Source organism: Pararge aegeria, chromosome 11 (assembly GCF_905163445.1).
Source record: "Pararge aegeria chromosome 11, ilParAegt1.1, whole genome shotgun sequence".
NCBI classification, from domain to species: domain Eukaryota; kingdom Metazoa; phylum Arthropoda; class Insecta; order Lepidoptera; family Nymphalidae; genus Pararge; species Pararge aegeria.
In genome coordinates this window covers 11601076-11725415 of record NC_053190.1, presented here as the reverse complement: position 1 = coordinate 11725415, position 124340 = coordinate 11601076, and the positions used below count along the sequence as shown (strand labels likewise).

Here is a 124340-nt window from a genome sequence, read left to right as displayed (position 1 = left end):
CACCTCTTGTCTTTAACACATAATTTTATTTAAGAACTAGACTATAAATAGTAGGTAAACAAGTACCTACTTAAAAAAGGTCTATTTATTATTTTCAATCCTTTTTACTAAATATTTAATTTTAACGACCTTTTATTTACTATAATTTGAGTTTGCAGTCAAAGGTTTGGTTCATTTTAAACTGTTATTTGATCTAATCTACTATCAATTCCGTGATAACTCTAAGTAACTGTAATTATTTTCCAAATTATTAATGTGTACGGTAAGAGCCCCATTACTTGCTCAGGAATCTATATTAAGACGTAACTAACACATAAAGTAGGGACATAACAGTCCCTACGCGGGTGCTGCTGAGTGCCCGATCAGAGTGTCTCTCGAAATGCAAGTTCTAATTATTATTTAAAACAGCCCATTAAAAAGTAACAGCTAACGCCCTCTACCATCTATTAGCTTAATGTTTTCTGTGGAATTTGTTAGGTACACGAACGCCATCTGTTGGTAACGGCATGGGTTTTAAACGCTTTATTTACATTTGGGTCTAGATGGCGCTGTAGTAATTGTAATTAATAGTTCGAAAAACTAAAAAATCTTATTTTTTATATTGAAAATTTGAATAATCTTCTCAGATTAGTGTATTGTCATCGGTCCTAGATACAAAGTTTGAAAGAAGTCTGACCGTTCAAAGTGGGACAAAATCGAGCTCAACGGGGTCGGTTACATACAAACATACATACAGGTGAAGCTAATAAAAGCGTGTAAAAAAGGACAGAACTTGTATACTGTATAAAGTTAGAGAAGTCGGAAGAGATTTTTTCCAAAACCCGTAGTATGTAGAAACTATCCAAGTATCAGGATATAGATTTCACAACACTTGTCTTGACAAAAACAGCTTATGGGTATTTTTCATGAAATTCTCGAGCTTATCTCATGATAAAAACGCTAATTAACTGATTCTTGTTCACTTATCACATTAAATAATAATAATAAAGTTGTGAGCCGAAAATCAATTGTGCAGGTGGTCATATGCAATACATTTTAAATCGATAATACGGGTCCAGTTTTTTATTCTGATTCCCTTTTAATACTTTAATCGTGATCGCCTCATGATCACACTTAGTGACGTAAAAAGTGTCAGTCTTTTTATGAAGAAGTGTGAAGGAACACGTCACAAGATGCATTTCGTTTCAATGCCGTAAAGTACCCTCCTGATATGCAATTGACATTTATACCCCTTTATTATCGTATCTTAATAATTTAAATGTTTTCATTACTCTATACAAGTATGTTTTACGGATAGCAAAAAAAATCAAGTGCCTTTTTTTAATATTTTTAAAACATGCTTTACACTAAAAAGTAACGAAAGTGTTGTTCAAATTTCAATATAGCTAAGAAGAGACTTTGAGTGTGAATATACATGCAGTTGTGTAATTTCTGTGGACATGCCTACGGGCACTTGGACATTGTAAGACAACTAACCATTTCCGTGCGTCGTACTCGACGGGATGATCATATCCGCTCCGTATAAAAAACAAGTGAACCGAACAAAAAAATCGGAGTTACGACTAAAGGACTGTTAACCTATCACTTACCATAAATGGATGTGGAAATAGCAAAGGACGACGTTAGTATCTGTGATGGCTTTCATATGGTGTTCGAAGATATCAGCTATGCAGTTAACGTCCAATTTACCGGTAAGTTTATTTTTGTCTTACGGCTACTTTGTTATGAAGTAGGAATATCTTTAACATTTGCTAGTAGATTTCTTAAATTAAGTATACGGTGGTAACAATAAAACGCGTTCATGGTAGGTAGACTATTTCAACGTTCACAAACATTCAAACTCTATTCAACATTCTAATTTGGTAATATCTGCATATCGTCTGCGAAAGGTGCAGAAGACCTTTGTGGGCTTTAATAGGTATACACTTTTATAACATGATTCTGAATGTAATTTTAGACCTGCCGGTGCATAAGTTTCAACAATGTGTTAAAACACATTTGTTTATTATTACGCGAGTTACAATTGAAGAAATTGAAGAATTTCTTAATGTAAGTTGCTGTCAGCTCCGATGAAAAGGAGCAACTGCCGAATTACTTGCCGGCTACTTCTCCATAGGATCTTAAAAAGTAAACCTACTTGAAATAATTTTAGGTAATTAAATCCCTATCCCTATCCCTACTAATATTATAAATGTGAATGTAAGTTTGTTTGTTACGCTTTCACGCAAAAACTACTTAACCGATGCTCATGAAACTTTGTACACATATTCTTGGAAGTGTTAGAGATACCTACTTTTTATCCCGACATTAAGCTCGGTTCCTTTGGGAGAGGGGATGAGTGTTTGACGATTTTACACCATAACTCCGACAAATTATAACCGATTTAAATAATTATTTTTGTACTATAGAGGTTATAATATGTGTTTAATTTTGCCCAAACTTTGGTTGGACAAAGCGAAATGAACTCCTCAGCGGACAGCAGCAAACCTTTTTTTAGATTTTCAACTAAATTTAATGCTACATCAAAAAACAAAATCAAACGCAGACGAAGTCGCGGGCAACAGCTAGTTTAAAATAAAAAAGTAAATATTAAAAAGTTTGACAGCGGCACAAGTATTACAATGCAATATGAAAATAATTTTTTTTATCATGTGATACCGACACCTAGGTAAGTGCACTTCGACCCCTAGGATTTTTTGCACTTACCCCATCTTTTTAACCTGAATTCCTACTTAGTCTAAGAGATGGATTGTAATTTGTAAGATAGGAACCTTCTTATTTAGTAAGGCTATAAAACATTTACACATTTACATCGACATAATATAACATCACTGCTCCTTTGTTACCGAGGTTCATCTTAGAAATCATAGCCCCATTGTGATAGTGTCCTCAAGCATGGTCCTACTCACAAAATAACAGGCAGGTAGATGTTATAACTTCTTGGGTGTACTGTCGTGCTAGGACACCAGTCAAATGGGATCCTTAGGAAGCTGGCCTAAATCCTGATATATATTCATATCACAATCGCCATTAACGGCAGACTGGCGCAGTGGGCAGCGACCCTGCTTTCTGAGTCCTAGGCCGTGGGTTCGATTCCCACAACTGGAAAATGTTTGTGTAATGAACATGATTGTTTTTAGTGTCTGGGTGTTTTTCTGTATATTACAAGTATTTATGTGTCTTATATTCATAAAAATATTCATCAGCTATCTTGCCACCCATAACACAAGCTACGCTTACTTTGGGGCTAGATGGCGATGTGTGTAATGCTGTAGTATATTTATAGTAGTATATTTATAATGACGTAAATTTGATCACATCTAAAACATAAATACTAAAAAGTGGTCAATGCTCAATATTTATAAGTCCGTAAGCACATGCGTTGTAGTAGATTCCGCCGACAAAGGAGTTGAGATCTAAACTGGTGCCTACTTCTGAAGAAATTAATTTTTTATATTTACAAAAATTTGTCTCAACAATTTATGCTATTTAAAAAATATAGCGTCTCAAATTTTAATTCTAAAGTTATTCCATAAAGCAGGGTTAGCATAAATTTAATTGTAGAATTTTCCTTTGCTCCTTTTTGCCCGCGAAACAAATTTTTAGAAGAGTAACTTGTCCTCTGTGACTTTACACTATAAAGTCACTTGCGCATCACATGTGATTTGTAAAATAAAAGATAACTTGTTTGTGAAAACTAGCAAAGTTAAATCTTAAGCTTCAATGCTAAGTCATGTTCAAATTGTAAATAATTCGAATGTTCAAAATGAAATTACTTTTAGGGTTCTAATTAATTACAGTTACAGTAGATTATATATTCATGTTTTTATATTAAATGTCTGTCTGCCTGTCTGTCTGTCTGTCTGTATGTTTGTCTGTCTGTCTGTCTGTCTGTCTGTGTGTCTGTCTGTCTGTATCTGATTTTTTTTGTAGACTATTTAGCAGTACGCTGCGCTCAGTAATTTACACAGGCGAAGCTAGGGGGCAAAGCTAGTATAAAATATATAAAATACAAAACATACTTTATTTTAATTTACAATGTCAGTTAAATCTCTTACAGTGAGTCCTTCCAGGCAACCAATATGAAAAGTTGAAATAAAAGTTAAAAATTAAGTTACCGTTGTGACATTATTATACAATGAGAACATATGATATAAAAAAAAGACGTGCTGCTAAGCGATTTACTTTTCCGGTGCGATGTTGCGTAGAAACCAATTAGGGGTATGACTACCATACTACCTAACAGGTTGGCCCGCTACCATCTTAGACTGCATCGCCACTTACCACCAAGCGAGATTGCTGTCAAGGGCTAACTTGTAGTGGAGTAAAAAATAAAAAATAAATTTACAATCTGATATTTTACAGTATCAGCTATATAGTAAAACCAAGACAGCCCAAATGTCTTACTCCCTGTTGGTATATGATCAACGGTCTTACAAATTCTCTTTACAGATGCTGTCTTATAAATCTGCAAAATATCAATTTTACTTAATCGTGTATAGCAGATAATCTTTAATTCAGAGATGCGGTATAACAATGCTTTTCGCTTTAATAATATTTTATGTGTTTGAACCTCATTATGGAAAACTATGTCAACTTTTCTAGCAGATGATTACGCTCAAAACTCGAAGTTTATTCCAAATATGTCTCATTCCATGTGTTTATTCCATATGGTCAAATGCCCCGCAATCGGAGCATATACACCGTGAGAAGTGGGAACCAAAATAAAAGGGGATAATTTTGAGGTAAATAAACATAAATGTTTGTTAGTAGAGACTATACAGCTATCCGTTCGTAGTTAACCTATCCATTCGTAGTTAACCTATCCATTCGTAGTTAACCTATCCATTCAATCACCTCACTCCAGTGGGACACCTTTTTCAGATTCTAGGTAACGCCTCCAAGCCTTTTGTCTCTCAAGGATTTCAACATTTAATTAATTTAATTAAACCGAAATATATATATCTTTCAATTTTAAACTCTGTTTGTCCGTCTGGATTTTCTTCTTACTTTCTCAGCTTGATTATAAAGCACTCTCAAAGATGTAACCAATACTATTAATGCGAAAGTTTGAATGATAGTTACGCAAAAATAACTGACGTGATTTTGCTAAAATTAGAACTGGTGAGAGTTTTTTAGCTAGATACGAGATATGCATATATTTTATCCCGTTTAATTCAAAAGTTCCCTCAGGAATAACTGGATGTACCTATCCACAACATTTATAAGCCCTGTGGATGTTAAAAAATCCCTTTATTTTATTACTCTCAATGTTTTTTTCCCATGCTGAAGTCGACGCAGACAAAGCCGCAAGCGAAAGCTAGATTAAGGATAAGAAAGATAAGCATCTGTAGCTTCTGAAGCCAAATAAAAAAATATATTATTTAATTACATCTTTTAAGTATGGTGACGATGAACTACGATCATTAAAAATAATTACCTTAGGGTTTCGTATTTCGTTATTAAGTATACCTTAGACATATGAATAACTAATTGTTGCCGGCCACGCATTTTATTAGATTTTTTTAATCCCACGAGAAGTTATTGTTTCCCCGAGATAAAAAAAAATCCTTTTGCTGTACGCATTAAACTATGACTACTAAAGGAAATATAGTATGTAACAAAAATTAAAAAATATAACTTTATGGTCATCGACGTAAAAAAATTGCAGGTTTTAAGCTTAAAATGGCGAGATTGCGGACGAGGGCGGTGTGGATGTACCGTGGCCAAGAAGTTAGCGCTCGCTCCTGATACGATTTTATAATATTAAGGAGCTTGATACCATTTCTTAAAGCATCTATTTTGAAATGGTTTAATGTAGCCTTGACGTCAATGGAATTTTATAACTTACAGGCCATTGATAATGATAAACTTCATTCTTATACAAACATCGCCATCTAACCCCAAAGTAAGCGTAGCTTGTATTAGGAGTACTAAGATGACTGATGAATACTTATTATATACAGATAAACACCAAGACACTGAAAAACATTCATGTTCGTCACACAAACATGTTCCCGTGTTGGGAATCGAACTCATGGCCATGAACTCAGAAAGCAGGCTCGCTGCCCGTGAAGAGAAGTCAAATTGATGCCATAGTAATTTTTGTGACAAATAAGAACCTACTTTGTTAAAAGTCGATCTATTTTCTAGATTCTTTTTTTAGGTAGGTTAGCAGTTATATCTTAGTTATAATAGCCAAATGTCAATGGCTCATAACCTACAAAATATTGCTTTTCCCGAAGCCAGTTAGTGGTTGAGCAGGAACTTCACCATAAACTCGTTTATCGTGACGAGCATATATTGCTAACCTACTACATACCATAATCGAAGCGCTAATAGTGTAATGCTTATTATTGTATAATTCTGGAGAATCAGTCTCACAGCACTAACACCTTCAAAGATTGTCGCGACGCGGGGTCGTTCTCCTTAATTAGAGAGGGCAGCAATATCGTCTTGCTCAGAGCGTAGACGCATAGATCACGGGCATAGTGATGACCCGTAATCAGCGAAAATGAGTCTTATAAAGTAAAACATAAGTACTTATCAAAATTACAAAGCGTTTACGTGTAAATTGCATACAAACAAAATACGAGGGAAACTCGCTGTAACACCATCCTTGGTCTTTATCATCAGTTTGACGTGACTAAACGGTACATTTCGAAAGAAAATTCTCAAGTTACATTAAAAAATACTTAAATCTTTATATTATGCCAGTGCCCAGAATATAACAACAGTTCTCTAGATTTTACCAGGACGCCTCCAATAGATCTCCACCAAATTAATATGGTATAACCTTCTTAGGTATGGCATACCAAACAAAAAAAGAATCATCAAAATCGGTGTATAATTGGCGGAGTAATCGCGTAAGAAATACACAAAAAAACGTACAGTCGAATTAAACTCCTCCTTTTTTTACGTCGCTTGAAGACTGCCTAGGTGTTCATATGTGTGTTTATATGTATGTATGTTTTTTTCCACGACAAGTTAGGCCTTCACTGCAATCTCACCTTATGAAAAGTGATGATGCAGTCTAATATGGTAGCGGGTTAGGGAGTACGCCAAAATTTATTATTTTATATTTAAATCATACATATTAAAAAAAACCATCATAAGCTTTAAAAAATTTTAATTAATATGTTTTACTGTATGAAAATTATCTCAATACTTCGTTAATCCGTATGCATATGAGTAGCTTTAACAAGAAAGAAATTCATTATTTCAATATAAAATAAGTAGAACAATAAAAATATGTTTATTTATGTTGTAATGTTACCTACCTACCTTTGTACCATATTACAATATTTTATGGCATATTCATAAAAATATTATAATATAGTATAATAGAGGAAGACTCGGTCTGCTTGTTCATTTGTTTGTTACCTATGTTCGGTACGTACTCTACGCCTGCACCGATCTTAACCAAATTTTGCACGGATATAGCTTTCATCTGGTGAAAGATATATATAAGATACATTACCCCAACCAAAATAAACGATTTCTGCGGGATTAAAAAAAACCGAAAAAGATTTATTTTTTTCATTTCAATGACTCGCAGACTAATGCACCATTTATTTTTATCTTACTAGATTTCGTTTTCGTATTTGATAGAGTTCAAAGTATGCCCACATGTTTTCTCGTTCGTGATTATATCACTTCTTCTTATACAATATAAATGAGTAATAATAATAAATAAAAATAAAAGATAAACTGTAGGTACCTACAAGGTTATAAAATTTTTCCGCTTTGTATGGGATTTCTTTTATAACTTAATGACTTGATGAAAATGAGGCTGGGCAACCTTGCGAGCAAAATCGATCCACATGTGAAGAAAAATCGGTAAACAAAAAAACATACTGTCACATGTAGAATATTTTTTGAAGTCATATAGCTGACAAACCTTCACAGATCTAACCACAGGATGAGCATAAATTTGTTCCAGAACCTGTTTATACATAATATTTTGTACCGTGTCCAACTAACACTTCATCATTTTTTTTGTTATAAAAACCACTATCAATGATTTATAGAACATATCATATAATTATTTATTACTGTCGGCATGTAACTTTAGTGAGATTTAATTCAAGATATTTTAATTGGTAGATTGGTACCTATTTGTAAGAAAAATATCTTCTGTACACGTCATGGTAAATAACCAGGCCATGGGATCAAATACATTTGTTATAGCTAGCAGTTGTTTTCTATGAGCGACCACAACTATTCTACCGATGGTCTTCCCAATCTGTAGAAACCAAGCTTTTATTTACCCTCCTAATATAATAGTAATAAAAGCCTTAGGAATTAAAAAAAAATCCTCTCCTCTCTGCACGGCCAGCATGGACAGGAGACGATTATATCCCCGGGGGAAGGATATAAAGGATGCCGGAACACGGTTTCGTTTGGTGTCTCATTCAAATTGGTATCTTAATTTTTTTTTTTTAAAAAAACCTCTAAAGTCCCAAGCATTAACTTAGACGTGTAAAAAATCATTTAATCATCTTGTTTAAATATATTAATCAAAAGAGCTACGAGTACGTCACTTGTTTACGTAAAAACAACAATAAAACGATAAATACATATTGTGAACTACTGTTCCATGAATAGGTAGGTCCAATAATCGCATGTGTCGAAAATAACCTTAATTCACGAACTTAATGTGCTTGTTACTCTGAAATCCGGCGAACTAGAGTTTTTTTTTTTTTTTTGTACAGTATTGTAATTATTAGACCCTTCAAATTGAGATAAATTCCATGAACGCACCTTATAACTACTATGTGAAACCGAATCCGGCAAACGTACGGCATTCTCCTTTATCTTCTCCCACAGCCTTATCAACTCTCAGAGCACTGACGCACAAGTGGAAATAATATCCAAATTATATATGTGTAAATAATAAACGGGGATAAACTTCTCCTTTTCCATATTCCCGTGGTTCCGCAGGTGGACACGTTAGTTATATCCCTTATCAGGGGATATAATCGGGGATATAATTTTTGTCTCCTACCTATGCTAGTCCTACTGGGGTTAGTAAGTGTTCATAAACGACCTCTTCCTTACTTGCGGCTGAACACGAGGTTCAAAAAGCTTATTATTTACTTCGAACATTTATTTGTTTTATTTATACTCTTTATTTGTACACCACTCAGAAAAACGAGACAAAAAAAAGAACAAACACATGAAGAATGAAGCAGGATACAAATGGCGGCCTTATCGCTAAGTAGCGATCTCTGCCAGGCAACCTTAGGATTAGGAAAACTAAAAAGAAAACAAATAGGTGGGATACACTATTTAGTACATACATACGAATATCTACATACTAATACATAAACCAGACTACACAAATAAAAAATAGGTACTTTTGATAAATATAAAAAATAAATATACTAATACATATCTTAATATACCATAAATACTTAAATATGAGTTGAGTAACATTCCAGCCGTTAGGAATATATTTCTGAGATATAAAGTAGTAAATCTGTAGCCTAAATCTATCCTGCTATCTACATACAGTTAAAAATCAGTCAAACAGAAAATTAGGTGGACAATAATTTTCAAATAAGTTTGAATTACGCCTTAGTTAAAATTATCATAATATGAGCATGATAATAAGAGGCGTATTTGTATTTGTCTCGTCAATTATATTTATTGCTATGTATAGAGTAGATATATAAACATAAAGCATTTTATATTAAACTAGCTGACCATATTTAGGGGGATGAAAAATAGTTGTTGTCCGATTCTCAGACATACCGAATATGCACCCAAAATTTCATGAGAATCGGTCAAGCTGTTTCGGAGGAGTTTAACTACAAACACCGCGACACGAGAATTTTATATATTAGATTATTATTATTATTAAATTCTTTATTGCACACACAAAAACAAAATACAAAGAAACACATTTACAAAAATAATAAAAAAAACTAGTTTAGGTGTGCAAAGGCGGTCTTATCGCTAAAGCGATCTCTCCCAGACAACCTTTGGCGATAGTAGTTTTTGTAAGGAACGGGTTGGTACGGCAATAAAAAATTCTACCTACATAAAAATATTGTAAACTAAACTACATACTTACATGGTATAAATTCTAATAGATTTATTAGTCTGTCAGTTTAAAATAGCGTCGGGAGTTCTGAATAGAATGAGACCTTAATGTATAAAATTAATATTTTCATATTATGTCAATAATATTAATAGATATAATATAGTGTTTCTGCTTTGAACAATCATATTACTAAACGAAGCGTTTTTGTGTCTTTGAGGTCTTTTTATGTGTTATTCGTCAAGATTCTGCTAATTAAGAATTTGAGTGTGCGGTAAATATTTTATAGTGATTATTCAAATTTCCATTCTATACGTAACTAATTCCTAATTTTAACTGTTTATTTTATCTTAACGCATATATTAAAATGACTAACTAATTAAGAAAACGAAAAAGTGTGAATGCTTATGATATCGAATACTTCGATCATTTTTCGAATTGTTTCATTTCTAACCAAGATTTACCGAAAAATTAAGGTAGGAGCAGACTTTATTTTTATCATAATTGAATTTTGTATATAAAGAACCGGTTGGGTCTGAGAACACTGCCTTTATATTTGACGGCCGATTGGCGCAGTTTGCAGCGACCCTGCTTTCTGAGCCCAAGGCCGTGGGTTCGATTCCTACTACTGGAAAATGTTTGTGTGATGAGCATGAATTTTTTTCAGTGTCTAAGTATTTATGTATATTATTCATAAAAAATATTCATCAGTCATCTTAGTACCCATAACACAAGCTACGCTTACTTTGGGGCTAGATGGCGATGTGTTTATTGTCGTAGTATGTTTATTTATTTATTATATATTTATGCACCATAGGTAAGTGATACCTTTTGGCTTTGGGCACCACCGATTTCAACCATTGCTTTAAGTTTTTGGGTAGCTTTCGAATGTATTAAAGCAATCAGTAACTTTGACTTTATTACTTTGCCAATGTTACAAAATACTAATATTTTGACACATTAATCAAGTTTCCAAAACTTTGGATGGATAAAGCTTTTGAATTATACCCCTTATACCAACACAAATACCCTACCTACATTAATCATAATGAATGACTTAATTTGAATGAAAATAAATATCATAATTAAAATAAGATTCACATAAAACTAACTTAATTTAATTATTCTTATAATTATATCCACACCAACCTATTTAACCTCAGTGGCTATCTATTTTTAACACTGGCTATTTACCCAATAACAAATTAACTGGTGATTTCAATGACAATTATCACAATGAAGTGATAATAACCGGAGATGACGAGCTCTGCGAAGCTCGAGGGTGGACACCGCTAATGCCCTAACTTGGCTGGTGCTTAAAATTCTTTAGTGCTGGGCTATCGCTTGCCTCTCGGGGTGGACCGGATTCGATCCCCGGCACGCACCTTTAACTTTTTGGAGTTATGCTACGTTATGCACACTTGTTTTAAGGGTGGATGTTAAACATTGTTAAAAACCGTACATTTTTCGTAGTTAAAAGTTGCTAGTTTAAAAGTTGCGCTATTTTAGACTATACTCTATCTGTATTCTTAATTAAAACCATTACAAAACAGTAACAAATATCCAAATATCAGCATTTATAATATTAAGCATAGACACATATAGCTACATAAAAACTAGTTCTTGAATATGTTGCAAAATTACACATTTACTGCAGAACTTTCACCAATCGACGATCAACGAGTTCCACTCTCGAATCTCAGTAACCACAAAACTGAATAGGGATGTAACATCAACTGGTTGATTGGTACCTAAGTAGGTACCGAAGCCTTTTTTTGTGTACCACGCCAAGAAATAAAATATACTTGTGATATCATCGAATGTCTACAATTGATAAGATTAAGTATTTGAACTAGCACGATAATTATACTAGGGTCAAGTTTATGACTAAAATTAAAGATATTATAACAAAATATGTAAATAAATGTTGATATTCTTACCTTTGAAAACTTTGGAAGTATTATGTCTCTGCTATAAACACATAGTGTTTGTATAGTCTATTCAACTGCTTTGAAACTACTAGCGATCCCGGCAAGGGTGCAATTAAGTTTAGAGTGATTAATAATACCATTTCGTAGTTTATCAATTTTATCTATCTCGTAAGGTTAAGCCAGCATGCAATGTAATCGCTCAAAAATATATTTGTTACCACATCACATTACAAATCAAGATACTTCTAAAAGTCTTCGATAATATGCATGTTGTCTCCATAATATAAACCATCCTTTTGAATTACTCTATCTATTGCTGAAAACTGGATTAAAATCTGTTGCACATTTTAAAAGAACTAAGCGTACGAACAGCAGGAGCAACTTTGTTTTATACTATGTAAAGATAAAGAAGATTTACATTGCAATAAAGTGACAAAGTCACGACCAAGAAGTGTTATTTTTTCCTAATAGGTATAATTGTTCAATGGTAAGTTTCATTGTTGATTTATTGACAAATTAGCACTTACCTACAAGATATTTAGATAGATGCTTACACAAATTTTAAGTATGTTTGTGTGAAATAAATTAAATTCAGTAACAGTCTTATTTCTAAATAACTTCCACTTAACCCGTAAAATTATTTGTACGATAGTATAACCTTATACGTTTAAAATTATGAACTTGCTGTATGTGTGTTTATACGACTAAACTTTTGCACGTTTCGTAAGAGGATAACATTTTTAAATAAAAGTAACTGTCCTTGAGGATTTAGAAAAGATGATGAACTTGGCATACCAAATTTTGCCATAGCAAATTTAGATTTAGTATAAACTATCTGTGCCAGCGGCTAGGCCGTATATCTTACTATGTAATCATACAATAAGTTAGTATATTTTTTTATTTCTTGCATTAAAAAGTATTGTTTGTCCGGTCTCCGGAACGCCTGCTGTCACTGTACAAAATTTCATCAAGATAGATGCAGCGATTGAGCCATTTACATACTTATCTTACAGACATACTAACTCTATGAATGTAGTTTAGGAATGTAGTTATCGCCATCATCTTATTACTTACTATGCACTTTTAATATTAGTATGGATTGTACGCGTACCAAAGCACCGCATAACTACTTATTTTATTTATTTAGTGAGCCCTTGACTGTAATATCGCATAATCGTAATTTTTAAATCCTTTCTAATATTATAAATGATGAAGTGGATTTATTTGTTTATCCATCGCGTCCTAACGCAACCAGTCAACTAGATTTTTGGGGGTAGCATTTTATTTATCCAAGAATAAACCAAGAATAAGAAGAATAAATAAACGCGGACGAAGAACGCGGGCAACAGCTAGTAAAAATATAATTAAATGATACATATTAACTGCTTCTGTACCAAGATAACCGAGTCCCCTCGCACATCACTGGTTCCGTTAGCGAGTCAGAGAGAAACGCAGCACTTCGACCAGTCGTATTTGTTCCCTCCAATGCGCGTACGAGCCGTGTGAGCATTAGTAAACAAACCGCGTAAATCGTAAATAAATAAACGATTAAAAATGGACATTGAGTTAGGATGTGATGATAACATAAAAAATAATAAAAATTTAACCGTGTTTCATGATCTCAAATGCAAAATTTCTGGTATGTGAATATTTTTAAGAGTTAAATTTTATCTGTTTAGAAATTTGTTATTGCTATCTATGTCTGGTTATACTGTAATAATTAGTTTTACTATGTTAGGCGAGCAATGATCCTATATACATAATAAAGACGTATTAGTCAGACGAATATGTTTATGGATCCAGTTATCGATTGCTTAATATCGGATACAATACTCTTTGATCCTCACGTTTGCAATTTAAGCAAATAGCTCGCTATGAAAAGCAGGTCGACCACATATGTTGATCCAACTAACACAATTATGTTTGCTGTATAATTCACTGTACATATCAATAGTAACCAAATTTTAAAAACTAAGAAACCAAATATTCGATGAAAGCGTTTAGAAAATATTGTTGACAGATGTTTAACTTAACTCAGGTTGCTGGACACAGGGCGGCAATATGTAGGACCTTTTTATAGATGGTTTATAGGCGATGGTTTCCCACGTGGGCTAGTTCCCAGTTTGACTGTCAAAAAAATTCAAAGTTTATTTATTTCAAGTAGGCCTAATATAAGCATTTTTGTAACGTCAAGTATGTCCATTTGTAGTGACTCTACCACCGGTTCGGAAGGCAGATTCTACCGAGAAGAAGCCGGCAAGAAACTCAGCAGTTGCTCTTTTCCAACATAATGTTACAATTTAACAATCAATGATTATTTACAAACCTAGTACCAATTAGGTTCCACTTCATCCACTTATATTTATCGAGCAACATTAACTAAAACACACAGACTTTTGCTGAATATGTCACTTTATAAATCAACAGCAACTTAGCAGTTCGAACAGCTAACTTTGAATCTCACCAAATAAACCAGAAATGCGGTGAAAGTATTTAGAAAACGTTGAGCGTTGTTTAACTGTATATATAATAAATAGCAGCAATAAGTTCAAATAGTTCTATATGAGAAGCAGTTCACCCACTTATTTTTATCGAGCAACCTAAACTAAAACATGAATAATTTTGCTAAATAAGTAACTGTTAGGTACATACTAACTAAAAAGTTCAAACGTAGGTAAAATTTGATATTAAAAACTAACAAACCATATACACCATAAAAGATAGTGAAGGATTTAGAAAACATTGGTAATATATGTTGTAGCCTACATTTTGTGGTTAGTTAATTTACTCTAAGTTTAGAGACAAATAAAGGATTAAAAAAAATGTAAAAAAAACTAAGCAAATTGATGGCTATGAAAAACAGGTCTCTCACTTATGTTTATCGTTGCTAAAAAAAGTCGTACATAGTCGGCTAACAAACCGAATAAACGGTTAAAGGCAGTGAAGGATTTAGAAAACATAATTGATATAACATATATCATATATAGGTATTATATGTTATAGTCTAAATTTTGTGGTTATATAATTTACTCATAGTTTCGTGACAAAGAAAATAAGAAATACAAGACTAAGTAAATTGCTGGTAATGAAAAACAGGTCACTCACTTATGTTTATCGAGCAATTTTAATTAAAACACCAGAATTTTGCTGAGTAAAGCACTAGGTATATCAATATGAAATAGCTACTTAGCTAATTCGGACAGCTTATCTTAATTAATTTGAAGACTCTAGCAAAGCGAATGCGGTAAAAGTCGAAAATATAATTTGAAACAAACAAAATTTGAACCGTAGTGAAAGGATTTCGAAAAAGTTTATAAAAAGTTTGTTAAAACTTTCAACCTAAACCACAAACTTTATGGTGAAATTTATATGTAGAGTCAAAAATGTATTTTAACTGAAGTAGTCTGCAATATTGTAATAGTTTTGGGAGTCCTCAACTACGCAGGTCGACCAAAAAGTTTGTAAAGTACTCTAGCCTAAACGTCCGTAACGTCGTCCTCTAAACGTTATATCTACCTAATTATATACGAATAAAATAAACTTTTCCTTCAGAAGTAAGAATAGAACAATTCAATTTTATATGTGCCAGAAAAATTAGAAGCGCAATAGATACGGCGCATGAGCCTGCCTGACCCATTATTGTTATTAATAATGATAACAAATTGACAACTTTTTAACAATGATAATATATTATATACAAGTGAATGCGATTTTTAAATGCGTGAGGTTTTATAAATGGGACAACGCAAATAAATCGGTTGTGCTGGGTAAACGAGGTATTAAGAATTGCAGTTCTTCTTAAATCCTTATAAAAATATTTATCTTTTACGGTTGATTCACAATAGTAGTTAAAATGGCGCTATTTGCGACGTTATTTACTCTTATCGCATATGGATCCTTATCCAAATAAATATAATAATAATTTATATAAAATACCCAAGAATACTTAGGTATTTAATATAAATTATTAATGTCACGCTATATAACAGTGATAAATACTTTAAAGGTTTAAATCATAAAGCAACCGAAAAATAATTCATGGAGCTAAATCGTTTGGCCGATTATTTTGTTCGTATTGTAAAACGAAAAGTCAATAGTATATATAGTCTGCAATCATTGCTTATAATCAAGGGCAGTAACTTCACTCTACTTTCTTAATAATAATAATAATAATCCTTCATTGCCATAGTCTATTGCTAATCCAAGCACTCGAACTCAATTATTACCAATTTATTATTAACAATATGGCAGATAGCCGCAAACTCAGCCTTATGCTGTGCATTGGCAACAACGAGCAGCGCCGATTTTCAGTCTGCTCCAGTATCAAACTGAGCAAACAACCGCGTCGCCCGTTACCTTATTATTATAATAAAGAGTTACAATTTCATAAAAAATTTAAATAAACTGTAAAAAGAACAAATAAAACGAACACAATCATTACATATTTAACAGTAAAAAATTTAAAAAAGGTGTATTAAGTAAAAAAAAAAAATAATAAAAGGTGTAAAATAATAATAATAATACTTATTAACACCCGTGGAAACCCGGAGCCACTAGTAGTACTTGATTAAGTTTTAAAAATCCCGCTGCATTTCTTTATTTTCCCGGGATAAAAAGAGTGCTTGATTCGGCGGAGATTCATGCTACGGGCATAATTTCACCAAAGTCGGTATTACTAGAAGAGAAGTGGTGCACAGGTAACAGAGGTTATTTTTTATTCCAGTGGGTACCTCTCACTGGTGGTATTCCGGATATTATTCCGAAGTCCGCTTCGTGACGCAAGCAATTTCAGTGACAAATTAGTATAAACAAACAAACAGACATTTATAATATTAGGTACGTATGCAACAAAACTTACCAACGTGCACACAAAGCCTACAACCAGTCTACAAATGAGTATCCGACATTTTAGGTCAGGGCTCTATAGTACATTTGTAGTAATTATTTAACATTTATAATGAAACTAGATGTTTCCTACGGATTCACCCATGTCAACAACGGGTCGTAACCATAGAAATCTTAATAACATTGCATCGTTATTAAGATTATGGTTGTAAAGTAATGTTTAAATATTATACTTAGTTTAAGTAGGTCACTTGCCATTCACGGCATTGACGCCCAGTGCAAACTTGTTTTTTTAAGGAATAATATATGCCTAATAATAACGACTGGAGAATATCCTTGATTATTGAATAATTTTCAACATAAAATATATTATGGTACCCACCATAAAATCTAAAATAGATATAAATTGGTTCTGCAATTTTTTTAAGATCGTCTAAATACCTATATTTTTAAAGAATGTCTCTTTAAAAATTATTAACTTATAGTTGTAAATCGCAAAAATATAATATATATATAATAACCCCGGTAACTTTTTTCTTTTCTCTTAATGCCATTACCGGCAAGAAATATTTTTAATTTAGTTGTTATAATGTTCATTTTATGAACATTTTTTTCACGATGTCATTTCAGTATATGTACGGCTTTTTTTGGAGTTTTCATTAAGGTTGATTATATCCATTAACCCCGGCGTGTCCCGACAGGTGGGTCTTAGGTTATCTGTCATTGAAGAGGAGGGAGCGTGCAAAAAAAACTACGTTTAGAAAAACAGACTTCAAAAACTATTATTTTTCTTTCAAAAAACCCGACTGCTTTACAACTGAAAAGCAAGGAATAAATATATTCTTCAGCATTTTTAAGTCAGTGCAAAGTGAAATGTTAATAATTACTAAGTCGGTTTTTTTAGTCTTCTTCTTCTTCAGCTTTTTTTGGCTTTTAGGTGTGCCAAATCAGCACGTTGTATTTCGCCAATGTCGCGTATACTTGGAAGATCCACAAAGGTGATTTTTTTATTTATTTAAACATCTTTATTGCGTAGTAAAGGAGTAATGAAAAATATACTTTAAAAAAATTAGAAGCAAAAGGCGACCTTATCACTAAAAGTGATCTCTGCCAGGTAACCTTAAAGATAGTACAAAATAATATATGAGAGACGGGAAATCCCAATTAAAAATTGTGATTGTGAAAAACTAAATATAGTATACACTATACTTTTTAATAATGGTTTTTTTAGTCAAAAAATGTTGTTCATTGCGCTCCTTTAAATTATTACTTACTTTTAAAGAACTTCGTTTCGACACAACGTCAAATTAAAAATCCTTCATTTATGTAAACCTATCACGGGTACTTAGGCATCGTCGTGTGCATAAGTAGATATTATTTGAGTTAAATTTATTAATAAAAACATAGGTGTGGTGCTTATGTTTTAGTTTTCTCAGATGATCATAAAATTTATAAGTGGTATTATAAGAGCCTGAAATAGATTTATCTAAATAACTGACTTAAATTAAATAAAAAGCTAGTATCTAAAACACTTATAGAGAAACTATGCATATATCAATGGAAATAAAACCTACAACCTGTCGTTCTAGTCCCGTGTTTGTCATCGTTCATATTATAGAATCGGTTTTACATACTATCTGTGCCGCACGGTTTTACCCGCGTGTACTATCTATCGTAAAGTGAGATCTACGAGTATGTCTATAACTTACATACAACCATCCTCAATAAAATGCTTATTATAATATATAGGCTAAATTAAAATAACTGTAAAGACATTAATGGGTCCACATAAATCAGTACAGTTAAGAACAGTGAACAGTCTTATCGTAAAGTACGTATTGATTTCAAAACAAAAAATAGCAAAGTGGAAGTCAATAGGGTCACTTAGGGTTCCTTTACCTTTGAAATTAACGTTATATTTATTTTGCTTATGTATTTGTTTGAATTCATCGACAGCTTCAAGAATAGAAATTACCCGTTTTGTTTAGAACAGCAATACTGATGGATCTCGCGTGTGTATGGAGGTTAGTGGGAAACCGGTGTGAATATATTAATTTTACAGTAATCGTACCATAGTCCACCAATTCGCAATGGGCCAGCGTGGTGGTTTACGGCATTAACCCCTCCTCATTGTGGGAGGAGACCCGTGCCCTGTAGTGGGCCGGTAATGGGTTGATATAATGATGATGATGATGATGATGAATCGTACTATCACCAGCCCACTACAGGGCACGGGTCTCCTTGCAGAATGAGAAAGGCTTAGTCCGTAGGTCCACCAAGCTGGGCCAGTGCCGATTGGTGGACATCACACGCCTTTGAGACCATTATAGAGAATTCTCAGCCATGCAGGTTTCCTCACGATGGTTATCCTTGACTTTAAAGTAAGTGTCATATTTAATTGCTTAAATTAAAAACGCACATAACTCCGAAAGGTGGAGGTGCGAGCTGGTGATCGAACTCGGTCTCCCCGTAAGCGAGGCCCAAGCTCTAACCACTTTCAATGCGACGGCCGATTGGCGCCGTGGGCAGCGACCCTGCTTTCTGAGTCCAAGGCCGTGGGTTCGATTCCGACAACTGGAAAATATTTGTGTGAAGAACATGAATGTTTTTCAGTGTCTGGGTGTTTATATGTATTTATATTATTCATAAAAATTTTCATCAGTTATCTTAGTACCCATATCACAAGCTACGCTTACTTTGGGACTAGATGGCGGTGTGTGTATTGTCGTAGTATATTTATTTATTATTTATACACTTCGAACATATCCACGTTCAATTGTAAAATAATTCAGTACAATAAATATACGATCTTATCATTAGCCTCCTTCACCAACTTTTACCAAATCCAACCAATTCTCTTTTCATTTTTATCTTGCCAGCTCTGATTGGCTACAGCAAAAGCGCGGGAAAAGTAGTAATTTTTAATGACTAATAAGTTGCGAGTTTCTACTAAAGATAAAAAAATACATATAGATAGATAGATGATAGATAGATCACAGATTTTAAAACGTAGAAAATCATAAGACTACTTAGGAGCCATACGGTAGAAAAAATATACCTTGGACTAAGACCTCGCGTTATTAGTATGTAGAGGTCTGTAAGTCAGTAAGTAGGTAATTTATACACGTCATAAGCAATCCTGAGATATGTTTTTATTAAAATATGCATAAAAAGATCTTAAAACTTGAACACGCTTAGTGAAAATGGGGTATTATGTCATGATACCTAATCAAACCATTTTGTTTAATTACCAAACCAACCACAACTTATTTCCCGGGATCAATATTTTTTCTGGAATAACAAAAATATTATGAAATAAAACTGTAGGTCTATGAATTTTCCATTATTAAGAAATAATTGAAAATAACTTTAATATTTATAAAAATTACAAGTAAAGTAATATTTAGTTAATTGATTTTTCGGTTATTTTATTTCAAAGCCGATTTTCGATAGTCTAAGTTTTAAATACCTATTATAAAATGGAAATCTGTTATGCTCTTAAGGGGTGTACAGTTTTTAAAGTAAGGGTATTAATAGAAACTTTGGCTGCACACAACTGGTAAAGGCAATCGTTGACCCAAGTCAATAAATGGATGGGTGCCTTCGTTTGATTTGATAGAGTTGTGGAGAGTGGCATTCGCAATCTCCACGCCTATCACTAACAAAATATATATAAAACGTTAACGGAAGAGTCGAAATCGCGCTGTTTATTTACTCTAATTATAAAATATCAAATTAATTAATTTTAGCTTGCATATTCGATCTGATCACTGATCAGATATCTTATAAAGGCATTTTTCAATATCGGGAAATCGGTAGCAACAAAATATTTAATCCGGAATGTTATCATGTGTTGTAATGCACCTAACATTATGTTTATATAAAGATTTGATACATTGATTGCTCACTTGATTGATGTTTGGTAGTAATCTGCTCCCATTTCATCTGCACACAATAATTGAATAAATAAAATTATTTTATCAATAATTTGTATCTATTATTTATAATTAGTATGTTCATTGACTATCTGTTAACTTAAAATTAATTAGTTTTTTGTTTAATTGTATATTGGATATTTTCGAAAAAAAAAATGGCTTCCTTTCGATATAATCTGCCACTTGAATTGATGATAGTCACAAATACAGACTGCGTTTCAAAGAGACTTTATGTTGAGTAGGCCGAGTAGAAAATAATAGAAGCTCGAATTGTAGTTGTGCAAAAAATTTGCTTAGACAAATTTATTTCACTCAATCTAATCTAATCTGGAAAGCCATCCTCATTGTTTATTTAATTATTTCAAATTTGCATTATAAAACTATTTGAATAAATAAACTTCGACTTTGACTCTACAAATGAAATGTTTAATATGGTCATGATAAAAGTCAGAGTCATAACTGACGGACGCGTCGTCCTGTTTTTTATTGAACGTACTAACATTACATGTACAAAGTTTTTGACAAGGGTAGACATTAAGATATATAGACATTGTATAAAAAAATCCTCCGCGTAAAAAGGCATACAAAAATTTCAATGTATTATTGCTTCTTTTACTGCATTAAGTGCACGTCATTACCTACCAACATCAGATCTCCTATTGACGGGAAATGGCCCACAGCAGCGCATTGACCTTCTTTTATGGTGACGAGGGATGCAGAGCTCATACCTTCCAGGCTGCTCAAAATCGCCGAACTGCCTATTAATTTTCGAAAAAAGTTCATGCAATCATGAACTTTTGTGATGATGCTCCTAGTGTTGTTTGTTGGTCCAATTATATAGATGTTGATAGTTAGAAGTTATCTAACAATTAATAAATAAAAATAAATAAATAAATATACTACGACATCGCCATCTAGCCCCAAAGTAAGCGTAGCTTGTGTAATGGGTACTAGGTTGACTGATGAATCGTTTTAAATGAATAATATAAATACATAAAAACTTTTAATATACATATAAATATATACATAATATATAAATATATAAATGATATTATGTCACTTGTAGTTAAACTAATTACCTTTACTTAATCGCAACAATTTAATTGACTGATAGATTTTCTTTCTCTACCAATGTGTAATGTGTCAAGCAGTTATTATTATATAACAGTTATTACTAACTAACGGTATGCTGCGACTTTGTCTGCATACTAATTCTGATAGGTATATTTTCATCCTATAAACTTACTTCCGCTTTTCTACACAATATAGTTACCCGACTTAACGCGTCGCATTGCCCACCTGTTGTATTCCTTCGTCCGCTCAGCTCTTAAGGTGGTACGAGTACATGGATGCTTTATGGCATATAATTTGCCTCAGGAATTTGACTAGCAAATTCAAAAATTATTTTTCAAATCAAACCATTACTTAGTTTAAGAGATTAGCGCGTAATAGATAAATAGAGTACACCATTGTAATTAAACGATTATATATTGACATTAATATGGCACGTTAAGATTCTGGTTTATAGTTGTAACGCCATATTTACTTATTATATATAACACGCACAAATAAACAAAATAACAAACTCTAAAGCTGAACTCTACTTCATTGGGCGGTAAACATTGTTAATCTGTATTGATAATATGACCAATACTAAACATAACAAACGATTTCAAAAATTAATATAAAAGTTATACATAATATGCCGTCCTTTACTTTTTTTAAGGTATTATTTTAAGCTTTACAACTTTTCTATAGAACTCAATAATATATCTCACATCGTAAGGACAGCGTTCGTAAGAAACGTTTTCGTTTAAATGTTTACTCTGACTTACCTACGAAAAAGTCTTTTAATTTTTCTAAATAATAAATAGCCCGTGACAATCATAAATAATTTGGTATTCTATTGGTAAAAGAATACCAAAATCAGTTCAGTAGATCCGGAGATTACTCCCAACAACCTCACAAACTTACAAACTTCACCTCTTTATAATATTAGTAAAGATAGATATGTATATAGTTTAAATACAGCACATTGCTTACACGTGAACATCGATGACACATTTCATTACTTGCTTTAATCATAAATTCACAACAATTCCAAGTTTATGTCATGTTCTCTTACCGAAATGGTATAAAAACGCAACCTTTTTGGTAGTCTGTCTGTCACAAGTCATATTTCCATAATTGCTTTATAAGCGGTGAAAGGCTAGGGCTTTGGAGCGATTAAGATTTATATGCGGAAAACATTGTGAGGCCTGAATGCCTGAGAGTTTGTCATAATGTTCTTAAAGTCTTCATAATATATATACATTATACATACGTATATATTTATGTATATTATTCAATTATAAAACAAGCTACGCTTACTTTGGGACTAGATGGCGATGTGTGTATTGTTGTAGGATATTTATTTATTTATATACCTATATAGGTATTTGTCGCACATTATTTTTATTATTATTACTTTTTTTGCGCCTACGACAAGTTCTTAGAATGAACAAAGGTTGACTGGTAGAGAGTGCTAAGCATAAAAAGTTCGCCTTTTGTACATTGTATTTTTGAATTGCAATAAAGTTAACTAAAAAAAAAAGGTGTGTGAAGTCTACCAATCCGAACTTGGCGAGCGTGGTGTACTCCTAACCGTCCTTATTCTGCGAGGAGAACCGTTCACCTCTGAGCCAGTAATTTGGTTGATAATGATTATGAAGAAGAATTTTTTTGTGAATTGAAAGAACAATGGACAATATACCGCAATATTACACCGGGGACAATATACCGGATTCCCAAACCGGCCACTTCAGAAATGTTAATTATTTAATTCTTTAAGGTGATAACAAGATACGTCATTTGACCCAAAGCTAGATTAGCAATGAGTTTATAATAATAAGATATGATAAAAAAACAGGTCTATGGGTGAATTATTCATTAATTCGTTACACAATCTTCAGATAAATCCATTACCGGCCGTCTACAGAGCACGGGTCTCCTCCCACATTGAGAAGGGGTTAAGGCCGTAGTCCACCACGCTGCGGATAGGTGTACTCCACACACTTTTGAGAAAATACTGTAGGACTCACGTTGTTTTTCTTCACCGTTGAAGCAAGTGATATTTTAATAACTTAGGAAAGATAACTTAGGAAAACACACATATAACTTGGGAAAGTTAGAGGTGCGTGCTGGGATTAGAACTCGGACCCTCGCACAATACCAGTGCCTAAAGGTAAAACAAACCACGGTATCCACTCTACGTCATTAGGGAGTCGAACCGAATGTAACCCAAATCTCAAGTAGAAGGGCGTCTGGGCAAATATCACATAATTTATGTTCTGCAAGAATTGCAGACAAAAATTTTTTAATGCAGATCCACACGATTTTTCATTTCAACGTTACACACAATTATACACTACTAAATATGCAACGCCAATACACAACGCCATCTAGCCCCAAAGTAAGCGTAGTTTGTGTTAGGACTGATGAGTGTTTTTACGAATAATATATATATCAATACTGTATGTAATGTAAGGCCTTACAAAGAGGCAATAGCTTCAGGACTTTTGGGGCCCGTAGGTAATCATTGGGACAGCATATACTTCTTATAAATATTTTTACTTGTAAGCAGATAAAAATATGTATCATAAACACGAATTCACCATAAAAAAGGTATACGTAGTCGAACCAAAGCCGAATTAAATGATTACTCGGGGTCTCTAATTTAATCAACCTATTTTTCTTATCTCTCCACAGCTTTTGCCATACATAACGCAGATAATTATATCATAACAACTTAGGTATATAAGTAATTATACTTTTTTACGAATCAAACTAGTTTCGCAAGCGTTCGCAACGAGGAACCATTTGCCCATTGTTCTATGATGAATGAAAAAATGCTTTATTCGTCATAAAAGAAAAATGAAACAGTTTTGTTTTTTTTTTTCTGCACGGAATAAAATGTGTACCTGTTTTCCGGACTAGTCGAGAATGTGTCTCGGATAACAGGGCTAACCTACTCAATGACATAGCTTAATAATAAAATTAAGATCACTTGTATACCACAATACTTGTGGTTGTGTTTGTGAGTGTTATATGTGTCTATGTGTGTACGTATGTGTGTGTAACTATTATTAATTAGTAAACAGGTTTTTCAATTTACCAAATAAATTATACCTACTAGAATCTAACCCCGCGTAACTTTTGTTTAAGTACCCACTTTTTTAAGATAACTTTTATAATAATAACTACCTATTCTAGTGTGCAATGAAAAATAATGATGTAACTTGTTATAAAGGGTTCGGGAAATACAAAAAGATTTTTTACTAGTAAACGCTGCTTTGAGCTTTCTGAGAGTAGCTAGTTTGGGCTATATGTGCGTTCATTCTTGATTGAAGTGCGTTAGTAAGGGCTTCTTAAGTGAGGTTGCTAAAATAAACAGTTGACGGACAATTAAACTTGACAGCACTCGTATAACATGACCGTAGGACACAGGAGGATCTCTATAGCATGGTTATAGATAACTTTATATTATAACACTTGTTTAACTTTATTGCGAAGGAAAGTAGGTACTTTCCTTTACTAGTTAATTTAATTATTTAATTAAGATATTTGACCGTCTGTAAAACAAAGAAAATGCGTCAAAAAAACATAATTCAGGTTAAAGAATCATTTATTTCTCTTAAAGAATAATTTACATATTCTCTAGCAGAGAAATCATTTTGAACTTATATTATTTGATTAAACTATATATTAAACTTATTATTAAGGTATACATATAAATTATGAAAGATCTACTCTCAGAAACTTCGATAACCGTATGTTGCGAAATGCGAAGTCTTTGCCATAGTGTAGTCATAAGCGGTATTACAACATTACAACTGAGATAGTATGCGATTTTTTAGTTTGCGTTTGAAAATTGTAAACGACTTCGCATTTTTCACTTCCGTGGCTAATTTATTGTAGAGTTGTACTCCTTCAAATTTCACATTTCTTCGCCCGAGGCAGGTTCTAAGACGTGGAAGTAAAATATAGTCTCCTCTTCGACTGATTCTACTTTGCACTTGGTGTATTTTTGTAAATGTGATGTGTGTATGAACGGATTTGTTAATAATTTTTCTTATTAATATGCAAGTACAGTAGGTATGAAGCTGTTTGATGTTCATATGTTTTGTGTTTTTGTATAATTTCGTTGTAGGTGTTAAGTAGTCATAATTAAATAACATTTTAAGCATTTTGTTTTATGTAATTTAGTTCGCCTTTGAAAGATTTTTTTATTCCACTGCAAGCAGCCCTTGACTGCAACCTCCCCTGGTACTTGATGATGTCTAAGATGGTAGACTCATTTAGAGTCTAGTTGAAGACATCGTTTCCTTTCCAATGTTTTTTTTCCACTCATAATAAATATAATGAGGTTTTTTTTTAAATTTTCCGCTTTGCAAACTTCGGTGTTAATTGGGAGAGCGTTTATGTTTTATTTTTTTGTTATATTAAATAAAAACTTTACGGTGTATATGGAATAAATTATACTTATTTTTAATATACAAATTTGCATATATACATGTAACTCTTTAATTTAAATTAAGTCTACAGTTTGCAAAGCAAAAAAAATGAAAATAACTATTAATTGCTGGTGTGTCTTATGAATAAAAAAAAAAAAAAAAGTTCACCATCAAATGAGCTGAATGGGAAAAAGTTTGTGAGCTAGCTAACATTCCGCGGGTGTAATGCGAGAAGAGACGATTGTGCTGATTTTAACCATTTTTTATTAATAGAAAGCTAAACTATCACGGAATAACATAGGCTTATATTTTATTTTATTAGAGATCTAGAGAGATCTTTAGAAAATGGCAATAATATTGTAAGCTAAAGTAGCAAGTTTTGATTATAAAATTCATTAGTTGGCTTGAGCCATGAAAACTATTGATAAATTAAAGTTATGTTATTCATGATTAAAATTAAAAAAATCCCCGAGCTTTGTACGAAAGCTGTAATTAAAGCGGAGGAATTCGCGGTCAGCTAGTGCTCAATCAGCAGTTCTCTAGAAGTGTTTTTTTTTTGTTACAGATAAAGTATTATTTCGAAAAAGTAGAAGATCGGGGGCGGAGGAACAGTACATTCTGAAGGGCGTGTGCGGTGCTATTCGCCCAGGAAGACTGACTTTCATCCTTGGCCCTTCAGGCGCTGGCAAGACTACACTATTAAAAATACTAGCAGGACGCAAGTAAGGCTAGTTATAAACTAGATTTTTGACCTCCCTGCTCCAACAGTGAATTTAAGTAGGAGTTCCCGGGTTCGATTCCCGGCAGGGGCAATTTGGGAATTTAAAATTTCTGAATGTCCTCAGGTCAGGCTTTGGACGTGGCTAGTTACCACCCTACCGACAAAGACGTGCCGCTAAGCGATTTAGTGTTCCGGTGCGATGTCGCGTACAAACTGACTAGGGGTATGACTACAATACTTCCTAACAGGCTAGCCGGCCACCATCTTAGACTGCATCTTTACTTACCAACAGATGAGGTTGCAGTCAATTTAAATTTATTTTTATGTATTCCTCTACAAGTTCTTTGGCCAAGATATAAGCAGAGCAATACTACGCACGGCATGCTAGCAAGAAGTTCTACAACACCGCCCTGAATCCTATCGCGTAGGTGTGCTTGTAACCACAACAGCAACCACGCCCTTCTTACCATCTTTAGTTTAAGTATGTGTGTGCGATGTGATTAGTAAGTATACCAATATACCCGCCCCCACCCTCAGGTAATCCGCGGACTGATGACATGATTAAACTATAAGTGAGGATAGAGTCCTAGCCTAAAAAAAAAATCATTTAACTCCTTACTACCGAGAATGTGTCCCAACAACAGCCAACAAAGCGTCTCGCCGGCGAAGACGAGGGCCACGATTTCTAACGTCATCCGGACGTGGAAGGTGGACCCTTACCCCGTGGTAAGGGTCCACGTCCGGATGACGTGACCGTTCACGGGGGCGTAAACAATAATTAGTTCAAAAGTCCACCAACACTGAGATTAACTTTGAACCGAGCCGAGTTCCGAATCCTCGCAGGAGGCACCCTCGGGTCGACATCTCCTACTTCCCCCCCGATGTCGTCGAGCCCTGGGGCTCTTCTCATGGCGAGCTTTCGCGCTCTCCCACCTCCCCCGGTGACGCCGTAGCAACCCCTCAGGTGGTTATCGGCAGGTGTCCATCCGAAATCAAAAATCGAATTCATTTAACTCAATATGCCACACATACCATATGGTAATATTCACTTTTAAGTGATACAAGGTCCACTGTATTAACAAATGTTTTATTTAGACGACCGATCGTTAACTTATAATGTCTTATCATCATTATAATTATCAACCCATAACTGGCCCTGGTCTCCTTCCACTATTAGAAGTGTTAGGCAGTAGTCCAACACGCTGGCACAGTGCAGATTGGTGGACTCCACATTCCTTTGGGAACATTATGGAGAACAGCAGGTTTCCTCACGATGTTTTCCTCCACCGTTGAAGCAAGTGCTATTTTAATTTCTTAAACGGCAAGTTACTTAAATTCAGCGGTGCGAGATGGGATTCAAACTCGGACCCTCTATAGTTAAACTAAAACTATCATACTATATTATGGTCGACTGGCGCAGTGGGCCAGCGACTCTGCTTTCTGAGTCCAAGGCCGTGGGTTCGATTCCCACAACTGGAAAATGTTTGTGTGTTGAGCATAAGTGTTTTTCAGTGTCTGGGTGTTTATATGTACATATTTTCTAAGTATTTATTTATATATAATTCCTAAAAATATTCATCAGTCATCTTAGTACCCATAACACAAGCTACGCTTACTTTGGGGCTAGGTGGCGATGTGTGTATTGTCGTAGTATATTTATTTATTATACTATATATTCTATTATACTATATTATACTATTATACTATAATGTCAAACACTTAGTAATTACATGGTACCATAATGTAATGATAAATTAGACTTAAGTATAAAATAATTATTGTTCTGATTAGGTCACAGTCCATGACCATGAATACTGTCGTAATTGCATGAATGAATATGGTAATAAATATTAATAAAGTTAACGTTACCTACCTACCTACCGTACCCAGCTCTATCTATACGAATAATGTAAACAGGAAATATTTTTTTGTATGTTTGTTTGTTTTTTTTATAGTAATAATTGTCAAACCAAGTAGCTGGTCCACCTTAAAAGTGAAAAACCATCACCTATAAACAGAGTGTGGAGTGTCCACAGGGTATAACACGTCCTATAAATCGCCACCCTGCGTCCGTCAACCTGAGGGCGTGGGTGAAATAAATGTACCTGTACCTAATAAATTTTATGGACATTGGACTAAAACACTGCCGAATTGATTTAAAAAAATTGGTTTGCTTCTTTTATAGTAATAATTGTCAAACCAAGTAGATGGTCCACCTTAAAAGTGAAAAACCATCACCTATAAACAGAGTGTGGAGTGTCCACAGGGCATAACACGTCCTATAAATCGCCACCCTGCGTCCGTCAACCTGAGGGCGTGGGTGAAATAAATGTACCTGTACCTAATAAATTTTATGGACATTGGACTAAAACACTGCCGAATTGATTTAAAAAAATTGGTTTGCTTCTTTTATAGTAATAATTGTCAAACCAAGTAGATGGTCCACCTTAAAAGTGAAAAACCATCACCTATAAACAGAGTTTGGAGTGTCCACAGGGCATTTATTTACACGACCTATAAATCGCCTACCTGCGTCCGTCAACCTGAGGCGTGGGTGAAATAAATGTACCTGTTACCTTATGAATAAATATAAATAAATAAATAAATATACATATACTACGAAAATACACACATCGCCACCTAGCCCCAAAGTAAGCGTAGCTTGTGTTGTGGGTACTAAGATGACTGATGAATATCTTTATGAATAATATATTACATAAATAATTAGAATATACATAAAACACCCAGACACTGGCAAACATTCATGCTCATCACACAAACATTTTCCAGTTGTGGGAATCGAACCACGGCCTTCGGCTCAGAAAACAAAGTCGCTGCAAACTGCGCCAATCGGCCGTCGCCAATTTTTGGACATTATCAAAAAATCTTTAACCATAGAAAACTACATTTTCAACGAACATTTTATTTCAATATAAATAAGATTTCAGTCGGAAAAAAATGCAATTTGTATACCAATTCAGAAAGACCGAGCTGCTTAACCCACGTACGCTAGATAATAATTTAAAAAATAAACCGTTGAGTCATATAGATGCTATTATAGATTAGCCAGGCTAAGGTATTTTTTGCCAAAAAATATTAATAATTACAAAGTGCTTTTTTAACTGTCACTATTAGGTATAGAACAATATTTCGTAAAAAAAAAATATACTTTAGTATCAAGACAATTTATGTTGATAAACTTTGCCCTTTACAACATGTCAGTTGGGCGCATAGTATAGGAGATAATGAAAAACTAAAGCTCAAACACTTGCGGGATCAGAATACGGTTGAAACCAAGGGGAACAACTAGTAATGAATATTTAAAGTGAAATTAATATATTAAATTCAAATTCAAATTTCATTTCTTTCACTTTATAAGGACTTTCGAAACGAAGGACCTAAGGGTCGGGGGGGGAAATCAAATTACATCCCCTTACGGACGTAAATAGAGGATGAAAGATTTTTGTGATTTTTTTTATTATTAAGGCTATAAACCTAAAATTTTTAAAAAAGGTTTCTTTTAAAGCATAGATAGCAGTTATAAATTTTTTTTTTACCCAATTCTACCCCTAAAGGGGTGAAATAGGGGTTGGAAATTTGTATAAAAGATCCATGTTTTTGAAGTAAGACACCGAAATCTGCAAATATGTTAATAATTATAAATGTATGGGTTAATAAGAGTGGAATGGACGAAAAACCGTTGAGAAGTATTAATTGCGGCAACCAGTCCAGTAGGTACATGCAGGAAAAGAGAGGGATTAATACGGAATAAACGGATACTTATAAAACTTCGTTTATAGTAATGAAACGCAATATATACGCAAACGCAATATAATATAACTAAAAACCAAAATGGATATTTCTGTCTGTTTGTAGCCATCTACCGTAAAAAATATGTAATGATCTTAAGGAAATTTTCCTGTAGCTTTGTTTCTGGAGAAGGGCATAGACCCAATTAGGGATCCACTCAAACTCACGGAAAATCCAGAATTCTTCGCAAACGAAGCCTCGGGTATTTATATTTATCAACCTGAGGTGCACACTCCTAATTTTTATAATTTTTAACAGATTTTTTTTAAACTTTACTTTTAGATGTAATAGTTTAAACTTGAGAGTATGTATTTCTGTCTGATTGTGACCTTATAATGTATTGAGGATAAATCAATATTTAATCGGGGACGAAGTCGCAGGCAACTGCAAGTATATAATATGTATCTTTTTAAACCAACGTTATCGCATAGAACACACACAAACAAATAACATATCCTTGACGGCTCTGCACTCAGAATCTTAATTGTTTATTTATTATAATACGTATATATACTACCTTTAGTTGTACAACACAGCAAGTTAAGGACATAAATAAGTAAGATAGAAACATAAGGAAAGAAAGAGGATACAAAGGGCGGCCTAGAGAATTATTATCATCGCTTAATGCAGATTCTGATATTGTTTCTGACATTTTGGTTGAAATTATAAATCGTTATTTTACTCAGAACAATGAATTCATTGTTTTTTCGGTTCGGTTCGATAGGGATTCTGAATTAACGGTAAAAATATTAAAATAATACTTCTATAAACAGTGTTTAGCCCACTATCGCAAAGAAGCGATATAGCCCGTAAAACGAGAGATTTTTAGGGTTACGAAAAAGACGGTTATTTTATCCGACCGTCTGTATTTCACCACTCTTTTTCTCAGAGGTATATGAATATCATTTGTTTCAAGTTGACATACCTTAACTCCACCATATTTGAAAGAGCGATTCACCTTTCTTGGTAGCAATGTTCTCTTAAATCTGCGAGCTAATAACGACAGCTTGTTACACGTTCCTGCTAGTCGTTCATTGGCGTATGGCAATTCTTTTACGGTAAAGGTGGTTAATTTATGGAATGAGCTGCCAAGGGATATAAGACAGTCCAAATCATTAAACATCTTTAAATCACGGTTAAAAGACTATTTCCTGTCTAGTATGTAGCAAAATATCTATGTATTTTATGTGTATGTTTAAATAGTAATATGTATTTAAGTTTATATATTGATATATATATATATATATATATATATATATTGATATTTATATACAAATATATAAATATATATGTTTTACTATATATATGTAGTATTAGTAATAGTATGTAATGTTTATAATTAGCACAATTTAATTATTGCACTATCCCGTTTTCTCTTATATGTTTCTTCAACCAAAGGTTGTCTGGAGGAGATCGCTTCAAGCGATAAGACCGCCTTTGTGCATATGTATAGTTTTTTTATTTTTTTGTTAACCTGATTTTATATTTGTATGTGCAATAAAGACTTTTTCTTCTTCTTTCTTCTTAAACGCTCTTTAGAAAAGTAAGTCTGTATATTTGTTGTGGCGCTCACAACGGTTAGGAATACAGATTCTAAGAAAAAGAAGCCAGCAAGTAACTAAGCAGTAGCTCTTTCTATGATCGGTTAAAAGTTTACACTTATTATCATCAGCACTTAATTGGATGAGTTGGGACATTAATAGAATGAGGATGTTTTTTTTTTTAAATAACTTCAACTTGACCCTTAACTGCAGTCGTACCTGTTAAGTAATGATGCAGCCTAAGATGCTAACTGGCTAAGATTTAAGCTTAGGGGTATGTCAGTTATATTAAATTCATTGACCTAAACAGCTTCTAAGCTGTAGTGTTTGTGAATATGTAATATACATTATTTATTATAATATCTATTTGTTTAATAATACATTGTACACGAAATACACTGTCTCGAGCGCACCGCGTTAGTTACACGAGAGAGCTTAGTAGAGAGTGGATGCGTCTGATAAAGTGCCAGTGTCGAGCCTGTGCTACATTATCCAATAAAACACGGCAGACACGCTTACGTATCAGCGACATCGCACCGTAACGCTAAATCGTTTGGCGGTGCCGTCTTTGTCAGTAGATAACTTCAGAATCAGAATCCTGCCTTCCAAACTGATCCCTGGGATTTTACCCAGGCTCTATAGGGCTTATAAGAGCATAGCACTCATCGCTGCATCATGGGCCCATCAAAAATTACATTATAATTCATGTAGTTTTTTGCCTAGCCGGTAAGGGTATTTGGCATCCCTTTCGTGGGGACCGAATTCGGTCGCCAACACGCAACCGTAACTTTTCGTTAGTTATGTGCGGGCTTATTTTAAGCAATTAAATATCACTTTAATTAAACGGTGAAGGAAAACATCTTGAGAAATTCTGCATGCCAGAGAGTTCTGATAATGTTCTCAAGGGCGTCGAGTCTACCAATTTGCAGTTTGCAAGCTTGATTGACTACAGCTTTAACCGAAGGGTTAAGAATGAGAAGTCATTCCTATGGGTTCTAATGGGCTATGATGATAATTGTCGTTTTTTTACAGAAATACCGGAGTAACTGGCCACCTCCAAGGGGCAGGTCGGAACATCGTGCTTGTAGCACAGCATGCCACTCTCATAGACACCCTAACGGTGCGGGAGACACTCCAATTTGCTGCCGCATTGAAACTACCTCATGCGAGCCGACATGAACGTATCAACACGGTAAGTTGTAAATAGTTTACTATAATTTACTCAGTAAAAATTAATTCAGCTGAACACGAGTAGGACCAAAAGTCGCCACGAGATATGAATGTCTACTAATTTTCTAGTCTTATCAGATAGAAATAGGACGAGAAAATCGAAGCCATAAATTTCTCGCGGCGCGCATTTAGCCCCTACTGCACATTAACCGGGTTCTTTTTCTTTTTATATGGCAATGTCGGTATAGCGCCACAAATCACAGATAATAATACCATAGTTTGTGGATTACTTCCCTCTTACGCTAATTACATCATTCACATCATTAGTTCCTATTGATAATAATTGATCCCTGATAACTGTTTATTTTTAAAGTTAATTATAATTGATGATTTGGGGTAATCTTAACATTTGTCCCGAGGTTGTTAAAAACGGTTATATTTGAACGGTGAGTTCTAATTTAAATTATACCTTGTATAATAAACACAACTATCGCACAGAAAAGTGCAAAAATAAAATTTATTTTATTATACCTACCTATCTTAGGTTTGTAAATTACTAAATATATATATTATAAAATGTGCTATAATTATATACTTAATATTTTTTTTTTCAGTTAACGTTATAAGTACTTAAATACTAGTTAATTTTATCAACATATGCATATATACATTTAAAAATGTTATCTATACATCATGTATAAGTTGAAAATTGCAAGTTTATGTACCTGTCTTACCTAGTTGTAAAACAAAATGTCATGTTCTATATTTAGGTACGTGAAATACAGCATTTAAAACAGGTTAGGTAATTTTAGTGGCATTAAAAATGGTATTGACCCCTTAAGCCCGGACAAATGAGTCACAAAATTGTACTTTTGCAGCAAAAAATTGTACGTGAGCAGTAAAAATTAAATGCACAAGAATGGATGGCAAATTATGTTGTATCCAAATCTATACACTTTATTATATTGACAGATCTAAATAAATTAAAAGTTAAAAAAAAACTAAAATATCACGCTTGGTATAAAAAAGCCAATCTAATTTCTACCTTCGAGTTTAGTTTATTTATAAAAGCGCGCTTTTAGTTTTTCTTCAACTACTTACCTATTATTTTTATTGAAGCGAAAATAATTCGATTACCCATTAACAATCAAATTTATATAATCAAAATTATAGAATCGGCTAAAGATAATGGTTGGAAATTAATATTAACTTCAGTCCTACTTTATGGACTATACATGAAAATTATATAAATTAACAAAAATATTGTTTTCAAGTTAAAAATGGAATAATTTTATCAAATCAGTCCTCGGTATATTTACAAAGATTTAACGAAATCAGACCGTTTGAAGAAAGTCAAAATGAAGTCCGAAGAAGTCGGTTACAAACATAGAAACAAACTTACTGGTTACCTTAGCTTAATATAAAGTGTATAAAATAGTGTTTTGCTTTTTCATCAAGAACATTATAGTATACTTTAGAAATATCAACTTGTAACGTGAATTATTTCTTTTTTTACCCGTGCTTCAACAAGCTTTACATGTACAACAGAATCGGCACCATTAGAATTTCCTAACCAAGAAACTGGTTTAATCGCTTAAGGTATCCTCAATGACACAGCTCAGCGGAATCTAGCGTAGGTATGTACGTATTGAAGTGTACATGGTATTGAAATGTTGTCGATATCTTTATACTTGTAAATAATGTAAATGTAATTATATAACTAAAAATTTCATTATATAACTGTAAATGTAATTACTATTATAAATCATGTAATGTAATAATGTAAATGACATATGGCCGCTTTCCCGTATCCATATCTCTACAGAAGATCACTTTTAGTTCCACCAAAGATGTAGTCTTTGCTGAGTGGCAGTGGCTTACCTACACAGGGTTTTTGACCAGAGAGTTGACATGAAAAGGAAAACTCATATACTAGATAAATTTATGGATAGGTATTGCTTTTGTCAGTGTGGTGACGGCAGATCAGAACATTTGTCACCACCGCTCTTCTTGCGTGTGTCGTACGACGCGACTAAGGGAATATAACAGAGAACGGGCAGCAGTGTTCTCTGTGCTGCTACCGCTAAGGTCCGACGGATTATGGCCTATGGGCAAACCCTCCCGTTTGGAGAGGCCAAGTTCAGCTTTTGAATCTTATAAGTTTTCGATAATTAATGATTGCTTTTGTCTGCATCTATAAAGTTCACGCCACTACTGAGTGGAGACCCTTTTGGGAACAATCGCACATTTATTGTGTATATTAGGTACTCCTACAAATTAGCGAAAAGTGTGCAATAGTGTGTTTGTTCGTCTGTTTGTTGGGAGCGGTGATAGCGGGTAAGAGCTCCACTTCACTTTCGGGGGGGCCGAGTTCGAATCCCAGCACGCACTGCTAATTTTTCTTAGTTATGTGCGTTTTAAGTAATTAAAATATCACTTGCTTCAACAGTGAAGGAAAACATCATGAGAAAACCTGCATGCCTGAGAGTTCTACATTATGTTCTCAAAGGTGTGTGGAGTCCACCAATCCGCACTGGGCCAGCGTGGTGGACTACGGCCCTAACCCCCTTCTCATTGTGGGAGTACACCTGTGCCCTGTGATGATGGTCTGTTTGCTTGTTTGCCCTTTCTGAACGCTCTATCTAAGCAACCAATCGACTTGATTGGCATAGAGTTGTGAGAAAAAACGGCGAGTAACATAGGCTACTTTTGATCCTGGAAAAACATCCATTCATCATTCGCATTTTTACACCATATATCGACCTTTCTTACAACAAAGTATCCAAATCGCGGGGTGCTTAGTATTTTATATGTCTTACTTTTATATTGCAGATGGAATCGGTGTCGAAACAGCTAGGAATACGTGAGGTGCTCGACACAAGAGCTGGACGCTTGTCGGGCGGTGAACGCAAAAGGCTGACCATAGCATGCGAACTGCTCACCGATCCCACCGTTATGCTGGTCGATGAACCCACCAGGTACCAATAACAACACTGCGTAGTAGCTAGTTTAACTCTCACTCGGTTGTGACTAGTCGCCAGCTACCGTGATAGACGCGCCACCCGAGCGATTTAGCGTTCCTGTACGATGTTTAGATTACTGACAGCTTGATGGATTATTTTCCTTTCCTGGAGTTTTGAATACGCATCTCCAAAGAGGCTGCAAATGCTACGCATTACGTATGATTGTGACAATGTAAACATGGTGCATTCTGCATGGTGACTTTTGCTTTTAAAATATTCTTTATTAAATGCACAAATAACTTTCAGATATGCATTTAAAGAACTTCAGTTAAAGTCAATATGTACCTACGTAAAACATAATTCGCTAGTAGTAATAGGTATATCCAAAAGTGGATATCTTAAACCAAGATGTTTAATATTCAAGTCCTGGCCTAGTTAGACATCAGTTTTCACACGCAATAAATATAATAGGTAGTTATTTAAGACGCTTCTAGAATATCTACTCAGCCTATTATTTAATACTCTAGCGGTTGTCCAGTCATCAGTCATGTAAAATTTCTGTTAAAAGATATTTTCCAATGTATACTTTTATCGGATCTATGGCTTCTACGTCTAAGGGGAAGTTTTGAGGAATAAAAAGTAGGTATCCTATATTACTCCCAGAACAACCAGCGTTTTCACAGTTCAAACAGATAGAAAGGCATACAAAATATTTATTGTACTTATTAATCTTATGAGCTTTGCTTATGAGCCCGCAGAAGCGGTGGTAGTGGGTTTGACTTCGATATCACTTTCGGCGGGGCGAGTTCGAATCCCAGCACGCACCTCTTAACTTTCCTTAGTTATGTGCTTTTTAATAGTTCTTGAGTAAACCACTGCCATCGTTTTTACTGAAAGAAATCAGATAAAGCCGTTACATGCAAAATTAAAATAATGTGACTTCTGTCGCTTTATTAGGTAAGCGTCGCGTAGCGTAGGTACTATGCGGGTATCGGTCTTTTATCTTCAATAGGGTTGTCATAAGTAAACACTAAGAATGTTTTGAATTACTTTGTATGGAAAAATAAATATGGTATTTTAATTCAATATTTTAAAAGTGATTCCTTATGAAATATATCCTTCAATATTATTTCGTAAATCTGTAACACGTTGTATTTTTGTGAACAGCGGCCTTGACTCCGTATCATCCATGTCAGTGGCCCAAGCTCTCAAATCAGTGGCTAACAGCGGGAGAACAGTCGCCTGCGTGATCCACCAACCTTCCTCCCAGTTGTTCGCTTCCGCTGATGACGTCATCCTCCTTTCCAATGGCAGGACCTTATATGCCGGCGCAATCGCAGATGTTCCAGAGTTACTGAAGAAGTTTGGATTTGTTTGCCCACTTTACTACAACCTAGCAGATTTTCGTAAGTTTTATTACGTGGCCTTATAAACTACTGAATGCAATGAACTTTCGTTGACGGCCGATTGGCGCAGTGGGCAGCGACCCTGCTTTCTGAGTCCAAGGCTGTGGATTCGATTCTCACAACTGGATGTTTGTGTGATGGACATGAATGTTTTTCAGTGTTTATATGCATATTATAATTACATATTTATGTATTTTATTTATAAAAATATTCATCAGTCATCTTAGTAGCCATAACACAAGCTAGACTTACTTTGGGGCTAGATGGCGATGTGTGTTCTGTCGTCATATATTTATTTATTAATTCAGGTTAAATTTTATACAGGCTAGTTGTGATGGGTAACCCTAAAGACAAATCCGAGCCGCAAAGCGATTAAGCGTTCCGGTACGTAGCGTTGAAACTTAGTGGTATGATTTAATATCAATGGCATACCCCTAACAGGTAATCATCTTCGACTGCATAATCACTTACCACCAGCTGAGACTAGTGAATGCAAACTCGTGCCCTGAAGGGGGCAGGTAACGGTTTGGTAATTACGATGATGATGACACGTGTAAATACGAGTTCAAGTCATTAGATTTGTTTAGGGTTGTCAATTTTTGTCGTTATGTTTTTTATTGTATGTACGTTATTTGAAATTGTGACCTAATAATTTCTCTAAATTGAAAGTAAGTGATAACTTTTATTGGTGGTGCCCAAGTAAAGCTTTTCCGACTAGCCTAACTATAGAGGCATGCAGGTTTCCTCACGATGTTTTCCTTCACCATTGTCCTTTGAAGCAAGTGATATTTTAATTGCTTAGAACGCACATAACTTAGAAAAGTTAGAGGTGCGTTCTGGGATTCGAACTCGGCCCCCCGAAAGTGAAGTCATAGTTCTACCCACTGGGCTATCACTGTTTTAATAATTTGACATTCGAACGAAGAAAACCAAATATTGCGTGCGTGTTTCACCAAAATATAAGAATCCGATTTTCTTTTTTTTTGTTTTGGTTTGTTTGCCTGGATATTGGAGTCATTTATGAAAAACAACTCTAGGAAAATACAAAAGGTATAACAGTTGAAAAAACAATAAAATTCTTTCGCATGAGAATTGTCACTTCGGATTACTTTAGGTGGCTCGAATTTCTCCGGGCTATCTAATTTTTATATGAAACTAGCGTACCCAGCCCGCTTCGCCGGACTAGATTTTGCTTTATTTTATTTAAACAATAAACTTACATCATTAAATTTTTAATAAAAGCTGTATTTGACAGTTTGACAGTTTAAAAATAGGAGTGCTCCGATCGTCACCAAACTTTACAGGATTACTCGCCAGGTCAATCCGGAGATTCCCTGAAAGTTTAATTGAAATCGGTCCAGCCGTTTCGGAGCCTATACGGAACATACCCACACACTTTCTCTTTTATATAATAATATATAGATAGAAGATAGATACACTGACATTATGATGCTTATAGCTACAGATACAGTAGTAACACATTAAATCAATGTACTTATACAGTGAGCTTATAGTAACATATTAGGTAAAATTAATGTACTGATATGACTTTACAATTATTTTTGACAGTTTTGGAAATAGCAAGCAGCGGATGTGCCAACAATTTATCACCTTTAGAACAAGAAGCCAACACATACACAAATGAAATAAAAAAGATTGCAGACAAAGAGGTTCAACACCGGAATGGAAAAGGTAAACATAGAAAAAAATTTTGGTACCTAACTAAATAACCTTAGACCGCGCAAAATTCAAATGTTGTATTTATTGCATTTAGCTAAAACTTTTTGTTAACTGGTCGTACCGGTATTAGATAACTACCTGGATAGCCTAGCTAGATACTTCGGCTTGAATGCTTAGAACCATTCAATAAAACCAGTTTTAATGTTTATAGTAAAGTAAGTATCTTTAATTATTTATGTGCATGATGTATCTAAGTGCCATTCGTGTCGCAATTCTATAAGAATTATACACAAGGTGATGCGCAATTCTAAATTATTTGCAAATTTCCATAAATTTTATATTTTCCATTATAATGGAAGGTAGAACTTATCACGGTTATCTCAGACCACAGTAAGGCGTTCTGTGAGAAAGCGTACTCTTGGCCAATCACACTGCAAGATGGAACATGGAACGCCAAGAGGTTCTAGACAGTAGAAATCGCAAAAATTACCTTCGCCTCCCCTTAACGTAGGAGATGTAGAATTTCCTGAGGAATGAATAAAATTGATCAAGCTATCTTCTAAGAAAAATCGCATTAGTTCTCGAACCGTCGCAATACCAAGGTAGCAGTCAATTCCGCTTACTTACATTATTCTTGAGATCAGCACAATTTTATAATATCACTCCAGGATAACTTTATACAATTTAACGACTAAGTATTTTTCAACGCCTTCTGATACTGCAACCTTAGTAACTTAATTAATTCTTCGCTTTGACTTCAGATGCAATCGAATTTTAGAATTCCTCGTTATATTTTTTCACATATTAATATCTATAAAAAAAACATTCATGAGCACCAAAGAACCAAATTCATAAGGTTGACTATATTCTCGTACCACCTTCTACACCTTATATTAGTTGAGGCAAAAAGGGGATAATATTTCTATGCAACTCTTCGATCATACATTCTAAATATGCAGTTTGATAAACAATCTAACAGAAAAGTTTACGGTTTTTCTTTATACATACAATTATCTGTTCAAAAATACATTAGCTTTCTCAGTAAGCAAACAACGGAAAATGGGTTAACGTATATTGTATGAGTACTTATTTAACACCGTCACTTTTTGACGAGATATGGATCTATATTTCACCCCCAATGGCGTCGAGCGAGCTCATCGCGGCTAGCATGAGTAGGACAGAAGACATTTTTCTCCCCGGCGAAATGACAAAATTATAACTTCTCTTTCAGTTTACCAACTCTGCGAACATTGGTCCACGTGTGGAAATAATATCCAAATAATATGTGTAATAAAAGGGGAGAAACTGCACCTATTCCCTGTTGCCTCATTTTGGCCGGTGGACACGTAATTTTTATCCCAGCGGATATAATCCCCGGTGCCACTGTCAAAACCTTAAGGTTATCAGCTACGATCCTTCCGAAATTACATATAAATTTGCTATTGTTACAGATAACTCAACTGAAGCAGAAGCCCTATTAAGGCCGAAAATAGAATATAAGGAAACGTACGCAGCCGGATTCAGCAAGCAGATGTGTGCACTACTACACCGAGGTTACTTAGGCGCTCTTCGAGATGTCCATCTGACGCAGGTTATTTACCCAACTTAAATGACGTTGGATAGAAGCAGGCGTTACATTGCGGAAATCCATAATATTTTATAAAAAATTAAGCTTAATTTGTTAAGTGACTTAACAATTATTCATTGTAAAGTCAATACCTGAGGATGCTCCGGTTTCAAAGCGAATTCCTTCACTCATCTTAGGGGAAAAAATCATAAGATCATATATATCATCTTTCATCTCATGTTATTCTTCACCATTAGGTATTAAACCAAACTATATTTATTAAAACTCAAATAACCTAAAAAAGTTAACGGTGCGTGCCAGGGCTCGAATTCAGCTCCATCGAAAGTGACGCCGAAGTCCGAACTAGGCTATCGTTTCTTTTTGTATAATGTATTTAAAACAAAATATACAACAAATTCTATGTTATTGTCAAATCAAATATACGAAGGTCGGCATTGTAGGTTCATAATATATAACTCACTTTGTACTGATAACTTTTTGTACTGCGATAAAAAAATTACTTCCTCAACTTCGCCATCCTGTTACAGATAAGGATCACCACCCACTTCGTAGTGGCATTGCTACTGGGCGCACTGTACAATGGAGCAGGGAACGAAGGCAGCCGCGTGATGTCAAACACTGGATGTCTCTTCTTCTTCTTGCTTTTCCTATTTTTCTCAAACGCTATGCCAACTATACAGAATTGTAAGTTTCATTTAATAAACAGCTAGTCAAAAACGGTCGATTGTTCGCAGTGGGCAGCAACCCTGCATTCTGAGTGAGGCCGTGGGTTCGATTCCAACAACTGGAAAATCTATGTGTGATGAACATGGATGTTTTTCAGTGTCTGGCTGTTTATATGTAGATTATAAGTATTTATTTATATAATTCATCAGTCATCTTAGTACCCATAACAAAAGTAACGCATACTTTGGAGCTAGATGGCGATCACTCGAATGGCGATGTGTTTTGTCGTAGTATATATTTATAAAAAATAATGGACGCACTTAACTGATAGGCTATTTATTTACTGATGATCCTGAGATCGATACTTTCTGAGAAATAACTGTATAAATCAAAATTACGCAGTGACAACATCAGCCTAACATTTAAGGTCAAATGGTCACGGATTACTTCTGCAGTATAAAAATGTTATGTTCATAGATAATATTAAAACAATAATAATTTAAACACCTAAACGCAGCGTTGGTCGACACCCAACGAGGTGGGCAGATGACTAGAAGCCACTGGAATCAAACGACCTACCGTGAATTTAAGAACTCTCTACGAAAGACCTATGTCCTATGACCTAAGAGCGGTGGACGTTAATCGGTTGAAATTATGGTGACCATGATGAATTATACCAAACGTTCATAGGTATTAATGTAATTTCCAGAGATTACAATAATTAGAAAGGTTTGACATTACTGAAATTACTGAAACATAAGGTACCTATCTAGTTTTAATTTTGTAGTGTTGCACATAATTTTACTTTTGTTCTAATACCCTATTTCATAAAAAAGATAATGCCGCCAAGGTCCGTTAACAAGATCTATGTTGGACAAGTAGATGCCTATATTCGCTATTGATATAGTCCTAACCATAACCATTCATATCGTACTCTCTCGTCTCCTGTGTGCTTGAGAACAATTTCTTGGTGTTAAAAACTAGTATAAATTTACTTACTTTTTATGGTGTGACCACCATGGGATTTTTGATTATTAGGAACTATTTTTTTCATCGTAGGATAATATTATCACACACCGATGAAGAAAGGAATTAGTATATTGCTTTGATTTTACGGTGTGTGAAAGCGAGAGGCTTCAAAATTCAAAAATTAATATTAATTTATTTGAAGTAGGCCTAATCGTGCAACGTCCTTTTGCAACGTCAATTCTGTATAATTGTAGTAACTCTACTATAGGTTCAGAAGGCAGACTTTACCGACACGAAGTCGGCAAGAAACTCAGCAGTTGCTCTTTTCCAACATCAACATTTAGCAATTTTACAATCATTATTCTGTGTTGCGAGAGATTTACTATTAACTATAAAAATCATCAATTGTATAGTTAATAGTAAATAAATGTGTTTTAGCACGTTTATTACAGCTAAGTAGGTCCAAAATTGCTTTGCCCAAGAAAGACTTCTGACTTCTGGCATTTATATTTTACCCACTCACAATGCTACAGCAAGAAGCCCAAAGTGAACTATTATATTAAGTTGAACTGTTCAATGTTTATTTGCAGCAAGATGTAAGTGAATGATAAAATTGTTACAGTTCCAGTGGAATCGACTGTGGTGCTACAGGAGCACCTAAACAAATGGTATTATTTGTCCACCTACTGCGCTTCTAAGATAATAGTGGATCTGCCAATACAGGTAGGTACACAACCGTGTTTTCTACGTCACATTTTAGTTTCCTACTTCTCTTATATGCTAGAAAGGCTGTTGATATTTTTATACCTGTTAGCAAGATGATACTTTCTATTGCCTTGATGTACCTAGATACCTAACTTTAAAAAAGTGAATAGGGAAGGCTTTACCGCTTTAATATCCAATGGGCTGGGCCTGCTCTCATAATGAATAGAGGAATTATACTTATGAGCCTAAACTTGACCAGCTTAGCCACTTATTTATTAATTAATTTATTTATTATTTATGTACCATAAATTGTGAATAAGAACATATTATACATGAACTGTAAAAAGGAAAGCTTATTTCTATAAGAGATCTCTTCCAGCTACCCCATGATGTGAGTAAGATTATTTTATCATAATACTCAGCCCATAAATGTCTGTAGTGTTGAGCCTCCTATTTTTTAACCTTAAAGTATTTGTTTCACATAATATTTTAATAAAAGTTACACGCTCAGGTTAGTTCCTATCGTTCTTTAATGCAGCGGTTTGTTTTTCTGACACCTGGACTTATTTTCTTAAAGTAAATACCTACAAACACACACACACACACAACATTTTGGTATAGAACCAATCATTTTGTTGTGTGTTATTTTATAAAAAAAAATAACGTAATAAAGCAAAAAACCACACAGGTTTATCAGCAGAGGTGCAAATCTGCAACCATTTTCATAGGTAGGTCGCTTACACACAGCAATGTCTTTCTATTTTTAAGTTTTTGTGAAAAAGCTTTGGTTAACCGTACGAAAAATACAACATACGATACTTTAACAAAACTTGAACAGGCATCCACGATACAAGCTCACCTAGTGTAGGGTTCAACGATAATTATTTGTTTTTAATGGTTTGTTTTGTTTAGTTTGATTAAAAAACGCTATTCTAAGGAATAGCGTTTTTCTAAGGAAACACCATTGAAATAACAGAGTTGAGGCCCAAAACCAACTTATATCAGATATAAGTTGGTTCAATAATAACCAGACCCCGGAAAAGTTATTTATAATAGTTATTCTTTACAGTTACTATGTGCAACAATATTCATCTTCCCGGCGTGGTACTTGACGTCGCAGCCACTGGAGGCCTATAGGTTTGGGCTGGCTTGGGTCATCTGCGCTCTAATAACTATACTAGCCCAAACCTTTGGACTAGTTGTAGGTGCTGCTTGTGGAGTCAAGGTATATTATGACTAAATCTCTAACTTATTAATAATTAATAATTAATAATTACCTTCGATCAATAATTAATAAACGTACTGTATGCTACACTCTGTAAAAAGTGGATGTATAAAGTACTTCATGCCAATCATCCGTGTAGAATAAATGCAGGGTTACTTATCGAAACTTGATATAACTTTTTTACAACTAGGTATATATGTCTATGGAAAAGGAATTTCCGGTTTACAATAATTAAAGATTACATATGAGATAAGAGCTCCCTTTGAAGACGCAAAGTCGAAACCTCAGTTTTAGTAAGGTAAACATGTAATAGGGTTATTTTTTTCTTTTTTCAGCTGGGCCTCTTCGTCATCCCCGCGTTAAATATACCGATGTTAATGTTTTCCGAATTCTTCATTCCTTATCAAGAAATGCCTTCATACTTACAACCGTTCGCTGTAATATCGTATTTCCGCTACGCGTTCGATGCCTTCTTACAAACAGCGTACGGTTTTGGTCGGGCGAAATTACCGTGCCATAAAGTATTCTGCGCATTCAAGAATCCGGACAAGTATTTAAATGAATTGGGACTATCACAAAACTATACCAACGATGTGATAGCTCTGGTTGTATGGATTGTCATTTTGAAAATATCGCTCATATGCGTATTGAAATACAGAGTTTACAAAGCGTGTAGATAGCGTTATGGTGGCTTTAACAATCGGCGATAAAGATTTTAAATATAGCTATGTATTTCGCAATATTTTTAATATATAAGGTCAAGGTGCTACTCGATAGTCGTAACTACTATATATAGGTATAAGAAATAAAACCCCAAATCAATACTGTGATATTCATATTACAGGGTAGATAGTTCTTCAAAGTTTCATTCGATGGAAGGTTGATAAACTCTCTACATATTAACGTCCAACTGCTGGGCCTCCACATAGTAGAGCATAAACCCCCCCACGCTGCTCCAATGCAAGTTGGTGGGCTTTTACGACTATTATCAAAAGTTAGTGATAATAACCGAGGCAAGGGGGCATGGCTGTCTGCTAGATAAAATAAGTTAGAAATCCCTAAATTAAAATTGTGATATTCGTATGTACATAATTGATAGTGCTGTTAGGTTGGATTTGGTGAACAAAAAATTATCTTTATGACAGATTTTGTAATAACGTAGGTACCTACCTACTAATAGTTAATATTTTTCAAACATATCATACACTGCAAAGTAATAAAAATATTGTTTAAATAACAAGAAAACTAAGAAAAAAAGCGGTACACAGAGCACAAATATTTCGCCAATGTCATGTTAAAGGAGAATAAACTGCTCAGAGCATTACTTATCAACTGGTGACTTGTAATTAATTTCGCCTTTGTCCATTATTTTCGGTAGTCAGCTTGAGATATAAATAATAAATATAAATAAATTTACTTTTTACGACAATAAACACATCATCATATAGCCCCAAAGTAAGCATAGCTTGTGTTATGGGTACTAAGATGACTGGTGAATATATTTATGAATAAAATACATAAATCATAAAATAGATATAAACACCCAGGCACTGAAAAACATTCATGTTCATCACACAAACATTTTCCAGTTGTGGGAATCGAACCCACGGCCTGATATGATTTAGCAATAAGTTCTACAACTACCAATACAAAACTAACCCGAATTCTCTGTTGCAGTAAATACTCAAGTAAGAAATGACAACGTCAGATATAAAAAAAATATTTAACGTATTTTTTTTTAATTTTTGCGTTTAAATTCTAGCTCGTTAAAATAAATTCGACTATGAGGTTATTAACGCACACTGTTAAACAAGAATATAAATAAGAAAAAAGGTCAAACTGATAAGAGAGATCAATTGCCAAAGTTGTAGTAATCCAACCCTCATCATATTTGCATAAAGTGACAGGTCATCATGCTATCAGTTATAAAATGAAAACCAGTGACCCACCCTGGGCCCGTGTTTGATCTCAGGCGGGGATTTTTTTTATTTCTCAATTACCTGTGGTCTGGTTTCATGATAGGTTTTGAGAAAGACGTTCCCGCCATGCGATGTAGCCATAGCGTTCCAGTAGGATACCGCATATAAACCGTTTAGGGGTGTGCATTTCATACAACTAAAACCACTACTTGTCGTAGAATAAAAAAATAATAAAAAGTGCGAGTAGGGCTTGCACACAAGGGTTCCGTATGATATGAAACAATATGCAACATTACATGTGCATTAAGATTATTAGTATCGAGCATAAAACAACAAAAAAATCAGATTTATTTGATGGAAACCCTGTAACTTTCAACTTTTTGCTAACTATATCATTAGTTGTTATAGCGACAATAAAATTACAATGTATGTTAAACTCTAGGTTTCCATTGGCACATTTGAGCGCGGAACCCTAAAATCAGATTCGCCTTTGCAGTATTTATATTGTACCGATTTTATATACGTGTATCATTGATAATTTTGTACGTAAAATATAACCTACCTACTTAATGTTATTTTTGTATTAAACCATTTACTTAAAACCTGCTTTCTTATTTTTATCCCAAAAACATTTCTATATTCATACATTAAAACTATTGAAAGTATCCGAAAAATATGACAAATAAAAAGAAGTGTATATCACAGAAAATACTTTATTTTTCTACATTTATACATGATCTTAAGTTTTAATATTATAACATTTAACATCAATATATTAATAGATTACAAATATGTAAGTATTAGATACAAAATCCCCTCAGTGATAACCGTGATTTTATACACACTATGGCTTAAAGGTAGCCAATCAATTTTGAGATATACAATAATCAGCATAAGCATATATTTATTTTAAAAGGGTTGATGCCCACACATCAATTACGTCGACATTCAGTCAACGATCAGTCGCGATTATTTTATGTGTTACATTTATGTAAATAAGTAGTCACTGCAACACGGTTTACTGATGTGGGGAAGGGGGCGTATAGTTTACGACTTGTATAGATTAAATAAATCCTTATGAGCCTTCGGAACGTTGGCTCTAATACAAAACCATTCATAGTACATTTGAGAAACATCACATATACAAACAGAAATCCAGCTACATACAACAGTCCTAAAAGGGCTCCAATAATAAACGTGCCGTATCGTCGGAATAGCATGAAATGTTTTACCTCTATCAACTGATAGCCTAATTTAAAGGGAAAGCTTGGAAAAGCACTGCACAACTATTCCGTAGTTATGCCAAAGAACGCCAGTCGCGTATATCCGTTCTTTGGAGTATCCACGTGATTATTATTTTGTGAGTCACAACGACTATTTACGTGGTATACAATAAGTAATAAAACTGATGTGTATTTTGTGATTTAAATACAACATTATTTTACGAACTTCAATGATAAGAATAAAATTATTTCGCAATCAACAATCAATTTGAGCGAGAGTACCAAAATTTCCAATCATTTATCATATCAGATTATTACAGTATATAATATAAAATGTCCAAAAGGAAACAATATGTCGCATTGTCTCGAAAACAAGTCTACCAAAGATCAGTATGGGTAGGTACATGTTATATAAAAGATTTTCTTTATTCAGTATATTATAATGGTCTATCCAGAGATTTCATGATAAGTGCCCTTCCCGGTACATCGGGACAAAACAAACCAGAAACAATACTTGCTTTTACAACTCGGTCATTCTTGAGGTTTAACCGTACTGAACAAAACGGGACTGCAACAGAACTGCTTAACATTTTGCGGACAAAGATTCTTTAACTCATTGTACTGATGCGGATTTGTGAGCTGAACGCAGTTTATTGTGGGCACATGAGCCTAACTCTTTTCCTGATATATCTGAATAGACCCTAAATGCTATTACGTAAAAAGTTGAGTAGTTTTTAATGCACAAGGCTTAGTTGGAATGGGGTTACTATGCATGGGGCATTAATGATTATAGAAAACCTTTTGTTTCACAACTTCCTAAGAAAAATACGCGGTGACAACCATTAATGCAAACACATTTAATGTCAAATTGAGTCACAGATTTGAATGTCAACAGATAAAAGATATAAGTCGAAAATAATATTAATCATAAATTGACTATGATATACAATTCCCATTTAAAATTTTATAAAAAATAATTAATTACTAATTAGGATACGAAATTTTAAGATGGAGAAATTGGATTTGGAATAATATTAAATACAAGGAGATGTAGGTCGACTTGTTTTCAAACGACTTAAAAAAAATGGAACAGGTTCTCAATTCGACTGTAGATATATATCATACAATCATGAAAACTAAGAAAAAAAACCTTGAAATTATAATCTGTTTGGTACATGGAGTTTTAGTGATACTTTTAATAGGTGGTACTAAGATACTGGTATTTTATTACCACCTATTAAAAGTAATACTAATACTGGTATTAGTAACTCCTTTCCAAATTACCTTGTATCATTTCTCTCTTAATAGTCTTATTAACCCCAAAGCAAGTGCCCCTGTACTAATATTGTGCTCCTTAAAAAAAGGTTATATACATTAGATGTAAGGATTAAGTGATTTTAAGCGATAATAAGGCTTTGACAAATAAAGGATCTATAAATCTATAGACCTAAAAGTTTACACTCGATAGGGATTTAGTAAATATGATCACAGAAAATCACTAGGAATTTATTAGTCTAAATTATGATAATAAGTTATAATTTTGCATTGTAAAACTTTATGCCAAATTATACTAAGTACAGTTACAAATGCAGAAACAATTAGTTAGGTATTCATAGGAGATTTTCAGCCGGGGAGAAAAGTCCACATTTTAAGGTTGCATATATATATTATATATACATATATATTATATATATAAATTTCTTTGCAGTGTTCTTAGATAAACCGGCCACTCTCCTTCGTGACTCCACACTACGCGACATTGGCATGTTGCGCTTTAGCACTACTAAAACCCGAAAAGAAAAAATATTCTTTAGCAATCAAAACCTAATGCCCATTTCCACCAAACCCAGGCATCACCTAAATCGAATGCCTAATGTTTTAGGCAATGTCTATAGAAAAAAAACGTTTCACCAACTCTTAGGTGATAACTATTGGTTACCGGTTGATGTATGCCAAGAAATCTTCTTATATAAGGCGTTACTTATCAAGGCATTACCTTGTTGTTCGTAAGCGAAAACGGGCATTGGTCACATAAATTAAGTTAGGTTAGTCTTAAAGTAAGAGGACGATTCCTGTCAATTGCCATAAGAATAGTGAACATATAACTGGGAATTACCTACAAACAAGGCTTAAAAAGCGTCCAATTCAACTTTCTGGTGGTACTTACAAAAACTCACTTCACACCTGCGGAATGTTGCTAGCTCAAAAACATTTTTCCGTTTCCCATTTAATAAATAAAATAAATATTAAATAAATATACTACGACAATACACACATCGCAATCTAGCCCCAAAGCAAGCGTAGCTTGTGTTATGGGTACTAAAATGACTGCTGAATATTTTTTATAAATAATATAAGTACATAAATACTTAGAATATACATATAAACACCCAGACCCTGAAAAACATTCATGCTCATCACACAAACATTTTCCAGTAGTGGGAATCGAACCCACGGCCTTGGACTCAGAAAGCAGGGTCGCTACAAACTGCGCCAATCGGCGGTAAAAATTTTATGGTAAACGTTAGAACATTTGAGGTAGAATTAATGACTAATCGCCTGTTTAAAAAAGTGGAGTGGTTTTTGTATGTATGTTCCTAATTATCTGGGTATTAACGCAAGCATAAGCAATGGATTTACATATACTATTGTAACGTATTCAATGCTACACCGTTATTAGTTCGATAGAACAACAGAGGGAGCTAACATCTCTTTGTTGCTCTAGGATTCGGCTCTAAGGACTCCAAGATGGTTATCAATTCGGATTTTCATTGACAAGTCGAACGGTCAAACATGAATTTATGAATGAGTTTGAAACATGAGTTTACTGATAATATTTCACTGCCACTGATTTTTCCAATTGATATCAGAAAGTTCGGCCTTTTCAGTTAAATTCCATTTGCCAAACATCAAATCATATTTAATACTCTTTTAAGTACATTAAAAAGCAGATAAAATGTATTAATACAGTGACATACAAGTCTATCAACAAGATCTATTCGGAAGTGTCGATAAACACCATTAGTGAAAAAAAATGTCAGGTGCGAAAAGTTAGTGTTATTTTTTCAATCAATTAATAATGCTACGCTAATGGCATGCCTGGAGTTGATTGAAGGTTTTTTTTTTCTTCTTTTGCTATATATATATATGATTTAAAACAAAAAAAAATCACCATATATATTTTTTATTTTTGTTAGTTTTATCAACCAAGGTGACATGTAGTTATTCTTTAATATTTTTAATAATATGCAGCTCACCTTTCTGTTTTCTTTTTGTTTTCCTAATCACAAGGGCAGAGATCGGTACTAAGCGATAAGGCCGCCTTTTGTATACAACTTTAAGTTTCTGCTATTACTTGAATCTTTAACTAAAATCCCCATTAATAAACTGGCATCAAGCTAAGAACAGATTCTCAAGTATTGGTCAATCTTTGCTTAAAGAACTTGGTACCCAGATCTTAGATCGATGTGGACTCATTAATACAGGCCCTGTATTTAAAAAAAACAACAATAATTATGAATTTGGAAGTGAAACTCCACCGCCATAAATTTTAGAATTTGCTCTCACTTTGGAAATTGTGTGGAGATCACCAAGCTCAAATTTATTATTCTTTATTCTTTGTTAAACGGTTTTATAATTTGTAAATGAAAAAAGTGTCGGTTTTATTTTTTTGTGCCTATCTGAAACTAAACAGTTAGTACTAATTATCTATTACAACAAGCTAGGTTATGGCGTGAGCGTCGTGACAAAATTCTAAAGTGGTTAGTGTGACGTGGGCTTAAGAAGATTGGGAGCCCCTGTTATAGACAAAGGTTTTCTTTTATAGTTAAATGAATAAGTTAATAATTAGATTTTGTTAAAACACTGGTCACTTTAAGGCCCATGGCCAGTTTAACACGTCTCAGTTTCAAGTAAATTGTAAGTGTAATGTTTTTTTTTTATTCAATTCAATTAAGACTATTTCATTTGATCAACAATCGTTGTTTCGACAGAGTTCCATTTTAAAATTATGCTTTCCGCCTTAATGTCATAAAATATTAACACATAATCTATAACGACATAATCTTTTAAAAACAATAATTATCTACATCATTGAATCTACAATAATTGAAGACTCCTCAAAACACAAAAGAATGAATGTCGATTATTTTTTATCTAAAGGTAACAAACTTTGAATACCTATAATCTTGACAGTTATTTCTTTCATTCTGATTTTTAATAAAAAGCTATTACCACATAGCAAACACATATGTATATTCTTTAAAATCTGCCTTTGTTATTAAAAATGTCATTTTCATTTCACAGTCATCAACTATTCAAGCATAGAAAAAGCGTTTTTGGAATGGATTTTATGTTCCGATTAAAAAAGAATTTGGTGCAAAGAAATACTTCATCATTACTATCCTATAATAATGACTATCATGTACAACTTCATGTTAAATAACATCAATTTGTTAGATAAATTTATGTGTAGAAATGCGTTATAAAAATACCTTTTCTCAGATATACATCAAGCTCGCATACTTAAGATGGCGTTTCATTTAATCTGGTCAGATATCTGAAAATATAAAACGTAAACATTAAAAAAGGTATCATATTTCTATTATCATCATCACGCACAAACATACTCTCATAGGAAAGATTTATATCATAGAGTTTAGACCTTCTATTTTTTTTTTTTTTTATGAGTAGTGGACAATTTTTTTCAAAGTCAAAGGCACTTTTGATGCGTTCATTATATGAGAAATGTGTACACGGTAGTGAGATGACGGCGATAACCATATTCGTAAATTTAAAACTAAAGCTACGAGGGTTCCCGTCTAAGTCTAAGAAGAAGCCCACAACAAACTTAGCCTTAGGGTTTTCTTTTTTGTTATCACCATCTGTTCAGTTTTTAAACCATAGTTATCCAATTTTTGCAACTGGTAGTATTGAGTTCACTCCTGCTTACTATGGTTCCGTTCCGGCGATCGCTGATTGGCCGAATGCCCGGTGGCACAAGGCACCACCAGCGCTCCTAGCGGTCGGATAACGTATAGACTATCGCCATTATTGTTCGAAACAACGTTCGTTCGTAACGACATCAAAAATCAAAACCTATTACAAAAGAATTGCTCTAGGCGTAGTTCAAGTCCTTTTCTTCATTAGTTTTGCGTTGTGCCGTGCTCAATCAGCTGGAAGAAAACTGCTGCGTAACCTGGACGTTCCAGTAACTGTGAGTAGTTCTTTTTATTGCTTGTTGCCGAATTTGTGTAACTATTGGTAAAACTGAACATATTTAGGTCCTTCGAGATAAGAATCCCCCATTTCTGGCCTTCGAGCCGCATATTTAATAGTATATTTTGCCAAATACCTATGGATAACCTTAAAATCCACGACAATATCGTATTTGTTCTATAATTATTTACTTCAGTATTTATGCATATTTTACTCGTACGTAGACAATTCACTTATATTTACGTATAATTGATTATATATATTATTTTACAATAATTAATTGTAAATTAGGTATTGCATCATTCTTTTGAGTGCGTATCGTCGGTTGCCGGTAACATTTTCTAACTGATAAAACATGGCGGAACCTACGCGTACTGAAAAGTTAGAATTAAAGTTAAAGACATTGCAGTTTAAACGAGATTATCTCTTTACGAAAGCACAAAAGTTATTTGATTTGTCGAGATCTATTAAAGATGATACTAATAAGATGCAAGGTTTTCTTGCACAATTTGCCGAGTTAGACGGTGTCAGAACTAAGTTCGAAAATACTGTTATGGAGATTTTAGAAATTGACATGCAACTTAAACCGGGTATGAAATTATCTACGTCCCAATTAGATGCCTTTGAGACGTTATACGATAATTGCAATCTTGTTGCTCGAAAATATCAAGCTAAACAGTTGCGCGGTAGTTCGGAAAAAAATAATAGCGAGTTAGCTAAGCCGTCGCTTCCTAAGTTGACCTTATTTGAATTCAATGGTGATATTGAGTCATGGACAACCTTTTATGACACCTTTTATTCGCTCGTGCATAGCCGAGACTTTGCAGACATCGATAAATTTCATTATTTGCTTTCGTGTGTCAAGGGCAATGCTCTTAATATTATTAAAAAGTTACCTATCACTGCAGCTAATTATCCGCTAGTGTGGCAAAGCTTAGTTGATAAATATCAGGATAATCGTGCGCTAGCGGGTCGATATTTTGAAAAAATGTTAAACTTTACTCCGTTAAATAAAGACACAAGCGCAAACCTTACTTTATTTATAGAAACATTCGATCATTCACTTAAAGCGATTCAAGCGCTTGAAATTGATAATCTAAGCGACTATTTAATTTGCCACCTCGCTTTGAGAGGCCTTGATACGCATACTAGGAAGCTATTTGAAGAAAGCCGTGATCAGAAGGACATTCCTAAGTTTAGCGAGTTAGTGGACTTTGTTAATAAACAAATTAAGGTGTTAGACCACACTTTTCCCCAGTCGTCTTCAAATGTAGCGAAAACGAAACAGGGTAGCAATAATATTAATTTGAAAGGTACTCAAAATTTGTCTTCGCGCCAAAATTCAAAATCGGTTCTTGCTACCTCGCGAGTTAATAGGCCGAATGACGAAAATAAACTAAAATTAATATGCCCTCATTGCAATCAAAATCATATGATTTATAGGTGCGAACCTTTTAGAAAATTGTCAGTGGACGATCGAATTGACCGTGTCAATTCATTAAGACTTTGCGGGAACTGTCTTAAGTCCCATGATAAATCAGTCTGCACTAGTACTTGGACCTGTGGGGTCTGTGCAGCACCTCATCACTTTCTTTTACACAAAGATATGGGCCGCGCGAGTCAGGTCAACACTTCGGCCGTACCGATAAAACCACCCGCGCAACCCACCACGTCGCAAGCGCAGCAAGCGCTCGTGTCGGCTCGCTCCGTGAGTGACTCGACTGCGACGCAGAATGTACTGTGTTCGAATGCGGAGAACCAATACGGGGTAGTTTTAGGGACTACGCGGACTCACATTCTCGATATTAGCGGACATTATCAGGACTTCAGAGCCGTAATTGATTCCGGAGCACAAACTTCGTTTATCAGCTCAGAATGTGCCCAACGTTTGGGACTACCTCGTAAGAAATGTCCATTTTCTATTTCCGGCCTTGGCGGAGAATATATTAAAAATCAAGGCATGGTAACTTGTACCATAAAACCGCGGCGTCAGGACCGTCCAACCTTAATAGTGGACATGGTCGTAGTAGCTAAGGTTGCTTCGGAAATGCCTAACGTCAACTTCCCGTGTGACGTTATTAAACAATATACCCGCTTTAACCTAGCGGATCCAAAATTTTACAAAAGGGCTCGAGTAGATATTTTGTTAGGTAACGATGTCGTCTCGGAAATTATTAAAAGCCAGCCCTTATTTGTTAATGATAAAATTCCTAGTGTAATCGAGACTGTATTTGGTTCCGTGATTAGCGGTAAACTTATTATAGATTCCAAAGATCAACTTAACGGTGCGGCACAAAATTATTTTTTATCAATTACGGAGGATGAGTCACTGGACAAAACGTTACGTGCCTTCTGGTCTATCGAAGAAGTTCCGTGCACACCTTCGATAAACCCCCTCGATCAGTTAGCCGAAGACATCTTTGTTAAAGAGCACTCGCGGGAACCGAGCGGCCGTTACATAGTGCCGCTTCCCCGCGTGCCGAATCATCCGCCACTCGGTAACTCGCGCACCGCGGCTGAGCGGAGATTGTTGCTCACGGAGCGCAGGCTTGCGCGCACACCGTCACTGTCGCAGGCGTACGCCGCGTTCATGCGGGAATACGAGGCGCTCGACCACATGGAGCTATATGTAGGCGCGGCGCCTAGTAAATATATAATCCCTCATCATAATATATTGAGACCGGGTTCTTCTTCGACCCCTCTAAGAGTAGTTTTTGATGGGTCCTGTCGGAGCACCGATAATAATATATCGCTCAACGACATATTGTTGACCGGGCCAAATCTGTATCGCGACATTTCGGCGATCATTTTAAATTTTCGTCTTTTTAATTACTGCCTTGTGTGCGATGTATGTAAAATGTACCGAGCGATAAGACTAAAGGAATCCGATCGTGGCTATCAGCACATATTATATCGCTCATCTCCCACTGAAGCGATTAAATTATACGAATTAAAAACCGTTACCTACGGACTGAGTTGTTCACCGTTTTTAGCTATCCGTACCTTAATTCAATTAGCGCAAGATGAAGAGGAGCGTTTCCCGTTAGCAGCTCAGGTAATTCGAGAAGGAGTTTACATGGATGACATTCTATATTCTTGTAATACGTACGTAGAGGCCTGCACGATGCAGGACCAACTGATCGGTATATTTGAAAGCGGACAGTTTTTATTAAAAAAGTGGACGAGTAACAACGTGGAATTACTTGAGCGCGTTCCCACTGATCACAGGGAATGCCCCGTGACCTTTATAAAAGATGGAAACGAATGCACTGTTAAGGTGCTAGGCTTGACTTGGGTACCTCTGTCTGATAACTTTGTTTTTTCTATTTCCAAAACAGATCCTGTATTAACTAAACGGTCAGTCTTGAAACTCTTGGCATCAATTTATGACCCGGTCGGTTTTATCGCTCCATGCACTTTCATTGCAAAGTCAATTATGCAGGAGCTATGGAAGCTAGGCCTCGGGTGGGACGACCCACTACCACGCGAAATCGGTGATCGCTGGGCATCGTATATTGCGGAGTTACCACGTTTAGCTGAGATACCTATTGCGCGGCACATGCTGTTGCCCGGACAGACGGAATGTGAGTTAGTCGGGTTTTGCGATGCGTCATCGCGCGGGTACGCAGCCTGCTTATACGTTATCTCTAGAAATGAACTAGGTAACGTTAAAGTCTGCTTAGTAGCGGCGAAATCGAAGGTTGCCCCGGTTAAACCATTGACGATTCCTCGCTTAGAGCTCATGGGAGCTGTTTTACTAAGTAAATTATTAAGATTTATTTGTGATAATATAAAACGAGTTAAAATTACCCGAATCACAGCGTTAACTGACGCGACAATCGTATTGTCGTGGCTTCATACAGAAGCCTATAAATTAAAAACATTTGTTTGTAACCGTGTTACACAAATTACCGAGGTCGTACCTTCTTATATGTGGCGGCATGTTAACAGCGAGAATAATTTAGCGGACGTTTGTTCACGTGGAGTTTCACCGTCGCAGCTTGTGGCTGAAAGCTCGCGGTGGCTACAGGGCCCTGATTGGTTATACCAGCCCCCCACGGAATGGCCTGTGTCTGTTTTTATTCAGGACCACGAATCGCAACCCCCTGAATTAAAACTGTCACAGAATTTATTTGCCAAACAAGTTATACTTGACCAACCGGAGACCAAAGCAGAATTTTGTGAACGTTTGTTAAATAGATTTTCATCATATACGAAATTACAGAGATCCATCGCTTGGATTCTTAGATTTCGCAATAGGATACACGCACCTATCCAGTCACGATGCTTGAACACTGAGGAATTAAATGCAGCTCAAGAAGCACTGATCCGTTTGGTACAAGAGTCTTACTTTACGGATGAAATAGATCGTTTATCTAAAAATATTACTTTTATTCCGTCTCTTAAAAAACTATCTCCTTTTCTTGATGCAGGGGGCTTTCTCAGGGTAGGGGGTCGTATCACCTATTCGGAATTGCCTTACAATTCTAAACATCCACGTCTTTTACCGAAAGATAGTTTGTTTACTAGATTATTAATTGAATATTATCATAAAAAATATTTACATGTAGGGCCCCGCACGCTTCAAAGTATATTATCAGAACAATATTGGATATTATCCGCTCGTAGCATTATTAGATCTGTCTTATCTAAATGCAAGGTTTGTTTTAAAAATAAACCGCCTCTTTTGCAACCAGAGATGGCGCCACTGCCACCGACTCGGCTGCTCCCTCATAAAGTATTTGAGCATGTAGGGGTAGACCTTGGCGGCCCATTTTTTGTTAAAGAGGGCTTGCGCAGAAATGCAAGGGTTTCCAAGTCTTACCTAGCCTTATTCATTTGCTTTTCTACCAAAGCCGTTCATTTAGAACTCCTATCTTCGTTGACGGCCGATTGTTTCCTAGGATGCCTTGACAGGATGGTATCTAGAAAAGGACTATGTCAGACCCTGTACTCTGATCAGGGAACTAATTTTATTGCAGCCAGTAAGCATTTAACAGAAGTACAGAGATTTCTACGCGATAGCGAGGCTATTCTGGATGGTTGTGCTCAACGGCAAATTTCGTGGAAATTCAATGTACCTAGCGCACCCCATATGGGAGGTCTTTGGGAAGCGGGAATCAAAGCTGCTAAATACCATTTAGTACGCTGTGTAGGAGACAGGTCTTTGACATTCGAAGAGCTGTCAACGGTTTTCTGCAAAGTCGAAGCTATCTTAAACTCTCGACCATTGTGTCCATTACCAGCTAGCGATAATCCGGACGAATTTAACGTATTAACTGCGGGACATTTTCTTATTGGAAAAGGTCTAACGGCCGTGCCGGAATATAACCTGGAAGAAGTTCCGGTCAGTAGACTGTCTCGTTGGCAGTATATTCAGAAAAGTTCCCAATTATTCTGGAAACGCTGGAGTCGCGAATACTTAAACACTTTGCAACAAAGAGCAAAATGGTTCACATCTAAGGGTAACCTTAATGTGGGCGATTTAGTTCTTATTAAAACGGATAATGCCCCGCCATGTCATTGGCCCTTGGGTAGAATAGAAGTATTACACCCAGGCGCCGATGGTATTGTTCGTTGCGTTACGTTACGCACTCAAAAGAGCAGGTTACAAAGACCTGTGAACAAATTAAGCCCTTTACCTTATGTTGATTAAGAAAATTATCTTTTATTATCCTTTAACTTAGTATCTTATTATCTTATGTATATTTTGTAAGGCTTATATAATAACAATAATTTTAAATACTTCTTTCTAATTTTTCTACTCTTATCCTTCACCGCTTGGAGGAAACCATTATATGGTTTCGGTAGGGGGTGTGTTCAGTTTTTAAACCATAGTTATCCAATTTTTGCAACTGGTAGTATTGAGTTCACTCCTGCTTACTATGGTTCCGTTCCGGCGATCGCTGATTGGCCGAATGCCCGGTGGCACAAGGCACCACCAGCGCTCCTAGCGGTCGGATAACGTATAGACTATCGCCATTATTGTTCGAAACAACGTTCGTTCGTAACGACATCAAAAATCAAAACCTATTACAAAAGAATTGCTCTAGGCGTAGTTCAAGTCCTTTTCTTCATTAGTTTTGCGTTGTGCCGTGCTCAATCAGCTGGAAGAAAACTGCTGCGTAACCTGGACGTTCCAGTAACTGTGAGTAGTTCTTTTTATTGCTTGTTGCCGAATTTGTGTAACTATTGGTAAAACTGAACATATTTAGGTCCTTCGAGATAAGAATCCCCCACCATCTCATTAAAATTTTAAATTATTAGAACAACCTGGTAAGAGCAATATTTCACACCCAAGGTTCTGTATCGATTACGTAGTCCTTTATACTATAATAAGACTTTCTTATAAGCTTACATTTAATACAAATATTGAACTTTTTAAGAGACATTATCTCAATCGAGCGGGTCTTTAGTCTTTAGAGACGATAACCGGGATGGACTCTCCAAGGATAAGGAAAATTCCAAACAGTAACTCCAGTGGGGCACACCAGGGGTTTGAATGTTTTAGCGAGGAGCTTGGTTTCTTATGATTTCAGTTTATTCACTGAAGAATAAATTATTGTTATTGTGGCAAAGGTATGACGACAGAGTGGCGAAGTTGGCAGTGACCATGCGTTCTGAGTCCAAGGCTGTGGATTCGATTCCCACAACTGGAAAATGTTTGTATAATGAACATGAATGAATTTCAGTGTTGGGTGTTTATATATATATATTTATATATACATATATTATAAGTATTTGTATATATTATTCAGAAAAGAATTTCATCAGTTATCCTAGTACCCATGACACACAAGCTACGCTTACTTTGGGGCTAGATGGTGATGTGTGTAATGTCGTAATATATTTATTATATTTTAAATTTTACAACTTTAATACAACTTTAAAAGTAAATATCTCTGTAACCTGACACTTCGTTTTGTATTTGTGTCAGCTAGTGATTAGAATAGCTATTATGCAAGACCACTATTTAAAAGAAAAATCGGACTTTCCCGTAAGCCAAAACATTCAAAACCCCTTCTTGACAAACTAATTCGGTACTGTGATTCTTAAGTAATCTTCAGGTGTAATATAGACAACACATTCTCAATATGAAAAATTAAAAAGGAAAAGTATAAATTTTGATTACTGACCTGCAAAGCTCAGGAGGTAGAGTTAAAGTTTTGTACCACAATAATATGCTTAAAGCGACACTCCAGGTTCTCAAAGGGCCAAACATAAACGATAGTGTGCCATATTCCAGCCAGAAAAAGTATGCCAACAATAACTGTATCGATAAAATAAAAATGAACGGCAAATTTTTTAACAGTCGCTGGTAGGATCTGATATTTTGACAAAAAAGTCTAGTCTCCAGACAATGTGCCAATACAACAATGAGTGGTATCTGTACAAACATTAACTGTACACTGCCGTACATGTATGTAAATGGTTCAGGTATAAAAGATCCTTTAATCAATATCCCCCAGGCGAAAATGGCACCTATGTATCCATCAATTAGTTCTCCAACTGCCCATGGCCCCAGGGGTAAGTAAATCGCGTAGAGTATGATTGGATAAAACACCCGATCGATTTTGCTCAATAGCCAAACTCTGCGCAACATTTGCCGCCCATATTTTCTTCTATATTTTGGTGGTCTTTTTTGTAACCTCAGTATCACTAATGGCAAGACATTAATCATTATTAGAGTTCCAAATAGCGCCTGAAACTAAAAAAAAAACTAAGGTTAATGTTTTATTAACTCTTATAATAACTATAGACGAAGTTATGCGAAGTCGTTTCAACCCAATAAATCAAACAAAATTAAGGAAAGTTGCATTTCAGAAGTAGGTTTTAGGCACACGAATGAACACAAAAAGTAAGAATCAGACAGAACACGTGCTTTTATAGAAAAATAAAACGTACTCGTAACTAGGCTTTCTTGAATTCAAATTGGTATAATTCTAGATTGGAACATTATCGCATCCAAAAATGCGTCTTAAATTAACATGAAAACGTCACAAAATAAGGGAGATTCTTATCCCAGCTCGATCAGATTTTTATACAAATGCGTTTAATTTGAAACTATTAGATCCTTACAATTCCATAGATCTACTCATAAAAGGCGGATATGATTGCAATTCGGATAGTCATGCGTGTTGTTTTTTTTTCCTTGCCATAATTAAAAGGTTGTTCTATTAAGAGTTAATAAATAAAAAGTATAATTTCCAAAAAGTCTAACTTACCACTACACCAGCATCTAACATAAGTAAAATCCTCGGTATTATTTCAAATGTCACCACAGAACCATCTAAAGAAAACAGATGTTCTACATCAGTTTTTCTGCCCATTTCATCCACTGCGGAAACATATAACTTATGAACTCCATCTTTGAACACGTGTGGCAGCCAAAGGCACACGAAAAGTGGCTTGTTGGTACCTTTACATTTCATCCAACTAATATTATCGAAGGATATTTTTACACTTTCCATTTTAACATCGCTAAATGCTAGTATTCTTATGTGGGAGGATTTGGGCATTAATTGCAGCGGCTCACGTCCAGGCAAAGTGAATCGAGCGTGCTTCGGATTCGTTACCAGAACAAGTGGCCAAGTGTTGTGCTTTTGATCGACAAACGAGAATAATCCGTGGTCAATAGCAGCTAAACGAAACATTCGATTATCCTTCCAGTCACCCAATTCAAGTTCCAAGTAGCCCTTTTTATGCTTTGTGTACATCCTTGGGACCATTCCACCCATGGAATGCAGATGACCGCAAACGTAAACCTGTGATCCTTTAGTATTGCCCATAAATTGTCTCACATCGATTTTTTCCGAGTCCTGTTGCAACGGCAATATACACGATGTTGGATAGTGTCCAAACCAAACAATATGATCTGCATTGCTCTCTGCCTCAGTTTTCAATCTCTGGATAACTTGTTGTTCCTGGGCATCCAAGATACCAATAAAGTTAAAAGGTCTTCGCAATCCAGGCTCCGGGCATGCATCGATTCCCAAAAATGCCACACTCACGCCATTATGTTTTACAATATGAACATATGACCTTGAATTAGTACTTCCTTGTACTGAATAATTTCGAAAATAATTCTCTTGAGAATTTAAGGTGCGTATGTTGAAATTATCTAAAAAAAATATGCACAGTTAATTCAGATTGCCGTTTTCTAATAATTATTTATCCATGCCTCAAGAACAGTACTTTTTTTCTAGATAAAGGGGTAGGAAAACTGTCCTTAGGTGGGTACAATTTATCAGTTTTCGTACCTCTAACTACATATATACAAAATTTAATTATATCAGTTGAAGCGTAGTTAAAGCGTGATAGCGTGTTTAACAAACAAGCAAACTTAAATTCGCCTTTAGAATATAATTTAATAGCCGATTAAAAGGATCGTTCTTTCACATGTTTAATATAACTGCCTCAACTCTAAAAAGTGAGCCCGCTAACATCTTAGACATCATCCCTCACCACCAGATAAGATTCAAAGGCTTACTCGTAGTTTGTCAAAACTTAATTAAAATAAATGTTAACATACCATGATTTCCCCTTATATCTAGCCATGTTGTATGTTCAGTAACACCAGATTCTTTTATAATATTGTAGTAGTAGACCCATTCGGTTTTCACTTGGGAGCTGCCGAGATTATCCTTGGCTTTTGCATCGGTGAGATCACCAGTTGCTAATACAATGTGAGGCTTAATTTTCTTCACTGTACTGTCACAAAATTGTTGAAATTGCGAAATTCTTCCCGGGTCCCGGAATATACTGATGTGTATGTCAGAAATCTAAAGCGACAAAAGAAGAAAATATTTTTTAGTGTTTAATGTCACAAACCGTACATAACCTTACCATACCATACATAAACTTTATGAATGTATATTTCCGTCATAGCACCACATTTTATACCCTGAGGAACACCTCACCTCAGCGAATCGCAAAACTGAAGTGGAAATGGGCGGGGCACATAGCTCTGAGAATCGATGGACGATGGGGTTCCAAGGTGCTAGAGTGGCGACCCTGCACAGGTAAACCGGGAGCCGCTGGAAACAAGCGGACCTTGGATTTTGGAACCTAAAAAAGACCTACGTGTCCAGCAATGGACTTTAATCGGTTTAAGTGATGATGATTACAATAAATACAGAAGGTTTTTTAAACGGTTTGTAAACAAACTCTCAGCCAAGAAATTGCTGTTCCTGACGGCAACGGGTATTTGTAGACAACTAGATACTGCCGAACAGAACGATCGACAACAAACAACGTGGAATTGGGACTTGGGACCCTGCATAGCCGCTGCGAAGAAGACGCCATAGCAAAAATGCGACTTAGTGGCCCTTGTTGCCATTGCTTAGTTATACTACATTAGAAGTGGTAAGCACAAAGTATTCAGCACAATGCAAACAAAAGAGGAAAAACCCTTGTTTGCACATTTGTTAAGTGTTTGTGTAAATTTAATATAAATCAGGATTAGATAGCAATTGAAATAACTCGTATTAAAAAATATTGGTTTTAAAAATATGTAGTCTAGCTTTGCCTGTTCGGTTTCACGTGAATTTACTATATACAGCAACAAATTGCAAATTAGTAAATGAATATCTCATCATAATGATGTTAACCCATACTTCTTGCCAGGTCAACGCTGTTTGTCCTCCTTGTCAGTGGTCAACGCTGCGTTTACCGGTGCTAGGTTGCCATTCCAGCACCTTGGGACTGCAACAGCCCTCGGTATAATTAAGCTTTGCGGCTTGCTGAGCCACGTCGGTAAGTCAGGTTTATTTTCGGATCAGATCATTTCTAACCTGACCACTTAGATTCTCCGAGTATAGCTTGCTGCTGAGAGTTTGAACCTTCCTATGAGAGCCTAAGGATCTTAGTGATTATGCCTAGTCATAATCAGTGTTTCAACCCTTTTTTACAATTGGACCTACATAACTAGATTGTGTGTCCTAGGTATAGTGCTTCTTAAAGTTTCTCAACAGGTGGGCCTCTAACTCTGCTGAGGTCATTGAGCATTGTATTAAGATCTCCCAGAGTTAGTGCAATTGTGACCGTTATGATAAAGCCCAACTATCCACAAAGTTGAAGACTTCATCAAAGCAAAGTGACATGTTATATACATTTTGGTATTAAACCACATCACTGGTATATTTTCGGATGTAACACTGTTAGGGTTTAGTTTTTCTTCGTAATTCAAAATATTTAAGTGTTTAACAGTTTTTGAATGGTTGATTTTAATTTTTTTTAATGATATTAATTCCTCACAAGCTTAGTAGCTTCCGAGGAATTAATATCATTAAAAAAAATTAAAATCAAATCATTACAATGGGACCATACAGTAGAACTCCAATTATCCGAATTAATGGGGACCGGGACCCATTCGGATAATCAAATATTCGGATAATCCGATTTTTTTTTTTTAAATTGCCATTGGAGAGAATAAAAGCTACGTTTTGATATTGCACTATTTTTTTATTGAATTAAATGAAAGAAACATGAAATTTTCACATGTTTTAAATATAAATAAAATGTACTTATGTACAAGTTTAGAAATAAAAACTACAAACGCGGGGGGAAGTCAGTGTAGGCACAACGGCAAGTTAAGACAAGTCAAGTCAAGACTGTCAACACTGGCTTCGCAGGGGGAAGAATAATAGCGCACTTAGACTTTTTTTGGACAATTTTTTGTGATTCGGATAATCGGCGATTCGGATAGTCGGAGTTCGGATAATTGGAGTTCTACTGTATATTAAAAAAATATATGGTCCCATTGAAACTCTTCAGGTAAGGAACTCTAAAAATGGACAGTTAATAAGTTACTATGTGAGATTAGGTAAAGACTTTTCCAGAAAAATGTTTATTGTGTTTGTGTTTGTTGTGTTTATTGTGAAAAATGTTTATGCAGAGAAACGTGTGCATGTCAGTGAGTTCAATTATATAGTTATATTTATTTTAGGTATTTTGCAGTTTATGTTTGTATAAAAAAATTCAAGCAATGCCTAACAAATATTGCTCTTTCCACAATGCAGACCAAACCAGATATGGGTAGATCTGTAGAAGAACCAAAGTAACTGACAGCTCAAGGAGTTGCTAAGTTAAAGTGAGAGAAGATAGAGAGAAGATGATAAAGAGCTATTCAACGTTACTAATTTTTTTGATGTATATTGCGTTTGTATTTGCTATTTGGTATTCTTGACAGGTCTAAAACACCTATTTTACCAAGTAATTGGCACTGCTGGTCATTTGTTACCAAATTTTATTTGCACTGCGTGCACAGCATTTCTAGGCCAAATAAATTTATACAGGATCTGATAGTACTTGATATTAAATAAAATATTAAAACTTGCTGATGTAATGGGACACGGAACATATTTACAGTATATCACAGTAACATAGAAAACAGGTTGTTGTTTTTGTATTGTAATACCCAATTAAAATTTTAGGTATACAGTGCTCTAAACATATCTATTTACAAATAGTTCACAGCAGCAAAAACATTACCACAATGTATCCTAAACAATATCAATGTTGTACTTACTTGCAAAAACCATATCAAATTATGAGGCGAATCATTGATTTTGCCATATTTTTCTCCTAAATAACTAGTGAAATTCGCTCCTTCGCTTTGATTCTCGGCATAAAAGTTGTGATCTGTTGCGATTATTTTTAATAAATTTGCCATAAATACTGATAAGAGCAATAGAACACAAACTAAGGATATCGCTGTTTTTGAAAATATCATCTTGAAATTTATTGCTTCAAGAATTATTTACAATATTTAAAATATTTATATTAGTAGCCTTTGTTCCCGTTACTTATAGATTTTCTTCGTCCTAACATGGTCAGTATATTTTTTTAATAAACAAAATTGAATTACACTGATTCACTTCTCATTTCTTTGTCTACAAACGTAAATAAATCGACTTTTCCCTGATTTTCCAATGAATGTTTTGTGTTTTTGACTTTTGAAGTTTTGACTAGAAGTCACAGTGACACTGACGCAGTGACACCTAACGCACGTAACAGGTAATAACCTAGTAACAGAGATGAGAAACAAAAAATCGAACATTTCAATCAGAATCACTATCGATCACTTCCACACTTTTTTTTCTAATCATCGATTTTAACGTAATGATTTTTCATTATCAAACCATCTTTCCGATACGAATTAAAACTCTGACCCTAAAACACTGCCAACGAAGACGGTGAAATGAACTATAAAAAAAGAATTTGAATTATTTAACAGCCATTTTCCGTTAGTGTTCATTATAAATATACCAACATGGCTAGCCTGGGCAGAAGACATTTTCTCCTCTGGGAAAAGAAAAATGTTTCACATCTGTGCTGTATGTTATTTTACCCTTAAATTCCTACTTATCTTAAAGAGAATTTAGATTTTCTTGGAGTGCGATCCAAACTAAGATTCTGTCGTACGCCGACCTTGCGCATGTCATTCCACAAAACGAAGTTTTACAAGCATTCCTTCACTGTTAAAGCTACTGAATTGTGGAATGCACACTCAATGAACATATTAAGGCCGTCTAAGTATTTTTGTTATGCTTAAGTATGTATTTTATTTATTTATTAGCTTTTCATGGGAAACAAGTAAAAAGCACATAAAAGTAATGCCGTATTTTTATATCACGTAAACCAATGAAGTTTCCACAATATACGATAGAGATTATACATATACGATAACGTTTATTACAATTGCTTAGGAATAAGTATATAAAGTAATAATAAAGTCATTGATAAAGATGTTTAATAGCAACGGACCAAGATGTGATTCTTACTACAGCTACTTAGCTACAGCCTGAGTACGATCCCAAAGGTAAGAGGATAGCTATCGTAACAGGTCACCATGTATACCAATTTTATCTTGCTTCTGTATGAGAATCTCAAGCGATATTTTATTAAATGCAAATCAAAAGTCTAGTCTAGTCTATTTATTTTTATATATTTTATTATTAGTATTTTTTTATGTGTGTAGTCTGGTTTATGTATTATTATGTGATAAGTTGTTTGTTTTCTTTATACTTTTCCTAATCCTAAGCTTGCCTGGCAGAGATCGCTCCTTATAGATAAGGCCGCCTTTTGTATCCTACTACCTTAAGTATCTCCTAATTTTTTATTTTCCTAATATGTTGTGGATTACAAATTAAGAGTATAAATAAATAAATAATACAGTTTATATTCTCCCACAGTTTTATCCACTCTCCGAGCACAGGTGAAAATAATAATATCCCAAAAATATACGTGTTACCTTAAACGTATCCCACATTTAACCTTCTCTTTTCCCTGTGACAGAACATATAACGATTCTTTTTCAGTGAATATTACCGGGATACTAAATTTTTATTACGAACCTATGCCAGCCGTGCAGAGATGTTTAATTAACTGAAAAAACCGAACCTTTGTTTCGCGAAATCGATTGTTTCAATAAATCAATTATACATCCTTATGTTACTCGTATGTTGAATAAAATCGATTAGGTCAATCATCACCAATTCAATGCAGTAGTAACATATAAGTAGGTAAAACAACGGTTCAAAGACTTTGGCACTAAGAAAAATGATGAACTTTGATTCAATATATTACTATTGGTTAATAGCATTATGATATTAAATAAATGGTATATTAGTTTAGGCCTGGCCCCTGAGCTTGGGATTTTTTTTTTAAATTACAATCTCTTCTTCTTCTTCATCTTCTTCGCTTTTTTGGCTTTTAGTGTGCCAAATCGGCACGTTGTACTTCGCCAATGTCACGTATACTTGGAAGATCCACAAAGGTGATTGTCACAAGGTAAACATTATATAACTATAGCACTATACTTTTTATAAATTTTAGTATGCCAAAATAAAGCGTAATGGAGTGTGGTTTTTACAACCTCATAAAAACTAAACTAAATCTTAGGAAATTCTGTCAGTTTCATCAAAAATCATAATCTGTGATTCTGCTTCACAGCTGAATTACTGCCACACTAACATCTATATTGGGTAATTTATGCACGTAGTAGCAGAGCGTACTATAAACATATGTGAGAGAATATATATTTATAAGAAAAATGTGTGCTATTTCTATGTTTTTTACCTACGTTTCGCTATAACACTGATCTTCACGAAATTTGGAGATAGCTTACATCCTGGACACAGACGTAACATAATGATAAAAAAAAATGTGTTATGAAAAGTAGCAAAAGTGCTGTTCACGCGATATTTTATTATTTTTAGTAGAAGTAGAGCTTTTTGTAACAGAGCTGTTCCGGGCTAGTAGTACCATTATGATTATTTCCACCGCCAATAAGCATTGTCGCAATGCTGTGTTCCGATTTGAAGGGTGTGGTTGCTGTTGTAATTACAGGCACATTAGGCTTAACACCTTTGCCTCAGATTGATGGAATGGATGGAAACAGGGCAACACTTGCCCTGCACGTGCACTTGGGCAGGATATGTTCCTTGCATGACCTGAGAGTGAGAACTGTGTTGCTCTGTTTATACGCGATGGTCTTCCACAGTGAGATTTTTTTAGCTCAGATCGCAAGCGGTTGTTTCGTGATTTTTTTTAAAGGGTCCTCTATTATCGATACTGAAGCCAAAACCCCCGTTTCACAGCGCCTGTACGCATATTATTCGTTTCCGTCGGTTTCGACTCCTTCAGGCCGTAGGCTGTATCGATAGTCTTTCATTAGTAGTACATTGGAAGGAAATGCATAACTTTTTATTGATTTCTTAAATTATTATATTGACCTTTTCTTTAGACTATTTTTATAAAATTTTTAGACAATTCATCTGCCTAGTATTTGAATTTAGTACGCAGTGAAACCGCTCGCAGGTAGCCGCTGGATCCAAGTCGCAGGTAGCCGCTGGATCCAAGCGGCTCAGAACCGTGGAACTTTGAACTCCCTACAAAAGACCTATGTCCAGCTGTGGACGTCTATCGGTTGATGTGATGACGCAGTGAAATGAGGTTTATTATCCAAAACTGTTTTGTAACAATATTTAGCTTTTTCTCTTTTAATTGGTACTTATCTATTTAGGATTAATAAAGCCATTCATTAGCACCCAGGTAGGTGTACCCTCGCTGCTTCGGCAACTAGGATGCCGTCGATGATGGGCCCCGCCGCGGTCCATTATTGGAGTAAAACCGGGGCGGGGGTGCGGTAAAATTGCTCATAGGTTTATCGACGGATATAGAGTTTTTAGTGGGTGCGAGACCCGCACAACAACTCATTTAACCCCTACAGATTGTTACTATGCTACGCTCGGACTGCGCGCGTCCTGTCCGCGAAAGATGAAAATTGAAAATGTTAGGCTGCACCCGAAATTGAATATCTAATACCTAACTTCGTACCTATTTGTACCTACGTATTATACGGCCATCAATATAAGTAGGTATAACCTACGATTCCTAACAAAAAATATTTAAGTAGGAAGTCCGTTTCATTTTTGAATAAAAATATTATTGAGTATTATATATAGGTAGAACTGGCGAACGCATTCCAGGCGCGCGCGCGACCGACACGATAACGCAGCGCAGACGCACGAGGCGCGTCCGACGGCCATACCGGCGCGGCGCGGCGGAGGCTTCATGCTCCAGCCTACAGCGGGCCTCGGTCGGTACCCGCGCCACTATCTTGCCGCATTCCACTGTTCCAAGCCGCGGCGCGCCCCGCGCGTGCCTTCATGCCTTGCCGACCCACGCGCCCTCGCCGCTTCACTCACTCTACTCGGCGCTCAGTCGTTCCTGCGCGCTTATAGAGATTATGCGCGCCGTCGCCGCACTGTGAAACTACGATCGCGAGATCGCGCGTACAGTGTAGTGAAGTGCCTATGGATGCGGTTTACAACTGAGATTAATGCTATTGTGATCTGCTTTGGATTTGTTTATTAATGGTGAGTGAGGTGTTTGCCAACGACGCCCTGGACGGCCGCAGTAGATGCGCGCGCTTTCACGATGCGGCCACTTTCATTTCATACACATAGCTCGAATTCCGCGCCCGCGCCGACACCGCGCCGCGGCCGCTGACCCTGCGCCCGCGCGCCCTTCCTCACCACTGCTTGCCACCACTCGGCACTGAGCAGCCATACAATCAGACAATATACCAAATGGTATACAGCACCTTACCATTGAATACTCAACTATCTTTTGCATACCAGCATGGCCTACTAGTAGTCAGAAACTCTGACTTAAACAATGAGAGAACGTAAATTCTTGCTCAGCCGTAACAATGTGTAGGTACGTATAGTTAACAATAGTGGGTAATTTATGATAGGTAGGTATTATTATTCAGAAACGAGTAAATTGTGTTAAGTAGTTCGTTACTTTCTATTCTACTCCGCTGATGGTCCTATTAATTATTTTAGTGAATAGGTACCTTACTAAGCACGAATTTAACATCACTATAAATAAATATCAAGAGCCTACTAACTACTTTGGCTTTCGGACCTATAATTATCATCCTCTCTGAAATGAACAGTGATGAAATGTTAATATTATTACCTATTCATTAACCATTTCAAGGTAATAATAAGATAATGCGTGATCAACTCATTCTAAATCTTGTTAAAAAAATTTAGGGCTTCCGGAGAACAGACCATAAAGAAAAACCAGCAGGACACGGTTAAATCAGCAAAATAAAAAAAAGTATTACACAGATAATGTATACGTTTTAGAATAAAATTTTTATTAATTAACGAAACATAGGTAAGAATTTAAATACCGGCCAGCCGTGTCATGAGGTCATAGTCGAGCAAACCATTAGGGCGTATCAACAAGCCACTTGGTAAATTATAAACCCACACGAATAAAACGCAAATGTTAGCAAGTTACATAGATATAAACTATACCTACTCTGTTGTTTACATTTGTGTGATGTGATCCCATAGTATAACAAGCAAGCACAGGTAAATTGAGACCATCGACAAGTATCTTATGGAAGATGGAAAGACTAGGGTATGTTAAGATGTCAGGGTTTGCGTTTTCAGGCTAGTTACCGGTATATTGAAGTGTCGAGAACTTGGTATCAATTATTGATATTCCTACCTATCAGTATTTGCAATTCAGGTCTGAAGTTTTGAGCAAACTTACACAGCGTCGTCGGGGCGGAATCAAATTTGGGTTTTCCAGGATCAAGGACACCTTCAGGTGCGTCAGCAATGAGCAATCTAAGTTTACAAATATCACTGTTTTCAATTTTGGTTTAAAGTTGCTAAGCAATTTTCGGGCGAGCAGAAGAAACGGTCATAGCGGTTAAGACTTAAAACAAAAATTACTTGATTTTGCACCGTAAGATTAGGTTATTTTGAAGGAAAACCTTATGAGAGTTCTAGATAATGTTCTAAAAGAATATAATGTCTACCAATCCGCACTTGTTTAGCGTGGTGGACTACGGCCTAAACCTTTCTTATTCTGAAAGGATTCCATTCGTGGTTCGGTAATAGCTTGATAAGATGAGAATCCATCCAAAGTAAAAACATACGTTCAGTTTACAGCATGTTCCGAAACAAGGATCCAAATGCTCCTGACATACTAATGGAGCACTAACAGAACTAAGCCTAGACGAAAAAAAAAAAAATTCAGTGCATCAAACTTACAAATGAAGATCAAAGAAAGTTTAAATCAACACTTAAATGGTACTATTAAACATGATTATGAAGAAATTATGTCAATCATAAAATATGATGATGCTTGAATTTTACAGTACCTATTGATGACATACTTAATTAGAAACTGACCGTCAATTAGGTATAAACCCCAATCCGCTAATATTACTTCGTGATAAGTGTATATTAATAGTTAAAGCAATGTAGGATATAGTCGAGTTATTGATAAAGCAAATGAATCATTAGCTACAGAATGGTTGCGAGCGCGACCGCATTCTTTCGATAGCGACGAGTGTAAATAAAGTAACGATAGCCTACACGTAATGCTCGAACGTACTATGTACCTTTACCTATTAGTGTTAAAGTATAGCGTCGTTAAGGAACAGTTTTATGGATAATCGTCAGTCACTTACTGATGTAGGTTCTAAAGTTTATAAGTTCACCTTTTAAACTTGGACCTTTCGACGATGCGGGAATAAACTTGAAACTTTAAAATAACACAGCCCATTGATTCATGAAATAAGTGTTACTAAAGTAGAAACAAACGAGGAATAATCGAGGGTAAATTATGTGTTAGGTAAATAGGTACTTAAGCTGTAGAACATATCTAAGATTTTAAAAAACTTTACATTTGAAAAATGTATTTTGAGCTACCTCTGGGACAAAATAGCTCGAACTTTGATAGCACCAAAGTTGACGATCTGACCCTATGTGCTTGTATGAGAGCCTCCCTAAAGTTTCGTACACTAAAGAAATCTGTAAGACCTCGTTAGAGCCTCGTTACGTTCAGTCTATTATCAACAGAACCCCTGCTGGGGTGATCCGTATCATTCTGACATAAGCAAATTCTGCCGGTATTTCTGTCGTCGCCTTAAAAACTAAACAATTGTTTAGCATGCACAAAAGAGATCGCGGCTGAATTGCGAATCGACTGAAAAGTTTAATCTTAAATTTTTTGTTGTAATTTCGTAATATTTTTCGTGAAGTTATTAAAGTTGCTTTCTCGTTTAAGTCGTATCATAATCATGAACCTATTTACGTCTCACTACTGGGCAAAGACTTCTCAGAGGAGAGGGTTGCAGGGAGTGTAGAAGTTTGATAATAAACACCAATTCTCACACGTTTTTCAGACTAAAAACAGACTGCGTTGGTTTGGTATTTAGCAAAGTCGGTTTTTGAATATGTGACTTTTTAGATTGCACGCTACTGCAATCACACGTCATGGTAAGTTATGATGCGGCCTGAGATGGAGCGTGCTTGCCTAGAATATGCCTATTCACTGTTGATTTGAAAGAACCCATATTATAAATATCGGATGCCGGCAAAAGCATTCCAATCATTGTTGTGCGGATATGAAACAAGGAAGCAAAGCGCTTTGTAAAAGCCCATGGGATATCGACTAAGTACGTAACGATGTAGATCCTAATGATGCATTGCAGTTCGATGGTAGAAAGGTGAAGATGGAACCAAATTTAATAGTTCCTGGGCACACTCTCGGAAATATTTTTAATTATTAGCTTTTCAAGGGAATCAAACATCTATTCTACGTCTAGTCTACATATATGTAAAACAAAAAACAGGCAACTTTACGACAGTATTCAAAACTAAGACTACTGACCATTGCCTCGTCAAAATTATACTGTTTTCAGTATCAGTCCAGAGTTAAGAAACTGAAATTGGCTCTCTTAGCAATAAGCTCTTAACAATTTATTTATACGAGAAGAAGTTTGTGCTTCTGTGGAATACTGACGTTCTGACTAAGATAGGTATCCACTTAACCACTTATATTATGCACGTTTTGAATGTATTTCCTAATTTTTTTGATAACCTAATTAAAACAAGATTAGAATCAACGATGATATCTACAGTAGGTAATAAGCGTATCCGAAGGAAACGATTTATTAATTAACATTTCAAGTCTTTTTTTAAATCAGGAAACCACCTAAGTAGGTGAATAAAATAACTGATGTTAAACATACAGCTATAAATTAGAGACTATTAAAACGCATCAATCAATAAGGTATAGTACCTATTACGTGAATGGAAAGTTAATATTTAAACCACCAACATAAATAACCAAATACATAACATATTGTCTAAGAACATGTTCTGAGGTGTCATTTATATAAAGCTAAATAAAAAAAAAAGTAGGACCAGTAGTTAGTCATGACATGGTCTTTAAAATCCGGTCCGATGGGGATCGTTCCTAAACAAACGCCGGATTATGGCCATACCATAACTTCATACTGTTTGGTGGGATACCGAATGATAGTGTAAGATGGGAAGTTTGTCAGTCCTGAACAGGTTATCTAGACCGAATCTATAAGTATTTCATTTTATCTAGAACATTTCTGTGTGTTACCCGATTTCTGCCCGACTTCCTCAGAGAGAGGTCGGGTTTTGTGGTACATACTAGAACCGGAGAAATATACTTCGCCTTCTTTTTAATCTTTGTTTTAAAAAAAGAGTCAAGGAAGTCCAAACACTATTCTCTCGGATCTCCTTAAATTCGCACCGGTGCAAGTGGCGCTCCTTTCACGACACCCGGAGAAAAGAATTTTGTCTTATTCGTTGCTCCTTTATTTAAATATGTACTATTTAAGTAACTCGCTACTGTAATATTCAGTTCGTAAACGATTCAAGTAACATTGGAGTTTATAAGCGCAACGGGTGTTATACCTACTTACTTGCGATAAAAAATAGCAGCACATCAGCTAATTATCAAAACTAGTTTTGACTCGGTATGGTTTTTCTGACTAGTTTCGCCGGAATGCGGTCTGATGTAAGGCGTTTAAAATGCGGAGGACTCTTTCAAGCTTTACGGATAAACATAAAATTAACTACCTTTAGCCTGCAGCTCGGACCGCTTATCAAACCGGCTTGTGTACTTACTTTATATACTAATGTTTAATTAATATCTTTTGTAGAAACATAGTTAAACTTCCAGTATAAACGACGAGCGGAATAGCATTGAAAATTTTCAGATTTTTAAAACAAGAAAAGGCGGAGGTTTTCATCTCTTTTCATTATTATAATTTATTTACACCATAGACGTTTTGATTAAGTTAAGTTTCATGATTGACACCGTGTTTTTATAAATGCAAGCGACTTAGTCCCATTAAAATATATTCATTTTACAATGCATACGTAACTGTCATAAAATGATTCCTATAAATAGGTGCATTAATACATAAAGTAACAAGTACACGTGTTAGTGTGTACACACAACAAGACGTACCGAAGCAAAAAAAAATCTTGAATTTCCTTTTTGAGGTGGGATATATACTTAAATAATGTAGATTTCGTGAAGAAACTTACAATTATTTTATTTAGGTCGATGGACCAAATAATAACTATATTTGAGTATACACTGTCGTATAAAACCGTGGTAACACCCAACTGAATCAAAAGATAAAAGAGGCAACATTTTCAAATCTAATGTAATAAGTTTTATACGTAACCTACAAATAATTGTAAGAGAGAAAAAAACAGTTCAAAATAATTAAACGTGCCTACGTTGCGTCCTTGTGGTCTACGGGTCACCTCCTCAACTCTATGTTGCAGCACCAGTAAGTTCCTGCAAAAGAATACTGCAACGCTGATTTTCAGTACTCTGTCTCGATCACGTTTTTACTATTTCAGTTATCCCGATCGAATTTCAATCGATTTTTCCCAACCCATCGCTCCTCAATTATAAAAAAAATACTTGTAGATACTCCACATAAACTTCACGGAACACGTACAAAAATCCAGATGTATACTAAAATACAGTAAAACGTCACATATTAGCGACAATCACGATGTACGCATTCTTTTAATCCATATTATCAAGCGAAGGCTCTATCGCTGACGTCAGTATGACGTCCCAGCTCGTACAATGCTATGCCACGTGCGGTATCTGCGTATTTAGCGAACAACTGGTTATTATTTTTCTTACAATTTTGTTAATTGTTAATAGCATCAGCAATGGCTTTTTTATCCTATTTTTACAATAGGATTTAGGAGGACCAGGTTTTGTGAAGTCATTGGTGAAGTCAATAGATTATTACCATTATACTAAATTTTCTAGTGTACTGTTGTGTTATGACTTCTGCTTTAGAACTGTTAAAAATTTAGTGAAACTATTATATTGTTAATTTTTTTTACTGTTTCTCATCCGCGTCATAATCCGCATGGAATTATTTGAGAAAAACATTACTTTCAAATTTGCTATACAGATAATTTTTTTCAATGGAGTTGCATTAGAGATTCAAAAGAGTTTTAACCTCTATGCTTTCCTCTTGGTGATAGTTGGGTCGTGTTTATGTAAACCTGGTCAAACATCCACTGCCTAGAACAACACACGCCCAATACAAGGCCTATTTTAAAAAAGTACGACCCATTATCGACCCACTACCGGACACAATTCTCGTCCCACAATAAAAAGGACTCAGGCCGTAGTCCACTACGCTAGCCCAGTGCGGATTGGTGGACTTCACAGGCCTTTGAGAACATCATGTAGAACTCTCAGGCATGAAGGTTTCCTCTCGATGTTTTTCTTCACCGTTGAAGCAAGTGATATTTTAATTAAAAATTAAAACGCACATAACTCGGAAAGGGTGGAAATGCGAGCTGGGATTCGAACTCGGCCCCCTAAAGTGAAGTCAGAGTCCTACCCACCGGGCTATCACCGCTTCATGTAATGATTAGCTTTAACTATAAGATATCACATATTCTAGAATCAAGAGGGAATACTAATTTTTCGCCCCAATCTAAGACCTCGGGTTGGAAAAACAGAGAAACGCTATCTACAGATGAATTGGTTTACTGAAGTACGCTGTATAGCATGATGATGAGCTATTTTTTTTATTGAAACAGAAAAGAAGCATCTTTGCCATAAGTGTTAGTTGTTTCCTTAATTTTGTTGTGGGTCATTATGCCTTCAACATTTACAATAATAGTTCTGCAAACGATTTCATATCAGTGTCGTCCGATACGATGAATACACGATTTCAATATAAGCAACTTACTAAAAAACGTGTTATGCTAAACGATAAGGTTTGTTTATATATCGATAAAAACTCCATTATTATGCAATGCAATATAAGTCAGATCGGAATAACCTAAGGATATGAAAGTAGATACATATCTACATCTGAAGCTCGCTCAGGATTCCTTAAAATTCCGTTCATAACCGTCATACATAACAATGTGCGAGTGTCAAAAGTGGTGGCGAGATGTCGAAAAGTGGAGGCAACGTCGTCCGTAGGTATGCGAGGACGCAAGATGCGGCTGGCGTACGGGGAGGGGCGCTCGGCATCTGAAGGTCGTCCGCATTCCTCGCGTCGCCGACCGCTGCTGCCTGCTACCGCGCTTACGTAGCGCCCCCGCCCCCGCGCCGCGCCCCTCCTCGCTCGCACCCGACCGGTTCCCCCGCCCCGCCTGACCGCCATCACAAACTATCGCGCATTTATTAAAACAAAATAATACCAGCCACGTGCGCATCGCTACATGCGCGGAGGATTCCGTACCCATCTCTACTAATATTATCCAAAAAGCGTGTTAAGTATATCTATGGGCCGGAGAGTCATATATGAGATATACTACTTTTTATCCTGGAAATATACAATTTTTCTATGTAATAGATCCAAAGCGCAATTTTGTTACTATCTTTGCATACACCAAACCCAAACAAACTACCGTAACCTTAATACCAAACTTTGAAATCCCTAGATGGAGTATCTAGGGATTTCAAAGTTTGGTTTTAACGTATTTTAGGGCTTGCAATAATTTTATGATATAAGAACTGTACATTAAGGGGCAGATCTATTAAGATGTATTCCAGAGAGTGAGCTCACTAACAGTTCGATTTCGTTTCTCCTTTTACCTTCTTAAATGATAACAACTTAATCTAGCTGGTACTTTGCTGTCACATCGACAATATAGTAAATTAAGCTTAATAGCATAGCAAATTAAGCTTAATTTTCATAATATGTCACATCAACGCCGAAACTATATTATATCTCGTAGCTCCCTCCCCATTTTATCATCGCGCCGTCAGGCATCGTAGAGATCCGCACTGTTACCCTTAAGAAGAAAGGCCTGTACACTGTTAATCCCTCTCTCTAAAAACAGAAGGCTAATGAAAGGCGGCGGCAGTTGATAGTTTAAGGTTTCGAAACCTATAGGTACCTACATGACGATGATGTTGAATTTAAAGGTTCTCAATATTGAATGATGAAAAGCAATATCGCTGACCTAGGCTCGCCCAATGCGGTAAACTAATGCGTCGTCATTTATCCTTTTCTCCATCTCTTGCGGCAATACTCAACTATTCCTTAAATGCGACATGAAAAAATATTAATATTTCAAAGTTCTCAAATAATACTACTTAAACAATTGAATCGCTGGTTTATATACTTATTGTACCATTTTTAATGAAGGTGATAATTTCAACGTCGACTAACAAACTAAAGTTACAACGATACCGAACGAACCCTGATCTCATAGAAAGCATACAGCGAACTCAGTCGGATAGGCAAGAATTATTTTGGCTTACAGAGTTATAGCAACTTGAAACTATTTGGAGCAAATATTTCACAAAGATGTGACACCTGTAACCTTTTTTAATAAGATCTTTCAATTAAGCTTACGGTGGATGTAACTTTGGACACGAATTCACTTCGTTTTCATTTTCACTTCACACAGTATTAAAATAAATGTGTTAACAGTCATTTTATTCTACGTAGATTAGTATGCACTACAAGTTTGAAAAGAGTAAGGAACCCTACAGAAACATGTTCTTATGGCTATCAAGAGCCGAAGAGCCGCAGAGGTACCGGATGCGATGAAATTTATTCGCGTCTAGTTTTTTCGAAGCGAACTCGTGGTACTACATTCCAAGAAACATTTTATAATAGGTACGTATTTAAGTACGAGTACCGCAAAATTTGCTATTTTGTTTCATTTAAAATGGCGCGATAAAAATGTTTACATCTATTCATATTTTGCTGAATATTAAAATAACAAAACAGGTTGTTAGTTGATACCGCAGGTAGCCTAGGAATGTTGCAGAACAAGCTACAATTCGGCTTGGACGAGATACTTTTGTTTATTATCCTGTTATTATATTATAAATACATCTATTTACATTATCGGCCGTTGAAGCTGGTAGTCGAGTGAATACCAGCCAGTTTTCAACTTTCAATATCAAAGCAATGCAGATTGCGAGAGTGTTATGCAATGACCCAACAGTTTTCAAAATTGGACCTTTATCTGATTGGGTAACGTGAGATTGGAGAATTTTTTGAACTTTCAAATATAAATCCAGGTTATCCATAAAATTATTTTTTTCGTGCGAATAATATAATCTTTCTATTGAAGCTGAAAGTTTTTGGTCGATATTATAAAAGAATCAACATCTTGGTAAAAAATAATAAAACTTACATCTATTCTTATACTCTTTATCCATCTCAACCTCTAGTAGGCTACTTGCCGCGTGTGAATTATAACAAACAAATATTACAGTGAAGTACCTATGTGCTTACTGAACTAAATGTGCCTCGCACTTTCAGCCACGGTAACTTAACTCCACTCCAACCTAAAACTAAAGTAAACTGCACTCAACATAAACATCGGTAGTAGCATAGATCCATATACACACATGCAATTTGTATAGTACCTACGTATAAACCGCCAGTAAGTGACAACTGTATAAGGCAGAAAAAAATATATTTAACATAAGCAATGGGACACGTCCAGCTTTACAAAAACTAAAAATAAGTAAACTGTGACCAAAATTATATCTCTAGGTCTATATATTTTGGGATTTGTCAGTCTATTCCACCAGTTTGAATTGATATTCTTCTAAGAAATAATGGGGGATGAAAACTAGCATATTTAAACGTTTATGGAGTAGGAAGGATTTATGAAGTTATGACCCACTGGCATGGTTTTGTATTGCGTATACTTATGTGTAATATCTAATCAGATATAATAAAACGGTTAAATTCAATTATAATGCCTCAAAGTTTGGTTTCTACTCACATACCACACAACAGATTAGAGAAACATTTCTAATATATCTTTATAAACCAATCTATCAACCCTTGAATTGAGCAAAACAATATCAGGAACTTTGCGTCTAATAATGAAGCAAGATATTTCCGAAATAATACGCGATACAATGTGGGGTTTCAAAGCAGCAGGTAGCAAAAAGCAATTGTATGCGGGGAAAAAAAGAGCGGAATGCACATATGGTGCAGATCCCAACATTCTTGACAAAACAACCTTTTGGCGGACTATAAATGCTAGTTGATAGTTCTTATAATGTGCTTTAATTCAAACCCAGATTTTAAAATTATGCGTTACCCTTCGAATAAAATTGAGTTTGTACTTATTTAATTACACCAGGTATTTAAATTTGAAGTCCGCGCTAGGGAACCCTGATGAATATGTAACCCGAAGTTATTCCACTACAAGTTAGCCCTTGACTGCAATCTCACTTGGTGGTAAGAGACAATGCAACCTAAGATGATAGAGGGCAAACCTGTAAGGATTATTTCAGTTATATTTAACCTTTACCCCTAATCGGTTTCTTCCCCGCACGTCTTCGTCGGAAGGGTGCTAGCTAGCAATAAAACTTATGTGCATCTAACCCGGATTCTCGTACATATAAAACCACAGTGCTTACCAAGGATGACGTCGAAAGCTGAATGTGGTCAAACAATTCATTTTATAAAATAGAAAAATACATTATGCAGAGAAAAGAAAACCGCATGGTAAATATAAATAGGTCGGTGAAGACAATTTTTTTATATCCATAGATTATCAAATCAAGTATACTGGAAGCGACGTTCTTTGCGTGCCGCTTAATATGTTATAACCGCAAATAAACTATGAAACCGTGATAAAGCAAGTATTCATGAGTAACCAAATTGTACTGGATATCACCAGGCAATCAGTATCACATACTTTGACAATCGGGATTTCCACCCTTTGATGTCTTCCAACTTTGTCCTGTGACCAATGCCTTTCGTCTTTTTCGGCATATTTTTTGATTAAATGGTCGTAATTCTCGTGCCCCTTTTAGACAAACTTTTTCATTATAATGGTTGGCAAAAGCTCACATATTTGTTCGATGCCGATGATCCACGCCTCACTTATAGAATTAATTGCCAAATATACTGACCAACGTAGAAGTCAGATGCGCAAAAATATTGAGTATCTTCATTCTTGTCATTCACGTATCACGATCTACACTGAAATATGTTGTGCAGTAGACAGATCTTTATGGAATAAATCAATCATCCAATTATTTATGTAATGCCAGCAACTGGGTCATCTATTTTTCATTTCATTTATACTAAGGGGAAGAGCCTCTTTAAAAAGAGTTAGAAAAGCTATTCCCCAGACTTCTTCAGTGTTTTGTCAGGCTCTAGACTTTCGTATGCCACATTCCGGGATTCCTGAGATATTTTACCTTAAAGCAGCCACGTGCTTGATCCAAATATTTGTTTATGTCTAGATCGCCAGCCGTTGTCTACCAAGTTCTAGTTAATCAAATCAGGTGCTGCATTTGATATTTCAGTCTGTTAATTCCCTAATCGAGTAGTTGGGTAAAATTAAATGTTTTTAAAATTGTTACAGGGAGAGCAATAGACGTCTCGAGATGCGATATGCGCGCTCTGTGTTCGGTTCGAGGGCCGCTGGGCTGGGAGACGCGCGCGCTCGGCGCGGGCGCTCGCCTCCTGGCCCTGCGTATGCCCGGCCAGCCTCAGCCAATACACTTCGTCGTGGAAGCAAAGGCAAGGGTCAAGGAATTGAAGACTTTGGCTCACGCGCACTCACAGCTTCTAGGCATGGCCGATACCGAACTATTCGGTTTAGCTGTCATGCAAAGTAAGTTATCCGTTCAATACAGTTTTTGCATACCTACACTAGTATAGTCGGAAAAATGTAATAGGCCCGTTTTGACATTTGTGCAAGACCATAGAATGTAACTTGGAACGAAACTGAAAGAAACAAAAAAATAAAAATCAACTACATACAGTGTTTTAAAAAATAAGTAAATTTTTTTGGGATGTTAAATAATATGAAAGAATATATCGCGAGTATTCTTTTTGCGCTTACTTCATAGTAGCATGCAATTTATAATTGTTGCGAAACGTTCCGAAAACAGTGACGTTCTCAGTCTTTTTTTTTTTATACTAGAGCTGTAACCATTTTTTTACTGAATATCGAAATTAAATATTGTATAGTTATCTTTACTGCAAAGAATAAGCTTGGTTCTCAAAATGGGTTCTAAATAATGAGTCTGAGATGATGTATCTGACCAAGCGGCTCATGACTGAAGCGTCCCCGCGCAACTTCGCAGTTTTTCGTTCCTCATCTTGTAAAGTTGACTGTGCGCTCGTTTAAGTTTGATATATATTGTTTACTATTACGTTAACTATAGCTCTTCTATTTTGGACATTAATTTAAACATAGTGATTTGACTCGATTTTTGTGTTTGTTGTTATATAGTACTAACTCTGTTTCAACTTTCAACATGTTGAAAAGTGGACGTATAATCAACAGCCAGTCACGCGTATTGGTTGTGAAGTTAAAGGAATACTTTGAACGAACGAACACTTTACAATACATAATAATATCAATCAAGTACTGATACAAACTTGAATTGATTTATCGTGAGTATCGAGTACAGAGTCTTATGGTTCCATACTAGTTACGTCGCGATGACAAATGTCAAAACGGGCCTATTACATTTTTACGACTATAGTACTAAGAAAAATGCCCTCGAATTATAGACAGTACACAAATAGTTTATACCACTATGTGTAAATCATGAAATGAGTTACAGAAGCTGCAAATTAAAATTACTGGTACTAGCTATTAAACTAAAGTTTGTTGAAAAATGAAACGAAAAAGAATGCGTAACGTAAAGCAATTTTTTATATACTTATTAAAGTTCAAATTTATATAGCAGAAAGTATGATTAAACTCTCCTGGAATAGTTTTTCTTAGGTGTTATTAATTAATTTAATTAATAATTACTTATTTTTCAGATGGCGAATACTTGTTCGTGGATCTAGAAAGTAAACTTTCAAAATATGCGCCAAAGAGCTGGAGATCTTCACATACGCATGTAAGTTATAAACATGATATGACAATTTTGATTCTAAATATTCTTATGAGGACGTAATGAAAATGACTTTTTTCTTTCAGGGCTTAGACGCGAATGGAAAACCTCTATTGGAACTTCATCTAGTAATTCAATATTACATAGAAAGTCCGTTACTATTACATGATGACATTGGGCGCCATTTATATTTCCTTCAACTGCTTGAAAATATACGCACAAGGGACATGCTGCCTGCTGAAATACTTCTACTGCTAATTGGCTTAGCACTGCAAGCTAAATATGGCGATGAAGATGCTTATGAGGATCAGGAATATTTTAAAGTCGAAGAACTTGTACCGCCGTCACTCACTGGTGATTGGGTATTATCGGCTATACGTGCTTGTCACCGTGAGCATCGCGGTCTTACAAAATCAGATGCGGAAGTCAGATTTATTCGTGAGGTTTGCCTTCTACCAGATACAATCAACTCGCACAGATATCGGCTTAAGAAATCTAAAACAGAAACAGAACCGGGATCAATGTGGCTTCTTGTCACAGCAAAAGGTATTAAGATTCTGCCTGACAACGGTCCTATATCAAATTTCATATGGAGTTCCATAGGAAAGTTAAGTTTTGATAGAAAAAAGTTTGAAATAAGAACAGAAGAGGGAAAAATTACATTGTATTCTTCGAGTGAAGAAAAGTGTAAATACTTATTTGCATTATGTAAAGAAACACATCAGTTTTCTATGAAAATTTCATCAAAATTAAATGAAATTCTTAAAAAGGAAGAGGATGAACGAAAAACTTGTTTCGGCTATTCAAAGTCATTGACTTCTCAATACTGTCAAAACAAAAATGAGCAAAGAATATCCCTTATCTCCTCTACAAGCTCAAACACAACTTCTGGTATCGTGAGTGACAGGGTGCAATCCGAAGACGAGTTGGAAATAATGATTGATTCACCTCCGGCTCCATCCACTGAAAGCTTAGCATTTGCTCATTTATTAGATTACTCAAAATCTTATATGATTCGATACATTCCTCAAGAAGCACCGTCATTAAAAAAGTCTTCTTCGCTTCAACAACAAAAATGTAAAATGCGAATTAAAAAAAGTAAAGAAGACGAAAGTGTTCCTAAATACGATTCTTCATTAGAAGTCGGGCAAGCTTCAACAAATCAAACCGATGAGACAGGGTCTTTACCAGACCAAAGCATTGGAGCTGAAAAATTGACAGATAGTCCAATCTCAAGTAAATTAAAATGTACCGGATCACAATGCTCGTCTTCATGTAGCACTGTCATATTAAAACGTGGGGGCTTAAGTACACTAAGTAGAGTATCTAATGCAAGCAGTTTAGAACTAGGATATAGTCACACAGCACAAAATTCTATGCTAAGTGATAACAGTAATGTTGGGATAGACGGATTATATACACAGGACACCGCATCCGCTTTATATGATGGGCTAGGACAACCCGTCACTGCTGCTGCATCGAGTGAAACTAGTGGGGTTTATACAATGGGTAGTTCTGAATTAACAGCACGTTCAAAATTATATGCTCATTCCGAAGAAAGTCGTACAGAATACAGTGAATCACATTACGCTAGTTACGAAATATCGAAGGAAAACGATTTAGCTGATTTCGATAGTGTATCATCCATACTAAAAAACAAATCGGAGAGAACGAAACATTCACCGAAAGGTTTAAGATTAACCACTCCTACAAATAATTCTGACTGCGTTGATGGCACACCTCAATTTTGTGATGTTGAACACGACGATAAAGAAAATATTTTTCGTGAACGCAGCAATTCGAATGTCAGCGCGATTTCATTTCATGGTGATGGAAGCGATCCAACGGATAATAAACACAACTTACTAAGTGCAAGTGAATTGAGTGATTTAATAGTAGGTAGAGGTGTTTATCCTAAAAATAAATCAGTGAGCGACACGTTTGATTCTGTGTCAGATTACGTAAGATTGCCATTACCATTTTCTGGTGATAGTTACCTTCAAGGTCATGAGGATACGGCACCTTCAGACGATAACTATCCTAATAATTCGTTCTTTGATCGTCCCCCAACTCCACCAACAAGAATCGATAGCCGCAAAGGACTTAATTTGTCTCTACCTAATATACTGGATTTAGGTGAAGAGGTGCCAGTCTTCCCACTGTGTCCTGATAAACCGCCACCACCATATGAATATAAGCATCTTACACTTTCACCGCACGCTGCAATACCACCTAAACCACCGCCTGCTTATCCTGGCACACCAGTATCGAATTGTCCTATACAACTTGATAAGAAAGAAGAGGTTGCAGCAAGAGTTGTAACATCTAAGCCAATGATTAATATATTGAAAGCAGAAGCAGGCGAAGTCAATGCTTCTGGTGAACGCACATTTGCTAGTCCAATGGTTTTGGAACACCGCTTCCAGAAGTCAAAAAGACATCAAGCATCTAGTCGTAGAGCTGAAAGATCTAAGTTAGCACAGGGACTTAGCAGTAATCTTTCACCCTCGAGAGAAATAGCACCACACATAGATTCTAACGTCCTTGTTGCGATGATGAAACTTCCGCCACCACCACCACCACCTCGTCGGCCCAGACTGCCACCACCACCGCCAGTATCACGCCTACCTCCGCCGCCGCCTCCACACAACCCAATGTTTCACCAGCAGTTATATAGTGACGTCGATTATGTCTACTATCCGCTTCAAGATCCATCTATATCCCAGCAAAACTATGTGGACCATAAAATAACAGAATCACGAATTTCTAATTTGCACAAAAGTAGTATACAGTACCGAAGTACACCATACCTATCGACCTCTTTGTCAGCTTCATCTCCGTATGGGTCCATACAAAATCTTTCAGACTCTTATATTCAAATACCTGGCACCCGAACAAGTTGGTACTCAATGACAAGTAGAACATCTGTTAGTAGCCACTCTATAAATTTGGAAAGACCTCCAATAATGTCTTGTCTATCTACACCGGAGCCTAGTTTTATTCGAACGAAATCTCATGAAAATATACTTGCAATTAAGGATCCACCTCGAATAAAAACGAGGCGTATGCCACCACCGCCTCCACCGCCTTATGAACACAAGAAAAAGATTCCTTCCCATTTAAAGGAGTTAAAAGGACCAAATTCTAGCACATTTAATAGTGACAATAGTGTAACTAAACTAAAATCCACTAATTGTGATTTAGATATAAAAACTCTCAGAGAAAAAAGTAAAAACTTAGACTTGCCACTAATTGCTGCATTGTGTAATGACCGATCGTTATTAAAACAAACTAAAGCTTTTGGTGCCACAAAAATAGTTAAACAAACAGGTAGTGACTGTGAAAGTGACAAAAAAAGTGCCAAGTCTGCTCAAATCACCACCGATAACATAGATATTAAGAATAAACAAGAAATAAATGCAAAGCGTGTAGTGACCGGGCCTCAAAAAAAAATATTAATAAGAAATCCAACAGATAAACTTCCAGCTTTGCCCGGATCTGAAACTCACACTCCTAGAGCTCTATCCAATACATATGTTATGCACCCAAACATAGGGAAACTTAAAAAGAGCCAACCTAGCTCATGACATTGCTTTAAATCTAAGATTATTTAAAAATAAGATTTTCTTGTTGTGAATCCTTCCAGTGCTATGATTTTATAGTTTTCATCCACCATTTTTATCGTAACAAAAGACTGACATTAGATAGTAACAATCCCACTGATATTAATGAATAGATGGTAGGTTTTTTCAACTATCAAATATTAGAAAAAAATTATGTGGAAATCAGAAACTCGGCATCCGTGTGCTCGAGTCTTAATAATACAAACTTTTTGTATCAATCGTTACTTACAATTGACAACATTTCAAATTTTTAATATGCTTACATTATCGTTTGAAACTAGTGAGAAAAGAAATAATGTAACCCTCAAATTTAATGCATCTTAAAAAATTCAATGATGTCTCAGATGCATTAAAACGATAATGGCCATAATACTCAAATTAGTAGGACAGGTCTAAAAGCAGTGCTGTACTTACTATTCACAATATTTCCTGTAAAAAGGAAATTGCACTATTTTCAGACCAGTCAATTTAGTCAGAATTATCAGCATTGGCCTTGCGACAAGGACATATAATATATTAAGAAATGCATGTAATACTTTGCATGACAACCAACACATATTGGTAATCACAAAAAAAAAATAATGCGCTAAGAAATGACGGATTTTATCAAAGCTCTAAAAAAACTGCTATCCTTTTCCACAGAGGCTATAAAGGAAACCAGTAGTGCTTAACGAAATCTATAGACTAAATCGGGTCTAAAACTACTTTTAGACCCGATTTAGTCTATAAATTTCGTCACACTAAATTAGGCACTAACGGATGTAATTTTCTAAATACCGGAGCGACGCTTTCGACATTGGTTATTTCTTTTATAACAGAAACCAAACTTCCATATTTCCAACTTCTATGTGTCAAGCCAAGTAAGTTATAAAGGAAAACAGTGTTTAAAAATCTCTAAGCTGTCAAGTCCAAAAACAATTCGAAGAACGTTATGAAAGGGATAGCATTACTTTCAGATTTTTTTAAAATTTAATTTAATGTTTGTGTCTGAGACTGTATCGAATGGCGTCATCACAAGTTAGTTTTGATTTATTTCCTTAGAAATTTGTAGAAAAATTCAAGATAATTCTTGAAATGTTGTCAATTACATCTGTAAAACTTAATCGTTTCATGCTCTAGGATTTTGAGTTCAGTGAAAATGTCTAAGAAGAGTAACAAACTGTAAATTTTAAAATGTCTATATTAATTTTATATCACTATAAATAAATAATTAATAATTGCCTATCAATTTTAAGTTTACACATGTGTAAATTGTACAAAAGTAATTTATTTATTGAAATAATTCACTCAATATTAATTCACTATTAAATAGTGAATTATTTTTAAAACCACAAATATCATTTTAAATACTCACTTTTTATATTATTCTGAAGTTAATGTATTTGATATGTAAGTATCTGAAGTCATTACTAAGTCCTAGTTAATTATAGACGTGTAATATTTTTCACAACTATTTATTTCGATTGCAACCATGTACATAGCAGTATCTAAGTACATCTATTTTTCTAACATGTACAAATGTATTATAAAAGTAAAGTTTCTTACATGAATACCCCCGAGTATTATTTAAATACCTACCTACCCTATTTGATTGTGCGTGAAATAGTAAAGATCGTTAAATTCTTGGAAATTAAAGGAAGGTTTATTGCTATTTCAAGTATTTTGTGTTGTAAATAACTCTGAACTGAACTAAACTTGATAGGTATGGCATTAAAGTCCAGTAGTGATGTCCTTTTCCACAAGGAAAATAGTAAAAAGGGCAGCAATACTTTTATTTCTAGTCAATTTATTAAGTAACAAAAATTCAAAAATAACATTAAACAAGAGAAGTATGATTTAAAAAATATAAAACAAACGCAGAAGAAAGAAAAGACGATAGTATGGCATAATCTTTATGTAGGTTTGTTCTTAACAACTTGAAAATGAACTATAAAAAAATAATAAAGATCGTTTACATTATAAGACAGGTAAGGAAAAATAGACTTTAGATATTTTTGTACAACAGAATCATCAACAATACCTACATAATATTGTGAGATGATCCCAGAATACAGAACAAAGTGATAATGAATTGTACAGAGAAAACTGACGGGAATTTTACGTGTTTACTTTGAGCGTACATTATTTCGACATTTTGTTTATTTAATCGTTAACTTCCTTTAGAGTTTTATATACCTCTACGTAGACTTCAATCTAACCCAGCTATAAGTGATGATGCCGTCTAAGTGGGTAGCAGGCTTATAAGTGTTATGATGTGATAATGATTCTGATACATTTTTAACAAATAGTTAGTTCTAAAAATTAAAATTATTAGACTTTTAAAAACATTTCACAAAAATATATCACTTATAAGTTAACAAAGTATTAAAATATAAAAATTTGTAAACACTAACAAGCAAAAATAACGTAATAACATTTTTATGAACACTATAAAGAGATTATTTTATTAAGACTATTAAAATACTCAAATACAAGCTTTAGAAGATCTAATTAATGTTTGTTAAGTAACATTAGAGATTATACTGAAACTCTTTGGCATATTTTACAAATACAACAAATACTCAATGCAAAATCGTTAGGTAATATCATACATTATTGACTTGATCTAACGTTATAACTTAATATTAACTGATAACTAAAATCTAGGAAACTTGAATATGTCACTTTGGAAGATCTAATTAAATTTGTTAAGTAACATCCCGAAATTATACTGAAACTCTTTGGCATATTTTACATACTGAACGAGTACAAGGTACTCAACTCAAAATTATTAAGTAATATTAACTGTATCTAACGCTATTACTTAATTTAATAAGTACGTAACATTAAGAAACTTTAATAAGGTAAAATATTCTTTATTTACCTAAATCAGATTAACTGATGAAGTGAAAGTTTGATAATATATTAGAGATAACTTAGACAGAGAGAGTAACATAAAAATAACTAAAGATTCCTCATTTTTCCAACTTAAACATGACTGCAGAGTAGGGCTGAAACGTAATTTCATCAAAATATAAAACTTGGCCAACCAAAGAAGTATTTGAATTAACTACAACTGTTCCACCATAGAACATCATAGATAGGTCTGTAGTTATTGCTTTGTTGCTTAGATTTACAACTAAAACGCATGTATTCCGACGTGGATACCATCGTTCAATCAAAATAAGGTTATCCACTGTTTCACGCATCCCCGTATTTTTTAAAATACTGTCATCCTTATAATATTCTTTTGAATATATTGTTGGTGTGTTCAATCTGAACTCAATGAAAGTTTTAATAACATTTAAGTAATGATACCTGGGTTCCAAAGCAGATTCCGAAATCCATGGAAGAGCTGGTGCAGCATTGCTTACTTTGTCATTGTTAGGGAATGTCATCATGGCAACGTTATTTATAGACGCATGTTCATGGAAATCATGCTCAATATCATGATCAGACAAACCGCCAAGACCTATCTCATCGCCATAAAATATACTAACAGTACCAGGTAAAGCTAGCTCGAGAGCTGTTAATGGTAATGTATAATTTTCATATTTTTCAGACACTCTATCACTACTAATACTGCCAATATTCCAAAGGATCCACGGATAGTGTTTTTTATCAAAAAGAGACAAAATATTTTTTATATGATACTTTAAACCAGTTGTGCCATTATGCAAATCTAAATGAACCTCAATGAGATCAATCAAACTCAGAAGCACTGTTGAACTGGCACCATTAGCTTTCTCAAATGATAATTCACTGGCTATAAATATTTTGCCATTACCTAAAATTTGTTTCCAAAGTTGAAGTGATTTTTCAAAATTAACATCATCAACAAAATTTTCCAAATTTTTTAAATAAAATCCATCTACATTTTGTGCACGCGACCAATACGCAATTGCTGCAGAAGTTGGATCCTTACTTTCTTGAGGATCAATAGAGAACACAAAAGTATCATTCACATTATATGCTTTTAATGGTTCAGTCATACTCAGGACAGGGATATCTAAAATGATATTCATTTCCTTTTTGTGTGCCACATTCACTAATTCTTGGAAATCCTTTAAAACTCCCACACGCTTGTCTATTTGGAGCAGAGATGTTGAATTATAATAGTTGTAAGGGTAATCATTAGCTTCAAATATATAATTGAGGCGAATGGCAGAGCCACCTAGCTCTTTAATGTAGTCTAACTTTTTAATAAGCCCCTTGAAGTCCCCAAAACCATCATTATCTGAATCTTTAAAACTGGCAGGAAATATTTCATAAAAGACTTTACCTTGGTACCATGGAAGTTTGGGATTACATGTTGTGGGTATATTAATAACCATAGCAATAATGGCTCCAATACAAGCAACAAGACCAGTGAGTACAAACCAAAGTAGGATTTTCCTTATAACACTCCAATTCCAATTAACAAAATTTGGCAGCTTCCTGTTGTTAACATTTATGCTTCCATTCAGTTTACAAATTTCAGGCTAGAAAAAAATGCAAAGCATCAATACAAAGTGAAAATTTGTGTGAAATTGAACCAGCTGTGCCCTGCAGTTACACCCATGACCAGTGTCAATGTCAGGTCGCTGGCTTGCTACTAAATCAACATTACTTCATGAATGGGCTGCCTAGTGCAAATTTTTTTTCAATCAGTTTGTTTCAGACATACAAACAAACTTAAGCTTTATAATAGTGGGAATAATATAGATATGGGAACTTTGATCATCCATCATTCAAAACCTTCAATCACATAAACATTGACAGATCTTCTGAAAGTTTCTGACCTGTGTGATGTAATAGAAAACATAATGTCATCATACCTACCTGGTAGGTATGATGACATTTGATGTTTCAATTACATGCCACAGAACATAAAGGAAAAAAATAATGTTTACTCAAGTCATTGGTTGGTTTGGTGACCTATTTCCCTATCCTATTAAGTGCTATATATTTCCCTCATACATAAAATATGTGATGTGTTTGCATGTATTTAGAATCCTTAAATGTTACATGAGGGTGCTGATGGTTTACACTAAGGACTTTGCCCTCTATCACCAATAATATTGACAAAATCTTTACAAAAAATGGCATTTCCAGTGAGACAATAACTTTAAATCTTCTTTATATGTGACAGAGTTAAAATGTAAATTCGACAAAAGCTATCATGAAGGCGCCCTATTAAACCAGGTCAGGATCACAAGAAAACTACTGAGTTTTCTCATGATTTGTGATCAAACGGACAGACAAATATAAAATGAAAATCGGTTTTGGGTTCCACATTGATATTAAACCATTCCCCTGTTCAAATTTTTAAACTTTCAATGACAGGCAGTTTTATAGTAAGATAAAACTTGAACACTTGAACTTTGTCAACATTTTTCACAAATGCTACAAGAGTTGTAATTTTTCCGCAATAAAAAGTAGCCTATGTGGTAAATCAGGGTGTCATCTATCTCCATTCCATCTCTCAGTCAAGTTCAGTAGTTTTTATGTGAAAAAGTAAGAAACATCTGACTATCCATACAATAATTTGCATATTTAATATTTAGTATAGGTTAGATATAGATATAAAAATGGCATGTACCTGTCCCATGATTATGTCACCATTTTTGCTAAGAGTTTGGTAGTCTAGCATACTAATATTGTTAATTAGTTGAGCGCTAACTGGATCTTGAACTACAGAATTTGAATCTCCCGATGAACTGGAATCTCCAGCACAAGCATCACCTGAAAATTTTAAAAACATAAATAGCTACCTCTATGTTACCATTAATCTGTTTTTCAAGTATTTTCAGCTGTAGTACAGCTTCTTGAGACAGAACTTGTCCAGAAAAGTACTACCGCTTTGCTTATTCTTGCCACAAAGCAGTATTGCTGTGTTCCAGTCTGAGGAGTGTAGTGGCTATATCACAGGGCAGCACTTTTTATGCCTCTAACATATACCCTGCAAAGTGTGGCTCTGTTTATATCCAATGGGTTTCCACTTACCATGCCATCTGCTTGGTGGGCATTCAATTAATACTATTACAAAAAATGGAAGATTACATTGGTTTTTTGCCTAACGCTGTTCAGACCAAACGACAGACAATTAACATATTAGGTGAAAAAATCTAGAGTGTTACATCAGATCATTTTCGTAATATATGCGCGTGATTGTTTGCTTATTGATTGTGGTGATTGTTATTGGTTACCATTGCAGGCTAATGTGCAGTTAAGTAGATATTGTCCACTTTGATTTTGATACGTATTCTTTCATCTACAACCTGGAGGTATTGACTCACCTGAACTTTGCAGATCAATTTTGGGATCATCATTGAGTGTTAAAAATGGTCCTTCGTTCATTTCCTCTGAAAGCGGATGCTTAAAGTCTAACGGAGTCGGACTTGGAGTCAGGGGCAAGAGAAGATATGTAGAAGATTTCACACCGCGAAGATAATCCAAGGTCTCAAGATCAGTACCATCATTATTACCACTGGTTTCCGGTAAATCATCCATATTTTAATTTTTCTAGCTCACTCACGAACGTAATGAAATTAACAGTAAAGTCTATATATTATACCCCGAGACCATACCGAGTCCACCCCAAGACCAAAATAACTACAGAAAATAGAAGTACATAATACATTACATATGTATCAGAAATGTCATACACTTATTTACTGGTCTGTGTTGTCAAAATCAAAAATAATGATACCAATTTTTAACAAATATATTGTCAATTGTCATCCACATGATTCCAGCTCAGACTAAAATTGTAAAAATAAAAATTGTGTATATAAATAAACGGATTTATGAAATGTGAAAGTAGGAGATTAAGAAGTTGCCATAGTAACTTGAAAGACTTAAAGAATAATTAATTAAAAAATACAAGAAATGGTAAGGCAGAGCTTTTTGTGACAGAGCTAGTCCGGCCAAGTACTTCAGCCATGCTTATTTCTGCAATCTCAAAAAAGCATTGTTGCAATGCTGTCCTCCAGTCTGAGGGTGTGCTGGCCGGTGTATAGTCCTTTCGCTTATAGACTGTTGCCGTTGTGTCGTGCCACGTCGTTTTGGCCTGTGCCGCATTTTGTCAAAGAACGCGGCGTATATCCACAGGAGGATTTGGCATTTAATATCAAAGTGCCACATGCCATGCCGAGTGAAAGGTCTTGTTTGTTGACTTTGGCAGAACATGTTTTTTCGTAGTTTACTCAGTACCTAGGTAAAGTACAAAAAAACGACTAGGTATCGACATTCTAGTATATATATACCACTAGCTGTTGCCCGTGACTTCGTCTGCGTTTGATTTTGTTTTTAAAGTATTCAGAATCGCTAAGCCTTAAATGAGTATAGTAGTATATATAACATGCGACTGTCAATTAATTATAGACAAATAATTAGCAATAAATTAAAATTACGACTATAATTTGAGATTTAAACTATCCTATCTCTCAAGTTGGATCGAACTGCACATGGTGTGCGAATTTTATTACAATCGGTTAAGTGGTTTAGGAGTCCATTGAGGACAAACATTGTGACACGAGATTTATATATATTAAGATAATAATACAATAGAAAAATAATTAATTAAACAAACAAGTACTCACATATAAATCAATAGGTATTTACAAGAAAAATAAAAGCATAAATAGGTATAAACATGCAAAATTCTCTTGCTGGTGTACCGATACGATGAAGTTGAACAGACTATAATTATTACAAGCACATGGGACTTAACACTAACGCCTCAGGTTGATAAACTTAGGCAAGGCAGCACGTTGCAGGATGTCTTCTTAGCGTGCCCTGCGAAAGGTTGCTCTGTTTTATTTGGAAAACTTATTTAATTTACGTAACTTTTCTTTAGAAGCTTTGTGCACAAGTATCCGATTTCGGATGGGTTTATTTATTTATGAAAACGACGCCAATCCTCTTACTTTTGAATTATATTTTCAAAGTCATTTACCATCTGCGTGTTCTATCAGTTGATAGTTAAAAATAAAGTCAATATTTCGGTATAGGCCCGATACTTTTGTCTTTCCCGAGATCCTTTTATCAACAACCACGTCCGTTTTACAAAGGCTATAATTATGTTACGTAGGCATTCCCACGGGATAGCCATATGCCTGCTAACCAAGAAGCGGCCGTATCGCATCATGTTCAAGTTACGTCGGCGCAGCAAATTCCGGAGGCTAGCTTTAAATCGTGAAGCGATACCTTTTTTACCAAGCTTCCTATTAATTGTAAGACCTAGGTAGGGAGCTCGTGCCACAAATCATCCGAGCATAGTTAATAAGTTTAGTTTTAATATTATAATAATTAATAATGTAACTAATATTAGTCTTAACATTTTTTCATGCACCCTGCTGCGAGCCTAAATATAAGTATTAAAAAAATATTGTCATGTATCGAAAATCTATTAAGTTATCCGAGTATGTATTCTTATTAATCTGTATTCACTTATATCTGTGATTATTTGACAATTGATTGACATATTTTTTTTTCTATAGAATAGTATTTTGAATTTCCCCTGTTTTGAATTAATTTTGAGTTTGTGAATAAAGTAATATATGTTCATTTGTAGTATTAGTTTTATAATTTATGATTACTGTGTTATTTTCTAATTACTTGTAAAATGCATAAGATTAATAACGTGTACAATGTCTCAGTGGTGAAGTTAAATCTAAGGAGTTTTGCTAGTTCAGGAAAGAAAATAAAGGATTTCAACTACCAGTATTTTCAAAGAAGCAATGTGCCCACATTCCACTTTCAGAAGTCTTTGCCTCGGCTCCCTATACCTGAGTTAGACAAAACTCAGGAACGTTATTTAAATGCAGTACGACCGCTTCTTAGCAAGAGCCAGTACGATGAGGCGATTAAGAGAACTAGCAATTTTGTTGCTCACGAAGGCAGCCAATTGCAATCAAAACTTGTTTCTAAGGATAAATACAATAAGCATACAAGTTACATATCAGATTATTGGTTCGACCTATATTTAAGAGAACGAGTAGCATTACCCATCAACTACAATCCTTTCCTCGTAATGCAGAACGATGTGAGGCCAGAATACAATAACCAGTTGGTTAGAGCTACAAACTTATTAGTAAGTGCAGTTAGATTTATGCTTTCCTTAAGAGAGGAGATATTAGAGCCTGAAGTATATCACATGCAACCCAAGAAAAGTAACACACCATTATTTAGAACTGTAACTGGGTTACTGCCAGCTAGTTTATCTTGGTATGTATTATTTTTTGACAAACCATGTTATTAGTATGGAATTATAACTGAGCTGCCTGATTATCAAACTTCTCCAACATTTTCGAAGGTGTTATCCCCACCCAAATCATGAAATTAATTTTATATAGAAGCTTTAACTTTAAACAACCTGTTGAATGCTGCTTGCTCCTAGGTTTGAAAGGGCATGTAGCACAATGCTGAAAACTTTTTCTAGGTTATTTAACATATGTCAAACATATCCTGATCCTTGGAGTTTTTCTTTTTTATTTGAGCTTTTGAGTTTAGTGTTTAACCTAAAACTTATGGTAATGTTATATATATAGCATGATTTTTATCAAGATATTTTTTAATTTCTATTATTTAAATATTTTTCACTCTGTGGCCACTGGGCATTCAACAATATTTAAAGTAGATGCAGCCAGTTCAAAATGTATGATGACATGAGGCTAGAGAGTAATGAAAATAGCACTGAGGTGGAAATCAATGGATAAAGCTTAATTTTTATCAAAATTCATGGAAGCATGAAGTAAACTTTTTAATTTTAAATTTAAATGAGATGTCTATTCTTGCCGGCCTTCTTGATAATGAACGCTGATGATTACAATATCTCTTAACATGAACAGTATGGGTGCAAGTTACTACTCAACTACTTTATAACCTTCCAAATTTATTATATTATATATATATATAATTATGATAAAGAATTGTTAATTTGGATTTTTTGCTAAAATTAATGATGCTCTTTGAACTATGGTAGGCCAGACAATAGCAAAGGAATAATTTAACATTTCTTGTAATGTAATACTGTATAATTTTAGGTATGGTGCATACTTATTCAAAGCATTTCCACTGGATATGAGTCAATTCACCGGGCTATTTAATGCAACTCGTATTCCTGTAGTAAACAAAGACAAAATCTTCAGAGACCCAACTTGCAATCATGTTGTGGTGCAAAAGAATGGAAATTTTTACACCTTTGAAGTATTAGATTCAGATGGTAATTAATTCTCTAATTAAATTAAACTCTGTGTATATTGTTATTAGTCTATCATAATTTTGTGTGATAGTGTGAAGAGTGATGTGATTACAAAATCATTGTTATAATTTTGATATGATTAGAAATAAAATGTGTCTTCTCTGAGCTCCCATGATGATGATCAATGCAAGAGTTGAAGGAGGTTCCTCCGCAGTAATTTCATTATGGTCTGGATCTTGGCCCTAGATATCAAAATACAAATACCAAATCCCTACTTCCCTACTAATATTATAAATGTCAATGTAAGTTTGTTTGTTACGCTTTCACCCAAAAACTACTTAACCAATCCTCATGAAACTTTGTACACATATTCTTGGAAGTGTAAGAAGTAATATAGGATACTTTTTATTCCGACATTAAGCTCGGTTCCTTTGGGAGAGGGGATGAGTGTTTGACGATTTTACACCATAACTCCGACAAATTATAACCGATTTAAATAATTATTTTTGTACTATAGAGGTTATAATATGTGTTTAATTTTGCCCAAACTGTGTTTGGAGATAGAGTACAGGACTCCTCAGCGGACTATTTAAGGCTTAGCGTACTGAATACTTTAAATTTTTTTAGATCAACATCTAAATTTAATGCCACATCAAAAAACAAAATCAAACGCAGACAAAGTCGCAAGCAACAGCTATTAAATAATAAAATAAATTGTTAACAAAAATTTTTAAGAATCAATCATCACGTCATCTTTTTCTCTATTGCTATTTTAAATTGGGAAACATTTCCACACATTTGTAATATCAGGATTAAGTATGGAGATAAATACAATTTAACATTATTGTTTGCTTGTTATCATCAAGCCGGTTGGTGATTTCAGTCGATGGTAGTAGCAGATTTGAGGATATTGCCGCCGTTTTCTGTTATATTCCCTTAGTTGCCTCGTACAACACCTGCAGCAAGAGGTGGGGTGGTGACAGCTGTATTCTGATTAGCCGACACCACATTGCTAACATAACAAAAAATCAATGAATACACCTTTTTTTTTTGTAAGAGTTGCTGTTTATAAAATTTATCCAAAACTGTTTGTGGTTTCAGGTAATCTATTATCACCATCAGAAATTCAAGGCAATTTAGCACAAATTCTTAGTGACAATTCAAAAGCTGATTGCGAGCTGGGTGTTTTAACAACTCAGAACAGGGATGATTGGGCAAAACAGAGGAACCATTTGGAAGAAATTGGAAATAAAGAGGTGTTCCAAAAAATTGACTCAGCGATATTCAATTTAGTGCTAGATGATGTTTGTATAGACGATAATAAACATAGGCTTTTAGCACATTATTTACATGGAGATGGCTCAAACAGGTAATATTTGCTATATTATTTTTAATCATATTATTTTATAGATAAGGTATGTTTGGTTATTTGTTTATTTGTAACTTACTATTAACGTACGTAAAAACTACTAAACCAATTTTAATAATTCTTTCACCATTTAAAAGCTCTTTCAGCCAGAAGTAGTAGTAACATAAGCTATATTTAAATATTTGTATTTTAAATTGTCAGATTCCATTTAAAATCAAATAAATGCTATATTACTTGAACCACATGCTTATATAAAACTTACCTCAAAACTATGGAGGGTAGAGGTAAGGAGAGTCATCTTATATGGGAGAAAAGTTGAAAAAGTGTCCAGTGTATGCGCTAAATAACAGTTCAAAAATCCTCCACAATGGCGCTGGTGGATGCACAGGGTATGGTATGAATGTAGCAATCGTAGATGAATTGAAGTATGCCGAGTTAAAAAATTTAATGTCATTATCGACTAAAGTCAATGTACAAAATATTGTGGTAAATATAACCTTACTTCCTTGTTTATTTTTCAAGCCTACTCTAACAATATTTATATTTGGCGCTTCTTTTAAGAGTTACCCTGATGCAAATGTGGCGCCATCCTAATTTAATATATTTTGACGACACTTTTTCATATACACAGATGACTCTCCTTACCTCTACCCTCCATACTCAATAACATATATAGGTTACAGTTAAGAATTTAAAAAACTACTGTCTCCAATTTCATTAAATCTAAATACGACGGCAATGCTCTAGGACTATTTAAACATTGTAAAACATTACCTGTTCAGGAACAGTATAAATATACATAAGCGGATGAGGACGGCCAACCGCTTGCACGATTCGTTCGCTAACAATATATACGGTGAGCGAACGACCGCCTTTATGGTCCCTTATTCATGAAAAAACTACCTTCAACGTTGATCCAAAATGTAAACATTAAAAACATTAAGCATATATTTTTTTAACCAAGTTAGTTGGCTGACTATTTTGTATCTCATATAGTTTATTTTCATTTATTCTAGTACTTACTAGTATAAAAGGTAATCATTGCAGATAGGCAGGACGAGGACAAACCTCTGTGGTTTTTTCGGTGCTTTTATACCAAGCGTTTTTATGTGATTGTTTTATTAGATAAATAAAAAAAAGATAATTTAAGAAGTTTTAGTTGCAGGATTTGTAAAAGGTTTATATTACACTAGCTGTTGCCCGCGACTTCGTCTGCGTTTGATTTTGTTTTTTGATGTGGCATTCTATTTAGTTGTATTCAGTATCGCTGAGCCTTAAATGAGGGGTTTGCTGCTGTCCGCTGAGGAGTTCTGTCCTCTATCACCATTAGATGTACACTAAGTTTAGGCATAATTAAACACATACTATAACCTCTATAGTACAAAATTAATTATTTAAATCGGTTATAATATGTCGGAGCTATGGTGTAAAATCGTCAAACACTTTCATCCCCTCTCCCAAAGGAACCGAGCTTAATGTCGGGATAAAAAGTATCCTATATAATTCTTCTAACACTTCCAAGAATATGTGTACACAGTTTCATGAGGATCGGTTAAGTAGTTTTTTCGTGAAAGCGTAACAAACAAACTTACATTGAGATTTATAATATTAGTAGAGATTGTGCCACACCACATCCAATTTGGTTTATCTGCTTTGTTGGTCAAGTTAGTAACTTCAATCAAGGTTGTAGGTTTGAATCCCTGGATGAGTTAAAAATTGTTAGATATTAGGTTTGTTCTGACAACAATTCTATTAGCAAACCACTTCTGTGATTTGCACAGCACTTTAAGCCCTAAGTCCTGGTTATTAACAATGGCTTGTTAATTAATCCCTGAAGCCCGCCTATCCCCATTTGTGTAGTGTGGTGGGTTAAATAGAAAGTGGAACATCATTAGACTTCTGATGTAGCTCGTTAATATTAAAGAATAGATTAGATATTCTTTTGGAATGAAAGAATAGTTTATAATACCTTATCTTTATTTATTTTCAGATGGTTTGACAAATCATTCAGTCTCATAGTCACTAAGGATGGTGTGTCTGGTATTAACTTTGAGCATTCGTGGGGTGATGGGGTAGCCGTTCTCAGGTTTTTCCAAGACATATACACAGAAACGACCACGAAGCCATTTATAGGACCCGACAGTAAACCATCTGATAAACAAATCACGGTAAAAAAATTAGGTAAGTGCATAATATACCCAATTATGTTCAGCGCTGTGAATTTAAGTTGGAGGTTCCCTGCTCGATTTCTGGCAGTGGAAATTTGGGAATTTATAATTTCTGTATATACTCAGGTCTGGTCTGGTGAGAGGTTTTGGCCGTAGCTGGTCACCACCCTACCGTCAAAGAACCGTACCGGAACACTTAATCTCATAGGGGCACGCCCTAAGAGATTAAGTGTTCCGGTACGATGTCGCGTGAAAACCCATTAGTGGTATGACCATGATGACCAGTGGTACCATCGTAGACTGAACCATCACTTACCACTAGGTGAGATTGCAGTCAAGTGCTCACTTGTAGAGGAATATTCTTGAGTATTCCTCTTGATTGAGAAAGGATCAAGGCTGCATTATATCACGCTATGGCCCATAGCTGGTATTTACGTAAAACTCAGAATTTAGTAAGGAAATAGATCTTCTAGCACAGGAACAAAAACGTGATTTCTAGGCATTTTATGTTCTAAAAGTCCGGGAAAATTCCGGAAATTTAATTCCCATGCCAAGAACAGACTGAAAATAATTGAGTTATAACACGTAATTTTAAAATTCGATTCGCAGAGCTCAATATAGGTTTTATTTAGACCGCGTAGTGTTCCATCTATCATAAACAATGGATTAAAACAAAATGAACTTTGTACTCCCCCGTTTTTTTTTTTGAATAATCTTAAATAGTAATTTTTTTATTAACGAGCCTAGCGCTTGACGACAATCATGACCGTTCCTAGACCTATTAACTCTTGCCTTGGAAGTACCCACATTAAACGTGGCAGGAATCACAGTATAAGAAGATGTAGTACATTTTACAGAAGAATAAAACAATCCCACTAATTAGCAGTTTTTTTTATCAGCAATAATACTTTCCAGGCTGCAAACCTGCGTAAGAATAGCATGGGTGCATTCTGTTAAGCTTTAAATTTCTCACTCTCTCTCCAGAGAACTGATAATATAAGTTATACTTCTTTAGCGGCGTTAGGAAAAAATCATGGGAGTGAAATTATACGATGTAACAAAATGCGCGAGCACATGGATGGTTAAGTAAGAATAAACTTACAGTGCAATATACTAGGTTACATAAAATTCATAATTCGTTTAAAGGAAATTGCATAAAATTCTACAATAAACTACCAATTGACATCTTGGAGATGTCTCTTAAAAAGTTCAAAGTTTGTATTAAACGTAAGCTTATAGAAAAGTCCTATTATAGTATAAAGGACTACGTAAACGATAAAAAAGCTTGGGTGTAAAATTGCTCTAACCAGGTTGCTCTTCTAATAATTTAAAATGACATTGTGAGATGGTGATAACAATAAAAAAAACACCCGGCTAAGTTTGTTGTGGGCTTCTTCTTAGACCAGGACGCGCTTGGAACCCTCGTAGCTTTAGTTTTAAGTTTACGAATGTGGTTATCGCTATCATCTCACTACCGTGTAATTCTTATGTACGCATCAAAAGTGCCACCTATACTTGAATAAAGATATTTTTGACTTTGACTTTCACTTTGTTACACGATTTAAACAGGATGAAGGTAGTTGCGAAACCAAGTGAGAGGGGAATACATCGTCCGCCAGCTCACTTTTTACGGTGCGCGCGCACATCGCCACAAACAACTAACACCCTGAAGTTAGCTACAATCGACATTTTAGCTTTTCAAAAAAAGGTTTGACAGTGTAAATTTTCAATTGTCAAAGGCTCATTCCGGTGATTTAATTGATTCAATTGTACAAAAATCTCAAATTTTAATGTTGAAACTTGGTGGTCCGATAATGAGATAGCTATATATATAATGCGTTATGATAAAACTTTCAATGTATTTAATACCTTTTTTCTATTGTTAGTGTCGTTTACTCTACAAACGTAGAAAAAGGTGTAAGATAAAAAAATTTAAAAGATTGTTATCTTGTTACGCCAACAAGTCTAACGCGTGTACAAAAGTACACAAACGCTGTTTTTTTTACGTTTCCTTCTATTAGGTATACGAACCCCTAAGAGCGCAGTTTGTTTGTTTCTTTTTTTTTAATTTTTTTTTTTTTCAGAATTTAACTTAGATGACAAATCAAAAAGTTTCATTGAAAAAGCCAGAAAGGAATATCGTGATTGGTGTAATTCGTTAAGTATTGACTACATTTTATATGAAGGCCTAACAAAAGAGGCCTGCAAGAAATTTAAAGTCAGCCCTGATTGTATAATGCAACTTGGATTTCAGGTAAAATATGTTTTTTGACATGATATTATGGGAATACTGAGATAAGATATATCATACATTTTTCAATATATAATATCATATTTTCAGATACCCCAGATCTTAAGTAATATAAAATAAGAAACGTTAATATTATATGAATGGCCATGAGTTTAGATGTACTAAAGAAATGTCTTATACTATACATATTAGTTTAGATATTATTTTGGGGTAGCATCATAACCGATAGCACTGTGCAGATTGATGTTGGGGTCTCAAGGGGTGGTCAAATTATTTGAGTTTCGACTCCGTGCTGGAAAGAACCCAATATTTGGTGGATAGGGAGTTGCATGTCACATGAACGTTTGGTTCGAAAATGTCTCCAACGTCCAGCGGTTGATAATGAAAGCTACTTGTGATGTAGCTACCATCGATAAAAATTATTAAAAGTTAATTGTATATATTTAAAAGTTTATTTGACATACCATGACGTCCTAATAATAAGGATTATAATTCTGAAACAAAACGTCAATAATATTATAATAATACTGCTGTAAGCGATGGCAGTAAACACCTTAGTGCCGTCGCTGTAGAACTGGTTATGGTTCAAATGAATTGATTGCATTGGTCCGGATCCTGCGAGATTTTTCGCCGTTAAAATCAACATAAAAGCGGATGATATCGCGGGGAAAAAGTTGTATGAAAAATTTAAAATATAACTTCGGCTTACTTTTTAGGCGGCTCATCATCTACTTCACGGTAACTATGTGGGCACATATGAATCTTGCAGTACATCCGCCTTCAAACATGGCCGAACAGAGACCATGAGGCCTTGTACGGATAAAACTAAGGTAGGAATTTTTTTTTGTATATAAATTTTATTAAGTTTTTCTACCAAATCTTGGAGGAAATATAAATTTAAAATATTTTTAATTCCGATAAAATTTCTGTGGCAATCGTGGCTTGACCACTACAGCTCTCATACATATATAGTATGCCTTTTTTATCAGTCTTAGAGCAACTGTAGCCCCATCTAGTAGGAAACAATACAATTTTCGATCTACTCTAGAAAAAGTCCATGTTACAGTAAACAACTATTGAAAAAATTTGTAAAAATAGGGGAATATTTATTTGTAGGTTCATGAGGTTACTACAATCACTTAAAGTTTAAGATATTACGCGACATCGACCTCCTTTTATAATACATTAGTGGTCCCCCGCGACTTTGTTCGCGTATGCGCCATCCTTAAAAGATAGACATATGTTAGGGCAGACTTTGGATTAGAACTTTTAAAGAGAAGCAATTTGTGATACCTTATTTTGGCGTAACTTTATCTTTTAAGCATCGTACGCATTGGAACCCAATGTTTCATAAACAGAATATTTTTTTACCGTTTTCGCAACTTTTTTCATTGATCCTGCGCTGCTATTGTTTGTAGCTTAATGTTATATAGCCCAGTGATGTAACAGCACAGGGTATGCATAAAGCAGGCACATGATATAAATTTGAAAATTCCCATCCAATACGTAGGCAGTGCTTTTGTGCATGTATGAAGTGCACGCGACTGCCTATAACCTTTCTGAATAAGAGGATTATCCAACATAAAAATATTTTACCAATTCAAACCGGTAGTTCCTGGGATTAGCGCGTTTAAACAAACAATCACAATATTAGTATGGATTTCTTTAATGGCGCCGTTCGACTTATCCTTCAGAACTGTGTATCCCCTGAAAATGAAATATGTAATACCAAACTTAACAGCTCTTATAGCTGAAATAGACATATGTATGGTATAATGGACCTTTAGTCAAGTAGAACCGCACTTAAACATTTAAATGCGGTACAGTCTGGACTACATCATATTATACTAACAGGCGATATTGCAGTGAAGGGTTCCTTACTTCCGGTTTCCGTTCGTCCGTCCGTCCGTCCGTCCGTCCGTCTGTATGTCAGCGGGCTGTGTCTCACGAATAGGAAGTTTTGAAATTTTGACAAATTTCTATTTCAATATAGGTAGATGAAAATTAATAAAATAAAAGATAAAAATCAACGTGACCCTATGCAAGAAACGTGTTTCTGCTTTCACTTGCCAATGTTAATACTATAATGATATGAAATGTTTCATTTTTAATTAAAAAAATAGCTACTTCATGGAAACATTCTTAAGAAAGATCACTTATTTTTTAAATATCTACGTTATATTATGAGACAGTGAATCCCAGCAACAAACTGCTCTACAATTTGACGGAATTTTGTTATTTATGTAAAAAAAAAAATTGCACCTGAGTACAGAATTCTTCTTGTGCAAGGCCAATACAAAAATGGACGGTTATCTCACAAATTTCCCTTCCTTTTAGTTATTCTGCGACAGTCTCCACTCAAACAAATCAACAAAACAGGAGCTCAGATCCATTATGCAGGAATGTTCCACCTACCATTCCGAGCTTGTTAAACAGGCAGCGATGGGGCAAGGATTTGACAGACACCTGTTCGCTCTCATGAAGATAGCCGAAGACAATGGCCTGCCTCGCCCAGAATTATACGACTCCTTTGAATACAAGTTCCTTAACAAGTCAATCCTTAGTACAAGTACATTGTCTGCGCCCAGCGTTTTGGCGGGAGGATTCGGCCCTGTCGCGAGAGAAGGGTTCGGGATTGGGTAAGAGCATTATGAATTTTATTTCATAATCATGAATCATTTATTTGCAAAATCATATAAAATTGTAGATGTTACAAAAATGATGCAGAACAATGTTTTAGCACATTTTGAATTATATAAATTATTTAAATTACAGTGTCAATTTTATGTCAAATGCTATTTAATTATAATTAATTTTATTTAGGTCTTAAGTACCAGCAAAGTACTCATCTACGGAATAATAACATTTTTCAATATGATAAGATTTTTATCAGTCAGCTCTTCTGGTATTTTATTGTAAATCTTAGGTTCCATTATTTAAAATACTTTTGCCAAACTGCGCAGATGAATGATTTGAAGAAATTTCCTTGCTTTATTTCCTTGAGCTAATAAAACTAACAATTACTTTCTTCTTTCTTCCTTCAGGTACTCAGCGTTTCCTGATAAGCTTGGAGCAGCGATATCAGCTTATACAGCTCATAACAACAGCACGCAATTCGTTGAAGCTTTAGAAAAGTCGTTTGTAGACATTACAAAAGTTTTATCAGAATAAATTCTAGTCTTACATTACACAATACGTATCATGCAGGGATCAACCGAGGCATCCATAAATTATAATCAAAATGTGTCCCTTATCCGACCTTCGGCATAGGACGACCCTTGTCAGTTTCTACGTCTCGAGATACAAAGCTACTTTGAAAAAGAGACATCGATTGTTTACACTACGCTTCGGCTCTCTTAACACTAACCGACAATGTCTTAAAATGAAGAATTATATCACAGTATCGTAGTTCAGATTTTTTGCTTAAGCTGTTTAATCAGTCCAATATTATGGTGTACATTGTCCTATATACTTGTGTCAGCGATGCCCTACCTTACTTCGTTCAAGGTCAGTCTTCATTACCCACTCGCCAAGTCGCCTCATCGTCAAGTTAACCTCACTTTTGTACTAAAAACTAACCACCTAAAAACTAACAACCAATTAGGAAATAGTAAGCAATCAAAATAATATACAATATTTTGTAGACCTCTCAGCTGTCTTTAAACACGCGGACAATAGTCAGTAGATCAACTACACAAGCGTGTTAGTAGCACAGATATCATAGTACCGTATGCTACACATAAAACAATTTTATTGCATTTTCCCGTTTCATGTTTGTTTACCGGATTTGTATTCAAATTCTCATGTATGAGTTCGTAAATATTTACTCTTCCAGCTCGTCCTGAAATAATCTTACTAAACAGACTCCCCTGGAAATCATCATTAAACTCAAATACCGCATGTAACATTAATCACTCTTCATTATCCATCAGCTTATATTGAAAATCTATGTAATTTTTTTTCGTAAAGAAAACATCGTTAATTATGACATAGTTACTTATTAAATTTTATGCAGAGCATTAAATTGTGTGATGCTAAAGCAAACTTCTTTGCAGCAGACCTCCCTAAACAGTGTGTCCAGTCACTTATGTCAGGACCTTTAATATTATAAAGATACATTTTATCGACAAATCACCTATTGTATTCCATTTCCGTCCAACCATAATGAATTAGTGTTCATTAAATTGTGTATGTTACCGAAGCTGGGACGAGGGTGTTCATAAAGCAATAGCTATTCATATCAGGTCCTATGAACATAGGTTTCATACCTAAAACATATGGACCCAAAGTCTCTATTACTCTGAGGCCAAAGTTCATGTCACGATATGATCTACGAAATCTAAGAACTTCATATTTTTCTGGTACCATAGTAATGATATTCTATGAAAATACATCTAATTTTATAAACAGTTTCCGACCAGTACCTACAGTAAAGTTATTTGTCTTAAATTATCATGAACACTTTAAAATCATATCAGAATAGCCGAACCGAATATTTACATATTTTACAAAATTGCAGAACTGTTGAGTTTTGAAGCGCAGATGCGCATAGACTGATTAAATTATACATAGTAGGTATATCTTAGTTTCAATACTGATTATTGTGGTAGGAGGGCCGTAAATCGAATGATTGGCAGACTTCTGCTGCGATAGCCAAGGCTAGGTTCTGTATCCTTCAATTCATTTCTTGTTTATGGCTTTTGTCTATGCCAACTGGGCACAAGGTACTTCGCTAATGTCTTGTAGATGGAGAAGGCACGAAGGAGATTGATTGGTGAAACTAATGAAAAGTTAAGAAAGAAATTTCTGTATCCTTAGTTTTAATTTTCATGTTATCCGTCATTTTATACACAGAACCAAATTAGGGACCAAATATCAAATTGTGACAATTCCATTCAAATTTTACAGATTTACGTTACGTTACCTTCTACTTTGTTATATCTAGGTGTTTCTCCAAGCTACTTAACACTGGCAAAGTACATTGTGCTGTTTTGGTACTACGAAAATCCATAAATCAATAGAAGTATATCAAGGTTCTTTAAAAAAAGAATGTAAAATTTTGAACATATAACCATGAAATCATGTTATTATAAACAATTTTAAGTCCCTTAAAGTAATTTTTTGTCATTTACTCTTACTTATTTCAATTTATATTTTATAAGAAAACTTTTATAATTGTACGGCCTTTTTTAATTGAGTACTTGTAACAGTAAATAAATTGGCGTAAAATTTCGGTGTATCTGTTATCCGTGATACCAACTTACCTAGAATTCTTCTTAACTGACTGATGATATTATGTATGCAACAAATGAAAGCATTTAAAATTGATAATTTACGCTTGTTATATTGGTAATGGGTGCACGAAATGTTGTTTTTTTATATTTATGTGAAACAATATATTATAATAATATTTTTCAATTTATAATAAATCGGTGTTAGCGTGAATAAGGATAGCATTTTTATAAAAAAAATATTTACTTTGTTTTATATTTAAAAAATAAATATTTTTACACTTTTTAAAGTTTTTAATTATTTTATTATATATTTCTTATAGCCATTTTATCCGAAAAATCTGTTTTTAGTATAAAAAAATAAGTCAAAGTAAAATTAACTAATGCGAAAAGAGGAATTTTATGGCTTATTCTAATGTAGATAAATAAAACTAGATTGACCGTAGCCATAAAGTATTTTTTCACGCTCTGGCACATTTTGTTGATAGTTGCTGTTAATTGAAGTGTGGCAAAACAACAGTTATTTATTGCGACGTTATGCCGCGACGTATATTGTTTGACTTTGAGACGACGCAGTTCCGGGATATGACAGATTACATTTATCTCTAACCTAAGGTGTCTACCGATCTGCTAAATCTATGTATTAAGGTGCAACTGGGCTATTTGTCAAGCAGAATGGAAACCTAAAGAGCTTTAAGCTGTTACCCAAAATCGGTGAGTATTTAGATACCTATGGCGTCTTACGACACCCAATAGGTTTAGTTGATATTTTATGTCATAGCACGCTTCGATCGCGGCTTCCTTCGTCCGGGTTTGTTGCCGAATAGATAGAATAGAAGAAAAGGTTGAATAAATTTACATACCTAAGTACCTACTACATATAACATATAATACCTTTACCTCTTCATGAACTTTTTTGACGGTGTCTAACTGGTGGCAACCCAATGATTTAATCTGTTATAGATACATCAACTCAGTTGTGCGCGCGGCCCTATGTGTGGGTAAACCTTGTACATATACAGTGACTTTGTGTGCGTGACAAGAGGTACAGTCGGGTACAAATACAAATACAGTTATTTACGGGTTATATACGGGTTTTTTTTTAAAAAAACAGTTATTTGGTAATTTAATGTTTATTTATTGAACATTATTCTGAATCGCTACTTGAAAAATCAAATGATGAATTTTCGGATTCGCTGCTCTCATCAAGGTTAATTATGAATTCTGACTCCATGTCAAAATGTCTATAGTATTCTTCTTCTTTCTTTTGTACATGTCGACAAGTATTACCCCACATCCCTTCATCAATTTGACTTAAACATTCATTTATGAGTTTCATTATTTCCGTCACATTTTGGTCGACATTACGCGAAGCAATATAATTTTTTAAAATTCCCCACACATTTTCTATGGGGTTTAGTTCAGGATGATATGGTGGCAATCGAAGAACTTTTATGCCATATCGCTGAAGTATGTCATCAATCTTGTAACAGATATAGTTTTCTTTATTTTTTTTAATCAAATCATACAGTTCAATTTTTTTCATATCTTGATTAAAAGCTATATTTTTTTCTGTCAGCCATCTCTGCATTTCTATTTTTTTGGAATTCGAATTTGGGGCTCTGTCATTTTGAACGTTATGGTATGAGGCATTATCAAGCACAACCACAGAGTTAGGTGGAAGATTCGGTACTAGACGTTCTTTTAGCCACTTTTCATAGTTTTCCGCGTTCATGTTAGAATGGTAATCACCAGAAACACTATTTGCTTTGTATGTCAATAGTGCGTTAGGTACGAAACCTTGTTCTGAACCAGCATGCACAATGATAATTCTTTGTCCTTTCGACAGGTTTCTCTTTAAAGGTGGTCCATCTTTATTACCCCATCCTTTGTTTTGAACATGATTAGTTAAGATATAGCTCTCATCTGTATATACGATACACCGATTTTCTTGACGGTATCTGAGTAAATTTTTTAGGTAGGAAAATCGTAGTTTTTGGATGTCATGCCGCTCTATAATAACACGTCTGTTATCCACAGTTTTTCGCCATTTGTATCCCAACTTTAACAAAGCTGTACGCAGAGTCGAAATACTTCCATCATAGTTAAGTTTATCTTGAAATATTCCTTTCAACTTTAGCAAGGTAGGTAACTCACGATGTTCTAAATGGTAATTTTGAATAGTGGAACGTATAACATCAACGTTAAAGTTGTCTAATTCTAACTTCTTTAAACGTTTTTTACGGTCTTTATGCGGAGATTTAAACTTAGAGTCAGATTCTTTTCCTTCAGCCAATATATTAGTAACTGTTCTCTCTGATACCCCCACTGCCATTGCTGTTCTTTTCCGTACGCTATTTAAATGTTCACTTAGTTTCGATATTAAAATTGGACTTGCACTGCAAACTGGATCACTTACTAGTTCCAATATATCTCTCGCATCTATTTTCAGAAATTCGTATACCTTAGCAATGGTTTCTCGAGTCTAAAACAATAATACGTAAACGTCAACAAGGATATATTTTTTCGTATATAGAATCATAATAAATACCTATTCATTACATCTAAATTTAAAAATAAAAAATATTTACCTGACTCCTTAAACATTTTTTCCGTGAAGAACTAGACATTTTCGTAAACGACTGTACCCGTAAGAAAAAGCGATAGGAACACGTCTTGCTCGAACGACGACTGCCGCGTCACTGCCACACGAATGAAAGTTGTATATTTACAAGCGCACGCACACATAGGGCCGCGCGCACAACTGAGTTGAAGTATCTATACTGTATTTTTAAGCTCACTGTGGCAACCAGTCAAAAGAATATTTGGTACAAGCGATCCGCCCCGGCTTTGCACGGGTGCGTCACCCGCCCTGCCCCTTTTTACCTCTATACTTATAATAAAACTGTAACTGGAAGATTTCTGTACATTTAATATATTTTGAATATTTTAACCGGGGGATGCTTTATAATAGATACTGAGTCCAAAACAGATTTTTATTTAATTTTTGTCTGTCTGTGTCTGTCCGCGCATCGTGTGAAAACTACTGAACGGATTTAAATAAAATTTGGCATAGTGGTAGCTGGTATGGAGATCTGATAAATATTGTCGGAGATAAAGGACATAACTCTTCACAGATAACAGCAAGTCGCAAGGCATATGGGACAGCGATCGATTGCATGCGTACTATCCTACTAATACTATAAATGCAAAAGAAAAAGAATAATATAAATATTAAGTTTGACTGTATACCTGAAAATTCATTTTTAAATTATTCAAATTGAACCTATCGCTTAGAAGTTGCGACGGGTATAGAATAACACGTACGGCGACGCCGGCCACGAATAACATAGTTTGGAAATAAAACTGGACCTGGCAGGTAGCGCTGCAATTAGTTTCTAGGTTTTTTTAAGATATTAAAACGATTTGGTGCAGACGAAGTTGCGCGGGTCAGCGTATTCTCTTATATATTCAAGATATTTAGTTCTATTATAAGTATGCTGTAAAGGATAATTTTGATCCACATGAAATGCAGAACGTATTTCATGTATTTGATTGGGTAAGGAATAATACTTGTACCTATCGTTTGAAAAAGCTTGTACCAATAATTTGTTTGTAAAATGGAAAAGATAAAAATGGTTACTGTGAGTTATCTTTTGGAAATAAACATGTAAGTAACCATCGCGGACTTTTTTATTGAAAATTTTAAGATATACAATTCCAAATAAAATACATTGATTTTCTAAACAAAACAAACAAATCTATCTCGTAAGATTTAGTTAATGGTTTGTTAAGACATCCCATTACAAATCTTTGAATTTCTTGGTTTGTCTCTTGTATAATATGCATGTGTACTACATATAAACCTTCATGTTGAACCACTCTATCCATTGCTGAAAACTGCATTATAATCCGTCGCGTAATTCTAGTTTAAAAGATCTAAGCGTACCAAGGGCGGGAGTGCCTTTGTTATAGGTAAACTATTTAAATGGATGCACAACTAGAACTGTCTAATTATGCTAAAACCAGTTGGGAACCTATCGAAAAAGTAACCGAATACGACAGCAAGTTAGCGGGGCTAAGATACGCAATCCAGTGCTAACTTGTCATTGAATTAAAAAAAACATACACCCACCCACCCACGAAGAGATTCTGTCGAGGAAATCTCAAGTGAGTCAGTCGTAAAACTGATAGATAGTACCTTTATACTGGATATTAGGTAAAAGTCCATTAGATCGTAAGATCAATTTGGTTAAACCATCTCCTTTCTGCCATCGAACTGCGAGGCACCGAAATAATCTGCACTGTTACGTTGTTGAAATACCATCAACACGTACAAAGAGTTTTGCTTTTTTCTCACTGATCGGCACCGCAAGGGCCTGGGATGCCCTCCCAAGTCCCATCGTCTGTCTTCCCCGATACCTATAATTGGGTACCTTCAAATCAAGACTGAATCTTCTAGGCAAGCGCGCCCCATCTTAGGCTGCATCATCAATAAGCTGCAAAAAAAAGTACGTTCATGTACGTTTAAATTACCTACTAGTGTTTATTTTGTCTTTGTTACCTAGTGTGGATCCTCATTGTAGGTATGTAGCTATTACGGGTGGGTTACCTATAATAAATAATAAGCTATATCCTTCATCATGTAGAAACTGTTGATATGTACGTAGGGTACCTATAAATAGTACCTATTGACTACATCATATTATAGGATCTGTAGGTAGGTATAGCAGCATGGCGGATTCAACGAGGGCTGTTATCGATTTTCTTGTGTCCATCCTGTAAAAGGACACACATTCATAGAGAGGGATACAAATACCTCTTTACACGAGTTAATGGAAGAGACGATATTTCCTGTCTGTTTATATGTACGCTCATCTGTAACTTCGTATATATCCTAAACTGCCATCGAGCATGTCGAATTTCGTAATCATATGTAGATTGTATTATAAGGACGTACCTAGAAGAAAACAAAAATAACGGTAATTTAATGAATAATCTATTAATGTAGCATATAAAAATATAATGGAGGTTCACTCGTAATATGTAGTTTTTATTAAATGAAACAGCATCGAAATTATTTTATTAGCTGTTTATCAAGTAAATTAGCTGTTTAACAATTTTAAAAACAACGAAATACGATGGCATTATTTCTTTGTGGGCTCTAAATGTGCCCACTCGTAGGTAGCGGCGCAAAAGTTTGAAGAGATAATGGTTCGATACCAACACATAAATAAGTACCTTTAACAAAGGTATAGCATATGTACGCCAAATTGTTTTATTTGTAATAGTAATTGGTAAAGTGTGATAGGATTTATCAACTATGCACTACATTTAGTTATTATACTTACAACTCGAGACGTGACTATGAATACGACAGTCAGCGCGCACCTATCGTACCGATATGACCGTCGACGTTCCAATTTACGTTCATAAAATATTACGAACTTGAGCAAGATATCGAAATTCTCAATGTTTCTATTACTCAACAGCTGAGTTTAGCTGTATTTTACTAATTTTATAATAAAGTACAGTGTGTTATATTAATTTGTGATTGGAATAGTGTGGCGTTTAATAAACTTTTATAAGGATAAAAGACGAAAGGAATGGTGTTGAGCGATTGTGCCATGGACAGATTTGCGAAAATGTCAAAGTTCATTTGTAGAGGTAGTGTTCGATTTGTGAAAAAATAAATATGTTTGTTAGAAGGTGTGTAAGAAATGGAATATTGTGATTTGTGAAAATGTGTATTTATTTTATCACAAGCCTCAAGGTGAATATTAAGTGATTATGGTTTAAGACGCAAAAAACATAGCTTTTTTAAAGCGTTGCTATTATTTGAACGTTTTAAGAACGATTAGCTTAATTAACAACAATTCTAACATAGGTTCAATTGTTTTTTTACGTAGCTATTTCTCATACATAAATGTATAGGCTTAGGATTCAGTTAGCTTTAAATTAAATTATCAACGATTTATAAAAAAAGTATAGGGGAAGTAGGGGTAGAATGGTGCAGTTGTTAATTTATTTATTTTATGAAATAAAATTATAAGAAATAATTTAGTTTTTTATTCCTAAGTATGTAACAAAACAAAAGTGAAAAATATTCTGTGAAATTCATCTTAAAATTGTTTGTTACTTAGTTGCTAAGTTCAAAAAGACAGATTTGTCTTATCTGATATTATGAGTTTACGAGCTGTGCCCGCAGCTTCGCCTGACCCTTTCATAATCATATTAAAGAGTGAAATCACAATGTCCCGTATCAAATGTCCAGAATGCAAGATATCCCTGTGCCAAATTTCATTTAGATTGGTGTGGTGGTTGAGCCATATATAGATATCCAATAATTAACTTATCAATATCGTTAGTGTTATTTATTATTTTATTCAATGAAAAATATACATTTTTTATGTTAACATAACAATATCTGTTACGGCGTAACATAATCCCAGTCGGGTTAGTATAATAGTATTTCATATAAAGACAGTATTTTGCAATAATGGATATGTTGTGAACTATTCATGATAGCGTACCATGTTATTTTATATGGAGAACCAAACATCATAATTTGACTACTTTGTGATTCATTTTAGACAGATATACTATATTTTGACAATTGATACACTCTACTCTACACTTAAATTAAATCTTAAATTTTATTTGTTGTCCTTAATTTACTTATGAGTAAAAATAAAAATAAAAATAAAAATAGCCTTTATTCTCTGACTAAATACATTTTTGCTTATACACTACTAGTTACTAAATCTATTATTTAATTAAGTTATATTTATTCCTAAAAAAATTGTAACACCAGCGCGCTTAGTCAGGCTGTCCTTGGACATAGGCCTCCTCTAGAATACTCCAGTGTGCTCTGTCTCTGGCTATTCTGCGCCATCCTTTTGGCAGGTCATCTTCCCACCTTTTTTGTGGCCGTCCTTTTTTTCTCTTGCCATCTCTAGGGTACCAAGATATAATTTCTTTAGTCCATTTTTCTTTCGAGGATCTAACTACATGGCCAGTCCAGCGCCATTTTAGCCTCTTAATCTTTCTGGGGACATCCGTTACTCCTGTGGCCTTCCTAATTTTCCTTATGCTCCACTTGTCTTTCAGCTTAATATTCAACATGCTCCTTTCCATTCTATGTTGGCATACTTTGAGCTTCTGTTGGTGAGCTTTCGTTAATCCCCAGGTTTGACATCCATAAGTGAGGATTGGGAGAATACACATGTTATATACCTTGGATTTGGTTGACATTGGAATATCTTTGCTTTTTAGTACTTCTTTGAGTGACCAGTATCGAGCCCAGCTGTTGTTCACTCGCCTTTGCAATTCCTTGTCCATCTGCATGTTTGGTGAGATTATTTGTCCTAAATAGACATATTCGTCCACATATTCTATCTCTTGGTTGTTTACTTTTATAGTTTGTTTATGCCTATTTGTCATAACCTTCGTTTTGGAAGTGTTGATGGTGAGACCTGCTTTCCGGCTTTTTGATGCTAGTTGGTTTAGCATTTCTTGTAGAGTGTCTGGGTCATCGGTAAATAGCACTAAGTCGTCTGCGAATCTCAGGTGTGTCAGTTTGCATCCATTTATATTAATTCCTAACTCTTCCCACTGTAGATTTCTAAAAATTTCTTCTAGCACAGCTAAGAAGAGTTTAGGAGACAAAGGATCTCCTTGCCTTACTCCTTTCTTTATTTTGAACTCCTCTCCAATTCTTTCCAACTTCACTTTTGCTGTGCTGTTGCTGTATATATTTCTAATGAGTCTGATATATTTATTTTCTATTCCTTGACTGGCAAGGGCTTTATATATGTAGTTGTGAGAAAGGGAATCGAATGCCTTATTGTAGTCTATAAATGATATATAGTATGATTTACCATACTCATTATATTTTTCAACAACTTGTTTCACTACATGTATGTGGTCTACTGTTGAAAAATCAGCTCTAAAACCCGCCTGTTCTCTAGGCTGTTCTTCGTCTAACCTTTTAGTGAGCCGGTCTAAGATGATTTTAGAAAATATTTTATAAATTGTTGTCATTAGGCTTATTGGTCTATAGTTGTCCATATTGTCTCTGTCCCCTTTTTTGTGAATTAGCACTATAGTTGACCTGGTCCATTGTTCTGGAACAACTTCCTTGTCCAAGATGTTATTGAATAGGTTAGTCAGTGGGCCAAGCAAAATGTCTAATATCCCCTTTAGCAGCTCGCCGGTCACTCCGTCCTCACCAGGGGCTTTATAGTTTTTTTTGAGATAGAATGGCTTTCATGGTTTCGCCTTCTAATATGTGTGGGACTTCCTCCACGTTTGGGCCTTGGGCCGATATTGATAACTCTGTTGAGTTATAAAGATCCCTGAAGAAGTCGGTGGCGATTTTGCAGATCAATGCTCTTTTTGACGTTTCCATTTCCTTGTTTCCTTTGTCTTTACCCTTCATTTTTGGTATCCAAGACGAATGATTTTTAAGTTTATTCATTGCTCTCTTGATTCCTCCTGTTTTTTCGATTTCAAAATGAATTCTGTTGAGACGTGTCTTTTTTTTTATGGTGTCTTATACTTGATGTGATCTTTTTACTAATTTCTTCTATCTTTTTGATGTTCTTTTTTCTATCTGTTAACAATTTTGTTCTTTCGTTTATTAATATCTTTGCGTTATGTCCTATTCTGTCCTTATTTGTCCGTTTCATGTTATGTGTTAATTCGGTTCTTAGTTTGGTTAGTATTTTTTCAAGTTCATTGTATTTTTCTTGTATGGAATAGTTCGATTTAAGGTTGTCTAGTTGTTCTTTAGCTTTATTTCGTATATTTTCTGGGATTGGAATAGGTATTTGATCCGATATGTTTTTTATGTGTTTTCTTGTTTTCCGCTTGTTAGTAATTTTTTAAGGTGGCTCTAACCATCCTATGATTTGTACTAAAATTGAGTTGATTTATAATGCTAACATCATTAAATAAATTAGGCTTGTTAGTTAATATAAAATCTATTTCATTTTTATGTTTTCCATCCGGTGAGATCCATGTCCATTTCCTGTTTATTTTTTTCTTGTAGTAGGTGTTCATTATTCTTAGATTTGATTCCAGAGAAAGATCGATTAATTTTTGTCCGTTTTTATTACGTTTGCCTTGGCTATAGAGACCAATGACATTTTTTTCTCCTTCTTGCTGGCAACCTATTTGGCTGTTGAAATCTCCCATTACAATTTTGTTTTTGTTGCTTTCTTCAATGGTGTCCAGTAGCGATGCATAAAATAAATCTTTATCTTCTTCCTTGGCTTGTTCTGTGGGTGCATACACTTGTATAATAGACCATGGATCTTTTCCTTCTTGTAAAGCCAGATCTAAAACGGCAATTCTTTCTGATTTACTTCTAAATTGTATAATTGATTCTTTTAGTTCCTTTTTGACCATAAAACCTACTCCATGTAGTCCTTTAGTTTCCCCTTTATAGTAAAATATATAATCCTCATACTCTCGCACTTCTTCTCCTAACCGTCGAATTTCGCTCAATCCTAATATATCCCAGTTTATTTTTTCTAGTGCATTCTCTAGTTCTGCAAGTTTGTGATCTGTTCGAAGAGTTCTTGTATTTAAAGTTGCTATAATTAGCTTAGTTTTATCTTTTCCTTTTATGGCGTTCAATATAAATTTGGGTAAAAGTTTAGGTTTAAATGAATTTTCAAATTTTCCTAATTTTTGTAAGCATTCCAGAGGGTGTTGGTCGGAAATCCCAAGGTGACCAGCCTGATTGGGATCATTTATTGTTGTTTTGTTTTTTTCTTCTGTTTCTGACTTTTTAGTTTTCCGTTTGCGGTTGGTGTTACTTAGTTGCTAATTCTTGCTGCTGGTTCCACTAAATGAGAGCGATCTCGCTTTGTCAAAATAGTGAACTCTGCCCATTTTAGTCTTGTTGATGTTCAGTTTCTCTTCATTAGGTAAGTTTGGCGATGTTGTAGGTGACCTTTTCCGTTTTTCTTTGTTTTCTTTTATTATTAGTCGATCGTAGGAGATAAACCCTTCTTTGCCTTTTTCTAGTTCTTCTTTTAGTTTATTCTTTAATTCTTTCCTTTTTAATAGTACTTCTTTGGGATAATCTTCTGTTACATATATATTTTCTGGAAGATGCTTTTTATTCCTTAGAAGTTCCATTTTCCGCCAGTACAATGTGAGTGACATGCATATAGGACGTGTTTTACCATCATTCTTTTTCCCTATTCTTTGAACGTTACTTATCTCCCACTTATCCCAAGCTTCTATCCCTGTCTTCTCACTAACAACGTTCAGGGTTGTTATGACACAATTTAGTAGGTCAGTTAAAGTAGTTTCGGTTTCTTTAACACCATGGATAATTACATTATTTTTCCTTGATTGTCTTTCCAAGTGCTGTGTTTTGGCTTTCAGTGTTTCTACCTCCAGTTTCAACCCAACTATGTCTTTCACAAGAGGTTTTAGTTTTTCATCCATGGTTACATTCATACATTGATTAATATTAGCCGTTTGTTGACTCATCTCCTCCTTCATTTTATTCCATAATAGTTGAAATTGGGGGTCCATTGCTAATTAAAAACTACCAAATTAGTAGTAGTTTATTTATATCTGAGCAATGGCAACACTACCTCTGGATGTCAAGTGTCGTGTTATGTCACTGTCAGAAATGTCAAGTAAGTGTATTCAAAATGAAATTGCCGGTAAAATGGATTCTAACCTCGGAATTGTTTGTAATTACTTGCGTATTTTCCAGTTTTCTTGGATGTTTATTCGTTAAAATCACTGTGTAATCCGGTTTCGCTAGTCTTCACGATTTAAATTTGCGCTTTGGTGTGTGTTTTTCTGCACTTTAAACACTTTATCGGAATATAATCGCGGGAGCACTCTATTTAGCAGTCGGCTGTTTTACTTATGAGTACTAAGACTAATCTTAACTTTTGTAAAAATTAACATATTTTCTGGAAAAATTAGGTTTATTGATCTTTTGTTTTTGTTACAGAATAATTTCATCTAATAACTGATACAATCAGTAACCAAAATGTTAATCAAAGAGTATAGAATTCCTCTGCCTCTGACTGTTGAAGAGTATCGCATAGCTCAGCTGTATATGATAGCAAAGAAAAGCAAAGAAGAGAGCACAGGTGAAGGCAGCGGAGTCGAAATAATTGTTAACGAGCCATATGAAGATGGACCTGGAGGAAAAGGTCAGTATACTCAAAAAATCTATCATGTTGGTAGCCATTTGCCAGGATGGTTTAAAAGTTTACTTCCTAAATCAGCTTTAACAGTATCTGAAGAAGCTTGGAATGCCTATCCTTATACTAAAACCAGATACACATGTCCATTTGTTGAAAAGTTTTCCTTGGAAATTGAAACTTATTATTTTTCTGACAATGGCCATCAAGACAATGTCTTTAAGTTGAAAGGAAGTGATTTAAAAAATAGAATAGTTGATGTTATAGATGTTGTTAAGGATCAATTGTATGGTACTGACTATGTAAAAGAGGAAGATCCAAAGCTTTATGTTTCTCAGAAATGTAATAGAGGACCATTGTCTGATTCTTGGTTAGAAGAATATTGGAGGGAAGTGCAAGGAAAACCACAACCATTACCTAATGGAATGTCACTTATGTGTGCTTATAAATTATGTAGAGTTGAATTTCGCTACTGGGGAATGCAAACTAAACTTGAGAAATTTATTCATGATGTAGCATTAAGAAAAACGATGCTTCGTGCACACAGACAAGCATGGGCTTGGCAAGATGAGTGGCATGGACTTACAATGGAAGACATTCGAGAAATTGAAAGACAAACGCAGTTGGCATTGCAAAAGAAAATGGCAGGTGAAGCTGGTGAGGAAACTGATTTGTCTGAGGAAAACTCAAAGTCCTTGGCAGCAACTATGAGTAGCCTAGAGAAAACTGAAGATTCAGCGAGTCCACTTACAAACAAGAAAACTAATATTGAACAAAGAGGTCAAAAACAGTTGAGCCCAGAAAATTCTCCTCCTTCAGAACCAAAGTCTTCTAAATCAAATCTCAGATCCTCTTCTTCAGGTTCCCTCAAAAGTTTACAAACTCAAGTTGCTAACTGGAGAATGGAGACCTTAGTACGAGAATCAGAAACAGAGACTGGTTCAGAAGATGAATTTTATGATTGCGAGTCTTCATATAATAAATGGTCATCAATGTGTTCTTTGGATGAAGCTGAAATTGATATATCACCAACTCAGGGAGAAAATAATCAAGATGACAGCATATTTAATCCATCGTTTTTGAAACGAGTAACTTCTGAAAGAGGTTCTCGCCGAATTCCAACGTTGCACAGCCACCAGAGTATAGATGGTTGTCCTGAAACTCCGGTTCATAGTTCATGCCCAACAACTGTTTTAATTCTTGTATTTCATGCAGGCAGTGTCCTTGATGCAAATGTCGATATGACTGCCAAAAAGTCTGATGTTACAACTTTCAAAGGGGCTTTTGAATCGGTTATGCGACAACACTATCCTACATTAGTCGGTCGTATTACTATAAAATTAGTATCGTGCCCATCTATTTGTACGGAGGCGCTTGGAGTGCTGTCAACTTTGAGCCCCTACAGTTTTGATTGTTCACCTTCTACAATTGAAACTCCATCTCTCACCAATGACCTTATTCCAATCGGTGCTATACCGTTGATTGCAACATCGTCACCAGAATATAGTGACTATGTCAGTAAAACAATTGTATCAGCAAATCTTGTTTACAATGAATTCATAAAGTCAGACGATGGAAAAGGATTCAATGGTCAAGTGTGTATTGTAGGTGACAGCATGGGTTCTGTTTTAGCTTTTGATGCATTATGTCGTACACTCCGGTATCAGTCACGACATGACAGTGAAAGTAGTATACTTGACACTGAAATAACTATTCCAAGTGAGCCAACTGAAAATTATTTAAATAAATCACACCTACAGGCTCCTACGCCAAGAAGACGGTCTTCTACAGCTAGTGATAACCAGACAAAATTAGAATTTGAAGTCGGTGATATCTTTACTTTTGGTAGTCCATTATCGCTAATTCTTGCTTCAAGAAAAATATCTGATGACAAATTCAAAGACATAATGAAACCACCTGTACAACAAGTCTTCAATTTATTTCATCCTACTGACCCCGTAGCGTCTAGATTAGAACCTTTGTTGTCGGCGAGATTTACAAATCTGCCACCAATAAATGTTGCTAGATATGCTAAGTACCCACTAGGGAATGGTCAACCGTACCATTTAATTGAGTTAATACAAAGTCATCCAACTTTATTTGGAGATCATTTGCCAATGCCACCTACTCCAGTTTTAAGAAGACTTTCGGAGGCCTCTGTACAAAGCACTGTGAGTGGTATGGTTGATAATATACCATTAATTACTATGAATGCCCTTCAACAAAAGTGGTGGGGTCCAAAACGGTTAGATTATGCCCTGTATTGCCCAGAAGGCTTGGCAAATTTCCCTACAAATGCTCTACCACACTTGTTCCATGCAAGTTATTGGGAGAGTTATGATGTTATAGCATTTATTTTAAGGCAGGTAGGTCATTTTGATTTGGCGTTGTATAATCAAGCTGAAGACAAAGAAAGTGCAATGTTTAACCCTGGACAAGATAAAGAAAAATGGATGAGAAAGAGAACTTCAGTGAAATTAAAGAATGTGGCAGCAAATCACAGAGCCAATGACGTTATTGTAAGAGAAGGATGTCCGCAAACATTTACAGCCAGATTTATGTATGGTCCACTTGATATGATAACTTTAACCGGCGAAAAAGTTGACATTCACATGATAAAAGACCCGCCAGCAGGCGAGTGGAACTTATTATCCACAGAAGTAACGGACAAGACCGGAAGAATTATCTATACATTATCAGAAAAGCAAAGTGTAGGCTGTGGAGTTTATCCAGTGAGGGCAGTCGTTAGAGGCGATCACACGAGCTGTACCTTTCATCTGGCGGTTGTACCTCCGCAGACTGAATGCGTAGTATTTAGTATTGATGGTTCCTTTACGGCCAGCGTATCAGTTACCGGTCGGGATCCAAAAGTAAGAGCTGGGGCTGTAGACGTAGTACGATTTTGGCAAGACCTAGGCTACCTCATTCTTTACATAACAGGTAGACCAGACATGCAACAACGAAAAGTTGTTTCATGGCTAGCCGAACATAACTTTCCTCATGGCTTAGTGTTCTTTTCGGATGGATTTTCTACCGACCCTTTAGGTCACAAGGCTGCTCATTTGAATAACTTGATAACAGAGCACGGAGTTATTATACATGCTGCGTATGGTTCGGGGAAAGATATTACTGTATACAATAATTGTGGATTATCTCCGAAGCAAATATATGCTATTGGAAAAATAAGTAAAAAGTATTGTAATATGGCTACCACTTTGAATGATGGATATGCTTCACATTTGGCTGATTTAAAATTACCAGGCGCAGTTAGACCTGCTAGAGGCAATGCACGCCTACTAGTTCCACGTCGACTTCTAGCACCAGTTAGCAGTTCTTCAGTATCTCGTAGTCGTCGTTAAATACGTATATCTGGTGTATTCCCTACATTCTTTCTCAAGCTATGTATTATAATTATTATAATGCATTTGCAATTTCTTCAAATTTGTTATTATAAGAATATTTACTATCAAGATATTAAAGATTAACTTTTCCATTCGGTGAAGTCTATTATATAAACAGAATTATATTTTTTCATTGCAAATATTTCGTGTATTTGAAAACTAAAAAATGTAAATGATGTTTAAATCGTAAATAATTGAATTAAGTCTATTGTCACTGTGTACCTTACTAATTTATTATTAATGTACTATTGTCTATAATCAAGTTACATCTAGACACGGTTACTAATAAGCTAATCGTTTAAATATGTGGTAGGCGTATACTGTTAATCCATTTGTAAGGCTGGGAATCTCATCTTTCGATTTAAGTATAAATCTAGTCTCTTTACGTAACGTATTTAACAATTTAATTAGGTCAGGGCTTTACTAATACATGCTTTTATCTACTTTAACTGCACGTGGTGATTTTCATTTATAAAAATCGTTGAGTATTGATTATACATAATGATTGTATAGTATATGGCGCATTCCAATAAATATTAACTCAAATAGAGATTTTTTAAACGGTTTCTTATAATGTATTAGTAAATTTGACCTTTTTTTTTTTGACGGGGGGGAAATCTTCTCAAAAGATGCCCAATTCTCTGTGGGATAATTTGGGTTATGTGGGATTTCTACCCACATAACCCAAATTCGACCTAACAATGTTATCTCTAGTTATGAAATTGATTATGAATCTTTATTAAAAAAAAAAAAACTTACAAATTGCTTGCGATATGACAATCTTATGCCACGTTTTTATTGTACTCAGTATTCTTAAAAAATATTGATCTTTATTTCATGAATTTCTTATTCATAATTATTTAAGATTTTAGGATATATTTAAGTACCATAAGTGGTCACAATTGATATTAAATCCTCTTGTTATTTATTTATACGTATTATTCAGAGAAATTATATAATATTCCAGTTGAAATTTCGTAGATTTAAGAAATAAAAGTAAACGCTTTTATCTGACTGTGGTTAAACAGCAAATAGATTTTACTCCAGCTGTACTGCTTTGTGCTTATTTTCACTTTTATATTAAAGTTCTTAAATTAGACAAGAGCCATTCATGATACGGATTTTTCAAAATCTTAACTAAGCCATCTCAAAATTTTACCCTGTTATATTAACCAATATCACCAATATTCATGGAGTACTTTTACACCAACTAGTGTTTTAGAGGGAATTTACGTTTTCTAATTTGACTCACTTATTTTAATGCCAATAGTACAGATTCCGTTGTAAGTAAATTTTTAACTAAATCGACAAGTTAATAAATAATGAAGTCTAAACTAAGATATTTTTTATAAAAGAAAAACTATTTTCAAAATCGCTGCCGCTTTTCTAATCTATGCTTATCATAATTTTCATCAAGTATTTTATTGTAATTTCTGAGCGGAAAGTTAATATAGATACTGTTTTTCTCGTAAGTTATAAATGTGTAGGCGAACTAACGTTCGTACCTATTTGATATCAGGTCCTAGCCCTTTATTTATAATCGTTACACACTTGTAGCATAACAATGACACTGTTGCCATACATTTCTGAAGGAAACTTATTTAGTAGGTTTAAAGTAGTGCTCTTCTTTTACAAGAGAAACTTTGTGAAGAAGTCAGCACTACTGTTAGATCTATCAATCTAGTTTAAAGTTTTGCTTACAGCAAAAGAGGTTTTAAAATTATGTGACTTCATACAAAGGCGCTTCATATGTGCGCAGTTTGGATTCCAGGGGCCCGGTTTTGTTAATTAATTCAACGGGTTTTAGTCCTACTACTAATTAACTTAAACCTATAATATATTTTAGACCTTCTACGTGCTAGTTTTAGTAAGTAGTTGGTGTAAATTTTGTTGTATGTTTAGATTGCCATATAAGAAAAAGTACAAATGAATTGTTTTCGGTTTTCTAAGCTGCAGTCAGATTACATTAAGGACTTAATATTAAGTATATACTATGTACAGGTTTTGGATTCTTAATTACGAAGATCAAAAATATTATTGTTTATATTTTTGAACATTATGTAATTTACTGCGTAAAATTATTTCCGAATTATACTAGCCAGTGAGATATTATTACCTCTTTGCGTATTAAGCCAGTGCTCACTTACAGCACTGGCTTAATACGCAAAGATCTACAATGCCCTTTC

General features: G+C 34.9%; 7 protein-coding genes across 10 annotated transcripts; 4 read left to right on the top strand and 3 right to left on the bottom strand.

The window, feature by feature from the left end:
* The first annotated feature begins 13457 nt into the window (after positions 1-13457).
* Positions 13458-46165, top strand: LOC120627629 (ATP-binding cassette sub-family G member 1-like). The gene is made up of 11 exons (XM_039895642.1): positions 13458-13615; positions 26814-26970; positions 33353-33512; positions 36323-36468; positions 37621-37859; positions 39429-39551; positions 40991-41130; positions 41655-41811; positions 43385-43485; positions 44537-44692; positions 45028-46165. The coding sequence occupies exons 1-11, from the start codon at positions 13531-13533 to the stop codon at positions 45370-45372; spliced, it is 1809 nt and encodes a 602-aa protein (XP_039751576.1). The 5' UTR covers positions 13458-13530; the 3' UTR covers positions 45373-46165.
* Positions 46166-49087: 2922 nt separating this feature from the next.
* LOC120627274 (transmembrane protein 62-like) lies at positions 49088-65982 on the bottom strand. 2 transcript variants are annotated; one of them, XM_039895205.1, is made up of 6 exons: positions 65581-65982; positions 62584-62833; positions 61277-62172; positions 60188-60759; positions 52328-52392; positions 49088-49617 (listed from the first exon to the last, which is right to left on the bottom strand). In XM_039895205.1, the coding sequence occupies exons 1-5, from the start codon at positions 65782-65784 to the stop codon at positions 52359-52361; spliced, it is 1956 nt and encodes a 651-aa protein (XP_039751139.1). In that variant the 5' UTR covers positions 65785-65982; the 3' UTR covers positions 49088-49617; positions 52328-52358. The 2 variants fall into 2 exon arrangements, with proteins under 2 accessions (XP_039751139.1, XP_039751138.1); XM_039895204.1 differs by lacking the exon at positions 49088-49617 and having other exon boundaries at positions 52284-52392.
* A 3723-nt stretch (positions 65983-69705) lies between these two features.
* Positions 69706-86988, top strand: LOC120627542 (protein expanded). Its single transcript, XM_039895546.1, has 4 exons — positions 69706-69934; positions 81272-81523; positions 82690-82769; positions 82850-86988. The coding sequence occupies exons 2-4, from the start codon at positions 81301-81303 to the stop codon at positions 86348-86350; spliced, it is 3804 nt and encodes a 1267-aa protein (XP_039751480.1). The 5' UTR covers positions 69706-69934; positions 81272-81300; the 3' UTR covers positions 86351-86988.
* Positions 86989-87823: 835 nt separating this feature from the next.
* Positions 87824-93224, bottom strand: LOC120627544 (4F2 cell-surface antigen heavy chain-like). Its single transcript, XM_039895548.1, has 3 exons — positions 92644-93224; positions 91947-92089; positions 87824-90846 (listed from the first exon to the last, which is right to left on the bottom strand). Exons 1-3 carry the CDS (start codon positions 92855-92857, stop codon positions 89341-89343), a joined length of 1863 nt encoding a protein of 620 aa, XP_039751482.1. The 5' UTR covers positions 92858-93224; the 3' UTR covers positions 87824-89340.
* A 1663-nt stretch (positions 93225-94887) lies between these two features.
* Positions 94888-105911, top strand: LOC120627543 (carnitine O-palmitoyltransferase 2, mitochondrial). The gene is made up of 8 exons (XM_039895547.1): positions 94888-95575; positions 96394-96572; positions 97653-97920; positions 99911-100101; positions 102173-102342; positions 103056-103169; positions 104677-104978; positions 105384-105911. The coding sequence occupies exons 1-8, from the start codon at positions 94974-94976 to the stop codon at positions 105508-105510; spliced, it is 1953 nt and encodes a 650-aa protein (XP_039751481.1). The 5' UTR covers positions 94888-94973; the 3' UTR covers positions 105511-105911.
* Positions 105912-108683: 2772 nt separating this feature from the next.
* LOC120627643 lies at positions 108684-110346 on the bottom strand. Its single transcript, XM_039895657.1, has 2 exons — positions 110162-110346; positions 108684-110055 (listed from the first exon to the last, which is right to left on the bottom strand). Exons 1-2 carry the CDS (start codon positions 110198-110200, stop codon positions 108718-108720), a joined length of 1377 nt encoding a protein of 458 aa, XP_039751591.1. The 5' UTR covers positions 110201-110346; the 3' UTR covers positions 108684-108717.
* Positions 110347-113226: 2880 nt separating this feature from the next.
* On the top strand, positions 113227-122750 carry LOC120627307 (protein retinal degeneration B). Of its 3 annotated transcripts, XM_039895268.1 has the most exons (3): positions 113234-113343; positions 118558-118762; positions 119270-122750. In XM_039895268.1, the coding sequence occupies exons 2-3, from the start codon at positions 118597-118599 to the stop codon at positions 122110-122112; spliced, it is 3009 nt and encodes a 1002-aa protein (XP_039751202.1). In that variant the 5' UTR covers positions 113234-113343; positions 118558-118596; the 3' UTR covers positions 122113-122750. The 3 variants fall into 3 exon arrangements, with proteins under 3 accessions (XP_039751201.1, XP_039751202.1, XP_039751200.1); XM_039895267.1 differs by having other exon boundaries at positions 113227-113279; positions 118558-122750; XM_039895266.1 differs by having other exon boundaries at positions 118558-122750.
* The last annotated feature ends 1590 nt before the right edge of the window (positions 122751-124340 follow it).

Coding starts and splice junctions, on each gene's coding strand:
- LOC120627543 (XM_039895547.1), top strand. CDS start 94,974: ATGCATAAGATTAATAACGTGTACAATGTCTCAGTGGTGAAGTTAAAT. Junction 95,576..96,393: donor CTGCCAGCTAGTTTATCTTG/GTATGTATTATT, acceptor GTATAATTTTAG/GTATGGTGCATACTTATTCA. Junction 103,170..104,676: donor CTTGTACGGATAAAACTAAG/GTAGGAATTTTT, acceptor CCTTCCTTTTAG/TTATTCTGCGACAGTCTCCA.
- LOC120627274 (XM_039895205.1), bottom strand. CDS start 65,784: ATGATATTTTCAAAAACAGCGATATCCTTAGTTTGTGTTCTATTGCTC. Junction 62,173..62,583: donor AGATATAAGGGGAAATCATG/GTATGTTAACAT, acceptor TATTTTTTTTAG/ATAATTTCAACATACGCACC. Junction 52,393..60,187: donor CTACCTCCTGAGCTTTGCAG/GTCAGTAATCAA, acceptor TTATATTTTCAG/ATATCTGACCAGATTAAATG.
- LOC120627307 (XM_039895267.1), top strand. CDS start 118,597: ATGTTAATCAAAGAGTATAGAATTCCTCTGCCTCTGACTGTTGAAGAG.
- LOC120627629 (XM_039895642.1), top strand. CDS start 13,531: ATGGACATTGAGTTAGGATGTGATGATAACATAAAAAATAATAAAAAT. Junction 33,513..36,322: donor GACATGAACGTATCAACACG/GTAAGTTGTAAA, acceptor TTTATATTGCAG/ATGGAATCGGTGTCGAAACA. Junction 43,486..44,536: donor TAGTGGATCTGCCAATACAG/GTAGGTACACAA, acceptor TATTCTTTACAG/TTACTATGTGCAACAATATT.
- LOC120627643 (XM_039895657.1), bottom strand. CDS start 110,200: ATGTCTAGTTCTTCACGGAAAAAATGTTTAAGGAGTCAG. Junction 110,056..110,161: donor AAAAATGTTTAAGGAGTCAG/GTAAATATTTTT, acceptor TTATTGTTTTAG/ACTCGAGAAACCATTGCTAA.
- LOC120627542 (XM_039895546.1), top strand. CDS start 81,301: ATGCGCGCTCTGTGTTCGGTTCGAGGGCCGCTGGGCTGGGAGACGCGC. Junction 81,524..82,689: donor CGGTTTAGCTGTCATGCAAA/GTAAGTTATCCG, acceptor CTTATTTTTCAG/ATGGCGAATACTTGTTCGTG. Junction 82,770..82,849: donor GGAGATCTTCACATACGCAT/GTAAGTTATAAA, acceptor TTTTTCTTTCAG/GGCTTAGACGCGAATGGAAA.
- LOC120627544 (XM_039895548.1), bottom strand. CDS start 92,857: ATGGATGATTTACCGGAAACCAGTGGTAATAATGATGGTACTGATCTT. Junction 92,090..92,643: donor AATTGATCTGCAAAGTTCAG/GTGAGTCAATAC, acceptor TAAAATTTTCAG/GTGATGCTTGTGCTGGAGAT. Junction 90,847..91,946: donor GTGACATAATCATGGGACAG/GTACATGCCATT, acceptor ATTTTTTTCTAG/CCTGAAATTTGTAAACTGAA.